Raw genomic sequence first — 144,179 nt, forward strand, 5'->3', positions numbered from 1 at the left:
TGGTGGAAGAGAGAGTCAACCTGGCTGATGCCTGTGTGACTCTGGAACAGAAGCAAAAGTTGAAACAAGTTTTCTTGGATTTCCAAGATCTCTTTGCCGTAGACTCATATGACTGTCGTCGCACCGACATCCACACAACAACAATTCCTACGGACCCTGGAATGAGTCCAGTGTTTGTGAAGCAATATCGTTTGCCTCTCGCATCCATGGAGTCCCTTACTGAAATAATTAAGAACCTTGAGCCCCGGGGACTAATCCGTCCAGTACACAGCACCTTCAATAATCCGGTGCTGGTAATATTGAAGCCAAACGGCCAGTGGAGACTCTGTGCCGACCTTAGGGAGCTCAACAAATGGGTCCATATTTCCAGATGGCCTCTGCCCTACATTGACCAAGGGCTGGCCCAGATTCAGGGGTCACAGGTATTCACTGCAATAGACCTGACCAATGTATACTGGACCGTGCCTGTCAGTAGGGAGGACCAATACAAACTGGCTTTTACCTTTGGGGGCCAGCAGTACACATGGACCCGGACTTCCTTCAGATACCTCAACTCTGGCAATGAATTCAACATTTTCCTACATAAGGCCATGCCCGACCTGGTAGCGAGGGGTAACCTGGCTTATGTAGATGATGTCCTCATCAAAAGTTCATCTGTGGAAGAACACATAGCAGAGATCCGTTATGTTCTGACAAAGTTGAGGGCCGCCGGAGCAAAACTTTCCTTTCAGAAAGCACAGTGGTGTAGAATCGGTGTTAATTTCTTGGGGCATGAAATTACTACTCAGGGTCTCTGTCCCCAAGAAAAGAAAGTGGAAGCACTTCAGAAACTGAAGGATCCCACAACTCTGCGGAACTAAGGAGCTTCCTTGTACTGACGATTTACAGCAGAAAGTTCATTGAGGGCTACGCAGAGATCACTAGACCCCTGATTCATCTTTTGAAGGGGGGTCAAGTGGTAATGGGGTCCAGAACAATCCGAGGCAGTAAGGCAACTCAAAAGAAGCCTCTCACAAGTGCCGTGCCTAGCTTACCCTGTCAGAAACAAGGAGTTCTTCCTGGAGACAGGGTTCTCTAATACGTGCTTGACGGCAGTATTATTCCAAAAGCATGAAAAGGTCAATAAAGTAATCTCCTATGCGAGCAAAACTTTATCCTCTGTGGAGGAAAAATTCAACGATTGTGAAAGAGCACTCCTGGCAACAGTGTGGGCATTGAAGAATTACCGCCTGTTCATCCAAGGGGAAAACATCATAGTGGAGACTCCACACCAGCCTCTGCAATACCTTCAAAGTGACAGAATCCGGGCCGGAAATGTGAGTAATTCCCGAATTACTTCCTGGATTCTGTCAATGCAAGGCTTTCCTGTGGAGGTCAGATATGGCCAAAACAAGAAGTGTCCCCTCGCGCAAGGTCTGGCTGACTTGCATGATTGTGCCAGAGAAAACTGTCTCGAGGACGAAAGTCTAAAAATCAAGGACAACATGGAGGCATACCTTAATTCCCCACACAAAGTCTTTGAAGAAGACAAGTGTGAGGGAATGCCCACTGTCTATGTGGATGGATGCTCTTACCATGTTGACAACAACGGGGAAAAAGAACTGGTGGCTGGCGTAGGGAATGCATGGGTGAATGAGTCCCCAGAACCATCCGCTGGGTACATAATTGGTCCCCGAAGTAGTCAGGTAGCACAGTTGATGGCTGTGCATCAAGCCATCCTCACTGCTGTCCAACATCAACTCCACAAACTGGTCATAATCACGGATTTGGATTATGTACGGAACGGGTTTGTGGAGCACATGGTTAATTGGAAAACCAGAGGCATGCTGTGTGCTAACAACAAACCCTTGAAACATGGGAAGTTGATCCAAAATATTGATGATCTGGTCACATCGAATGGGATGACCATCTACTGGAAGAAGATCAAGGGTCATTCCAAAGTAGAGGGACCAGAGAAAACTGGAAATGACTTAGCTGATCAGCTGGCCAAAACCGGGGCCATCCAAGGGGATCTAATAGAAATAGAGTCCCTGTTGGGGGAAATCCAGGTCACTGCTATCACTAGGTCCCAGACAAATGCTCACAATGATCTTTCAACTGCACAATGGAGTAAGAAGACCCCTGATGCTGATTTAATTACAGCTCAAAAGGGGGATCCAATAATTGGTAAGTTTTACCAACACATTGAGGACCCTGAGAACTTTCCCCTGACGGATACCGATTACATTGGGAAGGAGGACCTTAGAGTGTTGATGAAATGTCCAAAGATGTTCCGAATCCAAGATGGTTTGTTGGTATGGAAATCCCAAGCTGGCCATGATCAGTGGGTGGTCCCTACCTCATTCCGAAGCCTGATGTTAAGTCACGCCCATGAAGCGGCCACCGCCGGTCATAGGGAGTTTCACACAACACTGGAAATCTTAAGAGAGGTTGCATACTGGCCACACATGGGGCAGGACCTCGACCAATACTTGAAGGGGTGTCTTGTGTGTGCACAATTTCAACCAACATCCCTCACACACCGTGCGCCTCTCCAAAAGAGGGGGATGACACTGCCATGGTCAGATTTGCAAATCGACTTTGTAGGCCCTGTGATTCGCTCATCTAGAGGAAACAAGTACATGTTGACGGTTACATGCTTGTTTACCAAATGGGTGGAATGTCTCCCGGCCCCAAATTGCAAGGCAGAAACAGAAGCTGCCCTGATGATTAACCACATCTTTTCCCGTTTTGGTCTACCTCAAAGGATTGAGTCAGAAAAAGGTAGCCACTTCACCAGCGAGATAATGACAAAGATGTGGGAGATACTGGGGGTCAAAAGGAAGCTACATATTGCTTACCGGCCAGCTTCTTCTGGAGCAGTAGAGAGATACAGCCGAACCATTGTGAGCATATTAAAAAAGTTTGTGGTAGATACTGGGCCAAGTTGGGATATCCGATTACCTCTGGTCCTAATGGCCATCAGATCTACCCCTTCATCTGCAACTAAAATGTCCCCGTTTCAGCTGATGACTGGACGCAAGATGGTGCTTCCCCAGCATTTGCTCTACAGGACCCAAGAGCAGACGTTGATAAACGCCTCCACAACTCATGAGTATGTGGAGAATTTAAGGAAACACCTCCAACATGCTTTTGCCTATGCTCAGCGGAATCTAGAAAGATCAGCTGATAGCATGAAGACCCATTACGATTTGAAAACTTCCAGGAAAGTATATAATGTGGGAGACCGAGTCTATCTATACAATTTCCAAAGAAACCAGGCCAAACAGTGAAAATGTTTGCCTACATGGAAGGTACCGTTTGAAATTATAGACAAGGTCTCCCCAGTAGCTTATAAGATCCGCATCCCCAAAGGTAGTCTGGCAGAAGGGGAAGACAAGTGGGTCCATATAAATCCGCTTAAGTGTTGCCATCCCAGGCACACTCTGCAGCAACTGGAGGAGTCCTCTGGAATACCAGACGAGACTGCTCCAGATTAATTCAGTTCCACCCTAAAATATTCCACATATAGCCTGTAAAATTCTATGATTCTTGAATATGTCCTCACCTCCTGACTTAAAAAAATGTATATGTTCATGTTTTTGACTATAAAATGTATATGCCGCCCCACTATATCAATAGTGGGGGAGAAATGTCCAGGAATGTGTATTGCCGCTTTGCTTTATCATCCTACGAGAGATGAAACCCGGAGACTGACCACAGAAGATGACCTGGAGACCGGGAGCAAAGATCCGAGGGGACCGGGGTACTGCCCAATATTCCCATCAGGACCGGCGAGGAGAACCGATCGATCCAACTGGAGAGAGGAAAAGATGCTGAAATGTGCCATCTACGGAATTGGAAGAAGATGATGCGGACATACCAGCGCGTGGATCAAAACATCCTTTGCACCCGACTCCCCCTCAACTCGAAATCAAAGCGCTGTCGGGCGGGTGGGCTTGTCAAGGGTTTTGACCCATGTTGAATTATTTGACTGGGTAGATGTTAGGATGAGCTGTCGCTGCTCATCATTCTATCCCAGAACCAGGAGAACCGCGCAGTTTTGTGCACATCAAAATGGTCACCTAACCTGCGTTACCAAGCAAGCATGATGGACCAGAAGTGCCTGGGGTGGAAGGTGGTGCCAAAGGAAAAATAGCAGTGCCTGTTAGATCAAAAGCGCCTTGAAATCACTGCTGTTTCTCTGAAGTGCAAGCTCAAAATGTCCATTTCAATTTGTTCAAAATCCGTTTTTATTGATGTCAACAAGTTGCTAAAATCATGGGCACAAGACCAATCTAAAGATTAAACCTTCTTGAGGGGGGTTCCACATCACCACTCTACTGTAAGGATGCCCATCAAAACAATGGCAGCAATGATTAGAGCTGTCAAGCAAAATCCTCCTGTCAAATTCAACTCCTAAAAAAATAGCTGCAGTACCAGCTTTGGACACAAGCCGGCGCTAGCGGTCTAAACTCTGACAGTAGAACTGTACTTCAGGAGTCGCCAGCCTCCTGAGACAGCTGGAAACTTCAAAGCCTTTTTGGTTAATTAAACATTTAAACACCTACTGTTCCCGGAAGACAGGCTGATTCAATTAACATTGCAAGAGGCTGGGAAACCTTCTCACCTCAGAACTACACACAAGATGCCAGGAGATCACATGGACATGCTAACCAAATGCAGAGTGGCCCCCTGGCCTGCTGACCTCAGCCGACACAATATACTCTTGCAATTGAATGGGGTATGTTAATTTGGGTGTGGATGGTAAACAGAGCTCTGCCTGGCAGAAGAGACATGTGGTCCCTGACTACCAAGTTTCTGGGGGCGGACCCAGACACTTTTTGTGAATTGAATTGAAGGCAAATATATGTTTTATAAAAACACTGATAACTAATTGTAACCAGATGACAGAAATGTACAACTTTGGGATCTTTAAATTGACACATTCATTCCCAGTTCAAAACTGGGCTGGTCGCTCTGTGATGTTCTGAGCCAAAACCCCGCTAATTATTAATACTACAGACACTGTGTTTATGCTAGAGACCTAGTACATTAAAGGAATATGGGTAGAAAGGCGGTGTAGATGTGTGCCATTTTTGGTAAACGTCCGATATTGGTAAATCAACTAAAAATGAAAATAAGTTGTCATTTTTGAATGCAAGCCCCTTGGAAGATCAGAGTTGGGCCAGAATGTACCTTAAGTAATCTGTAATATGTACATGTAATGTCAAACAACTGTGTATCTGGGAGATATGTGTAGTTATGAAAAATGATTTCTAAGGTAAAAGCAAAGGGGCGTTTCTTCAATAGATCGTAAATGGCTGACATCACTCTGACACACTATCCTTTCTCAAATCAGGGACCAAAGAATCCTTTGGCCTATCAAATCTTGAGAGGGTTGGGCATGCAGAATTAGCCGACCTGCCCATTTTCAAAACACATAAAAAGAGCCACTGGAAGCCAGACAGGGACTTTCTTTTTCACTTTCTGCGGAGCATTTTGACAGACAACTTCACATCCAGACTTCAGACTTCAAATCCATCAATCTCCAGAGACCAGAAATTAACTCCAGAACTTGTAGCAGAGAGGCCTGAATCCACAAGCTGAATCCTTTTTCAGCAGGCCTCCAAATCATTTGCAAACTATTCAACAGCCGGGCGAGCTGTTTGAATTTTGGCCAAGAACATTTGCCAGAACCAGAGACCCAGAAGGCAGAATTATCCAGAGAGACCAGACCCAGACCAGATCGCTGTGCAGTGCTGAGAGCTGACCCAGATTGCTTTGCGCGGAACCAGTACCAGAGAACCACAGCCAATTCTGACCCGATCCATGAAGAAGTCGCATTCCTGTCCAACATATAGTGTGAGTACTCAGCTAGGACTGTGAAAAACCAAGCTCTTAGTTTAAAATAATCTAATTCAAACTATTTTAACCTATTGAGAACTGCATCATCAGAAATCGTGTCCATCCTGTTGATTCAAACCTTCCAAAGCGCATCTGTCATTCTGAAACTGTAATTTAAGTTCTGAAAATCTACCTCCACAAAATCGGCCGTATCGCTTGAACCGTTTGTCCTAGGGACGAAATTTTACTTTCATCTTAAAGCTACGATTCTGGGCCTTCCAACGAACCCAGGACTTTCTATTCATTATACTTTTTCCGTAATCGCGCTCGACGCACTCAGAAAAAATTGCCGCGATTTGCGATTTGGCTCAATTTCTTCACTTGTCAAAATAGCAGCTCCTTCCTTTCCTTTGCTGAAATTCGTTTGCAACCTGACAATAATTCATAGAGCATTGCTAAAGTGATCCTGAACTAATTTAAAGTAGCTATCACTCACCCTGAACCTCTAGAGGGAATTAAAATAATTTTTAACATATTTTTCCCTTCTTTGCATACTACCTTTAAGGTACTTTGCCTGTGTTTAAAATCATCCCCGTTTCTCTAAGCTTGCTAGGGGGGAACTGAATTTGTATTGTACTGTGATTGTATTCCTGAAGACTGTGGGTGTTACTTCCATCTCCTTACATTGCATAGAGGGGGGTGAATTGACAAAAGGGGAAAAGTGATTATATTATGTTTTGCTGAAATCATCTCAAGTTTATTCCTGTATTGCTTTTTATTCATCTTTGCATCTCCTTGAAACCATAAAGCATTCTCTGATACCTTATTCCCCTGTTCCTAGTCATAAGTCACCAGAACTGTGCTATTGAAGGATTACCTATTATTATAAAAGTGTGATTGATATATATATATATATATATATATATATATATATATATATATATATATATATATCAGAGAAACTGAAGGAAGAAAGGCGGACCGCACTCAGCATGGATCCAGAAGGGTCCCACAATCCCAAAAGGGGAGAGGACCCCCAGAAAGAGTGCACAATGCTCACACAATATGTGAAGAATGTAAAAATTATTTTAATAATAACAATAACCTGCACGGTGTGTGCAGAGCAAGAAAAAGGGGGGGGAAGACTGGGGAAACAGCAAGACAGACAGAGGCAGGACGCCCGGTAAGCGGCCCACCCACAACGCGTTTCACGCTCAACTGAGCGCTTGATCACGATATATATTCAGTGAAAAAACTTTGTTAAAGGAACATTATGGTTAAGTTGCGCTACTACTACTAAAAACCTATGAAATTCAGTGAAAAAACTTTGTTAAAGGGACGTTATGGTTCAAAGTAAAACCGAAAAAACCTCTGAATTCGGCAGTTATGGTAAGATAAGCAACCATAACTCGCGCCACCGTGCACTGCTAACACTAACACCCAGGACATCAAAGATGGCATCACACATGTCATTGATGACATCACTGATGACATCACATGGCTGGCTCTCCCTTTCTTTCCTTTATTGACATATCTAAGCCACATAGATTTCTTCAGTAACAGTCAGGAAGTAAAAATTGAAAAGGTACTATATTTTTAGAGTTAGGTTCAAGTCATATCATATGAAACATAAATATAGCGGAAGACACAGGCTTGAAAGAGAGCAATCCTTTCTGTGCATGAAGATAATCATTAGAGTTATGAGCACTTTCTTATAGTTTTATTTTCATTACTATATCTTCCCTGTATATGCTCATATTTGTATACTTTGTACTCACACTCCTTTACTTAGGGTTCACTGACATCATTTGATACACATACATACAGTAAGTAGCAGCTTTGAAACAGAGCAATCATTTCTCTGCATAAAGATAATCAGTTAGGTTATGAACTATTTCTGCTACTACTTCTGCTTTTTTGCTTACTTCTCTGTCCCTGTATATACTCATATTTGTATATGCTGTTGTCTCTTTGTGTTTTGTCTGTAATAAGTGGGTTTTATTAACTACTTATTACATGCTTCACAGTACGCACAACTCTAATAAGAAAGCAGTTATCATTTCATTATTCTACATGGCAAGATTATGAATATTGCACCTTCATCATGTATACTGCACCCACTGCCTAAGTTTCTGCATGAGTTGCTTAGTATACTGGATAGAACTTCATAATAGAATGCTATTTATATCAATGCATTGCTTAATGGACTAATTAGCTCATGATATGCATTCAAATGATCCTTGACACTTCTTGGTCAACATTATAAGAATCCCTCCTACAGAGTTTTCATGAAAAATAAATGCACATGTGATGTCATCAGTGATGTCATCAATGACATTTGTGATGTCATCTTTGATGTCCTGGGTGTTAGTGTTAGCAGTGCACGGTGGCGCGAGTTATGGTTGCTTATCTTACCATAACTGCCGAATTTCAGGGGTTTTTCGGTTTTACTTTGAACCATAACGTCCCTTTAACAAAGTTTTTTCACTGAATTTCATAGGTTTTTAGTAGCGCAACTTAACCATAACGTCCCTTTAACAAAGTTTTTTCACTGAATTTCATAGGTTTTTAGTAGCACAACTTAACCATAATATCCCTGACATGTAACATAGAACATACTAACCCCCTCGTAGTGATTTTCATGTCCGCGGACTACCGCCATGTCCGCGGACACATCGAAAATCTGAGCGTGGTGAATGTAAATTTAAATAGTGTGCCCCATTTCCCCTTTGAAGTTGGCTCTGAAAAGAGACGTTTTTTTTTTTTTTTTACAGATGCTTGACAGACACCTGTTATTTTATATTTTTTTTCTTGTTTTTTTTTTCTTACTTTACTCCTAAAATCTTCACATAACCTTCTCCAAAGCAACACTTACATTCCAAAATAGAAAGGCATTTCCGGTAAAAGATAAAGAAATGCCATCTTCTTTAAAATTAACAGCATTACTGGCATCAATATTCTCATTGTTACAGAAGAACATACCAGCTCTAAGCATGAAGGCACACATGCCTCGGTTGATGACACACCTAGCAATGTTTTGCTGAGGACAAAAAACTGAACTATTGTCCCATATTGCCCTAGGTAGTAATCCAGAAAAAATTACTTTCGCATTTGGAAGGATCTTCATTACGGCTTGAACCAAGCGTTCCAAATCAGCCAACAAAGTAGGGGCACTGACGTTGCCCAAATGGAAAGCACCATAGTGCAAAATTACCACATGCGGACTATTCATCGTGGCCATATCCGCACCAACTTGTACAATTCCCTGTACATTGCAATCAGGCACAGTGCTCCACACCACCTCCACTCCTTTCACATCAAAGTTCTTTGCAACATGCCTGCATTCAGCGTAATGCTGTAAACCATGCACAAACATATCTCCGAGCAACAACACCCTGACTTTCTCCACTTCTGCCATCTTCACCACACACAGTCTCTTTCAACACAAATCCACACCTCGACATCTGATTGGCTGATCCGTACAGTCTTCTTTCCATGTTGGATTTCCTGGAAAAACCCGGATGTACCACGCCCTGTCCACGAACAGCCGCGGTGTCCGCGGACGGCGTCCACTTTACTCTCTGTGCCATTCCCTCATTGCATACAGCTAAGCAATCACACAATACGAATAACGTCCTCAGAATACCCCCATTTTGAGAATTTTCGAACATTTCAGGACAATTATCATTTCATTATTCAACATATTAACATTACAAATATTATACTTTTATCTTGTACTCTGCACACAATGCTATCTTTCTCCATTTGTAGCTCAGGATACTACATAGAATCCCATAATACAATGCTATTTATATCAATGCATCGTTCAAAGCACTAATAACGGTATGATATTTATTGCAATATCCTTCACACTTTTTTCGGAACATTATAATAAAAATCCCTAGTACACAAATTCCATGAAAAGTACATACACATGTGATGTCATCAGTGATTTCATCAATGACATTTGCAATGTCATCTTTGATGTCCTAGGTGTTAGTCTTAGCAGTGCATGGTGGTGGCGCGAGTTATTTTTCATACCTTACCGTAACTTGCTATTTTCAAGGGTCTTTCGGCTGTACTTAGAACCAAAACGTCCTTTAAACAAACTTTTTTTAATATCACGCAAACAATATACAAACATGGCGTGCAAAAACCAACTTCTACAGATGGCTTTACACAGAATGTTGCAAAGTAAGAATTTATGCTTGTTCACAGTGAAGGTCAGCTGCTTCCATTTTTTTCTCGGGCCCCGGAGAGGCTCACAAAGCAGACTATAAGGTTGTATTGTGTTTTGACCTTGACAGACAGAGATTGTGATGAAAGACTTCTCTTGAAGGAGTGTTGCTAAAACGTAAGAGAAGATAAAGATTAAATTTCTGAAACGAAACCACTTTTATATATTATATCACTATGCGAAAGATCGTTGGCACACGCGGAGTCGTATTTTGGGACTGCACCACTCGTAGACAATGGAAATTGCAATTGTACTGTAAGTAACCCTTTAGATTACTTTATACCAAATATAATTACAATAGCGTAGCATTAAAGACCGCTGAAGTTGAACTTGTTCGTTGAAAGTGGCATAATGATTTATACCGTGCACTATCACCGCCGAATTGATCCCCTGTCGTTTAGAGGGCTCTGAAAAAGGCAGACGACACAGGGTGGGTTAATAGAAATAATTTAACTGGTCTATAGGCGGTCAAGCGCTCTACTCGATGTGCCACTTCACTGTAGCCTGTCAAGTGGCACAGCGAGTACAGCGCTCGCTTTGACATCCGTGCACAGCTTGCTAACGCAAGTTTGAAACCCGGCAAGGCGAAACTCAGCCTTTCATCCTTCCGTGGTCGATAAATGAGCACCACACACCGTGGTTAATAATAAGCACCGCTTACATACCTCACGGTTCTTAGCGCTATATGAATGGGAAAATATTATTATTTTATTATTAACATACTCTGTTGCACTATCTTCGATAGCAAATAGTTCACGCCCTAATAAATAAAATGATGATTTTTAATGAAGATTGGCTGGTGAGACTAATTTATGTTTTTTAAAACAGGTACGTGGCCCCATTTTGTCTATGTCACGATTTACAGACTCCAGCGGATGGGGTCTTCAACTGCCAGGTGCAAGTCCAAATATGCAACTTCATGACCTTCACCATTTTATGGGACAATCGCCAAGGACCAATATGCCCTTACGCAGTACTAGCGGCTACAAACAACATACCAACCAATAGAGTGGTCTAATGGCTCGTTGTTGGAGCAACCTTCCGATTATCAGAGCGACCATTTACTGCTTTTATCATAAACCAACAGCCTATCTACCGCAAAGGAACAACGCGTGGCTCCAAATAAACTTTTCCTGATCGACAGCAGAGACAATAGCAAATCGCTCAATATTCACTAAACATTTCATGTGAAATAAATGTACTTTACCAAATGTACAATCCTGCTGTTTACTTTTAAACCACAGTTTCATATTCCGAATTGTGGCGCACTGCGTTGTAAGCTGATCTAACACTCTCTGTACCGCAAAGGAACATCGCGTGTCTCAACATGAACTTTTGCGGATCGACAACAAAGACAAATGCAAATTGCTGAATATTCTCTAAACATTTGATGTCAAATAAATGTACTTTACAACATTTACAATCTTGCTCTTTGCTTTTAAATCACAGTTTCATATTCCGAATTGTGGCGCGCTGTGTTGTGACATAATGTGTGTTGTCTTCCGGGTTCTGTGAAAAGTTGCGTAGTACTGGAGACGACTGGGCGCGTTTGATTACGCACCCTGTAACGTCATGGAGAGAGGCGGGGAATATGAATGCTTTGATAATATCAGGCTTAGGGGCGGGAGATATGATTTAGTGTCGCAAAAGCAAATCAGCCAGGTCAATAGCGCCAGTCATAGGATTATCACATAATGTCGGCGCACACCAGCCGGATTTATCGTTTCTTTAGTGGACAAAAAGTCGGTTGACCCCCCTAGGAAATTGTACTATTAGCGAACAAAAAGAGTGCTCTTAAAACACTTTCACCCTGACAATACAAACAACGTTCTCAGAACACCCCCATTTTGTGTAATTGCAACCATTTCGGGACACTGCGAGTGTTCTTAGAACACATTCAACTAGACAGATTCCAATACGGACAGCGTCCTGAGGACACCCCCAGTTTGTGTATTTACGAACAATTAAGTACACCGCAAGAGTTCATAGCTCATTTTTACCTTCCTTGGGAACAAAAATGACACATACTCCGTCCTCTAAACACCCCACCATTTAGTTTATTTACAAAATGTCAGAACAGCCGTGTTCTCCGCGGACAAATCGAACGCAACAAAAAGGTCTAGCACATAAAAAAAAAAACATTGAACCTATCTCATACTCCCCCACCCTCCCCAAACACTCTTACACACCAACACACGGCACTAAATACAATTTTTTTATCCACGTTTCACTGCGCTGTACGCGGTCGACTGCGAATACAAGATGGCGGGCGCCACAGAAAATCTGACGCGCTCCACGCCCCTCGCCGTCCAATCAGTGAACACGTCGCATGTCCGCGGACATGACGCAAGCCCATGGGCCAATCGGGGTGCTGTCCGCGGAGCGAACAGGGAAGTCCATCCGCGAACGCAGATATCACTAATTTTTTTGCCTTACATTTTGGTCATTTTTAAAAAAACTACTGGACAGATTTACACCAAATTTACAAAAGCAAGCTTTTGGGACCAGGCCGCCGCTCCTGCCGCAAATTTGGTGTAAATCCGTATAGCGGTTCGGGCTGTAGCCGTGCGCACAGTTTTTTCCCATTCAGTCTATGGGAAAAAAAAGTTTTGGGACCCCCCCCTATAACATTTCCCCCCCTGGACGAATCCTCACCAAACTTTGCAAAAAAAAATCTGAGTGACCCAACTACTTTTTTTGCAAAGTTTGGTGAGGATCCGTCCAGGGAGAGCGAAGTTATAAGCCACCCAAAAAGTGCTCTTCCTATGGAAACAGCAACTTAACCATAACTACATGGCCACTACCGTGGCCATGTAATATATATATATATATTGTTTAATCCTCAAAAAAACCTTTAAAATTTGCAAAACAAACTTACTTCTTGGCTCAGTGGGGTTAGGGGGATTCTAAGAGAGGGGTGTTATATAACGGTTGTCATCCAGAGTACACGAACTGGACATAAAAATATATAAATAAGGGCTTCCCTTAAGCAATCCCAGACAAGGCACTGACGTAGTGGGACTGCTTGATTGGAGTCATTAACATTACAGTAGTCTGAAAGCAATACATTCTCAACACTTCTCAGTGCTTTAGGTTTCGGAAAAACCCAAATATTGGCAGGCCTCCCCATCACCACCTCAAATGGTGAGAGCCGTGCTTAGTTTGAGGGGTAGTGCGCATGGATAGTAACACGAACGGTAAGGCGTCCGGCCATTTTAGTGTGGTACCGGCACACGTCTTAGCGAGCTTGTTCTTTAGGATACCGTTATGTCTCTCTACCAACCCGGCACTTTGAGGATGTCTAGCCGAATGAAATCGCTTATCAATATGTAGTGCCGTACATATCTGTAAAATTACAGCAGCAACAAAATGTGGACCATTGTCCGACCAAATGACTCTTGGCAACCCAAACCGCGGAAAGTACTCTTTTATCATAATTTTCAGAGTGGTCATGGCTGTAGCATCTTTGACAGGGAAAGCCTCAACCCATTTACTAAAGGCACAAATGACCACAAGGACATATTTTAAGCTATTGCACCACTCCATCTCAATAAAATCAAAATGAATCACTTCAAACGGGACAGAAGGAGGCCCAAAGCTACCCCTTGGAGTCACCGTCCCCTTCCCCACATTGTGCTGTAGGCAAATCATGCAATTTTCGACATAATGCTGTGCAGTTTTTGAAATCTTATCATTTACCCAGACTCTCTCTAACATTTTTGTGATCTGTTGAGCACACACATGTGTGGGACCGTGTGCCATAGTAACCATCATGACTATGTAGGCATTAGGAAGTAACCATTTCCCTTCAACTGTGCCCACCCAACACCCATCATCATCTAATTTCCCCAAGCCTTCAGCCCATTTCTTAGATTCTTCCATTGTGGCATCAGCTTGGATATCCAGCACAGACCCAAAATCCTCGTCCATTACATAGACATCCCTAGTTTCTCTTAGAGCATACATTTCTGTGCGAAGATCTGTGGCAGTTTGTCTGGCTATCTGATCAGCGAAAGCATTCCCTTTTCCTACATCATCTGTGATCTTGCGGTGTGCTGCACATTTCATGATTGCTAACTGACTAGGGAGCGCGAGCACCGAGAGCAATTGTACTATCAAGGGGCCATGCTGAATCTTGGTCCCATGTGATGTTAGAAACCCTCTCTCTGACCAAAGTCTCCCAAAGTTGTGAGCCACCCCAAAAGCATACTGACTGTCAGTATGTATATTCACTGTTAGCCCTTCGGAAAGCTCACAAGCTCGGGTAATGCTATAATCTCTGCGGCCTGCGCGGAGTTATGCGTAATTCGCTTGGTCTCTACAACCGTGCTTAATGTAGTGACTGCATAAGCAGCTGTGGATGTACCATCCGGAAGTTTGAAGCAGGAGCCATCACAACATAGCTCCACTTCCGCATTATCCAATGGAGTGTCCTTAAGATAAATTCTGCCCTTTGTTTCTTGTTCAGTAGTATACAGGCAGTCATGTGACTCGTCATCACCGCAAACAGTATATTGCGGGAAAGGTAGGAGTTCAGCCGGATTAAGAACACAACACCTCCTAATTTGGATGTGGGGAGAAAACAGAATCAATTCATATCTCGTCAATCGTGCAGAAGTGAGGTGTTGCGTTTGGGTTTTTGTTCAATAGAACATCTACAGAGTGAGGCACCATCAGGGTTAGATCATGGCCTAGGACCATTCCCTCACTCTGCTTTACAGACGCGGCAGCAGCAGCGACAGCTCGCAAACATCTTGGCAAAGCGCATGCGACAGGATCAAGGACAGAAGAGTAGTAACCGCACGGCCTATTCTTCCCTCCATGTTCCTGCATTAATACAGCCAAAGCACATCCATCACATTCATGCACAAACAACACAAAGGCCTTGTTGTAATTTGGTGTACCAAAAACCGGTGCAGAGCATAATGCAGTCTTGAGAAGCTCAAATGATTGTTGATGTTCCGATTTCCATGGCAATGGCGAAGAAATGCCCTTCTTTGTCAAAGCCAACATCGGTTTTATCACTAGTGAAAAGTTTGGGAACCTACAGTAAGACGCCATACCTATTAAGGCTTTGACTTCCTTCTGTGTATTTGGGACAGACATGCCAGAAATGTATTTTATTCTTTCAGGTGTCAATCTTCTTCCCTCCTTTGACAGGAGGTAGCCTAAATAGGCGACCTCCTGGCAACAATATTGAAACTTTTTAAGCAAAGCTTTGTGACCATGCTTAGCTAGATGGATGAGCAACAATACAGTGCCCTCTTTACAAGAGCTCTCAGAATCTGCTGCTAAAAGCAAGTCGTCAACGTACTGAAGCAGCGTAGAAGTAGGGGGTAATTCAAGAGTATCAAGCTGTTCTTTCAAGGCCCTACTATAAATGCTAGGACTCTCAGTGTAACCTTGAGGTGCACGAGTAAATGTGAACAAGCGTCCCCCTAAGGTGAACGCAAACAAATATCTACTGTCCTTGTGTATAGGAATACTGAAGAAAGCATTCTTCAGGTCCACAACACTGAAGTAAGTAGCCGTAGCTGGAATCATAGTTAATATCGTCGTCACATCAGGCACAATTGGAAATTTCGGAACGACAACTCTATTGATGGCACGCAAATCAATTATAAAACGAAACGGAATAGCATTACCGCCTTTTTTGTATATGGGTAAGATCGGACTATTGCACAAACTTCCTGTAATCTCCTCAATCACCCACGATGCACACAATCAGAAACAATGCTCTTCAAAGCTCGCTCACCTTTAACCAAGATCTTATACTGCGGGATAAGTGGCAGCTTAATACCATGTTTCAAGACTATTCTAACAGGCTCAATCTGTAGAACACCAACATCATTGTCGTCAGCTGCCCACAAACACTCCGGGACATTACTGAATTCTGGTGGCAGAGGTCTAGTCAAAAATTGTGAAACAGAAAACTGCTGTGGTGAAATCGTCAAACGCACTCCATCAGATGAACAATGAATTACCGCATTTAATTCCTTCAACTGATTCAACCCCAACAAATTTTCCCCACAATTCGAAGTCAAATGAAATTGACAGTGGTCCGTAAAGGGACCCAAAGAAATAGGTACCGGCGAAGAAACCGGACAAATGACTGGTGTGCCAGAAAACCCTACAGAGACATTGGTTTGCCCTGACAGTGGAATGTTTGGAACCCGAGAATGATCAATGGGGCACTTCTGTGCTCCAGTGTCTATCAAGAACTGATGTTTCCTATTTCCCACTACCATTTCAACTTAGGGACCTTTCTGACTAATGGGAATAGGTGTAGGTTCCAAACCCTGCTTCGAGCAATCCTAACGAAACAGAATATCATCAAGAGGAAGTTCCTCAGAGAGGTAAGCAGCAGAGGGGTGATCGTATATGTTTCTAGTATCCACACTCGAAGTCTGATTGTTCTGTGAAAAAGGTTGCTGAGGATCCTGTAGAAACTGACCTCTACCAGGGCCCCCCACCCCGGGGCGACCTCTGGGTCGTCTACCCATACTCCCAAATCTGTTATTCGACCTCTGTCGAAGGACGGGGCATTGTGCACGCCAATGACCCTCCTGGCGACAATAGGCACACTGGTTAATGTTCACAGGACCCAAGGGCACTTTCCCTTGTGGAACATACTGTCCTCTAATCTACGAACTACCCCCTCTGGGGCCTCTAACAATTTGTTGCAACAATACTTTAGTCTTTAAGTCTCCTTTTCGCTTTTCTACTCTATCTTTTTCATTATTGACACGGTTCTTGTAGTACTGAGCCATGTGCAGTACTTCTGATTGGGATTTCGCCTGCCAAGCGCTCTCGGAAGACATAATCTGTGACTGGATGTCAGGCAGCAATCCAAGCATGAATTTGTCCACAAATAACCTTTTCCCAGACTCTGTGCCTAAATCCTGTCCACTGAAGTCCGAGAATACGTGTTCGAACCAATTAAAGAATTCGGTGGCACCCTCAGATTTTCCTTGGACACAGGCCGTAAGCTTGTCCCAAATAATTCTTTTTTCGGGAATTATAGTTTTTAATTTCGCAATGATTCTGTCAGGCAAAGTGAGTATCACCTGAGGCGGTCTCTCACCAGCTGGCCTTTCCCCGTCAAGCCTAGTTATATTAGCCCACGTATCTCCCAACCCAGGTGCATCATCTATTGTTCTAACCTGCTTCCACAAATCTACGGGCAGGAGTACAGGGAATAATAAATCAATATCGCCTAGGGTGAACACTGAGGACTGCAAGACGGACTCTATCTCTTTATAGAATCCTGTCGGATTTTTCCTAATGTCGGGAATAGATTGCCTAATAGTGTTCACTTCCTGTTGTGAAAACGGGACGTGAACAAACTGTGATACATAATGTGCGGGAATGTCCACAGCAGCTATGCCTGCTGCAACATTAGCGGCAATCTCAACTTTTGGGACAAATGTCGGAGGTACCTCTCTCATAGGCAACTGAGATATAGGCAACTCCGAACGCTTACTAAGCAACAGAGCTAAGTCGAGTGCTAAAGCAGTCGAAGAAGTGTCAAGTGAAAAAGCTCTCTTATAAATACCCAGTAACTCTGTGGGACAACTAACCTTCTTCCTCACACATTCATCCTGCAGGTACTCTACCATTACCTGAATCACCTTCCTCTGCATTTGTAGTGTATATTGACTGTATGTGTCATATACCTCAACCGGAGTTATCGATAAATCCGAAATCCATCTAATCGCATCTCTTGTACAAATTTGCGCTTCCTCAGATGCCCATTTGCGACACGGAAGAAATTGTTTCTGTACATACATACTATCTTCTTCGTCATCCTCATTCCGGAACTTCTCCAAATCTCTCCTATACTCAAACAACCTCTCGACATGCTCATGTACTTTCTCCACAGTGTCTCTTGAAAGTGCTAAAGTATTCAGATCCCTCAGCCTTTGTGGGAGATACACATTATTTAATTTACCCCACATTTCGCATACATTAATCCCTAAACCTTCAATAAAAACATTTTTCTCAGGAAAATTATCCATATTAGACAGTGTGGCAAAAACATTAGCTCGATCATCTCTCTCCATACAATGCTTAGCCCATGCAAACAAATCCCGCTTTTTATCTGTAGGGACAGTATTACGAGTAACAACCTTCGACCCCTCACCCCGATCAACTTTAGACAGTGCAGAACCACTCGGGAGTGGAGGTGCAGGCAGATTCAATGGAGGTGTTATTACTGGTGCAATGGGAAGAGGTAGTAGAGCAGGCGGAGGAACAACAGCCGGAAGAATAGGAACAACAGGTTGAGCAGGGAGAGCAGGAATAACAGCAGGAAGAGGAAAAGCAACAGGAAGAGGATCATACGGAGGTGGTGCAGAGGCACCAGGCCTTCGCTCGTTTAACAATTTGTCGAGAAACTCATCAGAAACATGAAGGTCTTTAGAAGGATAGATTTTCTGAATACCGAGTGAGAAAGCCCTATCCATATTCCTAACTGACTCAGACAGTTTGTCCTGATCATATAACAACGCCTTTTCAGCGTTTGTTTTATGACGGCGCGCATGTTTTTCCCTACTCTTAAGCTGCTGCAACAATTCTTTTTTCCAATTCTGTAGAACATCAAATGCTGCGGGTCTGGCCTTTTTCTTTAACAAGACTGACTCTAAGTATTCAATACAAGGGATCTCAAAACTACCATTGATTGGCCACTGAAGTTCGGAGGCATGTCTGGTTTGTCTGTGCCAAATATCATTAAATACTACACTTCCAATGCCATGTTTACAATACATAGTAAACGCCGGCGTCCCCTCCTGTGGTGCCGGACGGCTAAATTCCAAAGATTGTCGATCGCTGCATAATAATGCCCTAAAGCAGCTAGACAATTTCCCAGGCATTTCTCAAAATACTTGGTGTTACTTGGTCAATAATTTTGTCTGCAGATACAATGCGCCAAATTCAAATTGTCAGGGTTAAATTAAGAGTCGGGTCACAACTCACCTGACCAAACCTAAGGAGGACCGTACGGTTTATCAGAGAACTTACCTAACGAATTTTACCTTGTGTTTGGTGATTTCGGCAAATCTGCCCGCCTCAAAAGTAGACCCTGGTCAAGATGCTGTCTCAGACTGCACGGCTATCGTCCAAGGATCGGATCGTGCAGCGCTGTAGAGGTGTCGCGTCTCGTTCAGTCGGGCCCGTAGTATCACACCGTCCAATCCCGGTCCGATAGCATGCGTCAACCTTCAATGGTCCGGCATCAATCTTGAGGGTCCCTATTCGGGCGCCAACTGTGAAAACAGAAAAATAATATGAGGCCGGGAAACCCAAAGGAAACACACCAAACACCGGTTACAAAGAAACGAACAAAGTACTTTATTTTAAGGTCAAGCAGTGACACAGTCAATGACAGATCGGATAGCTATCGGCCCTCAGTACAACACAACGAACTTCAACGGGGTTCAATGTATTCAGTGAGAGACTGTACATTGGGACATTCAGGCTTATATACATTTCTCCAGCCTGTTGTCCAACCCCTTCGCGGATTAACCATTCCATGAATGTATTACTGGTCTAGGGTCTCTGGCAGGTCAACTTTTAATATATACATCAGTATGTGCATAGATCAGTTCCGTTGATACAGGTAATCCATTTACACACAGGTCAACAGAAGGACAAGGTCTCAGTTCACGACCCTAACAAGAGGCCTGTAGGCAACGTATACATTAGCTGTACGGAGGTCATGACGACGAGATTCTGTTCGGAATGGCATCGTCCACCATTTTGATGTACAGGGTGACTTTTACACAGCGAGAGAACCTAAAATGGTGGCTCGATTCAAGATGGCGGCTTACATCAATTTCTAAGGTCAAGACCTTGCCGTAGAGAGTTATTCGCTTATTGTTTTAAGCAACTTGGCATAGGCCAATATACATACAATCGTTACAATAGGAGGCATAATTTAATATCAATTTTGACAACCAGGTCTCTCATGTGAAATTCAGTTCTCCTATGGCGTACTACCCAGGGCTGTACTGTAGGGTGAATATGTAGTTTTATGAGCTTGCCTTTTAGGCAATCAATGCCTTTGAGGACATCATGGTGTTTGGCTAGTAGGTTGGTGATGTCAATGGAATCTGCAACATCACAGATGAACCAGATAATTCATAGGTCTTCAGCTGCACCCCCGCTAAGTAGACATTTGATTCCTGTGTTGACAACGTAGATCTTTGATTTGATTGCGGTCTCGCCTCTGCTTAGTTCGGTAATGAACCGTCCCTTTAGCGGGAGTGTCGTCTTGCTGCCATAGTCGAATAGGGGTGTTTCTGTTGTCTTGAGTTTCGGTTGAGGACACAGTGCCTGGAACATGGTGTTTGGCATTAAATTCACTGATGCTCCTGTGTCGATTGTCATAAGTGTCTCTTGACCCTCTATATTTAGGAGGCATTGGGGTCTTCTCGTTTTCTATCAGGTGGATATTGTTCCTCCTCTTGGTTCTTCCAGTCCCCACAGCCATCACTGTTTCTCCATGATCGTCCCCGGATTCGTCTGTAGACGAGTTGTCTTCCATTTCTACTCGACGCAAATCTAATTGTTTCTTCTTCTTGAAAAAAGGTTTGGCCTCATGCGGTTGTGGGCATTGTGGCTGCCTTGAGGATCTGTGCACGCGTGTGTAGTGATCCTTCCGGCCGCATGCTCCACATGTGGTTCCGTGAGCTGGGCAGTTTATCCTTCCGTGACATGCTCCTCCACACCATCTGCAATCGGTCAGCCCCAGGAGTCATCTGAGCCTTGTGTGGTAGGCATCCAGTGTCTCGTCCTTTATTTGCACTGTAGTGCAGAAATTTAAAATGTCATAGTCCCGATTTAACTGCGGCATAAAATGTGCTGTGAGGGCATCATTTGCTAGTTGGTATATGTCTGCACCATCGTTGATGACCGAAGAGTTTAAGATGCGCATCACGCCATCGTCCACGTTGAGCAGGAGGTGCAATCTCATTTTTCTGGGTGTTGTTATGTCTTTGCAGTCCATCGCCATTTTGAACTTTTGGATCCATAGCATCCAGCGGGGCCACACTGATGATGGATCTGTGTAGGGGTCAAAAGGCCCCAGTGCACTTGCGGCACCTCCATGATGTCTAGGGGATGGCACTGGCAGTGTTAGTGACACAACTATCCTTGACGGCGTGCTGGACCTTGGTTTGGAGAGAGCAGTTGCCATGTTGCCCTTATGTTGTTGTGCACGCCTGTGTGCTGATTGGCAATGGGCTCCTCCTCATGTGGGTTTTCCAAAGTCCAGGTGTTGGTCAGTGGTTCAGCAGTGCATGTTCCTCTCCAGAGCCTTCATGCTGCTTAGTTTGTGGCAGCCATTGCTGTTTCCTTCACCACATGTGGGGAAGGGTATCCACACTGTGTTTCTAAAAATGTGATAATTTTGGTTGTGTTGGGATGAAAATATGGGGCCACCTCTACGGGCCTTCTGGTGTGCAGCGTGGGAGGCACAGAACACACATCACACCAGTTTCAGATGGTGCCCCGATCTGCCTGCCTTCCAGTAGGGCGGGCACTTTATTTCACCTCACGTCACCGCGCATGTGGAATGTGAGGTGGATATAACAGCAGCCTTCATTGCAGTGGATATCTATGGACTGTGTCTGCTTTTTGCATTCTTAGAAAAAACAGTTAGAATTCATGTATAGCTTCTCTAAGCAGATTTTCTGCTAAAGCTAGAAGGGCAGTCGCTCAGAACTTCAAAGTACTGCACAACATGGATTAACTTTCTGGAAGTTCAAACATACCTAAGATACTGAAGGAAGTTTACCAGTGTTGTTGATGTTGGACAGGAACTCCTTCTATGAATGGCAAAATACCAGCACTTCATCTCTGTAAAGAAACAATGTTCACAGCTGGAGAGGCATAGCCCCTTCGCAGTATGTCTGACATATGTAATTCCTTAAAACATTTAAGCAGAATCAATGATCAGATTCTTTAGCCCTGGAATCAAGACAGTATAAATTGCTGTTTGTACCTTTTCCAAAAAGGGTGACTGAAATGCTAGTAACAATCTCTATGTATAAACACTAGGGACCTGATTCATGGAATTTTTTGCATGGTTCAAAGTGACTTTGCACTGCTGAAAAGTGACTTTGCACTGCCAACACATACCCTGTTTCACGGAACTCTACAAAGTGTATTTCTGCAGTGCAAAGTCAGTACAAAGTAAAAGTAATTTTTGCGGTACAAAATGACCTTGCATGCCCCTTGCATTGAAAAAACACACTTTTCAGTCAATTGTTTTTGCAGTAATTGGTTATTAGTACCCGGTGTGCTGGAATGAGACACACATCTATGCACCGATTAGTGTATGATTCCAAGCCTTTCCAGAAGATAATTCCTCTGACGTTGCGGCATGCTTCTAGTGCCGGTCCAGACCATTGTTTCAATGGAAAGGGAGAAGGGACTAGTTGTAGTCCCTTCTCCCTGTTCCATTTGTTTCTCTGGCCGCCATGGAAAGCGAGAAGGAACTACATGTATTCCCTTCTCTTTGATTCCTAGTGGGCCTTTTTTTTCTCGAGTCGAGAAACGGTGGCAGCTCCATTTCTCGACTCCAGAAAACTTGCAATTAGTACCCCGGTACATCAGAGGGGGGCCATTACTGGTCAGGTAATGCCCCGGGTGCTCCGTTAAAGCCCTTGCTTCGCCCAGGCTTCTAAGTCTGGCCCCGTGGGCATTACCCGACCAGTAATGGCCCACCTCCTCCTGTCATATTGCCTAAGTGTGCTAGTTCTTCGTATGAAGAAGGGAAGTGAAATGGTGAACCAGATCTGAGATCTGGAGGAGGAATAGGAGGTTGACGTCTTGTGGGATCACAGTATTGATTGTAAGGCGGAGGTATCAGAGAAGAATGGTGTGGGCCTCATTCACTTTTTCTGAACCACCGATAAAGTTCGGAACAACCTGCTTCGTGGAAAATATTCAATATTCTTGTGTTTTGGTTTCATGTCCCAATAGCTTCCCCCACGCTAAGTAAAGACTCTCCAAATCTGCTCCCCGGTATTTATGTGTACTTTGCAGACTTACTGCCCATTTCATCTAGCATTTTCAAGGAATTCTTCTTTTATGTGCTTTCTAAATTTGAGATGAGGCAGGCAAGACAAGGTAGAACGTGATGTATTGCTGCAGTGTTTGAAGACGTCAATTTGCAAGTTACACTAAGAAAGAACATGCATTTAAACGTATTTTCCGGCTCAGAAATATTTGACTCAAAATTACCCTGAAACTTTTAAAGCACTTTAAATAATGAGCTCTCTCGGTTATAGACATACATTTTAAGTTGGTAACCATTTGATTTATTTAGTAATTGGTCGAAAGTCTCAGTGTCATGTATGTATTTAGCAATAGTAAAGCAGTTTATAGCCTTTTAGCGGAGAGAAACATATTTCACAGTTGAGTTTTATTTTGGCATCTTTTTGAAATGGGATATTTTCTTAGAACAGCCACATGGCAATTGCACTTCTTTCTTACATCTAAAATTAATGAATTAAAAAACAGCAACATGATGAACAAGCATGGACAAAGCCAACAGGTCTGGCTTTGTAAAATACGAATCAAATGTTGATATTTTCTTCAATGATGGTACCTATGGATTTGATTATTATCATGTTGCTATTAAATGTGGCCAAATTGCCTTCCATTAGCGTCCCTGTAGCACGGGTCCCTTTGCAATCCTATGTGCATGCCCCACCCGTGAGTGTAGACCCGTTAAGTGTCAGTTATCCTAGTCAGTCTTCAAGAAGGTTTCCTGTGACGCATGGTATGTCCAGGTCCCACGCTGTCGCTGGGTTTGAAATGCAGTCATAGGGCCTCATTACAACCTTGGTGCTAAGTGCACCAACTTTACCACCATGGTGTAAACTCCGTTTACACCATGGTGGATGGCGGATTTACTGCCCCATTCCAAGGTGAGTGGGGCGGTAAATCCCCATTTCCCATTTTCCCTTCCCCATTCCCATTTTTGCCCCATAGGGCATAATGGGAGTGGGGAAGGCGCTAATTACGCCGCCGTAAATTACGGCGGCGTAATTAGCACCATGGCAGGTTAGCGCCATGGATTTTAACGCCTGCTAAAAGCAGGCGTTAAAATCAGAATCAGGCGTTAAGGGTTAACGGTGGCGTTAACCCTTAACGCCTGAGTTGTAATGAGGCCCATATAGTTGTACCCAGGAGATGTATGGTTTGAATATGATCACATTTCCTAATTTGTCCGGCACCTGTTGCACCAGAATAATGTGCGTGGTTGTTTCTGCTCTGCAGTGATCAATTATAGTATATAAATGACAAACGTGGTGGCAGTGAGTTAACATGTGTAAAAGTGTAAAATTCGCATTAGCAACATGTCCAAAATTACAATAAATAAAGCATTAATCGAACTTGTTACCCAAAAAACACTCTGTGGGACTCTGAAGCACGTGGATCTGTATACGACTGTTGCTTATCACTGGTCGTTGCCCAAAAACACCGGTTATCTTAATCACATTAGCTTCCTCGTTTCCTGTAGTTGATATTTGCAGTCACCTATCGGAAGATATGATTGTCTGCTTTAGAGAAACATGCTGCATACATTTTAATAAAAAGATCACTTTTATAAAGCAGATATTATCATGTTGCAAACAGAATTAGGAAATAGAAAACACAATGGGCTTCATTACAGGACCGGCGGCAGTAACCGCGCTGATAAAACTTGCAGGTTGCTGCCGGACATGCAAATTTTTCCGGCGCCTGACTTGCCAGAAACACCAGGCATTACAGCACTGGCGGTCCGTGAAGTCAGGCGCCGGAAAATGTAATTCCCCATTCCCCAAGCGTACCAGCACACTATGACCTTCCTTCCTCGACTAAACCTTCCAACTATCAAGGTGACTCATGCCATGCCCCCATCATCAAGGAGGCAGCCCATGACCTTGCCCCTTTCCTCACCACTTTCATTAATGCTTCCTTCAAATCTGGCATTGTACCTGACAATTTGAAAGATGTGTGGGTCATCCCACTAATCAAAAAACCTAACCTTGATCCGAGTAACCCTTCAAACTACCGACCCATCACCACGGTATGATTTCTCCTGAAAATTCTTGACTGTGCTGCATATCTACAAATTCAGGCCTACCTGGAGGACAACAAACTGCTGGGTCTTCGTCAATCATGCTTCCGACCCAGACATGAGACAGAAATTGCCCTGATTGATATAAAAAAACAAATTGAGGAACTAAAAGACAAGGGCAAACTGGCTCTCCTTCTCCTGCTTGACCTGTCAGCAGCTTTTGATTTGATCTCTCAGAGGATGCCACCTCATGGATTAGATCCCTCTTGGCGAACAGAATGATGAGGGTCTTCTCCCCTTCTGCCACTGCTGAGCCCTCTCCAGTCACATGCGGGGTCCCTCAAGGGTCCTGTGTTTCTCTCACATTATACAATGCATTTACATAGCCGCGCTTTGAAATTTTGATCTTTCTGGGTGTCACCTACACGAATTACGCAGATGACACCCAGATATTGATCCCTATCACAGGTGATCATGAGACCGATTCAAAGGCATTTAATGATGTCTATACAGTAATACAAGCCTGGATGGCACATCATGAGCTTTGCCTGAACGATGATAAGACTGAGTTACTTATCCTAGGCTCACTGACTAGACTAAATAAACTGGACACCATATTCAAATCGTTCATCATCGATGGAAATACTATTGAGGTGTCGAATAATACTATAACCCTTGGTATAACTTTAGACAGGTAAGCTGATAACAGCTTGCAGACCCTTTCTTACTACTAATAACTGTATCATCCTGCCTAGAACAATTATATTGTCAAAGATTGATTATTGTAATGCTCTCTACCTCGGGACTAGCCAAAGAAACATCAACAAACTCCAGTTCACACAGAACAATGTCATCAGGGCTGCTCTCAATTTCCCCAGGAAATCACATATCTTGGACACCAGGCAGAGCCTTCGTTGGCTACTGGTTACCCACAAAATCCTACTGAAAACACTAATGATCACTCACAAGTGTCAAGCCAACCTCGCCCCAGATTACTTGGCCAACCGCTTTACCACATACACTCCCCCACGATCTCTGAGATCCTATCTTAGTCACTCACTGTCCATTCCTAGATTTAAGTTACAAACAGCTGGAGTGGCTAGCTTCCTGGTCCTTGCGGCCAAACTCTGGAACATACTCCCCATCCTACTTAGAGAGGAGCCTTCTATCCCTGCCTTCAAATGCAAAACAAAAAAATGGCTCTCAGATCAGGGCATAGCAGCATCACACTCATAATGCCTGTCCCTTCAGTATCTGCACCACTGCCCACTGTACCTTGGGAGCATGCACTTTGTTGTAACAACTGTATCATCTATCCCCTGTAATGGGTAATCTGTAAGTAATTCTTTGTAAAAGTTATTATCTGTAACATTTCTATTATGTAATAACTTCATTGCATATGTAACTATCATTTTGTAAGAAATGCGTGTATGTAATCTATCACATTGTAAGAAATGCGCACAGGTGCCTCCGGGCCAGGCGCGCAATACAAATAAATAAACTAAATTAAACTAAACGAGTCTGCAGGCTGGTGCCATACCGCCTTCCAGTGTCAGACCTGGCGGGCAGAACGGCACCCACCCGCAGAGTTTCACAGAAGCACCAGCACCGTTATTAACGGTGCCGATGCTTCCGTGGTGCCCATTCCCACTGAGTCCTATGGCCCCCAAGTCAGTCGCCGGAAAAATGTGCAAGTCCGACAGCAACCTGATGGTTTTACCGGCACGATTACCCCTGGACTTGTAATGAGGCCCAAAGTCATTAAGGGACCTTAATTGTGAGCATCAGAGCCACAGTTGAGCATTATTGGAAGAGGGGACATACATTGGAATCTGTGTATCAATCCTAAGGCATTTCCAGTGAAAGGGTATTCCATACAATTGACAACCTTCGCTCACATTCAAGTTCATAGATTAGGACGTTTCATATATGTAATGTATCTGGTTCGGGAGAGCCTGGAAAAGTCTTCTATCAAGAAAATGATTAACAAAAAAAAAAAAGGATTAACAGCAAACATTACCCACTTCTCAAGAAGCATCTCATGTTAGTTTGTGGATACTTGGAACTGAAAACGCTGGCAGAAGTTGCCACTGTGACAGTTCGTTGCTGGGTCGTGTGAAGCATTTATCAAAATAAGCTTATGTAAGCTGTAGCTAACACATGTGACTGTTAGAATGTGTAAATAACCACTTGCTTCTGACCATTCTGGAGATTGATGTGGATCATGCATTATTTGTTTGTGAACATTTGCAGCCCACAATATTACATTGTCAGAAGAGTGAGTTTATGGCTAACAGTCATAAAAGTACATATAGAAATAACAATATTATACAGTTTTAACAGTTAAAATACATTTATACAAGAATGTATTGTAGTGTAACAGAGTAAAAGCTCAATCCTGCCTACCTTTAGCGCAACAACAATAAAGTGCACCAAGAGCAAACATACCATTGAGGCACAATTCATCCCTAGATGATTTTCTTATTTCAATAGTCAAATCAGAGAGTTACCATAATACTTAAAAGCATAATCATCACAATATCATAATACAAATCACACCCAATATCTAAACATACCAACACACATCTAAGAGATTCTCGTGTAAAAAAATTCAATTGTAGCTCACAGAGATTTCTGCGCTTGAGCTGGGTGAGGGACTCTTAACGGATACATTTTCGTCCGAGGCGCCAGGTTTTCTTCAAAAATTGAGACGGGCCCATTTTTTCAAGTTGTTGTCGGTTCTCAAAAAGAGATTAAAATGTGTTGCCCCCACCCCAGGGGCCTGTGACTACTCCCAATGGCAGAACCACTAATCTGGCCATTAAAAAAAATAGTTTTTGGATCCTTTTCCTCAAAGGACTGTAGGTACTTTTCAGCACCAAAGTGAGATTTCAGCGAAAGAAAGTTTGCAGTTAAGTTATTAGGGGCTACCGATGCGAGCATCAGCCTATAGTATCAGTCTTTGTATTTCTGCTGAACATATGTGTTCGAAAATGGATTTTCTAGCTTTATAAGAGAAGCAATCGAAGGCAGCCGCAATTCCATACCTAACTCGGAAACGGAAGTAACCCAGGGCAGTTTTCCTGCTCCATTTCGTGTACCCACATCCACCAATGCTGATTTATAGCTACTTAACGGAGCCCATGTCGTTATCTTGTGCAGACATAAAAGGGGTTTTAATTTGGCGGTATATGTAACACCATTAGCCCCTAGCTCAAGTCTTAACAAGATGGATGGTGTGGCCATTGCGAGAGAGAACATCCTCTTTATGATACCCATCTCATTTTGCTCTATCTTTCTGAGGTGTGACTATCCCCAAATCTCAGAGCCGTACACAGCAGATGGGTTGGAACAAAATCACCAGGCTCTGAAGAGTTGCCCTACCACATAATGCTTCAAGAAAGGTTGTGTGGCTGCTCCGTGTCTAGTGAATTGAGTAAAGACTTTTCAATGTGTTTTCCCCACCTGCCTCTTGCATCTTATCAGACTCCCATCTTATCAGATGTCCACCTTCTCAATCTCAATTCTTCCCAAATGAATTGGGACACAAGATTTGCTGGTGTGTTTTCACCATATGATATGATATGATATGGTATTTGTAACGCGCCTATACACGAGTGTTTCAAACCATTAGGTTGGTCTTTGGGAAATTGATTTAATGTCCCATACTCAAGGCTAAGGTTTCAGACAAATTCACTGCCTTTTGCATACCAAACATTGTTTTGCTGATGAGTACAGTATTGTCAGCATATAATAGAATTCCCATTTTTTTCCCACCCAGGAAATGGGCATCCCTATCCAAGTTTCCAAGTTCTACTGCCATTTTGTTTTTTTTAGAGGCTAAAGCGGTTAGGGATATGACAAAGCCCTGTTGAAAACCCCTGGCCACTGGGAAGGGCCTTGTCAGGCCCCCACCCTTGGCAAGCCATATCTAAGCATAGGTGCCAGTATACAGCTACATATTGCAGCTAAAAGATTAATTGGAATGCCCAGTTGGGATAAGTGCAACCATAATTGCTCTCTTGGGATTGAATCAAAAGCTGTGTGTTGGTCTATAAACACCAAATACATCAAATACATCTTTTGAATCCTGAGCTTTATATACTTGTTGAAGAGTAGAGTTAGCCCGAAAACCTGATCTAATGGACCAATAGCCGCTCATAAACCTGCCTGCCTGTAGATCGGATATGACTCTGCAACGGCTCATCCACTCCTCCAATCTCCTTAATTATATTTTCCCGTTGATCTTCAAACTATTATCAAGTAATGATATGGGCCTATAGTTTAAGAGTCACCCTTATCCCCTTTTTAGAATATAGGAACTAATATAGCCTCTTTCCATGTTTGGGATAATGCCTGTTTTCTCTCTATGTTAAGGGACAATCGCCAAGGAACAGGACCCCACACTCTTAATTCCGTTATAAAAAGACCTCCTGGGATTGCATCCAGACCCGGGGATTCATTCCTCTTCTGGGCCAAAATGCCCTTTCCACCTTCTTCAGGGATATATCGAGAACATATTGGGACAGGGAGCATTCCAACACAGGGATGACCTCTCCTCTAAGCAGTTTACTGTTCTGGTCTTGAGAGAGTGTACTACAATGGTCATACAAGGCGTTCTCTGAGATCATCATTGTAGTAGACAGGGAGGACGCTACCATATGGGCAGAAACTAGTTTCCAGAAAGCTTTAACATTTTTGTTTTGGTTACTAATTTGAGCTCATACCATTCTATTTGCATTTTATTTGTGGGGGGGGGGGTGTGCAGCTTTTTGTTGTATCAGTAGCATTTTATATTCATTTCTTAACCGTCTTACGCACCGACTATTTCTTTAGCCCATTGATTTCAGAGTTGACAAATGTTTTCTTAATGTGACAGTCCCGATCATAATCGCCCCTTTGACACAGGCTATTCCTCTGCCTGGGCGGAAAAGGCTTTGTCAATAATGGAGCTAAAAACCTGTTCCCAAAAATCACTCTGAGAAAATTGTACTGAGGCATGTACTAGGGCTTCAAGGATAGGAATTACCACTTTGTACATTCGACCAACTTGTTTTTTGTTAGCCAGTGCCTGCCACAGTAGCCTTACCCAACCCTGACTCCCCTCAAAGTTATGGGTAGTCTGCCTGTCTCTTTGGACTTGCAGTAGCTGCAGTGATAGGCATAAAGGATCATGATCGTTTTCATCACACTGCATAAGCTGGAAATACATTAACATGTTCCAGGTGTCCACTTTTAGAAACATTTAATACATCCAGGAGAAGGGATTCCCTGAGCTATATGGGGCATATCATGGGTATGGGGGATATCATGGCTATGGGGGATATCATGGCTAAACCTACCATTGCAGGCCCTATAACCCTTGGTCATTACTTCTTGTATTAGCGGCATGTAACCATATTAGCTTATCAGAGAAGGTAGTAAGGGGAACAACAAGGCAAGCTATGCGACAGGGGCACCTCCCACAAGTCATGATGATTTCTACATAAAAATGTATACTTGCTAACTGTCTCCATTTGCATATTAAAATCAGCCAATACATCAATGTGGTGATCCTTAGAGGTTTGTGAAGTAGACAGAATTTTAACTCTTTAATATGTGACAGTAACACATCTAGGGCTGCCCCAATGGGTCTTAAATAAATATTAACAATAAAAAAGACTGTTTGAGAATCAATTTACCATGATTTAACACCAGATCGAGCACTTTTGAAGCATGTAGTTAGGCCCTCACTTGGGGGGCCACTGACTGATTTCCTCACGGGTATATTGTATGAGATATTGCCCTGCCTTTCTGCTGGCAGTAAAAGCCATGTCTCCTGATGATTTCATAAATGCCCCTTAAGTCCAGAGACTTTTAGAGAAACAGGCGGCACATGCATGATGCACCCACAGACTGTATCGGTGGCACATCTTGAAAAGCTGCCTGAATCTGGAAATTCACCTTCTTACGGGGAGAATACAATTCAATCTTTGTTAAATCCAAGATGGAAGGCTGGTGAATACCTTGTCTAGAAAAACCATCCTTTGGCCCCACAGTACTGTCTTCTGGGTCATGAGCTGAAACACATGTAGAGGCTCATGCCACGTAACATGTAAGTGACAAACATTATGTTGTGCATCTTGTCAGAAGAGTTATATCCTTTCAAGATGGCCAGAAGGCTTCTTCAGAATAAAGTGTGAAAACAAAAAAGTACAACATCTTTGAGTCTGACAATGATGTAGTTCTGTTTTTGTTTTCAATGCTTTCTCATCTTACCTTGATGTACAGCTATAATTGTAATTATTATCATCTTTGCTAACTGGTTTAATGATTTTGCTTGCTACCTAAATTAGATTTTTGGGGATGAGCAGCTGCTGTGCTGCTATGCTTTAGGAGAGGGGGGCATTGAATACACAAATCATGCCAAAAAACAGACACAATGTAATCCAGCTGAAAGGAAGAAAAACGTGTCACTGTACCACACTGCATGGACAAAAACAAGCTATCAGAAGTTACCCTCAATTACTCTCTCCCCAACTTAAACAGTTCAACTGGCTCTTACAGAATTACTGCTCCTGCAACATAGGTTTCGTAATGCATGATCGCACAGCTGACTGACACCTTTTCTGATAATAGTATTATTACTATTATTGAGCCTTTATACTGCACTGAATCACCACCACAGTGAGCTCAAAGCACCTCTAGTTCTAGTTTTAGGGCACATTGTGTCCCCAGGTTGGGATCTCAAGAACGAAATCTTCTGGAGAAAAATGAGACTTCAGGAAGGGAGATGGGATACAAAGGATAGGAAGAGATAGATGGGAGGTGGGGGGGTCGAAGGGAGGAGGTGGAGAGCATGGAAGGAAAGATGACAATACTGCATCGTAGCAATATGCGGGTGGCATGATAAATGCTAAATATAGTGAAATGCATGTTTGATAGAGTCTCCATTTGGATAGACCATTGCCTCTTGAAAGGTCCAGAGAAGAGGGCTGCTAAGGCCAAACACATCAAAGTCCAATATATATATATATGTGTTCATTGTGCATAAGAGCTTTTGGGGAGAGTGTGAAGAGGATTGACAAGAGGAAGAAGATAGTGAAATGTAAAATGAAAACAAACCATGCATGAGGCGGTTAAGTGAAAGGCATGGCGTTCTTGTTATGTTGTTCTGGTACTAACATTTGAACTGTATGATGTAAGACAATGTTGTAGAAATTAACAAATAAGAAAAAGCCTGTTATCTCATCCGCAGGGACCTAAAAGGATTTAAACTGGATGGACAGTAGATTAAATACAATATTACATAGTTTCAGATGTCTCTGGCCAGATTAAGAGAGTGTTAGATTATTTTTCAATAATAATGATCACTTGATAGGAAGCTAAAAAGACAAGTACGGGCCATTGCATGTGCAAATTACATTGTGGCCAGCAAAGTCCACCGTGTCTAGGAACGTAGCCACGCACAAACAAAGATTGCACTTCGGCCTGAATATCGAACTGTTGTGTGTTAATTAAAAGTGGTTTGTGAATGCAGCAACAGGCAGACTGATCCACTTGTGTATCTGGCTTGGATGGACACCAGTAGCATGCTGGTACATGTAATGTATCTTTCGTGCGTGCATACAACTATCGTGTTTGCCTTGAGCCTGTGAACTGGAGGTCAGACAGTTTCCTGCAACAGGCACATTAACTAACCTGTTCTCTTTTACAAGGATCGAAACTTATGTGGAAATTCCAAGCTGCTAGCATTCAGATACAGTGTGAAGATTCCGGCTCATAAGCAACATTGCATTACTCCCTCAGCCTTTTTCCAAAGTTAAGTCGATGTATACTGTGCACTGTTACCATTAGCATAGAATCCACGCGCTCACGTGACTCTGTAGGAAAGTGGGTTGGGTAGGTTAGTTATGGAAGAGGGATAGTATAGAGGTTGTGCTCATCTGTTGGTGCTTGTAGAACCAGGAGAAACTGGTGTCTGAGGGTGTCGTCTTTCTCAGTGTTTGAGTTCTGTGCACTGGGGTAATTGTGTCTGAAAGTGCAACGTCCAGTGTCTGAGTTGCTTGTTTGTGGCCGTTTGGTCTTTTAATCGCTGTGTGGGCTGTGTGGTTGTGCGAGGTAGGGTTGGCCCATTAATTTGTGTGTAGGTGTTTGGGATATCTATGCTGGAAAGGAGCGAGGAGCAGGGATGGTTAGTGGTCACTGTAATAAAATCCAGTGGGAAGATTAAACAAAGGAGGCTTGTTTTACCTCAAGCTTAGAGTCGTGTCTGTAGAAAGGTTTATTTAAAACAGAGACTAGAAAGGTGAGCGCCACACCAGTTGGGGACAAAAATATGGCAGACCAAGAAGGGGATACCTTTCAAGTGAAGCTGGGTGCTGGTGCATGTGACCCCAACGGGAGTGGCGTTCTCAGACAGACAAAGATGTGGGACGGTCGTAACTGGCCCTACCTAAATTGAAGGATGCCAGAGCCTGTGGCATGGCCAGATCAACCTTAAGGGCGACCTTTTAGTAAGAGGGGGGCTGCTCACCCCCCTAATATATAATTCACAAGTTAAGGAAGGGTGTGCCCAGGAACAGACATTGTATTAGACATGATCGCTGAGAAGTGCAACAGGCACAGCAGCCAGGAAAGGTGTAAAATGTATTCACAGGCGCGCTCCTGTTCAGCAAGTACCTTTCATAAGTATCGCTATGTCCGCTTGGATACGCTGCTAGCGTTTGTTTTGCAGCTTACATTATCTTCCGGAGGCGTGTATGGTGTTTGTTAAAATCACACCCCCTGTTAGTCACTCCCATCTACGTGACTATTTGACTAGACCACCTGCGCTCCTGTTCAGCAAGTACCTTTCATAAGAACCGCTTGTCCACTTGGGTACGCTGCTGCCATGAGAACGTTAGACTTTGGACTTTGTTTTGCAGCTTACATTATCTTGAGGAGGTGAATGCCATGAAAACTTGCTAATGAAAAGGAACTGATAACAAATTGCCTTTGGTGATATATGTTTTTTGTGTTTTCAGGCGTGTATGGTGTTTGTTGAAATCATGCCCCCTGTTAGTCACTCCCATCTACGTGGCTATTTTACCTGAACGCCCGCGCTCCTGCCCACGCGCTCCTGTTCAGCAAGTACCTTTCATAAGTACTGCTTGTCCGCTTTGCCACAATGCTGCAGTGTGGTGGACTTTGAATATATCACAGCGGTTACTTGCAGGTATTAATTTGCTGTTTATTGGCTGTTTAATTGTGATTTCGGGGAGCGGGGTGTTGCCCTACCCAGAAGGGACTGGTACTATAAACATATACATTTCTAAACCTATGCAACACGTGTTCTACTCTCTGAAATCGTGTATGCCAGCTCACGCTGACACGACAGCAGCCATGGCAGCCTCATCGACTGTGAAAACTAGTCACCTTTCCCACAAAGCAATCACACTCACCCAGTCAAATTTTCTAAAAATAACCGTTGCATGATTGCCTCAGAAAACACTCATTCATCTGACCAAGTGACAGAGGCCAGGCGATTCCCTTTTTTTTCTTCCCAAAATACAATGGAGAGAATACAGAGTCATTCTCATTGTACGAGCTCTGAGCAGCCCATCATGCGGACAAGCTCCATGCCACACATGCTGATATATAATAATCTGTTGGACCACATGATGCTACATTCGGTAATCATGGAGATGGCAAGGTCATCTGAGCTCACCGTGCCACCGAATGGATGTAACTCTCCTCAGTTGAGACTATCCGGGGAAGCTCCTGATTTATCGATATTTGTAAGCCAATGTGAATCCCCAATATCTATATATAGTGACTAGATTGATCATCACACTAGATGTTCAATGGACTCCTCAATATACTCAGCCTCCATTTCTTATGTGTATCCTACCCCGGGCAGACAACTACAGTCCCCAGTGAGACCTACAATGTTACATAGTCCATATTCTATGACTGAGATCACTTTATCAGCTATTAATACCACCATTTCGAGTTTGTTCAGATTGTTTGAATCACTGGATGCTAAAGTGGTGCTCCAATCTATTAAAATTGACCAAATCTCGCAATGGATGGAGACTGGGCTAATGAATTCCCCTATGAAGCAGAATGGCTCTAGAACAGTAGCTGAAACCCCATCGATCAATGCTTCAGCTGAAAGTGAGAATGATACGACTCATGTAAGCGTGCCCTCTATACTTCTGCTATTTAAGCAGATCATCCGCCCTGTCTCTGAGGTAGTTGAGAACAATGTGGCACACTTGGGCAATGACTCCTGGATAAGTGTTGACCAAGTGGTCGAAATTGTTCCTCCTGCATCAGATAAAGTCACAATCCCAAAATAGAAGCTGAGCCAACCATCAGCACTTGCAAATAAAAAATATTAAGAACAGCAAGAGGCCCCAAAAGAATTCAAAAAAACACTCTAACTTCTATCTTTCGAACTATAACATCTTCTAAAGATGAGGGCAGGGATCCCCTCCTGACACTGTGGCCAAGAATCATACTGCCGGTCCAAGTATACATATGAAACATAATACTGAACCAAGTTCCATTGCGGCTCCTACGGCCCGAAACTCAATTTTACCTCCCCAGTTAGAGGGTCGGGGAGTTTTGGCTGTTACTGTAGCAAATGTTAATATTCCTGGCTTAAGTACCCATATGAAAGGTAATGCGGAATCAAGTTCAATAGCTGTATCTACTGTTCTCAATTCTGTCTTGCTTACGCAGTCTCGGAGTCAAGAGCTTGACTTGTTCCATGCCCCCTTGAACAAACGTATACAATCTATTGAACTTCTGGACAAACAAAGGGCTCCGGCAAAGGATGTGATGGTAATTGTTCCAACAAAGGCTTCACTCAATTCCAGAGATAGTACCTTGGGTCATTCAATTACGGACATAAAAATGCTGTTGATGCTTATCTAGATAATCGTTTGCAAATGTTGAATTCAAATCCTGTTAAGCAGCCTGTCATCTCAAACATTAAACATTTGGGTCCCTCTAATCCTAAGCCAGTGGGGGTTGCCCGTAGTGGACCTGATGAGCCAGTGACTGGAGTTCATCAAATAAATTGTCCAGTTCCTGCCTCCTATGTGGTGCAATTAGCAGTAAATCGCACTGATTTCCAGTTGAAAAACGCTAAACAAGCTTGCTTTCATAGTTTAATACTGAAATGTTGAGAAACACCTTTTCCCAAGTATGATCTAAATAGAGGGAGTGTTTTGAATATATTTAATGAGGTGATCAAACTAGAAGGCATATCTTCTTCTGATATTGAACCGATAGAATTCATCTCAGATTTCGACTACTCCATTGTCAGATTGTGGATTCCTGGGGTGTCTTATTAAACGCAAAATGGAAAGCTAACATGACTCTTTTTAAGATGGCATTTTTTCTAGCTCAAGATCCAGAACGTGATTCAACAGAACCCATATGTCATCTATAGTTCCAAATGAATCGGTACGAAATCTGTACAGTAATGTAGTTGCTGGGCTGGCTCCTTTGCCATTTAGGACAGCATAACCATCAATTGTAGCCTCCATTAGGGAGATCTCGTTACCTTGTTGGAATACACAAGGGCATTCCCTGTTGCAGAGGTATGATTTTAATCATATACAGGGACGTCATTTCACCAAAATGCCAGGGGTAGCGGAAGTGACATCACCCGACCCTTGACCCTCTGATGACATTACAGGAAGTGATGTCATTAGACCCCGCCCCAAAGTGATATAGCGGGTAGCGATGGTACACAACATTTCACCCGTTGAAAAAACAGGAAGTGGCATCACATAGCATTGTAAACTATGAAAAATATAGTTATGATATCACTATATGATGTACATTCATACAAGAATGGATCGCCATATGTATCATTAAGTTCAGTGTTTATTGGCCCGTATTACCAAATGACTGTGTATGCAAGCAGACGTCCATGACCAAATGATAAGCGTAAGTGCTATATAATAACACATCATTAAGCGCTTTATATAGAAAAAGTATACACCCAATATCACCCAACCTGTGTTGGTACTCATTTATCGACCTCAGAAGGATGAACGGCTTAGGCTTAGTGAGGCGTTTAAGAACAGACTAAATCAGTGACTCACCCCTGAAGTGTGCCTGAAATAAACATTTAATGAGGCCAGCAATTACTGTATAGAATTCCAGAAAGACACATTATTTGGTATACCTATTCTTTCTTATTTAGGGTCAGTGCTGAAAGTGTTAGAAGAAAAATAAGAACAAGTGCCTCAAGTCTTTTTTTTAAGGGGCCTGAACAAGAAAGCCAGCCACCCCAGAAGTAAAGAGCCACAGCCCAGGAGCTTGCATAACTTAAAAAAAAAAAAAAAAAAAAAAAAAAAATTTTTTTTTTAGTAGAGGTCGCAAGGGACACCACAGAGGTCGCAAGGGACACCACAGAGGTCGCAGTTGTGACCCCTGGCGACCCCCAAATGACGTCCCTGATCATATAGACCAATTCGAAATCTTGGCACTCCAAGAAACATGGTTTATTACAACCCCATTATGGGATGACCATGACATAAGTCTAATTCCGGCAAAAGCAGGGATGACAGGCAGACCATCGTCTGGACTTTTGGTAGCGGTAAAAATAAGTGCTGGAATATCTGTTACACCAGGGGCATGAATTAGTTCCTATCTTCAACTGGTCAAATCACAACACAGCCCCAGCTTATTGCTTTAGTAAACTTCTATCGTAATCCGGCTGGTACAGTTGATGATGTATTTTATCAAGGGTTAAGTGACTTATATCTCATACTAATGGACCAAGAAATTTCTTTAACCATCCTGGTGGGGGACTTAAATCTGGACTGCATAAGTCGAAGGAATGTGCACAAATCAGGTGATGTATTTAGTTGGACCACATTTATGAGTGAGAGGAACTTTCGAATGGCCAATGGAGGTCTCCCAGTTCATATACCAGCTCAGTCCTCCTGCAGTAGAGATTCCTCTTCTAGCACTAAAGATTACATATATGTTGATGCTAAACTGTTCTCAATCATTGATAGGTTTGAGATCATTGATCAACACCACAGTGATCACAACATGTTATCTCTTAAGTGGAAGTTACCAGCTACACACACAAATCCATCACATGAATGTGTTAAGATGTGTTTATCAGTCAATAATGCTAAATTCTGTTTTAAGTGGACTCAAACTCGATTAAATGTGCTTTCTAGTGCACTCAAATTAAAACTGGATAGACACTCAGAGGTTCAATACACTACTGTGTTAGCTCCATTTAACTATGATATTATGAAATCAAGTAATATGGTCTTTAAACATACACATCTTTATGATCATGAGGATGAGGAAAGTGGCCCATAGGAGAGAACGGAAATTAATTTTGGCTCTTACAAATGTTGGATGTACTGAAGCTCTTAAGTCCGCAAAATGTAAATATCGTAATTGGACATGAGCACTTAAAGCACATTTGTATCAAAATGATAGTGAGGCGTTCATGGCAGCAATGTCAAATAACACATCTGCTGAAACATGGGCCCTACTGAATAATCGATCATATGTGAGTCAGCTCAGTGCTCCGTTTAACGCAGTCTCAGAACATCAATGGCTTAAGCATTTCACCAAACTATATGCGGATGATCAGTTTTAATAATTATGTGTATGATCAGCCGGTGGGTTACCCAGGGTTGGTCGAATGCTCTGTTTCAATTGTTGAGGAGCTAATTAAAAAAGCAAGCTCATCTCGTGCCGCGGGCCCTAATGGGCTACACAATGCAATGCTGAAATCTAATCCATCAATGTGGGCCATAATTCTGAATTAAATCTTCCAACAAATGTTAGTAAATTGTGCTATTCCAGACTCACGTCATTGATTGTACCAATCTTTAAAAAAGGAGATTGTTTGTCAACACTTAATTATCGCCCAATTGCATTGCTTGGTGCACCAGGCAAGATATTTGACCGACTAATATTGCGTGACTTTAATGCCTGGACTTTAGCCAGTCAGAAACATGATCCAAATCAGTCAGGCTTTGTGGCAGGTATGAGCACGGCAGCACATCTGATTTGTCCGAATGCCTTAAAAGCCAAATGCCAGATGGTAAAACAATCCATATACTTTGCGTTTATTTACCTCCATTCAGAGTTCGACTCTGTATCTAGGGTGTTACATATGTCTAAATTACAAAGAGATGGATGTCCTCGTTCTTTAAGCGATACATATGCCTTTCATTATAACACCTCAATACAGATCCATCTATCTATGGAGGGTGCTTTGTCATCTGCTATACAGACATCACGAGGGCTGAAGCAAGGTTGCATACTTGCTTCAGCCCTCTTTAACTTCTTCATTCATGATGTCATGATGGATTTTGATGGAATTCATTCCAATTCCCCTTAATTTGAAGGGTGTGCCATCAAAATGGTACTATATGCGGATGACATGTATTTGTATCTTAGACACAGTCTGGCCTGCAGAACATGCTAAAGGCATTTGAGGTATACATAAATCTAAATCAACTTAGAATCAACACCACTAAAACTCAGATAGTTGAATACCGGCTTAATAAATCATCTAGGGGGCATTTACCATGGTCAATTAACAATGTAAGATTGGAGATTGTGCCCATTCATGTCTATTTGGACATGTCTTTTGAAGGAACAGTGCAATCAAAGGGTCAGATGGAGAGTGTGGAGTGTAAACTGGAGACAGCCATATTGCCAACCAAAATAATACAACATAAGTTTGGCAAATTCTCTGTCAAACCAGCCATATTACATTGGATTCAAAAAGCTTGTCCATGCCTGTTATATGGGCTTGAACTAGGGCGCCTCTGTCTAGTAATAGTCTAAATAAATTGGAATCCAAATTTTGGCAGAACATTTTAAATCTCCCCCAATGTGTGCTGGGTCATTGGCTGTAGTATGAACTGGACCTTGTATCGCTTAACATTCTCTATCATTGGCGCCTTTATGCCCTATTCAGGAAATGTCTACTTTCTACCTAGCTGAATGTCATGTTGAAGGTTTTAGCAACTTACCTTTTTTCAACCCAGCATAAATGTGTCCGTGAGTGGATAGAGGGCATTTAACATATTCTTGCTCAATCAGATGCCTCCATCGAAATGTTGGTCACCAAACCGGATAAAGTTAAGAAACAACTATATCAAGCCAATTGTATTGAGACTCGCAGATTGTGCCTGACATATAAACACTTTTTTAACAACTCCTTTGGAGACAAGAAAAGCTGCCATATGGAATGTTATTTATGTAAAGCACCTTCACCAAAGCTTCAGTCTTCCATTTTACGTTTTCGCCTGAATTTGTGGCCCACACAAGAGTTATTGGCCACTCGTAAAACACTCCGACCAGAACAGAACTATCGTCGTTTTGTCAGGATTATTCATGCTGTGAAACTCTTGAACACTTGATCTCAGCATGCCCTGCTTTAATTGATCTGCGACAGAAGTACTTTTCCATGCATTGTCCCTTCTTGAATGCAGAGAAATGGTGGTTTAATATTCGGTGTACCTCTAAGATCACTATTCACATTGCCACAATCAGTTTTTTGAATGTGTTAAAGTTAGAACAGAAGATTATGTCTATAATAGCAGAAAGGGTCTTGGAATACGCTCTGAGTAACATCACCGTTATGGGAAATCAGGATGATGATAGCTTCCCTTTTCTACTTGTAAATAATCGTCATGACAATTATGAATAGTATTGTGTGTTCATTAGGTATGAACTCCATTGTCAAAGTAGTTTACAAAGACAGGTAAGCTTCTCTTTTTAAGTTTTGATTTTAATTTTACTGATGTTAATGATAGTATAATGCTTGTATTGTATTGTTATATGTCAGTTTTATTTTTATTATCTTTCTCTCTTTCTTTTATCATTATTTTCATTTTGGATCCTGATGTTGATGTTGTGTATTGTCTTAGTTTGCTTATCTTGTTTTGAGAAATATTTTATTTTTGTATAGGATTGTAGGAGTGAATGATGTAATGTTTTATGAAATATTGGTAATATAAAAACATTGAAAAGTTGATTAATTCACCTGAATCAATGAACAAAATGGATTCACTGCAGAGGGTAAGCGCAGATTAAGCAATATGCAAACACAGGACTGATGATGACACTAAGGATAGAAGGTGTCATTATGAAAGGAAGAAATCCTTTCACAGGAATAGGGGTATGCATGTACCCACAGTAGGACAGTTCACAAGGCGACTTGATATATTCATAATTATTGATGACGCTAAGCCCCAAAAGGTGTCAAGAATCAATATGACAGGGGAGAAGAAAAATCTTCGTTTTATTAATGGATACTGGGACTGCATGCTTATGCAGCAAAGACAGAAAGATGTTCAATGATGGGAATTAATTAAGAAGAGCGAGGGTTCTTTTGAAGACTATAAATTGAGTTTTCTTGTTTAGAAATGAATTATCAGTCTCTGATGGAGAATGTATGTGACGGATTGTTGTTTTATTTGTGATAAGAACTTGTCAATGTAGTGGGAAAGGATTGGATGACAAAGCCTAAACATGATGATTTTGTTTAGTGGATTAAGGCTAGTGTGTTCCACTTTTGGAATGCACCATTTGGGCGTGGATGCAAGGTGTTTCTGGCAGAACCAGAGGGTTTCTGTGTTATGAGGTAAGCATAGTGCTACACATGGCTATGGGGCCTAGTGCAGAAAAGTGGTGAGAAAATGTGATGAATTTAATTTCAGACCACGCTATCAAGGGACAAAGGGGGGAACAGATAACCCCCATGAAATTAAAAGCAGCAATAGTGCAAGAGAAAATGGTGATGCTTAAAAGAATGGACAATGAGAGTGGAGCATGGAGAACAGGGATGGTTCTCAAGAAAGGTTCCAGGTTGAGTGACGTTGCTGATGACGACATAGCTAGATAAGGCTTAACAAAGGAGGAAGTTGTGTTCCTTTGTGAGCACCACACACTGAAAGAGAAAAGGAAAAATGTTATAGCATATGGCAATAATGTAACAGTGCTTAGCATATTCAGGAAGGCTTGGAGAGAGAACCAAATGTCTGGTGGACTGTGGGCCTTCTTGGCATGAGTCCAATAAAATGAATAAGGAAAGACAAAAATGAATGATTGACCTTAAACAGCACAGGAAAACGAAACCCAGAAAATGAAAATGTTTGATGAAAAAATTAGGGAGCCCAATAAAAAATAAATACATCAAAATTGAATGAATGAATGAATGAATGAATGAATGAATGAATGAATAAATGATTGGATGAATCAATGATTGGATATTAAAGAAAAAAGAAACACACAAATAAACATTTCAAACTTGGAAAACAAATAGCTTAATTGAAGGTTTCTGGCTTTAACTGGAAAAAGAACATATGAGAGTAAGTAAAATAACATTATTTAAATGCATATAATGGTGTTGGTTTATATCCTATAGATGAAGATCATTGACCTTTCTTGAACATGGGAGTAATGTCTGCATGGCCTGGATACGGGATGAGACATTATACCACAACAAAGGTGAGCACTAGAGAATAGGGAGAGAAGAAATAGGTGAGTACTGGTTCACACCACAGTGTGTGGACACACTGTTGATCAGTAGTAGGAGTAAGAGGACCCAGGTGAGTACAGGAAAAAGGTAGTGAGGGATACAGTGGTTTAATTGTGTAGCTTTTTCCCAAGATAGGTGCAAACAGGTGTGAGCATAGAATAGCACATCGATTCAAGCATACGACGTAGAGGACGTCAAATGACAGGTGGAGTAACTACTTTTTTAATTTAGCAACTGACAGGATGCCAAAAAGGGTAGATTTAGCAGAAGTGTAGGAAATCTTTAGAATAGGCAAGCAATGTAGTTTTATGACAAGATTTGAGGGCACTTAGCAGAATCAGTGCCAGGGTCTTGAAAAACAAGGGTAGTTTAGAGCGTTAAGCGATAAGCGATGCACAGCAAAATTTCTATTGTGTCTCAAACAGGAGGAAAACATAGCACTGAAAGGAGGAAAACGTTGAGCAAAGGGAGAAGAACTTCCAGCTAAACCGAAGAAGAACTTTCTGCTAAGTAGGCGAAGAACCTTCAGCTAAGCAGGAAAAATCTGAGTACAAGCCTAAGTGTTGCACGGTCTTGTGAAAATTGTTCTATAATATGCACCAATGACCTGCAAAAATGATCGCCTATATTTTAGTAGTCTGAAAATGCCAGAGAAATGATCTTAGTAGACATGTTTTAGTTAGCAGCAAGTAGAAAGGGTCCAGGATAGGGAGAAACTTGATCTCCTTGCCAGTTCCTGAATGACTTTTGCCTCTATTTTTGGTTTTCTGCAGAAAGTAGGATCCTGCACTTGCATTGTCCTCTTCAGCTATGGGCGCACAGAGAAGATAGAAGGAGAATCACACAAGACGAAGACATATCTTTTAAATGTTTTCTAAATCAGTTATGTTTGTCGTTTGTTATTTTTGTCTCCTTGGTCTGAAAGCGTTGACCCTAAGAGGAAAATGTGTCCTTTAAAAGGATACATTATTTTTGTAAAAAGAAGCCAAAATGACATAAGGGCAAAAATGAGACGTATTTATTGCCGGAAATCTAGATCACATGCCAGGTCCCTTTATCAAACAGCATAAATTAAGAAAAAGTACACATGCACGCAAAAAAAGAAGAGGATCACTAGCTTTGGTATATTAAGAACCAAAATATATGATGTAGTTTGTTTAGAAGGTAGGGATGTTTGAATGTAATATATGCTGGAGATTGTTTAGAAGGCAGGAATGTTTAAAGAAAAACACATGGGTCTTTAAGGGCTAGGATTTGAGGAGAAGAAATGACGACCGAGACATATTTATTCTTCAAAGGAAACCCATTTAGTTTTTTATTTACAGGTAGTCAGGAGAAACCTGTATACATCGGGAGATTGACAGCACTCAATCCTACGAGCAAAGAGAATGGTCAAGGCATCCAGCAAAACACCACCGGCAAAACTCTCCCATCCTTGTGTCCCCAGTTCAAATCCGAGTGCCTCCGATGCTCAAACGTTTCTTTATGTGTTATGATAAAAGAGACCTTAAAAAAGACAATGGACTCATGGCCTAGGAATCGAAAAGGCCTGGGAGACTTGCTGCAAAGCAGCCAAAGAAAGGACAAAATCAACTGGACAAAAAGGTCCATGGATATCAAACCAAGATGAATCGGGTGGAAGATGTGTCGATGGAAGATGAACCAATGAAAAGAGAATAAAACATTGAGAATGTGCATGGGGTAAACAATGAAGAAGCGAGGAAATAAAATGTTGTTATGAGGTGGGAGTAATACAGAGGTGTGCAGTAAAACCCACATGTGAGTAATTTGTGAAAAGGCTGGTGGGTTTCCCCAAAGTAAAACCTTTTCTTGGTTCTCATAGTGGCTGTAAATTAACTAATGTATAATTAATATAAAATTAAACTGAGTAATGGAGATAGACTCAGATAAAAGTAAACAAAGGTGTTCTTTATGGACAAATACATGTTTAGACTAGGAGAATATAAAATGTTGTACTGACTCTGCAGAATTGTTTTTATGATGCCTCCCATATTGAAAGAAATTGCCTCATGGAGGGAAGTGACTAGGACGAAAATGTGTAGGTACACTGAATATGGGGGATGGTGGACATTGGGTGTAGTGGTATGTATTAAATAAGGGTCTAATACAGACCAGAGGGGGGGAATGTATAGGTGAGTCTAGATTTCAGGTTGATCGATAGCTTTAGTGTCGGAAAAATCAGAAATGTCGTGCCTTTCAGACTGAAAAGCACTTTGAGGGGTGATCTATTTTGTGGGGTTAGAATGCCTTGCACAGCAGAGGGCCTGATGGGTAGCATACATTTATCATAGATACCAAAATTCTAAGTTTGAAATTGAATAGGAACCAAGTTATGATCAAAAATAGTTTGGTCAGTTATTTTATAATTTGGTAGGCCATTTTGGTTGAGACAAGGTCAGGCAAACTCTACGATGGTTTCTAGACACAACATGGTGGGATTCTGCAAAGTCATGTTGAAATAATTTAATAAATCTCTCATAGCAGTTCATGAAGATTCCACTGGTTTAGAATAAGATAGGCAAACCTGTTCAGACTTGTTATAAGTGGCAGTCAAGCCAGCAACTCACAGGCACAGAAGGGGTTGTCTTTAATTGCAAGGTCTAATGGAAATTGTTTTTTATTATTTATTAAATTACCATAGCCTTGAAAAACATATATATAGAGCTGCATTTAGAGCTCTGGTTAGAATGCTGTGGAGTTTTGCTGTCATACTGTCTGCTGTCTTGCTGAAAAGAATAAAGATGACTTTGAAAATCAGACTGAGTTGCAGAATGCTTTCCTACCTACCTTCCCTGATCCAGGGATGTCAGAAGCCCAGAGAAGGGATTGGGACTATCTAAACAGATGGTTCTACTATTGGCCTGTCCCAATTTTTAAAGCAACCTGAAGGGTATTTTTAAGGTATTTTTGTATGTGATAAAAGAAGCTTCCTCTGAGGATTGCGATATTTTTTCTATTCCAGCCGCCATCTTCTTCACCTTGTTTGTAATACTTTCTTCTAGTCATTTTTCACCCTGACCCGTGGATTCCTTTCTGGCCACACTTTCTGTGAGCATTAGAATTAGGATTTCTCTGTAGGGCTCCCATGATGTGGACAATGTTCTCTGTCAATTGCATCATCTATTGGTTAAGGGAAACTATCTTGTGTAGGAGAGTACCTTTGGTAGTTCTGGGAACTATTGTATATATTGTTGGATCTCCACTGACCTTGGTACTGGGATATGTCATCCTGAAATGTAGGAGGAAGGTGGCTTTTGGGTAATTGATCAGAGGAGGTGGTGATTGACTTTGCTCCCTCTGAAAAGTCTAGCATGCTTTCTGATAATTTCTCTCAGAAGGAGGGGCATATTTGTGGCGCAGGAGAGGACTAGAGTCTCAATACTGAGGACGAATATGAGTCCCTCATTGTGTGGGATCAGTATTTTGCATGTGCAGTGAAGAACGACTTGCCAGGCTCTGAACAGAGCATCTTCTCTGTCTGTTAGGCTTCTTAACAGCACAGAAGTAAGTCTTTGGACCCCTGTTTCTATGTCCAACTAAAGAGTACTCTTCACCTCAGCAACCTTCATTGTGGTTCGAACAGGCTTTTATTTGGGCTTCTTTTATTTGTTTTTGTAGTTGTTGGGTTCTATACTTTATAGTTCCTCGCAGCTTGGGTGACTTTCCACTTAGACTTCTTGAGTCATCAAAATGACAAACTAACTAAGTCACTACATATATTGGAAGGGAATGGAATCATGTTTTGAAATCTGGAGTTTTTGAATTAAACCGTTGAGAAATCTGGGAAAATGCACACTTCAGTTCTTGCGAAAACTCCCTAGGAGATTGATTCCCAACACACATTGCAGTCTTCATGGGAATTTCTGTGAGTGGAATGATATTTCAAAATGGCCACCTTTTTAAGAGGCCCATTTATAATAATTGTGATCAGCAAAACAACAAGAACATTGATGCATGCTATGTTGTTTTGGTCATTCGTCAATCCAATGATGCCATCCTCTGCTTGTCCATTTCTAGATATTTACAAACAGACACATTTTGCATGTTTAAAGCCTTAATGTGCTCTATAGCATTTTTTGCAAACTGTGATTATGGTTTTACTTTTCTTGGTGTCTTCACTTGAGTCCAACTAATCAGAGCCACTACTGGAATACTCTTACCTGATTGCATATTTGCCCACCTGTTGTAATGACTCTAAGGAGATTTCCAATGTGTACTGTACTGGGGATCCTTTATCTTCACATTGGTTTTCTGGATTATGGGACACAAACCCTTTCTGGTGGGCTGAATTCAACGGCATGTCATCATATTGTCACTCAGAATTAGAGCTTGCTAGTCTCTTTAAAGTTTCTGGGTTATACTCATAATTCTTGGCATAAATAGTGGTTTTTGAAATGCTGTTTATAGGTTGCATTTTCTCTCTCTCAATGTCAGCCAAACTAGCTAAATGATCTCTCCATTGAATCATACACTGTAATATGTGTTCCCTTAATTCATTTTCATGACCTGATTCAATAATTCCCTATTTGGGGTTGATTCCAGTTCCTCTCGTGTCCACGTCTGTCAAGCTGAGTGTGTGACCCCTGTCTCCTCTCTTTGGAACCACTTTATATTCCTCTGTATCTGACAGGCAAATTAAGTCTTTCTGTGTTTACATTTATGGTTTATAATTGACTTCCATAATGCATATTGTTTTAGCATCTTTATCATTAGCACCCCATATTATGCCCCCCTGAAATTCGTTTTCACTCCACTCCTCCTTAGAAGTGACTCTACATTCAAGATTTTCTATATCACCAGCGGAGTTGCATTCTAGCACCATTGTCGCAGATCCCGGACCATCAGTCTGGGACCTAAGGTGCCGCCTAGTGGCGGCACCGCCCGCGCCAATGATGCATATTCCAATTGCATGATGTATCTTCCCATGGGGTCTCGCCCCCTACCAGTAATTTACGAGAGTAATGCATTGTTACTTTACATTTTCTGTTCAGTTTTTGCAAATGAGTATCCCTCATTTGCTGATGTATAGATTAATTTTTGCTTTTTTTCATTCTTTTCCATGTTATGTATTTCTTCTATTTCCATGCTTGTTCTTAATTTTCTTTTTTTCTTACAGACCCACCACAATTTACAGAATAATAGTAGAAAATCATATAAATGTTTTCTTTTTCTGTATAACATCTGATGACCACACTAGCAGCCTTTCTATAGAGCCCCAGCATCGCGTCATTTCCAGACGTGATGCGGTCACGTGGTATTAAAGAGTTCCGTTGCCTTAGCAAAGGTTAAACACGGCAGTCCAAGGCTGAGCTTACACATCTGCCCAGGATCTTTGACATAGACCACTCTTGCATTACAAGGTACGTCCGTATCGGTTCTATCCATTACTAGACTCAAGCCCCTGATTCTCATCATTGATTTTATTTCTGACCTCATATTCATTTGCAGAGCGGCATTACCTTTTCACCCTGTTTTCTATCGGATATTCACTACGAACGCCTCAAATTGTTACATGCATGGTCACAGTACTGCACCATTTCAGAATAAGGCTTTTCACACTCTACAGGTAAAAGATACATATTCTTCTTCTTTTTCAAAACAACATGTATTTAATTTGTCTCTTACACCCTTGCATTTTTCTTTTTTTCCGGCACTCCACTCACAACTGAAACTTCCCACGTTTGGTATGCTACCATTTCCATTTCCTTTACCATTCATGATATTGATGTGTCATATTTTTTTGCTGTTGTGTATTCAATTGGTTTGTAATGCAATAGACTAGCCCTGACGAAGGAGACGATTCTCCGAAATGCATTGGCACATTAAGTCTGTTCTACATAAAAGACGTGTTAACCACTTCCTCACTAAGAATTTATTAGTGACTGTTCTTTGAGATTATTTCTTTGATAAACCATCGATTTTGAAACACAACAAAGACACTTCTTTTGAAGATGTGTATTTTTTTGGATACTCCATTTATACATTGAACAACCACAGTTTTGAAGATTTTTTGTAATTCCACAACCCAGGTTGGGTTCAACGAAAAGAGAAACATGAACAACACGAATGAAACCATGAATGGAATGCATTCTCTGAAAATAAATTGTTCAATAGCAGCAGAATTTGTATTTTTGTGCATTCAAATGTGTTGCTTGTTGGTTAGGGTTCAAATAACTAAGTCTAGCCCAGAATTATAGGATGCATGTATGCATTCACTGTGAGGGGAGACTGGGATGTGTCTACTTGTATTTCCAAATGTTCCTTTTGTGCCTGCCCATCTTGAGCCTTCGGGCTTCAGCAAGGCACTGAAACACAAAAGGAGTCATTTCCTCCATCGGCACCCTGCTGACATGATAATGAATACAAACATTTTGGATGCTAAAGCCTTGAGTTCTACCTGTGCTACTGAGTCGGGATGAGGCATTTGAAAAATGTCTTCAATTGATAGTATCTTTCTACACGCTGCTGCAGTCTGCCCTGCTCTTTGGATTTTTGTGGACTACAACGCCCAGCAGGCTGTGTGCTGGTCCCTGTTGGAGGCGGGCCTACATAAGCCTCGAGCCGCGCGCACCGCGCGCGCGCACCCGAGCGAGTCCCGGTGAGTCCCGCTTTGCCGCTACACGCTGCTGCAGTCTGCCCTGCTCTTTGGATTTTTGTGGACTACAACGCCCAGCAGGTGAAATCGACTTCCAAGAAAGCCCATTTCTGTGTATTTTCTTTTACTCTTTACACAAGGCGGACTATATATTACTCATACCTTGTTTATATTTACCTAGGCTTTGTGCTGGTCCCTGTTGGAGGCGGGCCTACATAAGCCTCGAGCCGCACACACCGCGCGCGCGCACCCGAGCGAGTCCCGGTGAGTCCCGCTTTGCCGCTTCGGCGCGGCGCTGCTCGGGGCTCACAGTAGAACTCAGCGTTTTGTTTACTACTGTTGCTGTGTTCACTAACTCACTCAGCTATTTCGTAACTACTGAGCTGCTAGTTATTACTTTAGTTGGAAAATGACTCAGCCACTTTACTCACTACGGACTGGAATGCCAGTAAAATCTGCAACAGATGAATTTAACCCCTTGAAATCGAAGGAACGGACTAAATCTTTAAAAAGCTTTGTTTCTCGAAATTGCTCCACTCCAAAACAGTTGGCCTCGGGTCCGCCTCCAGCGAACCCATCAAAGGATTTAACTACGGCGGACACTCGTAACTGTTTCTTGGGCCAGTCAACAAGAGGGATGAACCTGTTATGCCCTGCTAATCAGGTGGGAAAATGTCATGCCGTTGAAGGAGTTGTTTGCCCAAATGCAGTAGAGTTAACTGATTTGTCTTTACAATCGCCTGAGTGTGAAATGCTGTATTTGGCCGCTTCAAATAATAGAACCTCAAATGATATAATCACAATACCAATAAGTGGTCAGACTCTTGATCATAAAAACCTCAATAAAGACAAAACGGACATAGTGGTAATTGATTTAGACTCCATGCATACTAGTTACTCAGCGCAAACCATTTCAGAAAAATTATCATTCTCCCCAAAAATGTTTTCTAATGTTAGTATTGAAGAGTCTAACTCTTCCTCATCATTTCTTGACCCCACCCCAAGGCACACATTAAACAGAGAATCTCAAATCAGGAAAATTATTCCTAGAGACTCGCAGTCCCCTCAGACGAGTAATAGAATTGTGGGTCTAGCACTAGAAGCTATGAACACAACTATGAACACACTAGTGAAATTGTTCGAATCACTTAATGAAAAGCTAAATACACAAAGTGCACAGATTACATCTATTATGGCATGGCAAGCCGCTGTTCAATTGCCTAATCCAAAAGACATTCATTCGGTTGAATCTAAATCCACTTCTCCCATTAGAATCAAGCACTATGACAAGGCATCATCTCCTTTTAATGCTGGTCACAATCGAGAAGAGTCTCGCCCCAACGTGGAGATTCATGATGTTTCTTATGTAGTACCCTTTTTCCCAAAAATTATTTTTGACCCAATGGCTTCTGTGACTGGACAATTGAATTCTCCGCCACCTTGTGCAGAGCTAAGCAATAAGCCAATTTACACAATTTTTGCTAAACCTGCTAAGAGCGGAACGCCCGCTACAAAACCTGTAAATCAAGACCTAGGTAAACTAACCCAAAAAACAATTGTAGCTCCGGAAAAAAAGAAATCCAAAAACATAAAAACTAGAAAAGGGGACGTTTCGAATTCTGCAAAACAGTTTATTAATGCACTTACCACCCCAAGTCAACAAAAAAACAAAAAAAATAACAAGTTGTCTACTGCCATTACAAAAAAATATGTACTTTTGAACCAAAAGCGGAGAGCGAGAGGAGGAAATGTAAATTCTCTGTCTAACCCTTTACCTCACTCACCTCTAGATGGTTTAGTGGAAGCCATTGAGAGTCATCACTCTTCGATACCCATTGAACCGGTGATTCCCCCTACGATCGATACTGTCCCTTCCAGTGAGTTTACTAGCTCAACTGCCCCTAAGGAGCAAGCCTCTAGGCAAGTAGAAATTAAAAGGGCGTTTGAAGCCTACATGGCCAATTTTGTGCAAGTTCCCATATTGGGAGCCAAACAAATAGTCCCTGTACCACATGTGACCTCTGAAACCATTCCTAATGACCGCGTCCCACCCCCACTGAATGATTGCTATAAGGCTTGCTCTAATGTTTCCAAAGCAATTCACTCTGGTGAGGAAGTTAGAAGAGGTGGCAATCCAATTCAAAAAAACAAATTTGAGGATGCTTCATCGGAGAGTTATGGGCTAGAAATAGCCGAAATGGTGCGAGCACTATTACCAAAAACTCAACCGAAGATTACAGCACAACCAATAGTCAAACTCCAACAAGTACCTGTCCCAGAGAAAAATCAATCTAAACCCCTGGCAAGGGATAATAACTTGAATTCACTGATTATTGGATGTCGCCCAGCTCCTCATCCACAATTCCTCTTAAGCAGAAAAAGTATTCTTGAGATCTTTTCTGATATAGATGAGCTTGAGGATGTGAGTTCAGCTGACATTGAACAAGTAGAATTTATTGAAAAAAACATTCTAACAATCAGTCGCATTAAATTGCGATCTCGTTTAGTTCGCAATATTATATGGTCTGCTAAAAATCAACTTTTTGATATGGGTTTTTTGATTACCCCCGGCTCGTCATTGACGAATGAACCCCACAGAGACCCTTTACAGGAGGCTGCTGCAGTGGTTAACTTGGGAAATGGAGAGTGTGTATCTCAATGCAATTGTAAATGCAACTGTGTATCAAATAGTTAACTAAGCCAACAATCACCCGCCAAGTTAATACTCCTTGCCTCCTGGAACTCTTGTGGTCACTCCCATTTGTTTAACAACTATAGTACAGACCTTAATCAGTTTGACATAATTATGTTGCAAGAAACCATGCTTATCAATTCTCCAATTTGGCAAGGACATACTATACACTTTACCCCTGCCGTACGCGGCGAAAAAGGTCGGCCGATGTCTGGTCTCTTAACTGCCATCAAAATTAGTTCTACCATTGAACTTATGTCAACCTATTCTTCAAATGCATTCATGCAACTAACCATTATTTCTGTTTGTTCAATGTCATATGCTTTAATTAATATCTATTGGAACCATGTTAACATTTCTGATGAACTCTTTTTTAAAGAAATGATTTGTATGTTGGACTTTATTGTGATGTCTCCAGAAATAGTACATACCATAATTGCTGGAGACCTTAATGTGCATCTTCTTTCCGCACGAGTTCCATCAGAAAATTCTAGACTAATCCAATGGGAAGACTTGATGTCCTCACGGGGTTTTTGTATGTTAAATGGAGCTTGTGAAGGAGATGTTCCACCAAGTCACACGTGGCAAAGGGGTGTGCGAAGAGCTACTATTGATTACATATATGTTGACTCAAAGTTGTTCATGAGTGGAGTAACCTTTAAGGTCTTGCCTCGCAGTGACAGTGATCATTTGCTTTTAACTAGTCGCTGGACAACTCCCTTGGCAACACCATTAAAGCATGCAGCTACTTACTCTGAAGTGCTTAGTGCAAACTCTCAGCTAAATCGAATTAAATGGCATGATACAACAATACAACGTTACACCAGTTCATTAGTGGCAGCATTTACCCACTCATGACTAAGCAGCTCTCATCCAAACGTTTGCTATTATGACCTCATGCAGGACTTCGTCCCAAGGAGTCAAGACCCCAAACGACAAACAGCCTTGAGAAACCATGTATTTGATATATTGGTAAAAAAGAAAAAAACTGAGTTTCGTACACAAAAGCGAAAAGCTAACCTTCTTCCTCCTAAATATAGAATCCCAGTTTTGACTCGAATCAAAACAAAATATCGAAACTGGATGCGCTATTACCGAGCAAACCTCTATCAAAAAGATGGAGAGAATATGTTATCCATGACTCGGAATCAAAATACAGCTCAAATGTGGTCCACACTAAATCTAGCTTCATCTAACCCTCAAACACTGATACAGTCGCATAATGTATCCGAAAAAAGTTGGATTGCACATTTTACCAGAATATATGCGCGACCTATAACATCACCTGCGGGGCCGCACTTTGGTAAGATTATGCCATTTCACCTCAATTTCACCAAAGGTGATATATTGCATATTATTTCAACACTGAGTGAATCCAAGGCTCCAGGATTAGATGGGCTTTCGAATAAAACATTCAAGAGTAATCTGAATTTATGGGCAGAGGCCTTATTTCAGATCTTTCAAAATATTATTGTTACACAAACTATTCCTGCTACATGGAGACACTCTATAATTATACCACTGTTTAAGAAAGGCGATTGTCAGCAACCTCAAAGCTACCGTCCAATTGCTATACTAGATGCTCCAGGCAAATTGTTTTGTCGGATTATTTTGCGAGAATTCAATGATTGGACGCAGCAGAAATTCAAAAGAGACCCTTTCCAGTCTGGGTTCACTAAAGGAATTGGCACTGCTCCAAACATGCTCGCACTTAATCTGATCAAGCAAAAATATGTTAATGAAAATCGCAATCTTTATGTTGCCTTTGTTGACTTCAGTAGTGCATTCGATTCAATTGATCGGCATCTACTATTTCAAAAACTCCATCAACACGGGTGTCCCTCCTCAATTCTCACATTAATAAGACTCTTGCATTCCAACACCTCTTTGCAGGTGAGATTATCTTTAGAGGGGCTCCTTACAGCTATTATCCCAACTGAGCGAGGCTTAAAGCAAGGGTGTATCCTTGCGGCTACATTATTTAATTTTTTCCTGTTAGACATCGATATGAAATTTGAGAATACAATCTCCGATTCACCTAAGTTAGGCATTCAGAAAGTGACATGGCTGCTTTACGCCGATGACCTGGTATTACTGTCAGTTTCACCCTATGGTCTTCAAAACCTGCTAAATAAATTGCAAGAGTATGTGCTTGAGAACAATTTAACTATTAACCTTGAAAAAACTCATATTGTTGTGTGTCATAAATCAGCAATCAAAAAAACTTGTAGATTTACGTGGTCTTTGCACAATCAAGAGTTACTCGTAGTGCCTTACTACAAATATCTAGGTCTTCCATTTTCAGAAGTATTGAACGATGATATATATCGTGTCACACTTGATGCAAAAAATCGCTCGCTAATATCGCAAGCCAAAATTTTAATGTTTAAATACGGCAAATGTACACTAACTCACGTAATTGCCTTTTTCCAGCAAAAAGTAACTCCCATTCTAATCTATGGAGCAGAGACTGTAGCTCCAAAGTCAAGAACTTTTTGGGACCGTCTTGAATCTCAATTTTGGAAAGGTTTGTTGAGATTGCCGCAATCGACCCCAATCCCAATGATTCGTTATGAACTGGGATTAATCTCCATATTTTGTCAAGTTTTATGGAAATTCTGCTCATTTTATCGGAAATGTTTAATTGGTGCATCGTCTCACAATATCCTGGGTGTGTTGGCTAACCATTTGATAACCTCCAAATTGAAATTCCCAGAGAAATGGTCTGAATGTGTAATAGACATACTAGTTAAGGCTGACATCTCAATAGAATTATTGTTGACGAATCCAACTAAGGCAAAATTAAAACTGCACCACCATGACTGGATAAACACGCGCCAACAATGCTTAGAATATGTAGATTGCGACTTGGTAAAGTATTCGCACAAAAAAATGCGTAGTCCAGAGTCATATCTAATTAAATGTCCTTCAAGCTATATGAGAACCCAGTTGATGCGCATTCGGCTAAATTTGTGTTTAACAAGACAGATCTTGGGAAGGAGACATCTGGTGCCCCAAGATCAAACTTTTTGTAGATACTGCCTTAACTACCAAACAATTGAGACTTTATGTCACTTAGTGGTTGAGTGCCCAGCTCTGAAAAATGTGAGGTACAAATTTTTTCATGCAAAATGTAACTTCTACACAGAATATTCTATTGAAAAAATTTGGAATTACTTACTGACTAGCACGAATTCCTCTGTTCAAATTGCGTTAGTTCAATTTGTTAATCATGTGATCCCTGATCAATCAAGCTAAGAATGCAAGACTTTGTAACACTATGTATTTGAACATTTTAATTTTACCTTTTATATCAAATTCATTTTATTCAGATTTACAATGTATGAAACTATTGTTGATGTAAATTACTCTGATTGAAAGGTTGAATTATTCAGCCAAATCAATAAAAAAAAAATAAAAAAAAAAAGTATCTTTCTTTCTTTTTCGGATGGGGTAATGTTTTGAGGCATGGTAAAAGACATCAGAGAAAATATATTTGGAATGCTGTGTCCTCCATTGTTCTCCCATAACCCTATATGGAAGGAACAGTGCTGACATTTAGATATTTACTTGGCATCTTCATGTTTATTTTACTAATTTGTTTAACTTGTATCTCCATTTTGTCCAATGTTTCTAAATTGTAAACTTGTATCTCCTTGTCTTTATTACACACATATCCCTTTATTTTACTCTCTAATGTTGGGATGTTGGGAGCAATATTTCTGTTAATGTAGATGGGGGCATTTTGGTTAATGAAATGTAGCCATGTTCTTTAGTAACATCTGTCACTTTTAGTCAATTAAAAGGGACTCCTTTTGACAACATGAGAAAATTGGAGGATATGAATGGTATCCTATGTTTCGATATTACAAGCACATCTCTGTTGCAGGCACACTTTCCACCGAACCATTGTACTTGCTTCATAACCTTGGCCTACAGGCTGAATACAGTTCTTTGCTGCAGGCACACTGCCTCCTGAGCTCTTTTACTCAGGGTTTGGTAATTACTGGGATCTATGCAAAATCTATATTAATCCACTTAACTACATTATTTGGATTGGGAATTGGTGTGTTTGAAACCTGTAACTTTCAAATATCTCACACAGGTAATCAACAAATGAAAAAAAGCACCTAAAGAAAACACACTTTTCTAAAACTGACCTCATGAACTATTTTTTCAGCTCAGTGGTTTTAAACTGCAGAATGCAGGGGAGACCAAAGAAACATTCCAAAAATGGAGCATTTTGCTTCATCCCATCGCTTCCCAGTAAACCACCAGATTAAAATCTGTCTGTCCAGCAGATGAAAGGCTGGAAATTTGTATTTTCACACCTCTGCTCTGCTTGTACTCAATCAAAAAGTGACAGCAGCATTGTTTAATGATACTTAAAGGATAAACATGAAATTCCTGAATGATTCCATGCACGTAGTCAAAGCAGTACTTAATGTATTTTGTAGGGGAAACTATTTGGCTTCAAGTGATAATTAATCAAGTATTTGTCCGAAGCCGAATATCTAATTTTTAGCCGGAAATCGACAGAGTAATAAGTTATACAATTTACCAACTTGGAACGCTTTTTCACCATTCATGTAATCACTGAAAACCCATACCTAGCACTTAATTGTACAATAAACACTATAGCTACAGCAATCCTCAGTCCACAGTAGGCTAACTTTGGGAAAATAATGAACATCTACTGGCAAAGTCATAGTTGAAATAAATCTTTGCACTTACTTTAAAGTTACCTAACAATCACATGTTTTGCAATGATGGCATTGTTATACAACATCAGCACTGCTGTCTGTATTTTCCAATTAGGTAGAAAAAGAGCATTAACTCCAAAATGCAGTACATACTTTTCAACTAACTGCTCCTGAAAGCATGTTGTCATCACCTCGTTCACCTTAGCATTCAGAACATGCCTCCCGTGCAGTGAAGCGTGTATGGCCAATCACAGTATAAGTATTACTCACAAGAGGTGATAGTGTGATATAAATGAAGAATTGAATGTTCACATGGCCATTATTCTGAACCGGTAAAGTTACACCACTGATAGCTATAGATGTATGACGTATGACGTATGACTGCTTCTGGGGCATAGCTATGGACGTCATTTGGGCTAGCCCGAGGTAGAAGCTACTATCCCTGGTATTCTGCTTAGCCCCCTGGCACTGCCCTCGTGACCTCGCTCTCTTATTTCCCTTCATGCTTAGAAGCCTATAAAATGATAAATCAGTCCGTGAAAAAGCACCACTTTAATGAAAAAAAGAACTTTGGTTTTGACAGTTTTAGTGTTTGCGATCTCTTTCATCATTTTAAAACGACCAGTTCTTGTTCAGTGGAGGCTAGCATTACATGCGATTCCTGTGCCCCAAAATCTTCAACCTCGAATGTACTTTGTGTTCGTATTTTGAATGGCTAGACATGGTACAAGAAACATCTATCTCTGTCTATTTTTTTTTGTTTTGTGTGTGTTATTTCCTCTTACAAGTAAAGCAACAACACAGCATCCACAATTGCCTTTTAACTGGAGAGAACCAGGCCCACTGTCTTCTGTCCCATTTTAGTAGCATGGTATGTTTATTGAAAAGGAGTGTCGATCTCTCACTGGAATCGACTAACAGCAAGTGCGTGCCTTTTAACGTTTTGAGAGCCGACATCTTCCAGGGCCCAGAATATCAGGACAAAACAAAAATTGTACCCAATGGTCACAGGGAATAGATATTGGAGTCCATTGGGTTTAATGCAATCCCCAAATTAATAGTTACATTTCCACCTTGTAGCAACAGTGCGTAATGGTATTCAATTGATTTTGATAATTATTCTCATTAATGTACCTCTTTCAGCATATTGAGGATATGAAAGAGCTGGGCAACTGTTGAGTTAGCATTATTTTCCCCAAATGAAACCTTTTTTACTAGGACCAAAACACACTATGCCCCTTGAGCCCCTGACAAATTAGCCAAGAAGACAAATTGGTACATGAAGAGATTTGATAAATTACGGTCTTCTTGAGCTATTGTCTACGTTTTCCCAACCTTACCGTGAACCTCTTATTTTACAAGTCATTTCAGTCCACCTGTGCTCTCAACCATTACACAATTTATAAGGAGGAGGAGATTATATTCAGTAACCGGAAATAAAACTGATTTGTGGTGCAGGTATGATAAAAGTGTTTGAATTCTTTGGAGGCAAGTCAACACACTAGTTTAATACAGAGAAAATATATTATAATGTTGTAAACAAAAGGAGATACAATCTTCTGCCTGAAAATTATTGTACCACCATCTTTTGCAGTGATTTGAAATACGTAATGCTGTCATAAATGAGAGAGTTGTTCACATGCGGGAGAGCTGCCTCGTGAAAGGTGACGATCTAAACCCAGATTATAGGGGAGAGAGAAGAGAATGGAGTTTGAGAAAGGATGATACCTCGGTTTATATGGTCCTTTCAAGAAGTTTGGAAGTTTGGAAAGAAATGGAAGTAGTTCAGGTAACAGTCACCTGAGACTTCCGAGTCATGTGACTCGTATCATGCGACTTTACGGTGCCTGATACCCATAAACCTCTGGCTAGTTACCACAGCAATGCACGCCAACTTCTGAACGTTACAACGAGAAGTAACACTCTTGGGAGGATCGACAGAGGCATTGGGAGGCGGTACATACTTTACTTAAACAGGTTGTGTTGACTGTGCCCTATTTTACGCTCATGCTTGGGCTTTTCTCAGGGTTGCACACCTTTTGTGTCCTCCCCAGAAACACAACGTTCCATGTTCCATCCGGCACAACAAGAAGGATCTTCTTCTTCTTGAAATACATGAGGCCCGCACAACACTGCTCTGTGGATGCCGCAAGGTAGATCTTTCATTTTGAACATACTCTCCATCTATTATGCCCTTTTGCATGCATATGCCCGGACTCTTATCAGGGTTGTACACCCCTTCTGTCCACTTTAGGAATATGATGTTCCGTGTTCAATGCTGCATAAGAATTCTTCAGTTGAACTACATGATGCTCACACGATACGGCTCTTTATCCAGATGCTCGGAGCTTGTTAAACAGGTACCTTTGTCACGAGATTGGTTACGATTTACACATTTATACATCTCTCTAAAATTAACCCGATCAATATCCTCCATGGGTTTCAGCGATAGCATTATTCCTCTCTTTGCCAACAGAGATACGTGACAATTGACTGTTGAAGGAGTGGAGTACTGTTATCCATTCATCCTTACTGCCTAAGGAACAACACGGCGGCCCATGACTCCCCCATATCATTTACAGGTGAAAGATATACACACCTAAGCCCTCATTACGACTCCGGCGTTAACCAATGGCGCGAATGGCGCCATGGTTAACGCCGGTAACTTACCGATTCTGCCAATGGTAAAGGGGGAATTACCACCCCATTCCAAGGTTGGTGGGGCGGTAATTCCCCATTTACCATTGGCCCTTCCCCATTCCCATTTTTGCCCCATAGGGCTCAATGGGAATGGGGAAGGTGGCAATTACCGTACCGCAAATTGCGGCACCGTAATTACCTCGAAAGTCCCTTTGCGGGTCCCTACTTAAACGGCTGGTCCAGACTAGCGTTAAGGTTGGGAGCCGCAAAGGGACCTCGTAATCAGGCGTTAAGGGTTTAACGGCGCAGACACCTTTTACGGCGCTGTTAACCCCTTAACGCCAGGGTCGTAATGAGGGCCCTAGATTGTTACTGTTTTTGTAGAGCTAGTCCATGAGGGCACATAGATGTTACAACAACAGGATGTATTTCTAGTGAAGTGGATGGGGATTAAAATAAAAATACAGAGACATTTTAATCAAGTGCCCTCTATGTGACCAATAATATACTCACATTTGAGACCAATATGAGAAACCCGGAGATACACGGGACTAATGACATGTTTATTCGCCTTTCGAGAACAATTACCAGTATTAATGTGTTAGAAAGTGTCTGGTCAGGAGATTGATCAGCTGTTTACTTTTTTTTGGATGTGTCTCAGACATACATTACACTAAGTACTGTCTGTTCTAATTAATTTAGCTTCAGCAACTAGTATAGTGACCCTGGTATTGTATTACATCTGTACAGGGCCACTGCCTTCACTTCATGAACTACACAGCAGTACCCTAAAGGAGGATTCGAGCAACCAGCAATCCACCCTTGTTGTCTTTCTCTGCTGTCCTTGCAAATATGTATTGACTCCTATAAAGAAGACTGTCCTGAAGAAAGTGGGTAAATGGTTGTAAAATACCACTGAAACCGGTCGACCCAGAACCTTAAACAACTGTTGGTTCTCCTTTCCACACCAGGGTGGGTGCCCCTCTTGGCACTCCATCATATTGAGGAAAGGGCTATTTCTTGTCTTCAACTCACTTTTGAGTTTCCCTAGAATGAACATACATTCTAAGGCTTTCAATACATAAGAGTTAGATAACATGTCCACATCCTATTTTCACAATCTAATGACCCGTGCCATTTTTTATCTTAACATCTGCACACTCCTAGTCAACCTCTACAGGAAAATAAAGATGTACTGTTACCAGAAGTAGAATGACATAAGGGATGTGAATGTGCTACAGTATCTAGCCCAATTTTTACTGCATTTATTAGGGATACACTTTATACGTACCTAGTGTGCTCTATTCTGATGCGAGATCCATCTTGAACCACGCTTGATGGGTGCATACTAGAATTGATAGCAATTTCCTTTACGTTAGATAAGCAGCACACTAGCACTTTTTAGCGAGTTTGGGAGTACAGGCAGGGGCAGCTTAGCCTTCAGATCTATCCTACTGTCTTCCTTTGTATTCACCCTTACATTTTGTGTCTCGCATTTGAATAATTGTGGGAGGATCCCAAATCTGGGGACATTCCCATGTGTTGTTGTTCTTTTATGTGAAATTTCTTGTTGCTTATAAAAAATCACTGGTGGGGTAGATATCCAACCTTTTGTGTTTCTGAACTGTTGCATGGACGACACCTCCTCTGCAATTATGGCACCCCTGTGTTTTTTATTTTTGCTATTAACCAGGCCTTGGATCAGCCCGAGGGGAGGAAAGTTCATTTCACGATGGACATGTGGACTAGTGGAGAGAAAACTGACTACATGTCTGTAACTGCATACCGGATGAACGTCCTTACCTCCTCCAGCTGACAGTGCTCTGCATCTCTAAGTAGACCTATAGAATGTTAAGTGCTTACACTTGGGCACCAGGCCACTTTGAGTATACAATGCTTGAAGGCAGAGGCTACAGAGAATTATGTCTTACTGGAGGACTATGCGTTTTGTGTGGGAAGCAGATGGACTGTTTGTGGAATGGCCTCACACAGTCCTCCGAGGTTGGTCTCCCATCATTCCTTTTCATTATTAAAAAATCAAAAACATTCAGGCGAGTGCACTCTCCCAAAGCGGATGGTCGAATTCCTCACACTTGCCCCAAGAAGATTATTTTCTTCAATATAAGCTTGGAGTTGTAAAGATACAATTTATTGTGAAATTTGCATACTATTCTGACAGTATCCAGATAGTTTTTAAACTATCTGGGATCTATGAGGAGGATTTGGCTAATATAAATAAGATATTTGGGCCAATCCCCAATAATTCTTTAGCCCTTAATGATAAAAAGACTGAGTTGCTTATTGCAAGTACCCCTCACAGATTGAAGAATCTAGATGCAAGATACAGGGCTTTTGTCATAAATTGGAATTCCATTCCTGTATCTGAATCTGTTAAAACAGAGTATTCTTTGATACTCATCTTTCGTTTCAGAAACATGTATCGTACCATAAATAATCATGTTCATATTTTACACATCTCTTGTGGCAAATTTGCCCGTACTTGTCAGAACCTAGCAGAGCCATGATGGCAGCAGTAATCAATACTAAATTGGACTACTGAAATAGTCTCCTCATAGGTTCATCCAAAGACAATTATGGGAGACTTTTTTGTTTATACCGAACATTGCAGTTTCAGTACACGGACTCAGCTGACAAACTCACATTACTGAATCCCGGAAGAAATTGCACTGGCTCTCTATAGAGCAACAAATTAACTTCAAAGGCTCAGTCCTTGTATTCAAATGTCTCACAGGAGATGCCCCTGAATATCTCACATCGAGAATTTAAAAAAACTATGTCAAAGAGGACGCTACGCTCAAATGACCTGATGTTACTAGCCCAACCGCGCATAACCGTGAAGAAACTGGGAAGATCGAGTTTCAATGTGTGGGCTCTACATAGCTGGAATTTAAACCCTTTGCAAATATAACCAAGTGTCACACTCCAACAGTTTAGGAAACGGCTCAAAACATTTCTTTTTGATGCCGAACTAAACAATGAATACAATCCCTGACTGACATTGAGACTTAGTACACGTCGTTTTTTTTGTGTACAAGTTGCTGCTTTTTTTGTTTTTTTTCTGTTACTGTCTTGTGAGCGCCCTGAGACCTTTGGGTTAGCATTGCGCTGTATAAGAATCTGTTTAGTTAGTAAGTTAGTTACTAATTTTGGCAAAAACGTTCAGGAGAAAAGCTACATTTGGTATGGTACAAACATTAGAACACACTAAATGTGAAATGTTTATTTTTTCAGTAATTCGGTATTGTGTATATAAGGCCACATTGCAATACAGTCCAGTACATAATTTGCTTTGTTGTTTGGCAAGCTCTCAAAGCCGTTATATGAACATTTGCTTTGCAGAAGACCAGCAAAATCTGGATATTATTTTGTTGAAAAACGGTTTCCGTTTCTCATGCTTCCCATAGTCCAAACGCCTCCTTTGCATTCTGTAAAAGCTCTTAACTACACCCATGTAAGGTGAAAAGGGTCATTCCTGTCCTGTTCCCTTTTTCACTTCCAGGACTTTCAATCTTATTTTATTTTATTATTTTTTTCATTACGCGCCTAATACCGTACCTGAGTTTTGTTTGTAAGCGCGGATCTGGGATTCAAACCTCTGTTGCTCTGTGTTATCTTACTTCCAAGACCAAAAATGCACAACTACATTTACCAGAGTTCAAAATATAAACACATGACCGTGTTGGCTAGGTTTCTATATTCTCTCATCCACAGTTACTATTTTCGATGAGTTTTTAGCTGACATGTTTTTCATGAAAAAACTCATTCACTTTTTTCTTATATTTGGCAGGGTTGCACCCAGCACCTTTTTCCCTATTATTTACTCCCTATTCCCCACCTCCTGGCCCTTATATCCTCTTACCCACCCCACTATACTTTCAATGATTTTTTTTTATTGACAAATGTTCAGCAAAAAAAATAATCGAACAATATACTGGCGATGTAACAATGTTGTACCGTAGGCTACATTTGCCCGACATGGGTCTAAGTAAGGGTTCATATTCTGTTGCTTGTGGTTTTGTTCCTCTTTATCATGATCAAGCTTAGGCAGCAAATGCTGGATACAGAAAAAGCAGAACTGGAGGATCTACTCAGACTTGACATATGGCACCCAAGATATTTCAGCTTGGCATAGGTTCTATATCAGCGTGTTTCAATTGTCCTGTTTTAGTTATGTGATATTCAGCCATTATTGGCATTCTAGCTCACATCTGTTTGCAATCTATGATTTGAAATTCTTCATTAATAATTGGGAAAGGGCATCAATAAATATCGTATTCACAACTATTGCAGATATGGGTCCCAATTCTGGAAGTTTCCAGTCTAAGGCAATGGAGACAATATAGGATACTGGAAAAAAGCTTAGGTCATTTTTAAATTGCTCCAATATTACAGAAAGTAGAACAAACAGCGTTTAGGGGAAGAGTCAAAAGCCCCTACCAAAAGCTCTTCCCCCATGCTGCCTATATGGTGGGAACTGGATATAGCGACACGCGTAGTACCAGTGACAATGCCTATACCGCAAAGAATTCATGAAACAAGGTATCCACTGAGAAACCCTGTATGCAGTCACAAAGATATGATGGTCTTCTGCACAAAGTCCTGGAAGAAGTGTGAAAATGGATGGAGGAAGAGGACTGGTGACGTCATGCAGAACAGAACTGGCTCACCCAGAAAAGATACACAAGACGAAAGAACATATACATTCTATAAGATCTGAAGAGGAGGTGTCAAAGATGAGCAACATTTCGGGCTCGAGATGAAGATGCTCATGTAAAGAAACGCTGAAGAAAATGCAAAGTCATTTTACAATTGTACAGCTGCAGTAACGCAAGTAGACAAAGTGATCTTGAGGCTGGCTACATAGTGAATAGATTGAGGCGATGCGCCAATGTATATACATAGGAATCTATAGAACCTGGATTTTCCACAAAGCACTTTAGCAAGACTTGAACCTGGTGAATAGAAAGGTTTTCAGCGTGGCACATTTGGAAAACAGCTAATGGTGAAGGAGAATTCAAGAAAGGCTTGGCTGGCCCAGCACCAAGAGTCGAGGCCACTGTGAGCCTGGTTGTCTGTCAAGTGGCTACATGAAGGTGAGAAAGAAACAAACTTATGTTTGAAGTGAAATGTAAAAACACTGAAGGCGTAAAGAGTTCATCATGTAATAGTTATATGCAACAAGGAGCTAAACGTGGTCTCCAGTCACATGGTCAGATTGAAATAGTCTTTGGGTCGAGCTACACCAAAACCAGAAGATAAAACCATGCCACAGTCCCTTTTATTCTCAGGCACAGAGAGATTCTGCAAGGCCAAGTTCAAAGCCTTAATTGAATGGCAGACCGCAAGAGTGATGATAGATGTCAGATTAATAGGGTGGGAAGCTATGGTCAAGACCAGCCCACAGGCACCTTGGGTACCACGTAACAGAGAGCCCTATAGTTTGTGTAACCAAAGGATTGTTGTGTATTTTATGACATTTCAAAGTCTTTATACAGAGAACTCGGCGGTGGTCCGCTTTAGCCAAGAGAGAAGCATTTCCCGTAGTATTGCTTTACAGAAGGGAGTGCGCCAGGGATGTGTGTTGGTGCAGAGGCTGTCCTGCATTTTCATTATTGAAGTTTTGAAGAGGTTGTTGGCCGCCCAGGCTGATGCCCCTTTGCTAGCAGGTGACTAGTTTCCTGCATTGCTGTTTGTCGATGATGTTGTGCTTCTATCTCTCATGTCGGCTGGTGTGTACAAACAACTGGAGATTTTTGTGTCTTTTACAAAGAAGAATGGACTTCCCTTGAATATCACAGAAACCAAGGCTATGATCTTCAATGCCAATTCCAAGAAGAAGCACAAGCCCTTATCTCTCTTTGTAGAGGGGGATGCAATTGAGCAGGTTCAGTCCTATGATTAACTAGGTCTGAGAGTTATGGCATCATGCATTTGGAAAATGCAGGTTAAGAAGGCCAACCTCACCATGGCTAGATATAACAGGGCCCTCACTAGATTCACCAACGAACATGGGAATGGGGCAGTGTGGGTCTCGCTGGAGGCCTACGGAGCACAAGCACGTCAGGCAGCATTTTTTGGGGCGGAACTCTGGGGGCATGTGGAGACCAAGTGCCTTGCAGTAACTGAGACAACATTTCTGAAGAATATCCTTGGGTTGCCCACTGCGGCCCTGAACATCCCAGTGCTTTTGGAAACTGGATTGGAGGGGTTTGAGATGATCTGTAAATTACGCCCGATGCTTTACTCGGCTCGCCTCTGGTCTAATCCTCACCTTCGTAAATACAAAGAGGCAGTTACAGATATTTTGTCCCAGCAGGGGGCAGCTCCTTAAAGTGGGCTGCCCATGTGAAAGGATATCTGGGTTTGCTGGGATGATTACTGGTCAAATCCCTCAATCATCACACCGGTTGCAAAGAAAGCAATCAAGAGCACAGCAGGGGCAAAGGTGCGGGAGGACATCTGGGGAAGATCCAGGGCTTCTGAGCAGCTGGCCGGATATCTTTCAATCAAGACGCAGGGGGCTGCAAAGAATACTGGACTATGTCTCACCCAGGTTGGAAAGAGCATTATATTTAAAATTTTGTATTGGAATATTGCCGACTTCTGTATTTCACCATAGATGGAATATTGCTTTTTCCGCATCATGTATCCTTTGTGGTGAGTCTGAAAAGATGGTACAACAGCATCTGTTACTCGGTCCGCCCACCAAGGCTCTGAGAAAGCGCTCCCTGAATCCTCTCTTCTTAAGTCGTGGATGTAGGTCCCTAGCTGGTGCTATGGTAATTTGCCTGGATGCCTCGGATAAAGAGGCTGTACTTGCCACTACAAGTTATCTGAGCTGGGCAAGAAAATTGTATATGAGGAAGGCTAAGTTGCTGAACAGTGCTATAGGGTGAAGACATCTTTCTGTATGAGCTGCAATTGTCCATATAATGTTGATCTGTTTTTATTTGGTTTTAAGGTAAAGCACTGATTGTGTAATTTTACTGGAGTCATCATGAGCTAAGCGATTGTGACGATGTAACTAATGTGTTTTTTTACTTTTCTGTGAACTGCTTTTATGACTATTTTGTTGAAATAAAGCAATAAAAGAAAGAAAGAAGATGACTTGCACTAGAGGAGGGCTTAGTTGTCCACCTGATGTTAGAGACCCAATCACTACCCCCGTTAGTATGGAACGTATACTTAGATGTACCCTATAAGCCTATCATATCCCCAAGTACTTTTTTGTAGTTTGTAACGTAGTGTGACGTCACTGATGACAAATTTTGACTATAAGATTTGTGTTTTTTAAGAAATTCGCTAATATAAATATTTGGCTGTGACTGTGCTTTGCGATGGCCGTTGATGTCCATTGTAACTCTCTGTTTTAGATAACTGCAAAAAAACAGTACTACGTTTTGCCAACTTCCTGAGTCGGTTTGCTTATTGATGTATGAGTAAATTCTGCATCCCCATCCATTAAGTATTGCTACCTTGTCTTAATGGACCTAGGCATATAGGTCCAAGCGTGTTACTATTTGCAATAGAAATGCATTTACGTGTCTCAGTTTTTGAGGAAGGTTTGAAGGTTTACTCTGGGTTTGCTTACCGTTATGAGCTGTTGTCAAATATCATAAATAAACAGGCAATGTCAATTCAACTGCCTGTGCTCATAATCATGTAACCTAACATACACTAACCTTTAAAAATTTAAACTAAATACTGATTTAAATATACAACGATTTATATAATTTCTCATAACAGATCAGTGGAGCATTACACATTATCCGAACATTTTCTAATATTCCAATTAACCCAAATCTAGCCAATCAATACATGGTATAAGTATATTGTCCAAGTGATGGATTGCGATTCAGAACCTGTGCATAGAGTTATTTCCTGTTTAATTGTTATATTCTGGAATTCCTTCTGCCAAGTCGCTCCCTGTTGGGTGTACGTAACATACCCAGGCCTGGTCGTATTTGCATTCTTGTACTTGTAGTTCTGCTTTGCTCACTCTGTATATAGGACTGCATCTACAAAGAAGGACTGGGTGAGGTGCACACACCTGTCACGGGACATCCTGAGAGCCCTGACAATCTTTAGTTCCTCTGTTAAATTTGACACTGATCCAGTAGCGTACCACCAAGTTTATTTTTAATAACACCAGTCATTCACAGCACTACCTTATCTCTTGTCAGGTGTGAGTAGTTCAGCCAGTCTTAGGGCCTCATTCCGAGTTCGGAGGGAACCACGCCACTATTTGCGGCATGGCTGCCTCCGAACTCGTCCAAACTCCGGCCTGGTGAATGGAGTAATTACCGGTCCATTCCAAAGTCGGAGGGCCCGGTAATTCCCCATTCACCAGGGCCATTCCCAATTCCCATTTGAGCCCCCATAGGGCTCAATGGGAAGGGGGAAGGCGGCAATAACGGTCCCGTAAATTACGGAACCGTTATTGACCCCGGTGTCCCTTTGCAGTCCCCTTCCTTAACGCCTGCTAAAAGCAGGCGTTAAGGAAGGACCCGCAAAGGGAACTCGCAGTAGGGCAGTAAGGGTTTAACGGCACCGGTCTCGTTACCGGTGACAGTTAACCCTTACCACCCTACTCGGAATGAGGCCCTTAGTCTTTCATTTGTTTTATTCAGCTTGACCTTTTGCTTTCCCTAGAATCTATGGACACAAGGAATAATTAGTGAGCACATCTAAGGAACTATCTGAGGGTTACACCTTCATACCATTATATTATTTCTGGGCACCAAAAAAGGTAAATGGGTTACTGTATAGGCGGGGAACAAGCTGGCCTGGTCATGGAACCCAAAAAGCATCCTCCAGCTGTGTGAGTTTGCAATGCAGCTTTCAGGTTTGTGAATTCATAAAACCTTTTTAAACATCAAACACAGGCTTTTAAAGGGAACAGTGCCTCAAACAATTTCACAAACATCAGAATGAAACACACTCAATCCTAGAGGTGATTCAGTGAGGAATTAAAACTCACAGTGGACATCTGCAAAAGAGGGCTGAAGTCATGATGCTGTGGAGATCAGCGCAGGTCAAACTGGCCCCTAGTGAGCTAATCACACCCATGCAGTACTTCCCTCCTCTTAAATAAAAGTATTCAATTCAGTACTGTTCCATCCAAGTTCTGGAAACCTTAAGTAGTGCAGAATCCAGCTCTAGCATTCCCAGTACCTCAGTTGGTTTCATCATGAGTGATACCGTTTCTGACTGAGTTGTGTGCAGCATGACAGCATGAGGATGGCTGAAGAATACCTACTTGTTCCAAGGCTACTCAGAGATCAGTTGTGTGCAATGTGGCAGAAGCAGTTTTTGGCTACATGTTGGCCAACATCACAGTATTGGGAACGTTCAAACTGCATATGCGGTTTCCAGAGCTTCCATGAGACCAGCTTCAAAGATCACAGGTGATGAACTTCTGAAATGTGCATATGCCTGTTGCAGGTCTTCAAGAAGCCCTTATAAAGGAACAGGTTGTACTGAAAATGCAGATGTCAGTTGCACGCCTTCCAGTAGGCCAGCACAGTGCATTCGGGGAGATGCAAAGAAGAAGGGTCCAGAATCTGATTCCTGTTCTATCAATAGACCTGCACAGACTACTGTGGGGGTGTAACACAGAAAGGTGTATGTTCCGATTACAGGTCTTATATTGCTGAACATTATAATGCATAGTGGGAGATGTAGTGTTTTTAAATTGGAAATGCTAAATGCAAAATATTATTTATCAAGCTTTCTTGTGCAACATTAACTTGAATTTTCTGTCCTGAACTATCAGACTATTACTCCTTCTAGTGCAGACACACACCTAGTTATACCAGGATCCTCTCTGTCTCACTATGGATATGCCACATGACTGCAAGCACCACACAATACCTGGATTTGAGGGGAGGATGGTCCACTGCAGATTAAACAGTAAAGTGTTTCATCCCCCATGTCCTATCAATAAGTACATCCGGCCAGTCTCCTACTGGTGGATGAGGGAATGTTTTCAGGGGTACGGTTAGGAAGGTCACTGAAGATCTGACTCATGCAACGAAAGCAAAGTGAATGTGGCAGCCACTGACTTCTCATTTTGCCACAAGGGAATTTCCATGGAAGGAAATGCATTGAGCAACCAAAGGAAAACCGCTTCACCTGCTGATGGTGTCATGTGACTGCTTTTGGCATGCCAGAGATTTTTCTGAACCATACTGATATAATAGTTCAGGATGATTTCATCCTGCCCTAAAAGTACATACTAGTGCCTGCTCCAAATCCATCTTTAAAGCATACACATATAAATATTGTCTGTGACGTTGGATACATAAAGGTCACGATTCATGGACTATTCTGTAGGGAAAAAGAGAAACTTGTGCTTGAAAACGCGTGCAAATCCCTGTTTGTCGATTCATGCAAAGCAATGCGCTGGGCTTCCTGGGACTTGCAAGGAATCCGTGCCAGTCCACCACGTCACTGCGACTCGACAAACGCCTAGCGCGACATTCCAAGAAGAGGGTGGGCTGGGCCTGCACAGCCACCTAAAAAGGGGCCAAAACACGCGGAATCAGGAAGAACAATTGAAAATGTGGGCGTTACGAGGGACGTTCCACCGTCAAACAATCGCACCGCACATACGCGCACAAAACAAACATATTCATGGAATTGAACAGGGAATGCCTGGTCATGAAAAAGCATGTGCAAATCTCAAAACATCGACACCAAGCGATAGCAGGCGTAAACGTCAACACGCACACTAACAAATGCATAAAAAGCATGCACGCACAACAAACGCACAGATACAGCCACAATTAATGCATTATTTGTTGCAGCAATCATCCAGGGACACCGCAGGAGGAGGATGATGGCCAGGGCCCGGATCTTCCACCCTCAGACTAGCCTTTTTGGGATGCCTGATGACCAGGTCTATGGCAGGTATAGTTTCTCCCCCATATCATCCTAGACCTGGTCAGGGAGTGGGAAGATGACCTCACATCACCCACCATGTGCTCCCAAGCACTGAGACCCTTGGAAAAGCTGCTCACTTTTGTGCATTCTTTGGCCACTAGGTCATTCGAGCAGACCACTGCCATAGTAGGTGGCATCTCCCAGGGCACGCAGTCTGCTTAGACCAGGTATTCGCAATCATAACTGCACTCCCTCTGTCCCCCGACATATCTATATGTCCAGAACACTGGCAGAAAGGCAAGCAGTGGTCCACGATTTCTATGGGGTGGCACACTTTCCAAAAGTGCTAGGTGCTATTGATTGCAGCCATGTTGCTCTACATCCACCTAAAGCAACAGAGCACATCTACCACAACCAGAAACATTGGCTCTCCATCATTGTTCAGGTTGTGTGTGATGCAAAGGGCATCATTACTCATTTGTATGCCAACTATCCTGGCAGCACATATTATAGTTACATCTTCAGGATGTCCCCGCTACACTGGGCCTTGGAAGCTGGGAAGCATGGCAACACATGGATCATTGGTGGGTATGAATGGCCATGCACATGCATGCATGTTGCACACAGATCAATAGACACTGTCAACAAATGCCAATGACAACCATTTTCACATCTACAGGACACTGTGCCTACCATCTGAGCACATGCATGATGACACTCATACCAACCCAAACACACCTGCTGAGGTAAGGTACAACACTGCCCATATTGCAACTCGGGGCATAGTGGAGTGCATATTCAGAGTGCAACACAGCTGGTGTCCAAGTGGACATGATGTTGGCACCCCATCCACACACACATGCACACCACTTGCGTATGCCCGGGCAAAGGACACGTTGAGACGCTGCACGTACCTAGCTTTTGCAATGTTTTTTTCACATAAAATCCTTTCCCTGTAGAGTGCACACGATCCAGCCAAATCCCAACTGCCATTCAATAATGACAATGGCCATATACACTGTACCCACAAAAACACCCTGACAAAGTGCCCTTGGAAGTGCAAATTTGTGTGCATCCCGAACTAAATAGACATTCGATTTTGTGTTTCCAAATGAAACACATTGAAGGGGGAAGACACCGCTACCACCATGCCAACCATTGAATGAAATCACCACTTTGGCACCAAAAACCCCATATGATTAACTAACATACCTGTCAAATGTGTAAGCAGCGATACATCCTGAAACTCATCAAACATCATGTCTGAGCTGCAAGCCATACATGGTCTCCAAAAGTAACAAGTCCACAAAATACAAGGGCAATGGCATTCTGCTGCACACATATCCGAGATTGTGCCTGATGCGCACAAACATGTCCATATAGCAAGGTGTTGAAAAGCAGTGCAGGAAGGATCCACATGTGACAGATTTTGGCAACATGACCACAATAAACCCCATCCCAAAAGAGCCAATGACCAAGTGGTAATTGACAAATGTGACAAAGAGGGCGACACACCAGAATGGGCACATCGAAACATGCAGCAACGAATGTAGCCATTCCATCCAGGAGGAGCAAGATAAATGCACATCATGCCTGTCCCCTGGGCATGCAGTCAACAGTCAACATTGAATACATAAAATAGGCATCATTCCCTGACAGAAGGATCTACAGACGATGAAAAAAACAACAACTCACAAGACAACCATCAACATGTGTCCCAGCTCACATGCAGCAACACCTGCACACTGCATGCAATTCAAACACACAAAAAACACACACTGAGAAACAACAACAAGCCCCACACTGTCTGACCCCCTGGATGACATGAAGCAAATGTGCATGTCACATATCCCGATTTCCAAGCCGATGGCACATAAACAATACAAGCATCCGTCAACATGCTGCATGAAAATGAGAAGACATCAGATATGTAGATAATTGAGCCCCCAGAAAAGCAGGGACACCCCTGGAAGACAAGCAATGATATGACATGCCATCACCAGTGTAGTGTTGGGACAGTGCTGTGAACACAGTCATGGGAGACCATGATGCAAAGCACAAGAAGGGCAGTAGAAAAATACTCACTTCTTGCACTCCGGACAGGATCATGCTTGAGGCAGCATTTCACAGAGGCCGATGTCAGACTGGAAGGCTGGCCACCGAGGCAACTGCCACTGAAGACATAAGCAGATATGACAAATCAATGTGATACTGCAAGCAAGGATAAATGCATGCAAAAGGTAGGATGCAAAGGAAATGTGCAAGGTCAATGCAAACTTCATTGTGACAGCAAACAGTTGGTTCAATTGTGCATTCAATTGAATGCACCAGCACCATGCACTCAGCTGCAGTCAACTTGAAGCTGCAAACACTATAGTGCAGCATGCAGAGGACATGTATGTGAAAACATCCACACTGCACTATGTAGTTTGCCCGTTCACATTATAGCATCCCAAAAATGTGCATTAATGGTTCCACGATTGTGGATAGTAACTTGGGCTGCACACCATCAAAGTGGAACCCTGAGCAAGAGAGGCCCAATGTGCCATTGAACCATCACCCCACAAACATTGCACTGGATGCAAAGTGTCACTTAGTACACATGTGCAAAGTGCAACGAAACACATATCAGCACAACCATCAACACCTGTCACAGGCCACAGACAGCTATCCCTGCAACCCACTCCCGACCAACTAAGAAAGGCCCACACAGTTGGAAATCCCACAATTTTGATTCTGAAACATGTGGCACCATTAATCCATAGAAACCACACCATGCCCAGACCTATGACCAGAACCACATCATGTGACGCGTGTACCCATGAAGTAGTACCGGTGGCCCACAAAACAAGTCAATCCAAAGTGATCACACACAGTGCAAGCCTCCCAGCCAAAAACCACATAAGTGTCTGCAAATGACCTTCTCTTACCTGCACATGGTACCCACCTTCCTTGCATATGATGCAACCCACTGGAAGAAACATCCCCTAAATGCAATGAAATGCATAGTAACAACAGCAACAGAAAGAACCTGTACCTCCATGACAGCACATGAATGGAGCATGCACATATGTTGAGACCACCCACTGCAGAAGGACCACAGAGTGGAAGAGGGTGACAGGACATGAATTGTGATCTGCCCATGAGTGCAGCAGCATAGCACAACAGAGAAAGAGAGAGAGAGAGAGAGAGAGAGAGAGAGAGAGAGAGAAAGATAGAGATAGAGAGAGAGAGAGAGAGAGAGAGAGAGAGAGAGAGAGAGAGAGAGAGAGAGAGAGAGAGAGAGACGGCAAGTGAAAAAAGTGAAAAACACATCAAGGAGTACACTGTCTGGATTGGAGATTGCCAAGGACATGCACTACAACACAGTAGGTGCTGGCATAGCTGAGTTGACCGAGGGAGGAAGACAGTGACATGAGTACCACTTAAAAAAACATCCAGGCATGGCAGCATGCAAAGCACTTATAAGGAAACTTCCACATGCAGCAAACACAGTGAACAATGACGCATGCTGAACATGCAAGACAGTGCTCATGCTTACCTGCTGACTGAGGCAGCATGGTGTGAATCCCGCATCACCTTCACCGGGAACTGAGCCTCCAATGAGTGACAGGAGGGCCAGTGTCTGGCAGAGGGCATGTGGAGCATGGACATCAAAGGGTGCATGGTGTCTCCCCCGGGACAGCAGTCACAGCCTCATTATGGATTACTGAAACAACATGGGGCAAGACATTACAACAGGCATAGTTAAGTACCATTCACACAGCACACATGTGTGAGGATACACCGAACCCATATTTACCTGCACATGCAAGTTGACCTCACTCTGCATGCATGCATGTCCACCACTGCATACATCCTGGCCTTGAGAGGGCAACTGCACAACTCAATTAAAAATAAATATGAACAAATAAATAAACCTGGAAAGGGCAACTCGAAAATAACGTGCCAAAATCCGAGCCCAGGGTCTACAAAAGGGGCAAAAATAAAAATAAAGTATCAAAAATATCCATCATGGACAAGGGGGTTTCAACCCAGGAGGGGCGAGGGGTAGGCTGCATATCAATGTCCACATGGGTCGACGTCCAATAAAAAGTACAAATAACAATAAGAAAAAACCCTCCATAGGCTTAAGGACCTCACGGCTACAGTGGACCGGGAGGCATGTCTGTGCTGGCACCCCCATCCTGCGTGGAAACTGCAGGTGGAAGTGTTGCTGGAGGCAGACCACGTAGTGCCCTGGTCTGGTCCTCAGTGGCAGCCGCAATGCGTGACAGTGATGAATGGACCCGCAGCCTGAGGGCTGTGAGGACATGATGCACAACCTCACGGGTTGCAAGGAATTTCTCTGAGATTGTCTGCCTCAATACTAACACCTGCTGTTGGAAGAGTCTTCGGGTGGCTGCATGTGCCTCGCGGATTGCAGCCCTGTGGGCCAACATCTCATGCCTCAGGGCATCCCTGTGTGCATGACCCTCTGCAAGCAAGGATGCCCCCAGACACTTCAGATCTGCCCGTCGGTCCTTGATGTTGGCCGCCATTGCGCCACCTGTGTTGCTGCGGGGGTCATGAAAGGGGCCACGCTATCCATGCCCCTAGCCAAATTTTCAAAGGCAGCTGCACCCTGTTGGTGTGTGGAATGCAACATCTGCTGCTCCCACTCAGTCTGCCCAGGCTGCAAACGTCCACCACATGTGCGTGGCCCATGCCTGCCTGATATGATAGGATATTTATAACACGCTAAATACCCAGAGGTTACTAAGCACAGACCCGGGGATCAAACCTATGTGGCTCCATGTCATCTTGCTTTCAAGGCAAGCATGTTGCTGCTGAGATATCCTCCCTAGACAATCCTCCTTGCCTGGGGCAGGGGAGCATGGACCTTGCTGTGATGCCCCTGTCCTTGGCTGCTGGTCTGCAACCCTTCCTTGGACATCTGTCCCAGGACCAGAAACCAATACATGGGAGGGTGGCCTTGCAGCCTTAACTACTGAGGTTGGGGGGCACCACTGACTGGCCTTTTGCAAGCACCTGACCCCCTGCAGGCTCACGGGCTACAACTGCTCCACCCATTAGTGCACTCACCTCCGCCAGCATTGAGGACTGCACATCTGGTTCAGAATTAGAGCCAGCTGAGTCCAACGATTCTGAAGAGTCTGCAGTACTGCAAAGGATGGTCTGGAGCACCAGTGGGTTGTCACATCCTGCCACGCCACATCCTCCACTGATGGTCTGAAGCACCACAGACTCTTCTTCATCCTCCTCCTCCTCTGCATCTGTTGCATCCTCCCCTGCACATGGACAGAAAAAGACATGTGTACTCATGTACAATGTGTCTACAGTAGACATGTGTATCACATACCTGTCATGCAACAAAATGCAGGGCATGTAGTCAGAAGAAATACAGTATTCACACACTATTGCCAACAAGCAATGTGAGCATGGCATGTGCAGATTGGCCAACAAATCCCCTGGCCAGGGTCATTGTGCCAGTGGGCACATTGCCAACCAACAGGGTCATTAAGAAACAAGTTAGGGGCCATGTTAACCCAACATTTGGACTAATACCAGTGAAATGGGCGTGGACATGTGTCTCTGTGACATTCAATTACATTACATGGCAACAGGCAGCTACACAAATGCACATACAATGCTGCATCCTTCACATGCCATACCAGTGTTGACTTGGTACAGGGACTGTAGACAAAGAGAACATGCTGTAAATAAGAGAAACAATAAATAATCCCAGGTGATGTATGGCTGTAAGAGGACCACCTAGGCAAGGTCTGTGAAGTCGAGAGAGTACGTTAATGGAGTTGTAGATAGGACCAAGGTACAGTGACCCACGAGAGGGCGAGGGGGGTAGACACATGGAGTGTGGGCTGAGTGTAGGAGGGTAACAGGGAGCAAGTGTCACAACAATTTGCCTCTGGAGTCATTGCCATTGGAAAAATACAAAATTGAGAAAACTGGCTACCACACTCTATGTCCAACCAGGGCTGGCATGGTGATCTACAGAATTATTGTGACAAAAGGTTATCACCTACAACTTTGCTAAGCCACATTTATACAAGACATATCTCATACTTGATGCAAGGCAGAGGAACCATCCCACTCAATTGATACACACTCACAACATGACAATTTCTTCAATAAGTCCAAGTCAATTTATTAAATGTTTAAGACCAATTTCGAAAAATTTAAAAAGAGGGAGAATGAATCAACAACACGCACATTAATCGTAATGATTCAACATATTATTCTCGCTCACTTCTTAAAAAAACAGAATGCTTTATATGGGGTTCATTGTCTTAGTCAAAACTACTATGTACACTTCAGCAGTTTACATATACAAGACTATGTTATTTGACTAGTCTATTGTCAAGTGTCGACATGTTTCGGCCATTTAAGGAAATGAAACACTATCCCTAGTATTTCTACAACCAATACTTTATACAGCCTTCTTCAGGACAGACAATTTCTTTTTCAGATGTTGGACACCTCCTTTCAAATCCCCCGTAACAGGATAAGGACAATCTAAAAACAAACATATATACGTTTAAACCAATGGTTCCATAGCAAAAATATAACTCTTTCTTTGTTCTTTGTCTAATTTATTTAAATGCATTGTATTCTCATGATATCTCACACTTACTTCACAATTTTATCACAATAATATTGTATCCATAAATCACAGTAGCCTTTACTTACATCCTGGTTGGACCTGAGCTTAGTGCTAGGTAAAACCTAGTTGTTGCTGGACTTAATTCCTACTCCCGAGTATTCACAGATCCACTCCGGGTTTGGTTGTTTCAAAGAGTTCCAGGCTGTGTGGGAAACCTGTTTTACATAAAGAGACGCAATGTTTAGTTCGTTCATATTCATGTAGTTCATACTTATACAGAACAGAACACCCTGAGGTTAGTTCTAATAAATACGTTCTACCGCTCTTTGATATCCACATACAAATGTGTATACCCTATTTTCTTGATATTACACCCTAGGTTAGTTAATCTCCTGTATTGGATGATTTTGTTCAATACCTTTAAAAATCATTTTATTTTAATTTTAATTAATTTTCATTTTTATCACATTCGTTAACCACGTGTCGAAAATATTCACAAAATGTGATAGAATTAAATGCATGGTACAATATTCACTTACTTAATTTCCACTAGATCTAACTCGACTGCAGACACACACAAGAGTCTGTTCTGTTCGATAAAACCAGAGGCTATCCCAAGAGAATAGTGCATGTGGCGTACAAGCGAGCAAAACATTCAAATAGGGACAGGTGCTTGCACCCGGAACCTAAAGTACAACAAGAAAAAATGACATGTGTGAGCACATTCAGTCCAATCAGTAACCAGCTAAAACGGACTATTAAAAAGAATTGGCATATCTTAAAAACATCCGATTTTGAACCAGTAACCCCACGGTTCGCTTTCAAGTGACAAAAGAATGTCTGTGACTTAGTAGTGCACTTGTATCCCAGAAGAGAGAAAATATCCACCCAGACCACTTTTTGGCAGTTGCCGCCAGTGGTTGGACATTTTAAATGTGGAAAATGTGTTGCCTGTGTTTTCACAAATAATCTGAAGGAAACTGACCTCAATGGAAAGAACTAGGTATTTCGCACTTTTTCAAATTGTGGATCATCTTGGGTGATTTATGGAATCAAATGCCCTTGTAACTTGATCTACATTGGAAAAACTACAAGATGCATCAGACAACGTATTTTTTTAACACAAATCTTGTCTGAAGAATAAAGTGGCAAATAAACCTTTAGTTGCACATTACGAAAAAAAAAACACAAACACACTGACATATCATGGTTTGTGTTACAAACAATTCTGGCAACTGAAAGAGGAGGTAACAGGGAACTGTTACTAAGCCTTAGTGAACAAAGGTGGATCTATTCCCTCAACACAGCCAACACAGGTTTGAATTCAGCGGTTGAATGGAACTCTTTGATTGCTCTGAGATAAGTAAGATCTGAATCGGCAAAATAGAATTCCCCAGCCGATGGAGAGCACTATTATAAGGTCTGCCCCCAATTTGGTATGGGGGTGCCCATACTAGCTTTAGACAGTTGGAAATACGTGTCCATTCAGATGACGGAACATAACTATTGTTTTTTTGGCTTCACAATATATGCCTCCTGTTTGAATAACATCGTCTGTAAAATACCTTTGAGGTGTAAGGCTCACACGCCATATGCTATTCATACAATATAAGAAAGTCACGTGGAATTGCACAAATGCACCCATTTATGTTTTTGTGGCTCCACAATATAGGCCTCTTGTTTTTCGAAAAACATCTTGTCTGAAATATATGTGATGGGCTAGGCTTAGTCGCTGATTTTTCAGGCATGGAATATAATAATCCACAAACCCGTGATTGCCCGTGAGGTCAATTCCCCACAGCTACGAGTGAGATAAGATCACACTGTGGGTTTAAATGCCCCTAAGGCCAATGCATACGTGACTGTCACGTGAATATGCAAGCCAGCTACAAATTAAGAAGACAATGAGATACGCGATTCGAACACTGCGACCCGAACACGTTCGTGAATCGGTGCCGAAGGTTTCCCTGAAGAAATAAGTTAAGTCTGGCGAGTTAGATCTCATAAGTTTTGCGAAGCTGTTTATTCATCTTGCTCGCGTATCTAATCACGCCCGGTTGTTCACAAGAGCAATGCTGTGATTGACGACAGTCCGCGTTGTTAGAAATACACTCAGACGCTTGTCTGGGGTTGCTTTTAGTGTGTTTCATGGAGACATGAGTGACTAAACTCGCGTGCCTGTATCCATTATGTTTTCATAGGCAATCAAGTGAAACGTCTGATCTTTTCACACGTATCCACTGACGGCTTTCCCAAGCTGTGGAGCTCCGGATGTTTTTTGGAGTTCTGCTACCTTACCGAACAGAACAGACTCTTGTGTGTGTCTGCAGTGGAGTAAGTGAATGTTGTACCATGCATTTAATTCTATCACATTTTGTGAATATTTTCGACACGTGGTAAACGAATGTGATAAAAATGAAAATGAATTAAAATTAAAATAAAATGAGTTTTAAAAGTATTGAACAAAATCATCCAATACAGGAGAATAACTAACCTCGGGTGTTATATCAAGAAAATAGGGTATACACATTTGTATGTGGATATCAAAGAGAGGTAGAACATATTTATTAGGACTAACCTCATGGTGTTCTGTTCTGTATAAGTATGAACTATACGAATATGACCGAAATAAACATTGGGTCTCTTTATGTAAAACAGGTTTCCCACACAGCCTGGAACTCTTTGAAACAACCAAACCCGGAGTTGATCTGTGAATACTCGGGAGTAGGAATTAAGTCCAGCAACAACTAGGTTTTACCTAGCACTAAGCTCAGGTCGAACCAGGATGTAAGTAAAGGCTAGTGTGATTTATGGATACAATATTATTGTGTTAAAATTGTGAAGTAATTGTGAGATATCATGAGAATATGATGCATTTAAATAAATTAGACAAAGAACAAAGAAAGAGTTATGTTTTTGGTATGGAACCATTGGTTTAAATGTATATATGTTTGTTTTTAGATTGTGCTTATCCTGTTACTGGGGATTTGAAAGGAGGTGTCCAACATCTGAAAAAGAAATTGTCTGTCCTGAAGAAGGCCGTATAAAGTTTTGGTTGTAGAAACACTAGGGATAGTGTTTCATTTCCTTAAATGGCCGAATCATATCGACACTTGACAATAGACTAGTCAAATAACAATGTCTTGTATCTGTAAACTGCTGAAGTGTACATAGTAGTTTTGACTAAGACAATAAACCCCATATAAAGCATACTGTTTTTTAAGACGTGAGCGAGAATAATATGTTGATGCATTACGATTAATGTACTTGTTGTTGATTAATTCTCCCTCTTTTTTAATTTTTCTAAATTGGTCTTAAACATTTAATAAATTGACGTGGACTTATTAAAGAAATTGTCATGTTGTGAGTGTGTATCAATTGAGTGGGATGGTTCCTCTGCCTTGCATCAAATATAAGATATGTCTTGTATAACTGTGGCTTACCAAAGTTGTAGGTGATAACCTTTTGTCACAATAATTCTGTAGATCACCATGCCAGCCCTGGTTGGACATAGAGTGGGGTAGCCAGTTTTCTCAATTTTGTATTTTTTTGATAGCGTGTCTCTTGTTCTGAGATACTGGCCCACCGAAAACAAAAATTGAGGGAGACTACCTTTGTAGAGATAACTGTCATTGCCATTGGGGCAGCAGGGATGTGTACAGTCTGAACATATGCACACTCACTCAGGGCATTCCATAAGGCGTGATGTGTGCCAGCTTGGATGCTCTATGTGGCATGGCAGCACATACGTACATGTGTGAAAAGAGATTCAATATCTTGCATGGCATGAAGTGATGCACAATCTTGGTCACTCACCGGACGTGTCCTCGTAATTTACCAGGTCTCCCACTCCTTGCACCTGCTCCAGTAGTATGAATTGGCATATAGCCTCTTCATGCTGGGTCAGCTCCTCCTCCTCTGGTGCTCCCCCTCCAGTTGTCAGAGCAGAGGCCTGGTTGGCACCCAGCTTGGACTTGGTGCGACGGGTGAGATCATTCCAGCACTTCACTACCTGTGCAACAGTGCGCTTCTCAAACCCTAAGGCGTTGATCTCAACCATGACATACTGCCAATTCACCATATGCTGAGCAGTTGTATGGGTGCTCCTCAGATGGTGGCACATGTCACGGTGGTGACTGGCCACGTAGTCCATGAGGATCTGGAGTTCCTCATCCTCAACGTGCCAGTGTCCTGTGCCGTGTCATGGGGTTGAGCCTGTTCCTGCTGTGCAGGCTTAGTCTTCTTGCCATGGGTGCCACGAGGTGTTGGTACCACCCCTGAGTGGATGGGACCACTTCTAGATGCTGGACCACAAGTGGCCTGTGGCATGGCCTGACCACTTGGGGTTGGGGCAGCTGCTTCCACATCACCCCTGACCTCTTGGGGCTGGGGTAGCTGCTTCCACAACACACACCTTTCCCTCTTTCGGCCTTTCCACTCATGTTCCTGGTGTAACGGAAATATGGAAGGCACACCAAGTTATTGTCCTGGGCAATATGAGTGAGAGGGCAGTCTATGTGATGGAAGATGTATTTCTGTGGTCCAGCAAGGCTCAAATGTACCCCAGGTGTGGATAGTATGGTATGCGTAATGCACAGGCACCTCGAAAGAAATAAGAAAAGAACGATACGCGATACGCAGTGGCACCCAGCAACACGAAAAATGCACGCAAACCCCAGAAAGCTACCAGAAAAGTAAGAATAGTGGTACGCAATACACAGGGGCATCCAGCATTGAAAATAAATGCATACGTGACTCACTGTTAGCCTTACCAAATGCCTCCACCAAAATTAGAAGTACCTACGGTCCGTGAAGTGAACGGAATGCATGGCACCCCAAAAAACACCTGTACTCCACTTGTTCGTCTCCTCCCCTTCACACACACGTCCGGAGTTGCTTTTACACGTTCTTATGTATTTCTGAAAATGGCATGCTCAACGCCTGCGCACAGTGCCTGACACATACGGTACGAGGTGAGGTCCTTTCCACTGTATTCACGTGTTCATGCTTTTCTCTGTTTTTGCGTGCAAAGTCCTTTCACTCTGTTTCCGGCTGCCTTCAATGCAAGACATAGAAGACCCACGCTCCTGCCTCCGTGCCATTTTACCTGCCTTCTCCTGCCCTGTGCTGCCTGCAAATTTGCCATCTGAAGCTGTCTGTACAGTGTGTGCCTGCTGCCTAACTGCACTGCGTTTAGAGTGCCTGCTGTGAAGCCATTGCCTGTGGTCCTGTCGCCCTGTGATCACCTCAGCTGCTTCGTTGGACTAACAGCATGCCATACCACCACCACCACTCCATAACCCAGCTCCAGGACCACCTTGCCCATCCACACTTACATCAGGGGTTGCCATGTCAGCACCATCATCCTATGATGAGAGTGGCAACCCCATGGCAGCGAGGCAGAGGACTGTCAACTTTAGTGTCATGGAAGTTTTCATCCTGCTGGAGAAGGTCCCGGAGCATTATGATGTTCTCTTCAACCCTGTGATGCTACGTGGCAAGGAAGGACATCAGCAGATCTGGGACGGGATCCCGGATGCCATCAATGCCGAGGGGGTGGCAGTCTGCACCTTCAGGACCATCCATAAACAATGGCAGGATCTGAAATCCAGGACCCACATCAAGGCCCTGCAATGCATCCAGGCCGATGCTACCACAGAGGGGCAACGTGAACGCAGGTGCAGGCTGTCAGGTAACAACATGCAGTTCCTGGCGAGGTTCTACCTGGCGCCGTATTCCCAGGTCTGTGAGTTAGGCCAATGCCTGGAGTCAAACGGTGAGAAGCCATGTGGTGCACTGCTCCACGATGCATTTGTGTTGTGCATGTACAAGCATGTTGGGAGTGAGACCCTAAGGCTTGCGGCAAATATGTTTATGAGACAGATGTCTGAATGCTTGCCCCAAGCATTGCTCTCTATTTGTGCATTGAGACATCTTCAGATTTTAAATCTGCTCTAACTTGCATTGTGTGTTGTAGTGCTGGCTTGTAGACCATGCACATGCAAAAATACTTGTGTCTGAGATGTGCCAGGATGGCAAGTGTGCCAGGTGAGCTAATGTTGTCCACTTTATGTGCATGCATGATTCTCATGTGTATGTGCCCAAAATGGGAATGTGTGACTGGGTATCACTCACGCCTGGATACAAAACATGCAGTTGGATGTTTGACTTAGTCACGTTGAGTCATTGCAGTTCCCGGGACTCTGCTGTGATTGGTCATGGCTCTGCTTGGGCCCTTTGAGTTGATGTGTGTGCATGATATGTGGATGTGCTTGGTGCCATGGCATGCTCACATGTGCATGTACAATTAATGCATGTGTGTATAGCATATGCAATTCATTGGTTGTGACAATGGCATGTAGTTTGTTGGGATTGTTTGGAGTGATGGCCAGGCAGGTGTATGCATGGATGTGGATTGCCTGTCCATGTGTGTGGGTGTGGAGGTTGATGGTTGTTCCCTTGACAAGTCATGTTCCTGTGAATGTTGTTGATACCATGCTGGCTTTGGTGCAGTACACTGATGTTGGTGTTCTCTGTCTCCTTTTCCACAGTTGCATCTGAGGAAGAGGACAGAAGCAGTGCTGTGGAGCATGGATTCATGGATGCCTCCACCAGGCAGAGGAGAAGGCCACAGCCACGCCCCCATGACAGCTCATCTTTGTGGAGTGATGTGGCTGTGGCAGTGTCAGTGACATCAGGCATATCTGCTGCAGTCCAAGTAGGTGAAGGTGGGAGTGGACTGTACACCAGCGTAGGGCCAGGTGATACCACACAGGGGCCATCCATGGCGGACGATACCCTGGAGTCATCCAGGTTGAGGGAGGGTGAGGTGGGGATGTTAGTGTGGACGTGCTTACTAAAGTCCTGTTCCAGGGGCATGAGGCTGTGCAGGCTACCGTGGGGGTGCCTGTGCTAAATTCAGTGCCTGGGGCATCAAATGCAGCAGTATGTGCCTGCCAGGATGCCAGGAAGCCTCCACCCAGACCCACCCCCTCTTGTGAGTTGGTGTGTCCACCCAAAGCGACACCCCCTTGCCAACTGATGTGTCCATCCGGGATTATGTGCTGCCTCTGCTGGCCAGGTTGACAAAGCAGACAGGTGTCATTTGTGATGATGGACGGGCTACTCGTAGTCTGCTTGCCCATCATCACAGTGAGATATACCCTTCGTGTCCTGGCTTGCAACATTCCTATTCCATGGTGCACTCCATAGGCTGTTCACTGCTGCAACATACCAGCTGGACCCCCGTGCAAAAGTCCCACCCCTAATGCCCCATCTGGTCGAGCTCTCATCCCTGCCTGAGGTGGGAATCCCAGGCACAGCAGCTGAGGTGGTCACCATGCATAGCCAGGCACTGACAGTGTCACAGGCAATGGAGCGACTGCAGGCACCCATGAGCAGGGCAAGTGCCACACGCGCCCTTGGATAGTCATCAGTTCAGAGGGCGAACCAATGGAGCAGGCACTGGGCACTGAGGCAGCATGTAGCAATGAGGAGTAGGCAATTGGTTGCAGGGCAGATCACCCAAGGAGGCAGATGGGAAGTGTGAGGCAGGAAGTGAACATGGACATGAGGCACAGAATGTCTTCCATGTTCCAGCAGTATGAAGGGCAGATTTTAGCAGTGTGGTAGCTGGCACGGCAAGCAAGGGTACTGGTGGCCAGGGCTGGGATTGAGCTGCATCGGGCCAGGAGGTGGGCTGCCATCCTGGAGGCCACTTGCAGGGAAGCGCGAGTGATAGATACAGAGATGCTAGATGACCTGCAAGCCCTCCAGGCAACAAAAAAGCCCCGCCTGAGGGGGGGGATGTGGCATTGGACCCAGCCCTTGTGGAAAGGCTGAGTGAGATCAGAGAGGAGGACTAACCCACTGTTGTTGTATATAGTTATATAGTTATAGGTTTCCTTTTTTTATTTATTTATTTTCTCCAGACTTTGCACACTTTCCTTCCCAGTTTTTCATTTATATAGTTATTTAGGTGTAGGGGTTTTATTTAAATTCATATTTTCAACTGGGCTGCTTTGACCTTCATTCCCCTTTTAATTGTACATATTTATATTCAACACAGTTTTCCTTTGGTTACATTCCATGCTTCATGCAGGTCGTTTGTGTGTCAGCAACTTTGATAGTTCACTTTTCAGCCAGTGCATCTCTCTATTGCAAGTCATGTGTCTTGTGGCATGCATGCATGTGTGTTGTTGTTGTTACTGTGATGGTTGTGGCTGGATGGATGCACATGTGGCTGATATGCTGGGGTGGGTCCATCAGACGACTGGGTCTGTCCTCTATGTTTTCTTTTGCATTTACCTGTACAGCATCACTGTGTGTTTGGCATCAGTGTGGTCGGGGTGGAGGGCGGTGTGCTCACTGTGGAGATTTTCCATGCTCACGTTAAAGGCCAATTGTTTATCATTTCTGTGTTAAACCCATGTCATGCAGACACACCCACCAGCATGTGCAGTTACACACTGCCTTCTCTCATGTGTTGTTCAACCTCAGACACTGGAATGCAGTAATGAGCCATGTTTGTTCTTTTAGAGTGGCAGTACAATTCTCCAGACTCTGTAACTCATGCACTCTCTGACTGTCCTCCCATCACCCATGCATGGCCCTGTCATGTTATTGTTCCCTGTCAGGTATTTTGCCACCCCTTCCACCAAGTTCACTGATGCTCAAGCTGTGACGAACCTGGCCATTTGTGGATATTGCACATTTTCAGAATATTTGCTTCTGTCGTGGGCACACATTCAGTTAGTGTGCTTTGATGCCTTGGCAATGTGCCATGGCCAACATGCACATGACACTTGGCATTGCCTTCACTTGTCACATGTGTATGGGGTGAGATGATTAAGGCCTGTAAGGGTGTATCAGCAGACACTCCAGACCTGGATGGATCTTCAGTGCTTCCTGTTGATCGTGTTTGAGGTGGACATGTTGGTGTGCCACTTCAGGTTGCTGGCAGACCACTGAGGTTCAGGTGAGCTGCAGACATACATTGCACTGGTATTGTGGAAGACTGTCAGGAGGCTGCCTGGGGGTTCAAAGGTGAGTGAGACTGGTGGGTGGTGTCCAGACTGGAGAGGGCTGCCTCGGGGGGGGTGTCACAGATGAGGGTGGTCTGAGGAGTGGTGTCTAGACTGGAGGAGGCTGGTGGGTGGTGTCCAGACTGGAAGGGGTTGCCGGGGGGGCGGTCAGAGGTGAGTGGTTTGGGGTGTGGTGTCTAGACTGAACAGGGCTGCCTGTGGGGTGTCACAGGTGAGGGGGGCTGGTGGGTGGTGTCCAGTCTGGAGGGGGCTGCCTGGGAAGGTGTCACAGGTGCAGGGGGTTGGGTTGGTGTCCAGATTTGAGGGAGCTGGTGGGTGGTGTCCAGGCTGTAGGGGGCTGGTGGGTGTGTCCAGTCTGGAGGGGGATGCCTTGGGGGGGTGTCATAGGTGAGAGGGGTTTGGGGGGTTGTCCAGACTAGAGGGGGCTGGTGGGTGGTGTCCAGATTGGAGGGTGTTGCCTGGGGGGGTCACAGATGAGGGGGGCTGGTGGGTGGTGTCCAGACTGGATGGGGCTGCCTGGGAGCAGTGTCACAGGTAAGGGGCGGCTGGTGGGCGGTGTCAAGTCTGGAGGGGGCTGCCTGGGGGTGTCACAGGTGCAGGGGTCTGGTGGATGGTGTCCAGACTGGAATGGGCTGCCTGTGGGGTGTCACAGGTGAGGAGAGTTGGTGGGTGGTGTCCAGACTGGAGAGAGCTGCCTGGGCGTGTGTCAGAGGTGAGGGGGGCTGGTGGGTGGTGTCCAGACTGGAGGGAGCTGGTGGGTGGTGTCTGGGCTAGAGTGGTTGATGTGCAGTAGGGGGGTATCCAGCCAGAATGGGTGCTGAGGGTGTAGGGGGCTGGACTCAAATTTTTTTCTCAGGGATGCAGCCGGGGGTAGCGAGGTGAGACACGCATTTTCACAGGGGTGAAGAGTGGATTTGCAAGGTGAGGCATGCGTTTTTGCTGGGGTGCAGCCTGGGCTTGCGAGGGTGGGTCCACATTTTTGCAGCAGTGTAGCCTGGGCTTGCGAGGTGAGGGGCACGTGATTTTGATGGGGTGCAATCTGGCCTTGCATGGGAGGGCCCGCATTGTCGCAAGGGTGCAGCCTGGGTTTGCGAGGTGTGTGTTTTCTCAGGGGCGCGCCCTGGGCTTGTGAGGGATTGCGCACCTTCTCACAGGGGTACTGGATAGTGGTTGAGGGGTGGACACAGAGGCTTGCTCATGGTTTGCCTTCAGCTTGCTTTTTGGTGTGCGTGGGGACGTCTTGTGGGCATTCCACGGGCACCTTGTTTTAACTTGCGTGACAGCTAGTAAAGCGCCTTTGAATCCATGAATACGCGAGGCGCACAATATTTTTTCGCAGGGTCCTTCTCGGCGCGTGGCCCTTGCACCATTTCTGCCCCCTAACGGAGCTGTTTAAGAATGGGGAGAAATTCATAAAATATGCCCTGCAGATCTTCCCATGATTGCACCTCTCCACTGCTTGCCCTAGCACCATGGCAAGGCATTGAAGCAGTGCAAAGGTAGCATTGGCGATTGGAGTTGCGATGGCAATCCACATCAGCTGTCAGTCTTTCTGAAACCCCTGGATCCCAGAGGGACACTCTTGGTTCCCCAAACCTTACAGAATGAGTTTGTATGCATTGCTGCTTGTCTGGGCTTGACTATTCCTTTTAATGGAATTAGGGTAACCACAATGTAAGTGTGTGTTTGCATGCTTGTATGCCCATGTGTCTTCAATGTTATGCAGTGCGTGTGTAGTGTGTGTGTGTGTGTTGATTCAGTGGTTTGAATGAGAGTACATGGATATGAGTGAGTGTGTGTGTAGGTGGATGACTTAGTGTGGCATATTGAACATGTGGCGAATGCTGGCATTTATTGTGGGTGCAGCATTAGGCACATGCTTTACAGTTGGATTGCTGTGATAGATGGTTGGTGCCGCATCATTTAAAGGGTTCTGCAGTGGCAATGCAGGCTAATATTTTCTGGCGCAGGCCTCATGAACATGTATTAAACTACTCCTGTGTACTGTTAGTGACCTGGATTCTATTAGGGTTTCTCATGTTACTCTACGGAGCCAATTGTAAATTGTATTGCATGTAAACCCATTTTTCACCAAAACATGCACACCACAGAAGCGTGCCTAACCCCTAGAAACCAACCAAATGTGACATATCCCGCTGCACCAACCCTCTGATCTGCCCCCCCCCCACACACACCAAGCCCATGTGGCATGTGCCTCTCTTCCTCATGGCTCGCAACCATAAGCAGGTTGTACTTTGCCTCCTTGCACCAATCCCGTTCATCTTGCCCCACCCACACACACCAACTCTTCAGCTTGTCCCAGTTCCATTCTTCAACATCCCACACCGCAACCCCGTGTGGCATATTCAGCTCCCAGAAAAAACCCGATGGCACTGTTACGTGCAGCACATTACACCCACACATCCACCCAATCACATCCGTTTATAAAATGGCATACAGTATCCATTTAAACAATCATGCTCACCAAACCATGAATCCTTCTTCACTCCACACAACCAAACATATCCTTTGACTCGCCTATTCATTGGCCAGTATTCACTTGTGGTGCAATTACATAACACTGCTCCAGTCTTTAGAGTGAAGATGGAATTTCGTATCGCACCAAAAGCGTGTAAATAAAAAGCTGAATGCGCGTTTAGTGAATATTCGGCTCTATAAAAGAAAATGGAGCCCTATTTTGGCATTATGGGCTGTGGGGGTTGCAGCAAGGTCCCCCGCATTCACTAAAAGTAAAGTGGAGTACAAAAAGCGACATTCCGAAAAGCTTGATGTACAAAATGCGGGCAAGTCGACTACGCTATATTGTAACTCCAGCTTTTAGAATACGGTCTTTCAAAACAGATCGATCCAGGAGATGTCTTTAGCTCTGAGTATTAATACACTTTCTAGTAATTTGTGAATCTAGTTAAGAGCAGATTCTACAAATCTCATGAATTTGCCCTCAACTATACTTGCATTTGTTTCGATTCTGAGCAATTCTGATTGAGCATAATCTGAGTGTGCTCTCAGGAAGATGTTTCAGGTGAAATGACATGGTTAATTTCGGATGCGTGAGTATGTTCTCCTCCCATTAAGTTAACTGTTTTTCATGTTTGCTTTCAACTGGCCAGTCTGTGTGCATTATCCCTGGGACACTGCCAGTCAGAAGGCTCGTTATGAAGCAAGGCTGCTGTGCTGCTCAATCACCTTCACAACAAAAGTGTTAACAAAGATACAAAAAAAACTCCTATTCTACTTGCTTCTTCCCAGAAACACCTGACCCAAATCTTTCTAAGCAGACAAGCCTGTTTCATCTCTACAAAAGTGATCGTTCCCATGAGAGAACTGTACAATTCAGCCGCAGGAAGTTTCAAACTCTGAGCGATTGTGTTAGGTTGTTCCAGTCACTGTGCCGTGCTATGAATGCCGCTCTATGTGATCACCTTTCCACTTACTTTCCATAGTAACAGCTAACATGAACACACATATCAAATAGCGCTACCATTTTCTTCTGTTGCCAAAATTGTTTCAAATCTATTTTCCAGTATAATACCTCCCCCCCAACCCGCCTTCCCCCGCTCCTAAAATGGGTTTTTGCTACTGCAGCTTCCCACAGTTTGGGCATTATTTGCATGAATGTGTGGTTAATTTAAGTTATGTTATTAATCTTTCTTTTTTTAAATTTAAGAGTCAATTGCTGTGCATACACTCCATTAGCTCTCTCAATAATCAAATCTAAGGGCCTGATTACAAGCTAGGTGGACTTTTGATCAGAACTACCGCCAGTGGTAAATAACACCTACACCTTTCCACAGATCCCTCTTCTGAGTTTACCACTGACGGACGGGGCATTTATGTGGGAACCTTTAAGGGTATTCTTAAACGGTTGCCCTACCCATTTTCACCATGAATATAAAAGTTGAAATGGATGATGAGCACTAACAGCCCACACCACCAACCACTACTGTGCATTTTCTGAATGGTTATGTGTGTGAAATTTAGAAATCATAGATGCCTACGTTTTCACCTCCTTACGATGCTCCATTTCTTTACTGTATTGAAGAGGCACACCTGTGCTTCCCTTCTGTACAGTAAACGTGTTTGTGTGTGTGCTATTTTAAAATGAGTAGCTCCACCTCTGTAGTGATAGTATAAATACGTGAACTTGGCTGAACATCTGTTTGAGGTATCCATCCAAGCCCTGCACTTGGATGAAGGTATTTCCAGTGTGATTTTATATATATTGCCGGAATTACTGTTACTAATGAACTTATAATCACACGCGTAGTCAATTTATGTTATCATATATAATTTATATTTTTTTAGAAACTCTCTTTTTCTAAGAAAATATTAAAATCAACAAAAATAATGCACTAAATAAATAAAAGGGCGAGAGAAGCAAAACAACGTGTCCGTCTAATCCTTTGTCTTGACATTCTGAAAGATTTGAAGTTGCTAATGGAGACTGTCACATCACTACTTTTTTATTTAACTCCATTTCCTGAGGCAACACGCCTTATTTTGGGTAGTTTTTCGAAGAATGACAAGTGCAGCACAACACTGTTCAGTCGACGATTACGTCACACAATCTTCCTCAGCAATCACCAGTATTGCAGCCCGCCATGGCCTATTTCCACACTGCCTGAGTCAAAGAAATGATAACCGATAAATACATTTAGGACTCCTCAGGAGCAGTCATTTACTTTTTGCAACTGCCATTTTCGCCATAATCAGGGAAGGCATGCCTAGATGTGTTAATTGAGTGTAGAGTAGTGCACCAGAACACTGTGATTCTCAGAAAAATGTGTGCATAGCAAAATAGCTTTGTAATCGTGAAATGTCTGCAGTCTTGTGGTGTAGTTGGTTTAGTGCATCTGGCCCTGAATCTCCCGTTGAAGTGATTGGGTCAACATCACTGCAGTGGTTTATCATGTTTTTAAATGTAAAGCATTTAATTGTGGATTCCCAGCTGTATTGCACTTAAGGGCTTTTCGAGGGATCAGTACTATAGTCCATGATAGTGAACATACATAATTGGTCTTTAGAGGAAGAAATGACAGGTCAATACATACACAGGCTGAGAACATGAAGATCATGCCCGAGACAGCTCTAAGCACCCATTTTTTGAGGCTTGAGTTCAAGGACTTGTGTACAAATTGTCCTTGTTAAAATTCAGACTACTGCAGACTATCGGTCAGCACCTCTTTCATCCTTTCTCCTACTGGAGTGTAGAGGAACAGGTGGAGGCCTCTTCTCTAGTCCCCGCCCCTTCACCACTGTCCTATTGGAGTAGCATACAAAGAGCTACAATTGGGAATTCATGCACGAGTCAGAATGTGACACGTCCATACCGCATGGATTGCGCGAAAGACGATATGCACTCAGACAGCTATTAAAAAGATACCCGTACATTGAGGCAATGGAAGGAAGTTAGAAAGGAGGATGTCCATTGCCAAAGTGCCAGGAAGTGGCTATTGGAGTCATGGATGATCTCTAAACAAAAGTCTGACAACAGTAATAATTTGACATAAAGAAGATATATAAGCCTAAGACAAAACAATATGAAAATACTTATCACTGACTATGTAACAGAATCACTAAGATAAACGTACCAAAAGATGAAGTTATCGTGAAGTAAAAAAATATAGTAACTTGCTGACCAATGACTGTAAATATGCTGTAACACAGAGTAGAAAAAGCATTTGGAAGCTTGCTAAAAAGAGTTATAGCTATAAAGTTTAGCAAGGCCATTGAAAGAAAATGGATGACGGGCCATTTTAAAGAATCAAACCAGCTACCTCAAAAACAAGCCTAGGATTGCAAATTTAAAAATTGATGAAGAAGCTGTTTTTGTGTTCCGAATAAGGGAGTACGTTTGCCTGAAGTCAAGGAGGCTATTTCGATAGATGAGTGCAAGGCACAAAGGGAGTAGAATGAACAGACCATGTGCATGAGACATATTTCTTCTAAGATTAGGACAAGGACATTTGCTTATGCCAAGTATTGAACAACTGCTAGAGAAAGTCTCTAAAGACCAGAGAGGGCAACAGCACCCTGTTTACATAAATGAAATTGCAGAAATTGAGAGGAAGAAATGGACAAAATCAAGGTCTTCTGACACAGGATGAAGAACTCAAAATAAAGGCTAATCATTAGAGCTTCAAGTTCAGATTGTGATGTGCTCACAGTCCCTTGAATGTCCACGAGCAGTGAGCATACTACGAGGACAACTGCAAATGAAAGACCATGCCTAAGGATGAGGTTGATGATATATGAGGTTGATGATATATGACAGACTGATTGGGAAAACATGAACAAGTTGACGCAGCTCCAACACCTATGTTTCGTTCTGTTCACGTGCTGCTAAACCGAGCCGGAAGTCCAAGGTTGGATAGGGTTGCCAACCAATCGAAAGGCCTGCCACGCAAATCCATATACAATGTTGCAGTTATTAGCCTGCTGCCATAATATCTCCTATAATCAGTATGTGATGTACGTAGACGTAGCTCAGTGTGTGTCCTACAGATAAGGAGCAGCCAATGAGATGTAAACACTTATATAATTTGCTAAGTAGGTATGTTCCCCTAATCCAATCCCTCGCGGCGTTAGTTTTTTATGACATGCCACGTAGGATGACGTCATGAATGACGTATGTAAAAGTATATAAACTCTGTGCAAGTAATCTGAGGTGTGAACATATCAAGCATCTATTTGATGTCTGTATTTCTCCCTGCTTTCTTTCATTGAGATAAAAGCAGTATTTTAACATTTTCCTTTGGTCTGTTCAATAATTTGTTCTGTGATAAGTACTGGGAATTTCATCTAGCACAAAGGAGACACTTCAAGGTGCTAGAGCACATTTGGTAGCAGAGGATGGTTTGGGTCTAACAACCTAGATCTAGGCCCAGATCCAGACGCCGGACAATAATTGGCTCCTACCATTAGCCAGATGATTGTGGAGTTTCCTGCTATGAACAGAGTGTAAGAAATCATGTGATCAAGATCCAGTTTTGCAGGTCCCCCTTTGATCAAATTCCTATCCGGTCCCCGCTGGCACCTGGTTTATTGTGGGAAAGTCGATAACGATGAACTCCAGCTGAATAGCGGATGTGAGTAGACCATTGACTATGGTAAAAAGCAAATGGGGGAGGAATTGTATCATGGTGTGTTGATTATATTTCTATAGAAAGAGTAACTACTTTTTTAGGGATTATAGAGAAGAGAAGAGGAAGATACCTCGATTTCACAGGCCCATGAGGGTCGGAAAGAATACATGTCATAACTCCATAAAGGATTGTTAAGGGATCCCAGTGGCATAACGTCAATAAGAAGGGCGTTTATTAAGCTCAGAGACAAAGTCAAAAAGAGATGAGATACATTGACTAAGAATAGTAAAAGAATATGTACATAGAGGAATACATTAAAGTGCCCATGTCTATGGGGTACAATATCTTTCTGTAAAGTCTCCTGCATGTTTAAACTGGTAGATACAAAACAAAAGCAAAAATAAATAAATAAAATGATTTTTAGTACACTTTTTAAACAAAGGACTGACATCAATCAGAAGGATACGATCAGATGAAATCAATATATAAAATCAGAAGAGAACCTTAAGATACTAAAAAACCAAGAATTATATAAAAATAATTGATAGAAAGTGTAAACAAAGGAGCGAGAAGAGTAGTGGTGCAAAACATTTTCAAACTATTTTGACTCACAGATTATGAACAACAATTGATGGTGCTTGCTCAGAAAAGATTAAAACAATATATTTAATAAACCTAGGAAGAAGAATAACATACTGGGTAAGTATTTACAGTGTGAATTGACTTGTCGCCATGGACGACAAACCATTGTTATACCTATGCAGAACATTGCTTTGACATAGACCCAAAATTAGAAAAATACCATTCCGAAAGGGTCAAGTGCACAACTAGTAAAGCACATGTGTAAGGGCTTCAAAGGGTTCATTATTGAAATTTATATTATGTCACATGACGAAGTACTTACATTCCACTCAGAAAGGAAAACATTTAGAGAAAGGGTTGGCAGTTTTATCTCTGGATAATGTATTAGATTGAGAAAGAAGATCCAATTGAGAGAGAGTGGATGCTTAATCAGAATAAAGGAGAAAATGTAATGCCTTCAGCTCCTATTTTACCTCCTGAAAATCAAGATGTAAAAGTTGAAGAAAATGGATTTGATCCTTTAAAGGAACTACAAGCAGCAGTGGGGTATTTTAATCCAATATATGAGCCTCCCACTTATAACAGTAAAGGCAACTTAGAAGAGAACAGGAATAGAGAACTACAAAATATATCAACATGCAATGAAAATAAACAGCGTGATGAGAGAAAAGAAAGACAAGACAAACAGATATACAGGAAAAGGCAGAAGGACAGAAGGGAACAAATGATACTTCTAAGGGAATGACAATACACAGTGCACATGGATGGGAGGACAAATATTGCTCATACTAGATGATAAGGGCATTGATGGAGTATGGCAATGAGGGGAAAGGGGGAGTGTGAGAAAAGAGAGAAAGAGAAAGAAGAAGAGAGAATTCACAAAGAAGAAAGGGACAAAGTGAAGTAAGTGAAGGGAGGAACGGAAAAGGGATGAGATAAGAAAAGAGAAGGAGAGATTGGAAGAGGAGAGCAGTTTGAGGCAGAAGCCCAAAGATTGAAAGTATGTAGGTTGCAACGAAGGCGAGAAGAAAGGGAGTTAAGGGAATTAAGGAGAAGAAAGGACATAATGGACAGGTGTAGGGGATTAAGAGATCACAAAATAGAATATTTACTCTGCAGAAGCATAGTGCCCATAGAAGCACAAGAACGATTGTAAAAAGAAAGAAGGCCACAACAGCCTGAAGGGATTTGCAAAGAATGCCACAATCATCATGGGCTACTGGGCAGGACAAATAATACATAGAGCAGAGGATTGGGAAATTACATAGGCACATGAGGGAAAAATAATGTTATGAGACGATAAGAAGAAGATAAGAGCCATATGAGCTGGGACATAATGATGGCAGGCAAAGAAAGAGAGAAGAAGGAGAGGGTGCATGAAAGAATCACATGCAGATTTTAAAGGGAATTGAGCATAGATAAAGGGGTAAAATGGTCAAATTTAGAAGACCCATGAAAAAATACCAGAATCAACATCATATGTTGAACGACAACAAGCATGGTCATGCAGTGAGGGGTATAAATCCCCACCTTATATGAGCAGATTAAGGGCCTTGCCAGGACGGAGACAAATTGGCGAAAACAGCTCTGATTGTAAACAAAGAGCGTGGGCAGGTATGATTATGAACTGATATTGTTGCAATTACCGCTATTAGAGAAAGGGAGGGGTTGTCCACAATATATACCATGCCCCAAATGGATAAAGAGAATTTAAAGTGCATACTACCAAGTTTAACTTTGGGTGTGGGAAAATGGATTTCTGAGCTAGAGAAAAGAACATCAGGAATGACTTTAGCTATAGGCGATATTAAAGGCCTATTATCGTCCATCGTAGGGGAGAGAGCTGACATTGTGTAGAAAAGAGAAGGGTATCCTAAAGTCACTGCACAAAACATGGTGCACAATGAAGCAGCGTTTAATAATTATAGAGCAGATGTATGGTGATCACTTAGAGTACAATATCCTGAAACATTGGATAGTGGGGCAATAATGACTAGGAAACTGAGGGTGAATGAAGACCCATCACCTATATTCAGGAGATTCAGGACAGATGGAATTTGGAAACACGTGAACCATGGGATAAGACAGTAGCATTATTTTACCATTTTCTGTTTCAAGGGCTGCCAACGCTGCTGCAATGTCAACTAAAGAAACAGATAGGATTGGTAGTGAAACCATGGGCAAAGATACAATTGGCAATTTTGCACTATTTTAGAATCTTAACGGAGAAAGACAAAAAGAAAACAGAGAGTAGAAAACAGGAAGAGATGAAGTTGGTGCAGAAAACTATTTCAAAATACGCCATTGAAGGAGTGGCATTGACAAAAAATTATGGAACGACTGCACAAATAATGCAGGTGCCACAACAGAATAATTTGGCATACGTAATGGATCCGAACAGGTATTAATTTATGTTGAGAGGTTGACGGAATGGGCCTCAGGGAGGAGGATGAGGCAGATTTCAAACCCTCAAGGAAGGGGAGGATTTACAATTGGACAACCACTGCAATGATGGAGCTGCAGTGAATTAGGACATTTAGCTAGAGTATGCTGAAGCAGGGGAGACATGCAGCAACAGAATCGGCAATCTCCAAGAGGGGGAATGTTATATACTCCACAGTATAATGCATATTCACAAGGATATTATGTCCATGATCACACACAAAATCAGACATAGGCACCACATGCACAGCAAATACAACAAGTCCCAATGCAGATGCAGCCACCACAAAGGCAACAACAGCAAGTGCCTATACAGATGCAACAGTCACTGATACAACCAACACAATTTAATCCAATGCGGCAGACAGGTACATCATAATGGTCCATGGATATGGGAGCCTCGCGAGTAGCTACACCAAAATCGGGGAGTATGACTGTGGTGGGAGGAGGTCCTTTCACATGTACGGTGATGGATTTATATCCTCATTAGGACAGCCCACAGAAGGACCTGATGTGTTCAGTGCTGTCTGTAACACCAGACCCCTAAAAGGAACCAAGGGTCAAGGTGACAGTAGGAGGCAAGTTCTTTTCAATTCTTGTGGACACAAAGGCAACTTGTTCCTGTGTCCATGAGGGAAAATACCCAATGTCAGGTGTTGTCATTAATGAAAAGGGATTTTCTAAGGCAAAACATTTAGTTCCATTTACAGATGAATTACCGATTTCTATAGGTGAACACGATATGTGTATGCCATTATTATATACTAAACAAACGCCAGTAAACATATTAGGACACGACCTGATGATGAAACTTAACATGCCAACTTTTACTGACCAAGGAATAGTGTGTTTCACTCCAGGAATACATTATGTCAATGTGAGGGTGCTCAATCTAGGATTTACAGGGAAGAAAGATCTACGAGAAGTACGTATAGATGAAGAAGTGTTTTTGTATGGAATAACCATCTTATTACCATACCTGCCTAAATTGTTCAGAAAGATGTTGAAGATACCTGATAAGTTTGTGTTCAGGCCATAGATTCCTATGGATGAGGAGGGAGGGCGAGTTATCCATTTAGAAATAGATTCAGCAATAGTAAAAGAAGAAAGGGTGATTCTTCATGCGACAGACGATGAGGAAAGGGGATAGCACAGGGGCAACCCGCTGATCTTGGAAGCAACATCATGCAGAGCAACAGAGGTTTGAATCCTGGATCCACGCTTAGAAACCAAACTCAGGTACGGTATTAGGCGTGTTATAAATAAAATGATTAAATAAATAAATGGAGAATGGTGAAATCCCTTGATTAAGGATACAGGTAACCAGATTTAATGGATGAGGAACTATTTAGGGATGAGGCTGTATTTTTCATAAATCTTACTTACTGGATTAAAGTAGAGAGTTTAGAAATACCACAGCACAGAGAATGGCATTGGTAAAAAGGAAACTGTCATTTTTCAGAAAGGAGCAGTGAACATTAAGCTCAAACAGGTATATTTGAAACCATATCCGCTTTACTGAAGCAAGGCATTTTGGTAACAACTGATTCTTCATGTAACACAGCCATGTACCTTGTCAAAAAATCAGCGGTGGGTCATGAAGATTGGAGACCCCTAAACAATATATTTGAAGATTAATTTTATTTAGTTCCGAACCCTCCGACAATGTTGTGCAACATCCTGTCAAAAGCATGGAATTTCACTGCTCTAAATTAAAAAAATGCAGTTTTCTTAATTCCCCTTCATGAAGAATCACAAGATCTAACTTCATTTTCATATAGAATGATTCATCTGAAACATACTCATTTCCCTCAGGTATACTGTGAGTCACCATCAATTTTTAACAGAGTACTGCAGATAGACTTGGGTAATGTTCAACTTTAAAGTACCATAATTCAATATGTTGACACAGTTTTAGTGTGCAGTGAAACAGAAGAAAGATGCAGTGAAGACTCTGTCAAGCTTATGACTATATTAGCAGAGAAAGGGTACAAAGTAGATAAGGAGAAGTTATAATATTGCCAAGAAGACTTACTATATATAGTGCAGCTGATTTCACATGAAGGGAGAAAACTGACAACTGAACGGGCAGAGGCTATTATGAAGATTGAACATCCAAAAACATTGAGACAAATGCAACCATTTATAGGCCTATGCAGCTATTGCAGGGCCTGGGTCTTCGATTACAGTACATAAATTCCATCACTTTAAAAGGGCTCAAAGATGCACAGATGGCTACAAATAAACTAATATGGACAGAAGAAATGACTGAAGGAGTTCAGCACAGCCCATGTGTTAGGAATTCCAAATTAAAACAAAGAATTTTACTTATGTTCTCATTCAAATGTAAAAGTAATGATGTCAGTGCTCAAACAGAAAACAACATTAGGACATGGTCATAAACCATTGTCTTATTACAGTGAAATCTTAGATGCAGTCATGAAAGGACATTATACTTGTGAGCAATCTTTGGCAGCAGCTGCCTTTGCAATTGAAAAGGACTCAAGTGTGATCACAGGCTTTACAGTAACATTGTTTGTAGAACATGCATTATTCGCAATTTCAGAAAATCCTAAAAAAACATTCACTACACAAACAGCATCAGGATATGAGGTAATTATCTCAAACCCTGCAATGAAAATTTTAGATGTAGCATAGTGAATTCAGCAATGTGTTATGATGATATTCCCCAAGTTAGAGAGAATGCTCTAGGGAGAGGGTGGAGTGGTTTTCATTGATGGGCCATCAGTATTGACAAAAAGAGTCAGGTGAGACATACTGGATTGGCAGTGGTAAAACCAAACCAAGAGGGTAAATTTGAGGTAATGATCAGTAGGAGATTGTCCCCAAATTACTCAGCAGAGGCTGCATGATTAGCCACATTTATTGATATGCTGTGAAACTTTGAGGATGAGGAAGTGACAGTGTACTCTGACTCTGCCTATGTGAAGTCATCCGTACACGCAGGCCTGTCACAGTGAGAAAGGAGGGGTTTCCTCCGCACAGACGGCACTCCAGTACAACATGCCGGATTATTAGAACATTTTATTGAAGGGTTGAGTTTCTGAGAGACCACAGCGATCGTAAAATGCCCAGCCCATTCAAAGAGAACAGACTTGATCTCTTGTGGAAGCAAACCACAGATTTTGAGGCTAAAAAAGCAGCCTATTATGCAACTATATCTAAGAGTCAGGTAAAACATATAAGGCAGGCAAAAGGGTGAGGGATACTGGTTAAGGAAGGATTCAATATGGCTTCCATTGTACAGTTAATTGAAATGCAAGGATGAGCCTTGCTGGAAGAGAAAGAGTAATGGAAAAAAAGGGGATGTTCTCTGTCCCCTACTGAGGCAATTTGGAGGCAGGATAGCACTGCAAAGCCAGTAATTCCTCAAGCATTATTGAGGGTAGCTTTGGAGCAGCTTCACTAACCAGCTCATGTGACTCAAGATTGTCTAGCTGCTACTATTTCATGAGAATGGTTTGTACCAAACTTATGTGAACATGTGGTACAGTTCATCACAAACTGTAATGTCTGTCAGAAATGTACTGCAGGACACACTCTGCAAACAGTGAAAGGAGTAATTTCCAGACCAAATGGACCCTTCCAGCATTTGCACATAAATTATGTAAATATGCTGCAGACTTGCAATGGATATAGGTATATGTTAGTCGCAGTATGTCCCTTTTAGAGATCGATTGAGGAGGGTCCATGCACGTACACTGATGCCGCGTGTGTCAACAAGTTCCTTGTACACAAAGTATTTACAAGATGGGGTGTGTGTGAAGTTTTGCGGTCTGACAATGGACCACACTTTGTAAATGAGCTATTTGAAAATATAGTTCTGTTATTAAGCATTAGGCACAAGTTTGCTTCTGCTTATCATCCACAAGCATATGGGATATGTGAGAACGAAATGGTATTTTGAAAGAGAGCAAAGCAAAATTCAAAGAAACGTTTAAAAAAGTGATGTCTTTGTTGCCTATGCTTTGCGCTATATGCGCTGGGTCACCAGCCAGGCTCAGATCATCATCTGAAGCCCCATGAGTTGGTGACTGGATGTCGCATGGGAACTCCTCTCACTCCCCCAAAAAGGGCAAATACAGATGCCCACAGTGTAGTGAGGGTTATAGCCAGTTAAATACATGATTATTTGAAAACAATCACTGAATGTGTTTCTTTTATGTCCCAACATCTGCAGAATCGACAGAAGGCGTAAAGGGTAAACAAGAAAGGCAATCAGCCCATTGACTTTGCCGAGATGCTCAAGTCACTCAGCCTGTACCCGGGGAACTAGGTGCTTGTGTGTACGTTTGTGTTTACCTGCAGCACCCCTTGTTTTGATGCCCCCCATGTAGTGGAGGAAGTGAGCCCTACTGCTGTGAAATTACAAGGCAGGTGAGCTTGGATACACCTGAATGATGTGAAACTGTACGAAGGAGAAACCTTGACCTCTCCTGCAGCAACCCTTACCAAATCAAGTGAATAACCTCAGCAAATGCAAGATCCAGGACCAAAAACCAAGACAAGACAAAGGAAGAAGCAGCAAAACATTTAGATTAGGGTTTCTAAAGGACTGATGAACTTGCAGTGATCCTGTAACACCTTCTCTAGACTAGGTTCAAGAGACAATGGTACAGAAGCAGTAGAAATCAGAAGAAAAGATGAATACTTTATTTTCTTATGCTAACCATTGTGCACACATTCTTGCTTGCCGTCTTTTCATTCATATTACAGTCTTATCCAGCTTCAATAAGAAGACATACTGATACAGTGACGTATCTTGGAAACCCTAAAAATAACACTATTGTCTTGAGAATAATATTGGTGATGCTTTGGCAGTTTTTGCTATAAAGTCATAAATAATCAATACATTGCCACATTTGGTATATGTCAAACATAATCAGAGAAATGGAAATGTTTCAAGAGGTAAGAACTGCAGCTCCACGAAAAAGATTTACTAAACGTAGGATATTTGTTGGAGCTTTCTGTGGTATTTTGATTTTAACTGTAATTCTTATTATGTTACATGTACACACATTATAAACAGCGAGGAGCGAGAAAATAAGACATCTCCCAGTATTCCCATTACCCCCATAAGATTCCAAAAACCCCATTGCATTTTGATAGTAAAATCCCCTTTTCAGAGTAAAGAGAGATGCTGAGGAAGACAATCAAAGTATAAACACATACTTAGATAAATCGTCTCATCTAGCTAATAATCTATTGTAACACATGAAAGAGGTGGGAGAGAGAACATCCAAAGACCGTTTCTATGTGTGCTCATTAATACTGTGTGACATGAATGCGGCAAGAACATTTCTTGCAAGAAAAATGTCCCCACACAATGGAAAATGTCTTGGTTATCTAGAAGCAAGTACCACAAAAGGACAATTTGAAGGGAGATAGTCAACTCTAAAACAGTGATCAAATCAGACTTTCCAAATATGATGATACATATGTAAAGTCAAAGAGAATGGACACTGGAATCGGATGGACAAATGGAAAATGTATGTATCCATCCCAATTTGGAGAAAAGATACAAACTGTTGATATGAAAAGAATTAACTGCTTGGACATGGCTGAAAAATTAGGAGAGCCAGAATGCTGGGAGAGCATGCAGTTATCTAAAGATTGCTGAGGAGTGTTCTCCATTGTAAATGCTAATGTCCCAGCTCTAGTGATTCTCCAAAGTGACCGCCATATCGAGGTGTTTCCAAAAATGTATGAATATAACAGAAGGGAGAGATAATTTCATCTTCGCCGACTAAAAAGAGAGAATTATTTCTCATCAAAATCAATAAAGGCTTATGAAGACAATTCTGATGGACACAAGCTATTCAGCAAGACTGCCATGATAATGACATCTATATTCATACCAGGACTTCAAGCTGCAGTAATCACCAAGTGGTTACAAATCATTAGGTGGGAATTACTGCAGATGATTAATGCAACAATAAAAGGATTCAATGAAATAAAATAAGAATTAAGAACCATCAGGCTGATGACTCTCCAGAACAGATATGTTCTAAATCCGATAACAACAATGGGAGGCAGTGTCTGTGCCAAGGTTGAGCCATCTTGCTGTACTTTTTTTATACCATATCATGATGTAGAAAATGGAACCCTGACAGAGGCAATAACGATGTTAACAACCCTGCATACAAAAATGAAAGAGGAAGCTAATGAGATGGCAGGAGATGATTGTTTTTCATCCTTGTTTTTCATGGATTCCATCTTAGTTGGCAAATGCTTTCAAATTTTTGGAGTAATATGTGTGTTGGTGTTTCTAGGATTCGGTTTCATAAGGATTGTCTTAGGACAATGGCAGAAACAGCCAAGAAAGTTATTGGGATGAAGATAATGATTGACATTAACATTTGAACGTTAGATAAAAGTACTTGAGAAAACATCAAGAAGAGTTCTCTTGCACCTCCAGGAACAAGGTTCTACTACCCCCAAGATTGGAAGAGATATGTGGGACAATGGATATTCTGTTCACCAGCAGGGGATTGTCCCTAGATGACCTGAAGTGTGGATAAACACATAAAGAATTCGAATCACCTGAGGGGGGTGATGAAAATATGAGCCCCAAAGAGAAGATAATATGATGAGATGGTGGAAGAAGATTAAGCAGGAATTGTGGAAGAAGAGGAAAAGAAGAGCATGGTTTAATTGTCGACCAAAGGGGGAATGGAGAGGAGCAGGTGAAGGCCTCTTCTCTAGTCAGAGCCCATTCACCACCATCCTATTGGATTAGCAGATGAAGAGCTACAATTGGGAATGCATGTACAATTTTATGTGACATGTCCACACCGTATCGATTGTGTGAAAGACAATATGCACTCAGACAGCCATTCAGAAGATACCCTCACATTGAGACAATGGAAGAAAGTTACCAAGAAGGATGTCCATTGCCAAGTGCCAGGAAATGGCTATCCGAATCATGGTTGGACTCTAACCAAAAGTCTGATGAGAGTAATATGTTGTCAGAAAGAAGATATATAAGCCTAAAATGAAACAATATGAAAAGACTGACAACGTAACAGAAGAGAAACATGTACCAAAAGATGAACTTATCATGGAACTAAGAAGATCAAGTAACTTGTTGACTAATAACTGTAAATAAGCTGTAATGCAAGGTATAAAAAGCATATGGAAGCTTGCTAAAAAGAGGTTTATAGACCAAATGGTGCCGCAGGAGCTCAGAGCATGGCCCCTACACCGATCACCAGGTCTCACGAAGTTTGAAGACTCAAGAATGGAAGCCAGCAGGAACACAGGACTGGTACGTCGGAGGGTACAGGACAGCGATTCCGGCTTGGTGAGTGCACTGTGGGTCTCTATAGCGGGGGAGCTATACCTGAATTGATCACATGGTGGGGTGTTTGGGGTGCAGCATACACAATCCAGTGATTTAAGGTCCCATTGGAAATTAAACAGAACAGGTGATTCTGTGGACAGTGAATGAAGGTTCATGGACAGCTGCAGCATTAAAGCTACTAAGAATTCCGTATAGCCAAAAGCATTTATGGAGTTAGGAGTCAGGAGTTGATTCCAGCTTGCTCCTTGTCCAAACTGTACTATCATGAGCGCCCAGGCTACAAGGGAGGCCACTCGAAGAGAAATGGCTTCCACTCTATTTAATGTATCATTAAAGAACACAGTTGGCACTACGAAAGAAAAAAACATACCCACTATGGATAACAGTGAGACTATGCTTTTGAAAGAATATGAAAAACTCTCCAAGAAAGAAATAAGTAAATGGTGGGAGGAACACTCACTCCAAAATTACATAGATGTGAAAAGAATTCCCAGGGATTTACGTAACTTGACCAAGATCCTGCAATGTTGGAAGGGTGGGGTGCTGCAACCAAGGATTGCTCTTAGAATCTGTTGGAGATACTTGTGAAATATGCAGGGAATGATAGGAAAACTACCCTTTTTGAAAAGAACAGTGACAGAATACAAACTTGACAAACTGAAATTAAGTGATGAAGGATTGAAATTGAAGAGAAACATAGGAAATAACCTAAAAAGTTTTGAAGATGAAATACAACAAAGAAAACAACAAACATTTCTAAGAGACAAGTAGGACTACGAGAATGGTCGAGTATATACATTTGCTAGACGTTTCGACCAAATGAGGGCAAGACAAAAATGAATAAAATACCTCAGAGTGACACAAATACAGAAGCCACTAATGAAGAGTCCTCAATGTCAGAATCTAATGTCACAGAAAGTGAAAGCGAGGAACCCACCATTAGACTACATTTTTAGAGGAGATGCGCTTGCTTTGCCAAGATGGGAGGTCAAGCAAGCAAGCAAGATGCGGAAACACATGCGGCCGAGGAAGAGGAGGAAGACAAAAATGAGGAGGGGGCAGAGAGGCAAACAATTTGACAAAAAGTATCTCAGGGAGACAGCTGCGCTCTGGGTAGTAGAAGAGGAGACTTTACAAACAAGTTCAAGTATGGCTATTGTCAAGTTATCTAAACATACTCTTACTGATGCCCAGAGGCAACTTTTGAGTCTTGGTCTCAATTTTTGCCCAGCTCCCCATTTTGACTATCCACAAATGAGAATAGATTTTGATAAATGTATTGGAAGGATTAAACTCATGAAATTCTTCACCACAAATCCGACAAAAGAGAAACCGAAACTGAAACAAGTAGGCGGGACGGAATTAACCAGAGAAGATCTGAGTACAACATCCACATTGATGTTTTTGCAAGAGGGTGGAGGGTTTACCTTTGATGTCATCGATATTAATCTGGAAGATCTGGAGTTAAACAAGGAATTGTACAAAATGTGTAAACTAAAGGTGAAACTGAAATTCAACTCACCGATGTTGATAGGAAGTACCATAGAGATGTTTCAGAATCTTGTCATTAATGATCTTAAGAAAATGAGGGTAAGCGAAGCAAAGAAATACAAATCGAACATGCCGAGTGAACACACTAAGGCCCTTTAAGAACTGAGTCTCCTACACTAATGTATCATAAAGGCCTCAGACAAAGGCCGTCATATTGTACTGATGGATAGGGAACAGTACATTTTTTAAGCAAACAGGCAATTGAATGAGAAGACCTGTTACAAAAAATTGGCAGAGAATCCTATGAAAGATTTGGAATGCAAGGTAAAAGATTTTTTCAACGAATGGAGGGAGAAGGCAATGTTGGAGGATCAAGAAACACATTTCTCTGCAAATCTCATTCTACCATTCCCACAACATATTTCCTCCCCAAAGTCCATAAGTGCATTAATAGACCTCCTGGTAGGCCTATACTTACACTAACAGGATCACTTCTGGAAAATATCTCAAAATACAAAGTACATTTTTACTCAAATTCAACGAACTGCCATGTGAACCATATCATTTCTTTACCACAATGAACATGGTATAATTGTATACTTCAATAAGACATGATCAAGGTCTCAAGGCCTGTGCATACTTTTTGAATTCCAGATCTCTGAACTACACCAGGCATTCAGAGATGATCTTGTCTTTGATCCATCTATGTCTGACAAATAATGTTTTTTAACCGATCAGAAATACTTCCGACAGAAACAAGGGACTGCGATGGGCATTACTTTTGCCCCTGCATACGCCAATCTAGTCATACGAATGGAGAGACTTTGTTAAAAAAAAACTGAATGTGAACACCATGAATTTGAAGTTCACAGAGACACTGAGCCCCAAGGAGGTTGTTTTCCTTGATCTAACAGTTTTCATTGAAGATTGTAAATTAAAAAGTGAATTGATCGGAAAACCTACAGGAGTGAATACACCATTACATGCAAACAGTGCACATTGCAAACATCTGATCTGGAGCATTCCTTATGGAGAGTACATCTGACTAAGAAGGAACTGTACAAAGATTGAAATGTATGACAAAGAAAGTAAGATCACAGCTTGGGGTTTCAGTAATCAACGTTACCCCCAAAAAAGTGATAGAATGAGCACACATTAAGGCGCGACAGTGTGATCGATTGATATTATTACTCGACCAAAAGGATGTGAAGGAGACTCAAAGCAGCAAAGAGATGACACATCTGATATTGACATATGGACAAATGGATAAGTCAGTTAAAAACATCATTAAGAAATATTGGCATTTACTCATGGTCGATACGGACTTATATGATACACTTGGTACTCACCCAAATTTCACCTTTAGGAAATGTAAATCCATAAAAGATACCTTAGTTAGCAGTTACATGGCACCTGAAACCAAAAGCAGTCTCTCTATATGGCTGAAAATAAAAGAAAGAGGGTTTCTTCAAATCCTCCAAGTGTAAGATTTTCAAGTATGCGGAGGAGTGCTTCACAGATGTTCATCCCATTCTAAAAAGAATGCTCACCATTACTGAGAAGATCACGTGCGAGTCTGAATATATTGTGTTCGTTTTGAAATGCACCTGTAATAAATGGTACATAGGGAGCACTAAATGTAGATTAAAAATACGGATCCTTCAACATATCAGAGCCATTAAGAATAGAGACTTTACATATCAGATAGTCAAACACTTTTGGGAGGAACATGAAGGAAAGTTGTGTGACTTTTCATTTTTTGGACTGAAACAAATAAACATTGGGTCAAGAGGAGGAAATAGAGAAAAACTATTGAGACAATATGAAACACAATGCATTATTGACTTTGAAAGCAAAACACCTTCGGGACACACTATTGATGAAGAGCTTTACACATACTTAGGAGAGTGAGACAGTTTGTGTCACCAATACAGATATGGGTCGAGGGTATATGTATATCATGATCTCCCCACAAAATATCAATTCTACAGATTTGTACTCAGTGACTATTTATTACATTGTTGTTTAAGATGTATACCTTGTCTTTGTTCTGTTTTTTCTGTTTTTTCCTTCTTAATTTTTCCAGCTGTGTCAGATTAAGTCATTTCCAACATCTCCTCCCAATTGGTTTAATATCGTTCATTGGGACAATTAGTATTTACACATGTTTGATCTGGGATCTTGGACAAGACTTAAGATAAAGCCACGTTTGTGGCAAAGATTCCCAGGAAAAAAGGTCTTTTTAACACTTCCATCAAAGAGGACTGTTTATTAGAAAGAATCATGTGAATGGGCAGACTGATGACAGTCTATCCAGGGTACATAGAGATGGCATTATGCACTTTAATTTGGACTCTAATGTTGCGTTCTACATAAGTATCATGGACTTTATAAGTGCTTAGAGATGTTGTATCTCGTAATTGGAAGAAGTCAACATACATCAGGTATCTTAGAACACAATATTATCTAGCACTATGTACTTGAAAGTATGGATAGCAAGTAAGAAAAATGTTCTCACCTACCATATTTCACACCAGTATTTCATACTGTGAAATTAATTGTGTGTGCGTAGCAAATACATAGGTGAACTGTGTGTGAATGTTGTCCGCCCTAAGCACTTTAAAAACCAGGTGAAATTCTGCACTGTTTTTAAGCATATTGTAATATTGTACAGTATTACTCACAAGTAATATTGCATTACTCAGTTTTATAGTCCGAAATATAGGTTGAACTAAGAGATAGATACTATGCAGTAGAGGACTGAGATATAATATGCTTGCACTATGCACATTAGAAATAATGAGCGAGATATAAGGATAAGTTAACCTGATAGCATTCTGCACCTTACAAGCCGTACTATTAGCTTAATAATGGATGACTAAAAAATCTCTGTTGTGACATTCCCACTTTGGGATGTTCTAAAATGCACTGTAGAATGCACTTTAAAGTACAGGTCTGGTGAGTACTAGAAACCACACTATTTGCAACGTAGTTAGACTATTGCTACCACCAGACAGACAGTCATAAATGGAGAAACGAATCAGTCCTCTTTCTATATGCATGGGAACTGAGAGTCAGAAGTGTGTAAATACGTGCCCAGAATGTGGGGAATACCATGTGATCAAGCTACAGGGTGTAGCAAAACTGATTGTAACCTGCATATTTTTAAAAATAAAGGATTTAGTTTTTAAACACTTATGTACCGGTTGACTGAGGAAACATCTTTGTTCCAGCAGGACCTTCACTTATTAAGAGGCAATTTTGTGAGTGCGTCTTAACTCTCCAAGTGATCGGTGAAACCAGAAAGTATATATTTAGATATATATACATATACATATATTACACAGCCACAGTAGTGGCTGTGTAGTTATGGTTAAGTTGCTAATCCCATAGGAAGAGCACTTTTTGGGTGGCTTATAACTTCGCTCTCCCTGGACGAAACCTCACCAATCTTTGCAAAAAAAAAGTATATGGTCCACTCTGAATTATTTTGCAAAGTTTGGTGAGGTTTGGTCCAGGGGGGGCAAAGTTATAGGGGGGATCCCAAAATTTATTTTTTCCCATAGACTGACTGGGGAAAAAACTTTGCGCATGCCTTCAGCCCAAACCGATGGATGAATTTTCACCAAATTTGCGGCAGGAGCAGCAGCTTCATCCGTAAAAGCGTGCATTTGCAAATTTGGTGAAAATCCATCTAGTAGTTTTCTTTAACATGATCAAAAAGTAGGTCTAAAAAATTTGTGATATCTATGTCCGCTCCGTGGACACACTTCCCTGTTCACTCCGCAGACAGGACACCGATTGGCTAATCGACTCACGTCATGTCCGCGGACATGAGACACGTTCGCTGATTGGATGGTGAAGAGTGTGAAGTGCGTCATATTATTCCGATGCGCCCGCCATCTTGGATCCGCCGACAGCATAGCGACGAAAAGAGGCGAAATGCAGTTTTGGGGAGTGTTCTGGTGGGCAAGAGTGCTTGGGAGGTTTGGGGAGTAAGAGATGGGTCAAATACTGTATTTGTTTAGGTGGCAGGTGCTACTGATGTACTCGCCATGCCCGCGCTGTCTGGGATGTTCGTAATTAGTGAAAATGAAGGGTGTCCTAAGGTCAGTATTCACGTCCGTGCTGTCCGCGGACATAAAAATTGCCTATATGCCGCAGTTAAGATGTTTGATTCTATGGGTGTGATATGCTGCAGTGGTTGGGGCCAGGGCCTAGAGTCTTGGGTGCATGGCTAAAGGCCATGCACCCAAGACCGAAGTTATAAGCACCGAAGTTATAAACCACCATGGGTGTGATATGGTGCAGTGGTTTTGGCTAGGGCCTAGAGTCTTGGGTGCATGGCCGCCGAAGGCCATGCACCCAAGACCAAAGTTATAAGCACTGAAGTTATAAGCCACCATGGATGTGATATGCTGCGGTGGTTGTGGCCAGGGCCTAGAGTCTTGGGTGCATGGCTGAAGGCCATGCACCCAAGACCGAAGTTATATGGACCGAAGTTATAAAACACCATGGATGGCTTATAACTTTGCTCTCCCTGGATGAATCCTCACTAAACTTTGTAAAAAGTGTGATATGGGTGGGCCCATATACACAGTTAAAATGTTTGATTCTATTGGTGTGATCTTTGGGTGTGATATGTTGCGGTGGTTGTAGCCATGGCCTAGAGTCTTGGGTGCATGGCCAAAGGCCATGCACCCAAAACTGAAGTTATAAGCCCCGAAGTTATACGCCACCATGGGTGTGATATGCTGCAGTGGTTGTGGGCAGAGTCTTCAGTTATATGCACTGAAGTTATAAGCCACCATGGGCGGCTTATAACTTCGCTTTCCCTGGATGAATTCTCACCAAACCTTGCAAAAAGTGTGATATGGGTGGGCCCACATAGACAGTTAAAATGTTTGATTCTATGGGTGTGATCTATGGGTGTGATATGCTGCAGTGGTTGTGGCCAGGGACTAGAATCTTGGGTGCATGGCCGTAGGCCGTAGCCTGTAGGCCATACACCCAAGACTCTAGGCCCTGGCCACAACCACCACAGCATATCACACCCATTGAATCAAATATCTATCAAATATTTGCAAATCTACAGTTTGTGTACTGTTTGATTTGTATAGTTTGTATGTGAAGTTGTGGCTACGTCATGTCATTAAGATTGTAGAGTTTGGTAACAAGCACTGCAGTATATCATATCCATGGAAGTAAACATTTTGTATTGTGGTGTATGGTTAGATGTTTGCTTCAATGGTTCTGTTATGCAGCAGTATTTATGCGTTCTATTAGAATATACTTACTGTTTGATTTTTTGAGATTGAATATATTTTGTTCATGATTTGGGTCACTGAAGCACATATTCTTTTCCAATTTCTGTGATAAAAGAAAAGAGCATGTTAATGTATGTATTTTATAAAGACTTATTACATTGCATAATAGACATGTCAGCTTTTTTCAACCCTCATATTTAGAAGTTTACAAACCAGTGTACTGTGCAATTTGCTCAGTTTCTGTGTTTGTTTTTCAAATCATTGGTTCTGTGGGGAATAAATCCATGTTGGATTAAAAAAAAACTTTTTTTGTTATGCTGCAGTCTATTTCTTTGTTTGTTTTCAGTGTTGACTTGTTCTTTCTGGCTAATCTTCTGTCTGTTGGCTTGTTGCAGATTTCTGGAGCAGTTAGATACCTGTTGGCATATTCTAAGTGTCTATTTTTTGTTATTATTTAGTGGCATTGATTTATCTGTTTGGTTGTTGCAAAATCATGGGTCAGTTAGATACCTGTTGGCGTATTCTAACAATTTATAGTTTTTTAATTGAAGTTTGGCTAATGTTTATGTACAGATTAGTTATTAAATTTTGGTTTTAAGAAGATTAAATAAGCGTTTGTAAGATTTGCTGATAATCTCTGCTTTACAGTAATGGTACTATCATTACATTTCGAACCATCCACATTTCTTTTTTATATATGCAGTGTAGTGACCTGCATTGGTTGTGGCTCCTGCGTGGTAGATTATACCTATTGTTGTGAATGTTTTCTTACCAAGTGATACTTGAACATGTGTGAATCCAGTCAGCTTGCAGTTGTTTTTGGTACGATCTGCATTGTAACATAGAACATTAGTATTACATGTTTACTATGTGTTTGTATTAGTAAGGTGGAGTGATTATTTGAATTGCAGGTAGTACATAATCTACCATGGTTTGCATTTTGTACAAGTTGCTGAAATGGAACGGATTCACAATTAGGTATGGATACATACATGAAGCGCTCATTAGGGATTTGTTCCTGTGCCACATGGTTGCAGACAGTGCATGTATGTTTCCACATGTATGAAATCTGGAAGATTTCATTTATAGGTATGTTTTTGTTTTCCAGTACTTGTAGTAAGTACATTAGACATTCTTGTGGATCTTCTTGTGAGTTTATAGTGAATTCCACCATTCCAGCACAGTAGTCCAATTCTTGTCTTATTTCATGAACACTATACGTGTTATCAGGATTGTTTGTTGCGTTTCTAGGAAGGACTAACATTTGCAAACACAATTGGTCTGTACTGTGTAAGTAAATGTTGTCAACAATTGGTGGCAATTGAAATAGAATATTCATTGCTACATTTGCGTAGCAACTTATACCAGTTATATTAGAAAATTTGAATGGAACAGATAGTTCTGTGCCCAAGTCATTTTTTCGGAGTGTGTTTTGCTTCTTTGAAGAAGTACTTGAGTTACTTTGAGTAATAGGTTCTTCTTTGGTTGTGGTAATTGATGAAGTATTAGCTTCTTTTACTCTCTTTGGAGAATTTGAATTTGTATTTCTGTTTGAATTAGTTTTCTTTTAGAACGTTTTCCTTTTTGTGGAACAGGATATGTTTTTAGATGGGGGGTGTATAGTGAACGTAGTCTATTGTATTCAAAAATGCAAGAAATATCAGCGTTTACTTTACTTGCATCAAAGTTGATCAGAAATAGACTGTCAAGTGTACGTAAGCGTGATAGTGCTACATAGCTCATGCATTCTTTAGAGACTTTGTTACCAATATCTATCAATGCTTTGTCTAGGGTAAGACCTTGTGAATTGTGAACGGTGACTGCGTATGCTAGAATTAGTGAAAATTGTGCTCTGCATACATACATGTCTTTGAAGAGAAGGAATCAAGCTGTTGATCGCCCTATCCTTTTTACTTCTGAAAGTTTGTCAAAGAGAATATTGACAAACTGAATGTTGTTGTCACGTGGGAATGTTTGAAAGCCAACAACTGTACCCAGTGCTTCATTAACTAGTCCTTGTGCCACATCAAGGTTACGTTTAAGCATTACTCTACAGTTTAAGGATAATTTTAATATTTTCTCCAAACCAGCTATATTGTAGATTGAATTTTCTAAGGTATCTAGTCTTTTTGTGGCTTGTTGACACATGGGTAGTGTCATACCATGTATGTCCAGTTTGTCTGTGGAGTAAATTTCAATTATTGGTTGTATTTCTTTTTTCAACATTGTTTCATTGAATTTGGAACAGCTTGCAAGAGTTGGCATTAAGGACATACAATTGATATTGGTGTGTGCTAATTGTTCCATAACATCAGTAGCACATGAGTTATGGCCATGAAGTGCATGGATGTGCCGGGTTTTTACTATTGCTTGTGCTTCTTGAGATAGTACACCAACTCTAATACTTTTTAAAATGTTGGCGTAAGTGAGGTCTGCAGATTGGTGCATGTTTTCTGTTAATTCTCTGTATTGGAAATGTTGCCAAAGGTTGACATTTCCTATGCTGCCAACAGTTTTACGGCAGAGTTTGTGTCCTAAGGTTTTAAAAATAGGTTCACGTTTCACTGGTGTCAATTGAAGAAGATCTCTGAAAACAATAATGTGTTTTCCTCCAAAGAGCTATTTGTAGTTTTTTTTAAGTACTTCTTGCAATCTGAGGTGAATCAAAGCCAACATTAGGTTGGAGACCATGCTCACTTCATCTATCAGTAGCATGTTCATTTGTTTTAACACTCTGCGTAGTTCCATTGCAGATTCTGTAGAAAGTTTGTAATATTCTAATTTGTTTTGGTGTTCTACTGGAAGGAGTAGTAATCGGTATAAAGTGACACCACCTATGTTGTAGGCAGCTAAACCTGTGGGGGCAGTGCCAACAGCTGACAGTTTGTTATTTGTCAATTGTTGAAGGAACTTGCTGATGATTTTGATTAAGAATGTTTTGCCTGAATCAGCTTCACCACTGAGGTATAGTAGTATAGATTTGTAATTTTGGCAGGTACATTGAAGATTCCCCCTGCTAATAGTGCAGGGAGCTCTTGATTCTATTAAAGACAAGGAGGTGAGCATTACGCTTTTATCTTCTTTATTCTCTACTCTCCAGCAGTTTCAACAAATATAACTTTGTAAACTTTCAATTTTTTTTTTTTTTCAAACAAACTTCAAATCCCATCAATCCTGTAGTCCTCTAGTCTCTGGCCATGTGACCTAGTCCTTCCTGTTCCTCTGTCCTTCCTCTTCTTTGACTGCTTGAACTGTCCTTTTCTCTTTTAACTGCGCACGCAACTGTTGAACTTGTGCTGAACTTCCTGCTTTGTACCAGCTCGATCTCTCACATACGAGCTTGCGAAGTTGTTCCAGGCGACCTGCTCTGATTAGGGCTTTCACCTGTTCTTTTGCTCATCCCCTAAAGTCAATAAGAAACAAAATTGTGTATGTTAGGGCGGGAATACACACCCTTTTCTGGAAGAAATAGCCGTGTTAATTATCAACAGTACTTCACGAAATGTATTTCATCATTGCATTCATTGTGTATTCGGGATGGGAATTTAATGCTCGCCTCCTTGTCTTTAATAGAATCAAGAGCTCCCTGTGCTATTACCAAGGGGAATCTTCATTCTATGTCAAGATGGAGGCGAGCATTAAGCTTGTTCAAAACTTCTTACTACTACTCCTGCCATTGCATTAATAGGTTGGTAGTAAAACATTCTGAATGTCGTATCACTAGCCCAGTCTGCGGCTTTCATGATGTCTTGTAATGTTGCGCCTAGTCCTAGTGCTTTCGAGGCCATCACTCCTCTGACTGAGTGTGCCCCGAATCTTGTCATGTCTACGCCTGCTAAACTCATAATGTTTCTGACCCACCGTGCTATGGTGGCTGTTTCTACTCCTCTGTGTGGCTTTCTGCGCGCAATTAATAATTGAGTCATCCCTGCCGGTCTTAGTTTGGCTGTTTTATTTTCATATTCCTTTATACTTGCCGCTAAGCACCATTTCGGGTGCTCCTGCATGTACGGGTATGTGATGGTACTAGAATCAGTTTTAGTTCTTCTGGCTAAGCTGAACGTCACGCTTTCCGGCCCGTACGTTCTCCTATTCACTTCTAAGACTCTCACGTCTGCTACTCTCCTGCATGACACCAAGCATAGTAGCATGGCTAGTTTTTCGGACAGCTGTTCTAGGGACAGATACTTGTTGTCGGGCCAGTCCGCAAATAGTTTCAATACTATTGCTACGTCCCATAAAGATTCATATCTCGGCTGCAGTGGTTTCCTGAATCTTATTCCTCTTAGTAGCCGTATTACTGCTACATTCTCTCCCACCGGTACTCCTTCCACGGGTAGGTAACCTGCTGATATCGCATATCTGTAAACCCCTATTGTTCTGTATGTTTTGCCGTCCTGGAGGAGTTCCGCTAGGGAATTCAAGATCTCAACTAGAGGGGCAGAAACGGGATGAATATTTCTCCTTCTGCACCATGTCGACCACTTGTTCCAAGCTGCGTCGTAGCTCCTTCGAGTTGATGGAGCCCATGACTCTGCGATGAGACTTGCAGCTTGTGACGAAATGCCCGGGAGATTCCAGCGTCTCCTGCTATCCTGCACGCCATCAATGGCAGCGTCCCCTTCACTCTCAGAGGGTGAGATGACCCAGCTGGGTCCGTGAGGAGGTGTTCTCCTTGGGGCAATATTCTCGGGTAATCTACCAATAGTTCCATGAGTGCTGGGAACCATACTTGGGATTTCCAGATCAGAGCCACCACTATCAGGTCCGCTGTCTCTCTGCGTACCTTTGCTAGTACTCGGTTTATCATTATGAATGGGGGAAAAGCGTAAAGTGTGTGCTCCCTCCAATCTTGTAGGAAAGCGTCCACTCCGGCTGCCGCTGGGTCCAATCTCCAACTGAAGAACCTCTCTTTCTGAGCGTTCAGCCTGGACGCAAACAGATCTGTGTATATTGGGCCCCAGATCTTTTCCAGTTTCTGGAAAATCATCCGGTCCAACATCCAGTCGCTGGAGTCTGAGAGATGTCTGGAGTTCCAGTCCGCTACTGCATTCAACAAACCTGGTAAGTATTCGGCTACCATCGAGATCCCTGATTCTAGGCAGGAATGCCAGAAATCCTTGGCTATTTCTGCCAGCAATTTGGACCTTGTTCCTCCTAAATGGTTGATGTATTTGACTGCTGAAATGTTGTCCATTTTTTGCAGAATACAGGAGTTCACATTCCCTTTCGTAAATGCCCTGATCGCAAAGGATCCGGCGAGTAACTCTAGGCAGTTTATGTGTAATTGGAGTTCAGATGCGCTCCATCTCCCTCCTGTCTGGAGATCTCCACACTGGGCTCCCCAGCCTGCTCTGCTGGCATCTGATTCTATTATCAGGTCTGGGCAGTCGCCGAAGATGGCTCTGCCATTCCAGGCCTCCATGTTCGCTAACCACCATTTCAACTCTGTCCTGGACTCTTGATCTAAGAGTACCAGCTGGTGGTAGTGTAGGCCTTGTTGGAGATGCTGTATCTTCAGCCTCTGAAGGGCTCGGTAGTGTAATGGCCCTGGGAAGATTGCTTGTATTGATGCCGCTAGTAAGCCTACTACTCTCACTATGGTGTGGAGTGATATGGTCATTTTGCTGAGACATGCTCTTATTTCTCTCTTTATGTCTCTGATCTTTTTGTTTGGGAGTTCCAATGTCGCCAACCTGGTGTTTATAACAAACCCCAGGAATTCTATCCTCCTCGTCGGAGCCATCTCCGACTTCTCCCAGTTCACTAGGAAACCTAACGAGGTTAAGAGGTGTACTACCCAGTCGGTCTGGTAGACTAGGGTCTCTCTGCTGTCGGCCATCAGTAGGATGTAGTCTAGATATATAATCATGTGAATTTCTTTCCCTCTGATCGCTGCGGCTACCGGCTTCATAACTTTCGTAAATGCTCATGGCGCCGAGGAGAGCCCGAATGGCATCGCTGCGAACTGCTATAATTGCCCGTCCCAGTCGAATGCTAGGAATGGACAGAAATCCCTCTGCACAGGAATCGTAAAATAGGCGTCTTTCAAGTCTATCCTCGCCAGCCAGTCGTTCCGTCTGAGCGTATCTCTGAGCTGGTGGATTCCTTCCATTTTGAAGTGGTTGTAGGCCACCCAGCTGTTCATGTGTCTTAGATTTATCACTGGTCTCACTTTGTCTTTTCGGTGAACCAGGAACATGTTGCTCACAAATCTTGGCGGCGCTATGCATGGTTCGATCGCCCGTTTCTCTGCCAGGTTTTGCAATTCTGTGTGTAGCAGCTCTTTCTCGGTCAGCGTTGTTACTACGGGGCATGGCGCTTGGTCCTGAATGGGGGTTTCTGTGAATTCTATACACATGCCTTTCACTGTTTGAAGGACCCAAGAGTCGCTGGAAAGCAAGTGCCAGTTTTCCCAGAATATAGCTGTCCTCCCCCCTACTGGCGGATATGTAAAATTTCTCACCTGTGGGGAAGTTTTGTCCCCTTCCCTGTCCTCTGCCTTGTCTTCCTCTAGGGAAGCGGCCTCTTGGGGGAAAAAAGGTATCAGGCTGACTGGATTCCCAGTATTGGTTTCTGTTGTTCTGAGGCCTTCTGGATGCTTGGTATCGACCGGTCGAGCGGCCTCTGTAGCGACTGGTCCCGCCAAAAACTCTCCCTGGGAAAATTTTCTTCATCGAAGCCTGTGCTTTCTCCAGGGAGGTGTAGGTCCCTACGAACCTCCCCATCTCCTTACCAAAAGTCTATCCAAACAATAAACCCTGCGCTGCCTTGCCGGCTTCGTATGACGACAGATCTCCTAGTTTCCGGTCAATTTTCAAAAGGAGGCCTCTCCTGCACTCTAATGAAATTGTGCAGTTTGCATTTCCTAGTATACATACGACCCGTTGGGCCCAGTTCACTAGCACTCCTGGGTCCAACTCCTCGCCTGTGTCTCTGTCTCGTTCGGCTAGGTCCATTATTTTAGCTAGCGGACCTGCTAGGCCAAGGAGTTTTTCTTGGCAGTTTCTCCAGGAGCGGTCTATGCCGTTCCTCAGGTCTCTGTTCGATTTGGAGACGAACAACAACATTTTAGGATCCAATTCCGGGGCTTCCGCGACTTTGCCCGGCAGGTCTGGTCTTGGACACTCAGCCCTAAGTCTTTGTCTGACCTCTTTTTCGAGAGCTTTCCTCAATCTCTGCGTCATGTATTTCGCCACTCTCGGCGATGGCACCCACTCCGAGGATCTCGGATTTCTGATTTCTTCCGGTTGGAACATGTCCACCGTCCTCTTCTAGGTGGTGGAGTTTTCATTGCCTTTTCTTAGGCGGAGGTTGGCTCCCCTCATCCCCTTCATTATCTGCATCCGCTTGAGTGGATGTGGGGGATATCGGCGGTTCCTCGTCTGGGAAGCCTTCTGGGGCTTCCTCCTCTGTACAACCCATATTGTCATCCCCTGGTTAGGGGGTCCGGAGGCTCGGCACCTGGGAATCTTTCATGAATGCTTCCTTTAGTCTGAGGAACGCGTCCGTAGCCTCTGGGGCTCCTGTACTCGCCCCTGTCGGTTGGCCCTAGGGTCAGAAGAGTCTTTGCTCTTCCGGGCTCTGTTACAACCCTTAGGGTTGTTAAACGTTGCCCTTGTGGACGCGCTTTCTTCCTGCTTGGTGCGTTCTTCCTTCTCGCTCAGGAATAGTTCTATGGTATCTAGCCTTTCTTGTAAAGGCCGCACTCCTTGGGCCACTGCCTCTGTCAGTGAATCTCCCAGCACTTCTTTGAAGCTATAGGCTAGGTCTTCTTGGTAGACTGCCTCCTGCTGCTCTTCGCTCCACTCGAAGTTCGACATTGTGCTGGTTAGTGCCTGAATCAATACCTGTCTAGGTGTAGTGGCGTGTCCACAGATTCACTTTGCTCGAGGCTGCACCTTCCTTATACAATATGTATGTTTGCAGGATATATCTTTCCGATTTGACTGGTAATACTCTATAATCGTGCGGCTCTGCTGTCTAAAGCCATGCCCCCGCGCAGGAGGCATTCGCTATTGGCGCATTTGCTGCGCGTGACCGCTTCTGCTCGGCTCGCAGGAAGTCTCCCGCCTGCGTAGAGCCCGCCCTTCCAAGGGTTGGGGCTGCGAACTCGTGATCTGTTAGGGGGTATGGCAGGCTCCTGAGGTGTCGTGCATTACGACACGGGGCCTCCAAATCCCTTTTAAACACTAAAACACTAAGGCTCGCGCGCTCTACTATACATGTTTATTCTATTATTGTCCATGGTGTAGCATTCCATATAGGTTAATGACATAAAACACGTTTTGTTAAGCGAATATTACGGAGCTCAGATAAAGAGGTACTTAGCTTGTGGAGAGCAGGAAAAGAATAGGAAGGACAGAGGAACAGGACGGACTAGGTCACATGGCCAGAGACTAGGGGACTACAGGATTGATGGGATTTGAAGTTTGTTTGAAAAAAAAAAACATTTAATTGAAAGTTTACAAAGTTATATTTGTTGAAACTGCTGGAGAGTAGAGAATAAAGAAGATGAAAGCTTAATGCTTGCCTCCGTCTTGACATAGAATCTTTATTTTCATGTTGTACACCATGTGCAATTTCTTTTGTTACTTCTTGAAAAATGGTGCGCTGCTCTTTTTTCAGTTTTCATTGTAGTACAGTTAGTCTTCTGTATCTTCTTCATAGTGACACGTGGTGTTCTCTACTTCTGTCATAGCTAGTTCTGCCTCATTTGCTATTAGTGGGTGTCCCAGTGGTTCTTGACTTCCTTTTACAGAAGGTTGACTACTGTCGGGAGTGTCCTTAGCTAGTTGGGCCTGAAGTTCTTCTTCGTGTTGCTGTTCTTTGTGCAACATTGTTTTGTACTGCGTAAAGTTTTTTTCGGTGATAGTGCTTTCATTTGCTTTGAAAGCGTCTTCATAGGAGTCATAGTTTTCTAGTATCTCTTCTTCTTTTCTCCATGGTTTAAAAAGTTGTAGCAGGGACATGTAATATATTTCTTTATGTTGAGGAGTTTTTAATGACAATTTGATATGATTAATTAAGCTTTGTTTGGTAAGTTTCACTAAGCAGCCTTCACAATCTGTCACTCTATATCTACCTTTTTTTTCATCTGGTTTTATATTATTTTTGTATGTGAAGTTTTGGGCTATGTGGTACTCCTGTTTGGGTAGTATGGTTCTAGTAAATTATTTTTCAAAATGTCTTGGCTGTTAGGGTCATTTTGGCTATTGTTTCTATGTCGTTGTATAATTTGAGAACTTTTTTCTAGATTTAGCAGGACCAAGACTTAGCCATACTATATTTTCAGATTTTCCATACAAAGCAGTGCCGGTTAAACGATCTGCAGCTTCATAGGAGCCACATTCTCTATGAGAGAGCATTTTTATGCCCAAGCTGTACAATTTCTGAGATAGTGTTTTGTCTGATGATAGGTCATTCCAGAGGTCTTGAAGCTCTGTTTTTTTCTGCTTTTGTTAAGTAGGCTGTAACATATCATGCAACTGCAGTGGAATTGTATGCAATGTACTGCACATCTATGTTTGCATTCCATAAGAGGGCAATGATTGCATTGTAATCATTGATATATTTTGATTCGTCTGTTCTTTTTATGTAATTCGTGTCCTTAGGTGATTTACCGTTAACATTATGTCTAACTGAAGACATGAAGTTGTGCACTTCACCTGTAACTGGTCTAGGAAAAACAAAGCGGCATTTGGTGTAGTATTTCCCTTTGTTTTTATATTTGCGACGACAATATTTGCCACATTTGTATCTTTATAATTGTACAATTTGTGCATGAAGATCACCATTTGTTGCTTCCGATGGAATTTCACAAGTGACATATTTTTCAATAAACTGTTAAACAGTGGCATCACTGTCTTGACCAAATTTAGGAGCATCTTTAATCCATAAAAGCATGTGGATATGTGTTGCTCCTCTGGCTTGGTATTCTTTTCACCAAAAGAAGAGTTGCACTTCTCTGAGGGGAGGAACAGTTTTATTACAAATAAAGTGTAGCATAGCAATGAAACGATAATGGAAGTATCTTGAAACATTAACAGGATCTAGAGAGCAAAGTACTCCAAGTGTTAGTATATCTATGTTTGTTTTTTTTTGTTTGATATGCATAGGAAATCATGTAAATCTTCCCATGCATATTCTGCACAACTTAATGTAACAAACCAAGTGGGTGGGCCAAGGTTTCTTATCATACAACATACATCTCTGTGATGTTGTAACCAGTACTCTTTTGTACCATGCATGTTTGCTAACATATTTGTAATGCTTTATTGTAAAACCTCATCTTTTTCTTGCACTTTTTGTTTTAATTGCGTGGCTGACATATTTTGAAAGTGGGCTCCTGATTTCAATATGTATGCAACTCTGTAACATAGAGTTGTTAGCTCAATTTCAAAGAGTGGGTGGAATATGTATTCCACATTTTGTCTAAATCTGGGATCTTCAGAATACATTCGTACCGAGCGGTATTCTGATGCTGTTATCTGAGTGGGTCTATCATCGAACCTTCCTCCTTTGCCAGTAGGAAAGACTAGAGGAAAAGCATGTGCTTCTATACTTTTTTTCCATATGCTGATTGGTGATCCATTTGGAAAGTTTCTAGTGCATCATCTATGGTGTCATTAGAGTGTAATGGTCTAAAATATTGGATACTTTAGCAGCATCTAGACGTTCAAATTGACCAGTTTCTGGTGACTCTTGAATTATTTCAGTTGTTTCCCTTAAGTTTTTGAAGTTTTTTAAGCAATATTTATTTCTTTGTATTATTCATTATTGTCTTTTAGATATTACAAGGCTTGTCTAACCTTATGTAAGTCTACGAGTTGTTGCCAAATTATTTTGTCTTTTGTTGGTACACCATTTACTAAGACAATTAAAGATTGCTCTATTGGACGTTGTACTCCCAGAGTGTGCACATTTTCTTTCAGATCTAATAGTAAATAAACTACTTTGCCACAAATGCCTTTCACCAATTCAGAGGGAGGTAATTTTGCTGTTTTTGGTTGAAGGTGTATTATTGCTTGAAATGGGTGCACTGTTTGAATTATGATGCTCTCATATATATTGAGTTGTTGCAGGGGTTTTGGTAGTAGGAATAATTCCAAGTTATTTGTGATAGCACGTGAAAGAGTTTGGTTGTTGTCAAGTTTTGTAGTGCAGTAACTGCAAAGTATTAAGGGGTCAGTTATTTCGTATTTGTTTTCTGCTATAAGGTAGAGAGCTAATTTAAACCATTTGCAATTGTCTTCTATTTTGTATGTTACGTCTACAGTTTTTGTATTACTTTTATAAAAAGTTCTGTGGCAACACACACACACAAACACACGGTTTGGTACTTCAGCGGAGGTACTTTTACATTTTAGTATTTCTTTTATATATGTGTGTAGTAGAAGTTTGCCATGTGCAGAATTGTTGCTAGCCTGTTGTAAAGCTATTGCATTTTGTAAGTGGCTTTCACTTCCAAAATATTTTCTCTGGATATGGTCGATTTCTTCGAGTAGGTCTTTGGGTGTACCATGTAGAAGAGTGTTATTTAAATTGGCTAGTGCTAAAGCAGGACTTTTAGCATAGTACAGCTTATAGACAAGATTTCTTATAGGTGAATGATGTGTTGATATCATTTTGATATAATGGAAGGTGCTTTTGCAAATAGGTCCTGAAATGCAGGCTGATGAATGTCCTTGTAGTTGTGTGTATTTGTGCACTGGACAGGTATCCATATTTTGCAGCACTTTCATTTTTATTTTGTCTTTGTCATAAATCACCAAGGTATCTTATGAAAAGGATACGGTAACCAAAAAGAATACAATTAGTAGGGCTCTTCCAGATCCTTATTCACACGACTTGATGGTAGTGAAGTCAAATTAGACCTTTCAAATGATACAACGCTCTGACTGGTGAAACAGGTAGAGAAAGGGATCACTGGAAAGGGCGTGGGAGCTTTATCGGAAGTCAGCCTAGGATAAATAAAGTATCATGAGAAACTGTCCCAAATCAACTATAGCACAGCAATAGCACTAACTACAACACTGACCTGTAGGCTTAGAACTGAAGTCTCCACCAAAGTCTCTGAAGAAATCCAGGAGTTGAAACAATGAAAAGGAGGGGAAGGTTAGTAAGGGAGACTTATCCCGAACGGCACAAGGCTCACGTTAGATACCAGGTTGGTGCACCACAGGATAGCATCCAAAGAACTGTGCACAATCACCTTCAAAATACAGTTGTTGAAACTTCCTTCCCCACGTAGAACAGAAATATGATGAAATGAGTCCACCTGTTATCTCATCACAGGTGCAAGGGATTCACTCCAAAGCAAAGCATTGTATGCGTGTGGATTTACATGTTTCAACAGAGTTCAAAAGCCTGCGTGCAGGTTTACACACAACAGAGTTCACGCAGCCGGAACAGCCGCGCTTGCAAGCGTGAGGATTCATACGCAACACAAGGACACGCAACTAGGACCGCAGCATGTAAAGAGTAGAGTAGACTGCGTGCGATACGCAAACAGAAGTGCAGGCAGTCAGAGCAGCATACCTGAAGAGTTCCAGAGTCCGCGTGTGTATTACCCTCGAACAAAGTACATGCTGCTGGTACAGCCGCGCTAGTGTCCGCGTGAGAATTTACACGCGACCAAAGTACACGCAGCCCGGGACAGCCGCGCTAGCGTCCGCGTGAGATTACACGTGACCAAACTGCACATAGTCAGGAAAACAGCATGCAAAGATATCAGGAACCCGCGTGTCAGGATACACGCGACTGAAGAGCACGCAGACAGTGCGGCCAACCTGTGACTTGCTGGCAGCAGCTCCAGGAATTCGCGTCTGGAAGAAAGCCAAGGAAGTAACTGAAGAGAATGCGAGGACACAGATCAAGGGTTTCAGCTACTAAACGCCATATTGGTTCAATCAGAAGCAGCGAGCGACGTATCCACGCTGCTTATGAACGTACTGCCATAAAACACGTGACTAACTTGAATCACGTGAATTTAACAACATGAATAATGCAGACGTCGTTTTCCCGGCAGTGCATCAAACAACCGCCATTTAGAATAGAACGGTCTAGCAGTTCTATGAGCATAACTCGTTCTGCGTGAAGATGTTGTTCCAGGTCCAGAGGTAATATGTCCAGCATGCATGACAGTGCCACCCCCAAAGGAGCAGCCTCTCCCCTTTTCAAATGGAATTTTATTAATTAAGCGGGAGCATGGATATTGGGAAGAGGTTCCCAGGACCTATGTTCAGGACCATAGCCTTTCCAGTCCACCAGATAATACGGCCTACCAGAACGTAGTCTCATATCCAGTATTTCCTGTACCTCAAAATCGTCCGAACCTTTCACAGTAACAGCAACAGGCTGTATAGGCAATCTAGTAGCATCGGAGCATGGCTTGATGAGTGACACGTGAAATACTGGATGCACTCGCCATCGTTTTGGCAATGCCAGACAGACAGCAGCCGGGTTAATCACGTTGAGCACTTCATATGGCCCAATGTACTTAGGCAACAGTTTCTTTTTACCAGGTATCCTAAAGTTCTTAGTGGACAGCAATACTTTCATGCCTGCTTTGAAGACTGGTGCAGGGACTCTATGAGCATCAGCATAGGTTTTATCTCGTTTTTTAGTCTGCTCCAATTGCTGCTTCACCTTCGTCTGTTGACTCTTTAGATCCCTGACATTACAAACTGCTTCAGGAGTATCCATAGACAAACTGGAATCCAAAGGAATGGATCAGGGGTGTTGCCCATACAGAGCATAGAAAGGTGAAGTACCTATGGCACTATGATAGGAATTATTGTAGGCAAATTCCGCTGCCGGCAGGACATTGACCCAGTCTGACTGGAACTGCAGACACAAACACCGCAGGTATTGTTCCATAGTGCTATTGACCCTCTCAGTGTGTCCGTCCGTTTGGGGGTGATAAGTACTAGACATCCCATCATCAATTAGTAATGCCGAGTTTAGTGCTCCCCAAAAACGTGACGCAAATTGAGAGACCCTGTCGGTAATTATCACTGAAGGTAGACCAAAAAACCGGAATATATGCTGGATGAATAGGTCAGCTAGGGCAGCAGCTGTTGGTAACCCAATACAGGGAACAAAAAGAGCCAATTTCGTAAAGTAGTCCACCACAACCCATATGGTATTGTAACCATTATTTCTTGGGAGTTCTACCACAAAATCCATCGATATCATCTCCCATGGTTTGTGAGGAACAGGTAAGGATTGGAGTAAACCCATTGGTTTGCCAGGAGTGTTCTTGCATTGGATGCATACAGAACATGTTGAAACATAATCTACAACATCTCGTGTTATGGAAGGCCACCAACACCATCTTTTGAGCAGCTCTAGGGTCTTCTTATGTCCAGGATGGGCTGCCATCAAGGAATCGTGTCCCCAACTGAGAGCCTTGTTCCGAGTGGTAACTGTTGGTAGATAAAGCACCCCTTGTGTGAAAGGCAAACCGTTGTGTATGTCTAGATTCAATTCCTGAGCCAATCAGGGATTTTGTTCCACCCATTCCTGTAATTCATGTTTTAGGGAAGGTTGTGCAGAACACCTACATATCACATGGTCTGCCAACAACGTATTTTGCACCGGTGGTTCTTCCTTCACCTCCTCACTGATGCGGGATAAAGCATCCGCTTTGACATGTTGTCTGGCAGGGCGATGAGTAATCTGGAAATTATATTGAGCAAAAAACACATGCCATCTGGCCTGTCGAGCCGTAAGACATTTCATAGTTTTGAATGCCTGAAGATTCTGATGATCAGAGTACACCAATACCTGATGTTTGGCCCCAAGAAGATGATGTCGCCATTCTCGGAAAGCATCCTTGATCGCAAGCAATTCCCGCTCAGTAACGGTATAGTTCTGTTCGTATGGAGTTAGCTTACGAGAGAAAAAAGCGACTGGATGCTCCTCCTTGGTTTCTGCACAAACTTGCGAAAGTACAGCTCCTGTAGCAAAACTGGAAGCACCCGCTTCAACGATAAACTGACAATCAGGATCAGGATGTTGAAGTACAGGTGCAGTGGTAAATGCTTCCTTTAACATCTGAAAAGAGGCTTGGGCATTCTGGTTCCAACAGAATGATACTTTGGAACTAGTTAAAGCTGTCAATGGGGCCACTGTTTTGGAGAAGGAACAAATAAATCTGCGATAAACATTCGCAAAACCTAGGAATGACTGTAGCGACTTGACATTATGTGGAATGGCCCAATTCAATATGGCCTTCACTTTGGAACGGCTCATTCGAACACAATGATTGGTAATGTCATAACCCTGGAATTCAACTTCTTGTGTATGAAAGACACATTTCTCGGCTTTAACAAAGAGTTTGTTCTCTCTGAGCCTTTGTAGGACAGCAGACACATGTTTAACATGTTCTGGGAAAGATGATGAATGTATCAATATGTCATCCAAGTAGATCACCACGAATTGGTCCATCATGTCTCTGAAGATGTTGTTCATGAAGAACTGAAATGTGGCGGGAGCGTTACAAAGGCCAAAAGGCATCACCAGATATTCATAAAGGCCGTACCGCATCTTGAAAGCAGTCTTCCACTCATCGCCCTCACAAATGCGAACCAGATTGTATGCTCCTCGTAAGTCCAATTTAGAAAAGTACATGGAAGTACCTAACTGATCTAACAAAACATTTATCAATGGTAAAGGGTACTGGTTCTTTATGGTCATGTCATTAAGAGCCCTGTAATCAAGCAGGGCCTTAGATCTCCCTCTTTCTTTGGAACAAAGAATAATGGGGAGGCAGCAGGCGATTGGGATGGCCGTATGAATTCCATATCAAGAGCTTTATCGATGTATTCTTTCAGGACAACATCTTCTTTGGGAGTTAAAGAGTAGACACGACCAGTAGGGATTTTAGCCCCAGGAATTAGTTCAATCGGACAATCATACTGTCTATGTGGAGGCAGCTGTTCTGCCTGGCCTTTGCCAAAAACATCAGCATATTCCGTATGTTCACATGGTATATGTGTACCGATCTGATGTACCACACTGATAGTGGAACCTTCCTCCATAGAGGCCAAAATATGTGATTTGTTTGACACCACCTGACTGGTAAAGCAATGTTCATTGCAATAAACGGAAGGATATTGGATCAATCCCGTAACCCAGTCAATGGTTGGATTATGAAGAGTCAACCAGGCAAGACCAAGCAATAGTTTGTATTGAGGAGCTGCAATGACATCGAAAATCATTTCCTCTGAATGAGCATTTTATAAAGTCATCCAAATAGGTACAGTCTCCTGGGTTACCAAACCTGAAATCAAGACTGACCCATCAACAGTATTAACTGTTTCAGGTTTGTTCTTGTTTACAAGGGGTATATAACATTTTTTAGCATACGTGATATCAATGTAATTATTTGTGGATCCGGAATCAACCATAGCCCTGGAAACTAATTCTTGGTCAGCAAAACGTGACGTCACCTCAACAGCTATAGGTGCATACGCTGGAATGGTAGGGGAGTCCGATGTAACACTCGACACAGGGACTCCTGCTACGGTCGAGTTTTGGCGTTTCCCGAACGCTTAACTGGTTTCTTGGGACATTCAGCCAGTAAATGCTCAGATGAACTGCAATACATGCATAGATTGTTTTTTCTTCGGTTCTCTCTCTCTGCATTAGATAACCGGCCTCTCACGGCACCAATCTGCATTGGTTCAGGGTCATTTAAAGAAGCTGCCGGTGCTTCCGGACGAACCGGTGCTTGCAAAAAAGGTTTTCTCTCTCCTTTGCGAGCATTTCTTCGAGCATCGATTTGTAGAATCAAATCGAGCAATTCTGTGAACCCTGTAGGAACCACAGGGACCGTAGACAAGGCGTCTTTTAGTTCTTCTGAAAGACCCTTGTAGAAAACAGCCATTTTCTTGTCTTCAGGCCATTGGGTTTCAGCTGTTAATTGATTGAATCTGGCTATGTAAGTCAACAGAGTTTGACTACCTTGTTGTAGACTTAGCAACTCCAGATCTGTGGCTTGAGTGGCGTTGCGCATATCAAAGACCTTACTCTTAGCAGCCAGAAGATCATCGCAATCGTACAGCAAGGGACTGTTTGATTCCAATAAAGGATTAGCCCAAGCAGCAGCTGTACCCCCCAAATGGGAAAGCACGAATGCTACTTTTGTAGTTGAATCGGGAAACGAGTTAGGCCTGCACAGGAAATGAAGTCGGCACTGATTGACAAAGGTTCTATAGGTTTTAGGATCACCTGTGAACCTTTCCGGGGGAGCCAAAGGAAACTGTGTTGGCATAACCACTTTAAGGGTTTCTTGTGGTGGTGCCTGTGTCCCAGATCCATATACAATGGCCACTGGAGCCTGTGCTCCCTGAGGACTGGCATGAATGGCGTCTTGCATAACATCCATGCAATGCCGCAATATGTCCTGTGCCGTAATCATTTAGTTTCTCAAATCGGTGATTAACTGAGTCAAGAAAGTTAAAGGATACGTACCTGCCATGGCTTCTGATTCTGTCATAAATCACCAAGGTATCTTATGAAAAGGATACTGTAACCAAAAAGGATACAATTGGTGGGGCTCTTCCGGATCCTTATTCACACGACTTGATAGTAGTGAAGTCAAATTAGACCTTGCAAATGATACAATGCTCTGACTGGTGAAATAAGCAGAGAGAGGGATCACTGGAAAGGGCGTGAGAGCTTTATCGGAAGTCAGCCTAGGATAAATAAAGCATCATGAGAAACTGTCCCAAATCAACTATAGCACAGCAATAGCACTAACTACAACACTGACCTGTAGGCTTAGAACTGAAGTCTCCACCAAAGTCTCTGAAGAAATCCAGGAGTTGAAACAGTGAAAAGAAGGGGAAGGTTAGTAAGGGAGACTTATCCCGAACGGCACAAGGCTCACGTAAGATACCGGGTTGGTACACCACAGGATAGCATCCAAAGAACTGTGCACAATCACCTTCAAAATACGTTGTTGAAACTTCCTTCCCCACGTAGAACAGAAATATGATGAAATGAGTCCACCTGTTATCTCATCACAGGTGCCAGGGATTCACTCCAAAGCAAAGCATTGTATGCGTGTGGATTTACACGTTTCAACAGAGTTCAAAAGCCTGCGTGCAGGTTTACACGCAACAGAGTTCACGCAGCCGGAACAGCCGCACTTGCAAGCGTGAGGATTCACATGCAACACAAGGACACGCAACTAGGACCACAGCATGTAAAGAGTAGAGTAGACTGCGTGCGATACGCAAACAGAAGTGCAGGCAGTCAGAGCAGCATACCTGAAGAGTTCCAGAGTCCGCATGTGTATTACCCGCGAACAAAGTACACGCAGCCGCGCTAGTGTTCGCGTGAGAATTTACACGCAACCAAAGTACACGCAGCCCAGGACAGCCGCGCTAGCGTCCACGTGAGATTACACGCAACCAAACTTCACATAGTCAGGAAAACAGCATGCAAAGAAATCAGGAACCAGCGTGTCAGGATACACGTTAATGAAGAGCACGCAGACAGTGCGGCCAACCTGTGACTTCCAGGCAGCAGCTCCAGGAATTCGCGTGTGGAAGAAAACACACCGAAGAAGCCATGGAAGTAACTGAAGAGAATGCGAGGACGCAGATCAAGGGTTTCAGCTACTAAACGCCATATTGGTTCAATCAGAAGAAGCGAGCAACGTATCCACGCTGCTTATGAACGTACTGCCATAACACACGCGACTAACTTAAATCACGTGAATTTAGCAATGTGAATAATGCAGACGTCGTTTTCCCGGCAGTGCATCAAACAACCTCCATTTAGAATAGAACGATCTAGCAGTTCTATGAGCATAACTCGTTCTGCGTGAAGATGTTGTTCCAGGTCTAGAGGTAATATGTTCAGCATGCATGACAGTCTTTGCCTTTCACATACTGATTGAGGAACTGGAGTAAAGATTTGAAAGATTTTTTGGGAATGTTACACATTGACGTGCATGGCCATTTGTATACTGTACGTTCTGCTTCAGTCGAATGGAGAGGTAATTCTGAGTTTTCTGGGGATATTTTTGTAAGCAGTATTTCTTGTTCCATTGTGGTATTATTACGTTTTTCATATCCTCGTCCACTGCTATGTATGGCAATTGTGTTTGTTTGGTTTTGTTTGTATGCTTCTTCATTAAAATATGGTTCTGTGCTCGTGGTGTGACTCCATTCACTTCCACAGATATTTAAGAAGTTATTTTTGTTGACATTCCGTTTATTGAGAAGTTTTTTTTGTAATTTAGTAGTTAGTTTTGTTAGTGCTTTCATTTTGTTTAACACTAAAATTAATAACTTTCTTTTGAGAAGGATTGCACTGTCTATCAAAGCTTCTAAGATCAATTTTCTATGGTAGGTTTGAAGGGTTGTGCATGATTTATCTCCTGTTTTTATAAGCTTCTGAAGGACTCTGTGGCGGAACATTTTTGCTAAAATACTTTTTTGCTATGGTTACTTGCTAGTATATCAAGATTTATAGGAGCAGTTTTAGCAGTAGTGGTAGCCGAATTCTTGTTAATCATTTTCTGTTTCGTTTTGCATTTTGATAGAGGTGGCAAAGTTTCTGTACTGGAAGCTTGTTTTGTTTCGGTAAATGACTGTATTAGCTGTTTTGTTTGAACTTTTTATACAAACTCTGGTAGAGATGTATGCTTATTTTGGACTCTTTTGTTTTAATTTGCTCTATTTCTGCGTTGCTTTCTAAGGACTTGCTTTTTGGTAGGCATTCTGTGGGGTCTGTGAAAACAAAAAAGAAGGCATGGGTTGGCCATTCTGCAATGTATGTGTGCTGTGTGCATGAGTGTCTGAGTATGATGGGAAAGATGTATGTGGTGGTGTTTGATTGTGCATTGGGCAGCTACAATTAGTTGGGAAGGTTATTCTTCTATTTGTGTGTTACTAAACTGCAGTTCAGATGAGAGTAGAAAATGAGCTAGTGGTGAGAAGACGCATTGATAATAAACCTAATGGTATAACATTAAAACAGTTCTTTGTTTTGTAATACTAACAATTTGGGGGTTGAGTATACTATTTGTGTTACAAAGAAACATGGATTTGTGTGCCATTCTGCCTGCTAATCCCTGTTTAATAATTGGGGATTTGTGCACAGAATGGTTCAAAAATCGTAATTTTTTTGGGTGCGCAAATTACATGAATGAACCACACAGTGTGTTTGAGGAACAGTAAGAATATTAAGGTAGTATTGTACTTACTCTTTTTTTGTGGAATGAGCAGGTTTCTTCGGATGTGTTGTTTGTAGTTCAGATGCTGCTGATTTTCAGGAGAGTGGTCTTCACTGCAATTGTAAAAGAAAGAAGTTAGTAATTTTGTGTGTTTATAGCACTGATGTTAATGTAGATGTTGATTTTTATGTTTTTGAAGTAGTATTCTTGTTTGATATCTGAATATAGTGTTTGCATGCACTTCATTTGACTATGTGCAGCCTTTATATTTTATTTACAATATGTTAGTTCAACATGCTTTGCAAATGAGTAGAATTTTAAGTGTATGAAATTCACTTGGTTTTTTAAAGCTGTGTTGTAGATAGCAGACAGGTTTGGAAGTGACAGTTGATTATAGTAGATGGGAAAAATTTCAATACGTTCATTTTATAGGCAGACATGCCAACAATCGGGAGCCCCTGAGAGGGAGATTTCACCACAGCAATCAGGAACATTTATTTTTCCCATAGGATTGCATTGGGATTAGCATTTATTTAAGTGGGAGTCAGTAAAAAATAGTGCAATTTTTCAATGAAAAATCAGGAGTCTCACACCTAAATTGGGAAGTTTGGCATGTATGTATAGGTTATGCCGGTTCAGTGGCATTACTTTGTTTACATGGATTCATAAGAGTTGTACATGTACTGTGAATAAAATATGCATGCCTGTAGTTTGTATTCATGTATGTGGATATGAATGCAGCTGTCAGTAGAAATCTTGGAGACTTGTAGAGTAGTTTTTGTAGTAGGTGCTTTTCAATGATATGCGACTTGTACTCAGAGTGATCAAAAGTACATTTGTAGTGTGGAACTCTGATGATGGTGTTAGATGTAGAGGTCTTGGATGTGATTGGTGGATGGTTGTGTGACTGCTTAGCTGTATCCAATGAGGGAATGGCGCTGAGAGTGATGTGGAAAGGGTAGAAGGGCTGAAGAGTTATGCACCACACGGACACTACAGCTGTCTGCGGATACGGCGTGCCACATCCAAGGTTTTCCAGCAAATCCAGTATGGAAAGGGGACTGTAGGGAACAGCAAATCAGATGTTGACGTTGTGGATTTGTGTAGAAAGAGACTGTGTGTAGTGAAGATGACAGAGGTGGAGAAAGTCAGGGTGTTGGTGCTCGGAGATATGTTTGTGCATGCTTTACAGCAGTATGCTCAATGCAGGCATGTGGCAAACAATTTTGATGTTAAAGGAGTGGAGGTGGTGTGGAGCACTGTGCCTGATTGTAATGTAGAGTGAATTCTACAAGTTTGTGAAGATATGTGCAGGATGAACAGTCCCCATATGGTAGTTTTGCACTATGGTGCTTTCCATTGGGCTACGTCAGTGCCCCTACTTTGTTGGCAGATTTGGAACAGTTGGTTCAAGCAGTAATGAACATCCTTCCAAATGCAAAAGTATTTTTTTCTGGATTACTACGTAGGGCAATATGGGACAATAGTTCTGTTTTGTGTCCTCAGCAAAACATTGCTAGGTGTGCAATCAACAGAGGCATGTGTGCTTTCATGCTTAGAGCTGGTATGTTTTTCTGAAATAATGAGAATATTTATTCGAGTAATGCTGTTTATTTTGTAGAAGATGGCATTTCCTTATCTTTTTTGGGGAATGCCATGCTGTTTTGGAATGTAAGGGTTGCTTTGGAGAAGGTTATGTGAATATTTTAGTAGTAAAGTAAGAAGAAACCCCCCCCCCAAAAAAATACAAAATAACAGGTGTCTGTCGGGCATCTGCAAAAAAAACACCCCAAAAACAGCTCTTTTCAGAGCCAACCTCAAAGGGGAAATGGGGCACACTATTTAAATTTACATTCACAACGCTCACATTTTCGATATGTCCGCGGACATGGCGGTTGTCTGCGGACAGCGCGTATTACATACAGGGATTTTGGGATGGAGAGGCATGCAAATGAGAATGAGCGGAGCTAGGGATTGGTCAGTAAAGTTTACTGGGTGTGTTGTGTAAGGAGAGATTTTGTCAGAATGTCTTTTTCCTGAGAGAAGAACAGATATCTATTGCTGTGTGTTTCCGAAAACAGATTATCTGGATTTTGGGAGACTCATGGATACATTGGTTGGAGGTGCATGCAAAACGTTGTGGAGTAGCTGCAGATCTTGGATTCCCTCATGTGGAAGTACACTGGCATGGAGTGCGTGGAATGAAGTGGCTGGACTTGGTACCTCTCTGTGCAACTTTAGAGACAGAGCATCATCCAGACATAATTATAATTATTTCTTGAGGGAACAGTTTAGGACATGTGTCTGGAATTTCTTTGCAATTTGCAATGAAAGAAGGACTTGGGAAGGTCATGGACGTGTTTCCAAATTCCCAAGTAATTTTCCCTCATATTGCGCAAAGGCAAATGTGGCTGCGTTCTTCTTCATTTGGTCCACAAATGGAGAAAGCGAGGCACAATGTCAATAAGGCAGTTTGTGCCTTTCTAAGAGATGTTGGCATGTCCTCTTTTCACAATGAAAATATTATGTTTCGTAGCACAAAACATTTTTCACAGAGATGGAGTCCATCTTACTTATGCTGGCAATCCGATTTTTCTGAGAAATGTACAAAATGCATTGCAACCTTTTTTGGAATTATAGTCATCTATTTTGCAGTAGATGTTGACGATTTCAAGTTTTTCAAACACACAAAAACACCACCAAAAGGCTCTTTTCAGAACCACCACTTCCTCCCAGAGAAAAGTGCATTGGTTTTGCTAGGGCAGCACCATAACATTTTATATGTCCTAGGACTGTCCGTGGACTTCCAAAAAATACACAGGTCCTTGCACTGTTTATTTGCCACTTCTATTTTTAAACTGTGAAAAGAGCCTTTTTTTGGATTTTTGTTGTTTCATATTTATTTTGGTTTTTTACATATAACACTCTAGGAGAGGAGGGGAAAGGACGGATGGGAAAGGACACCAACCACGGGGATAAGAAAGGGCAGGTGGAGAGAGGAAGATGTAGGGTGTGCCTTACTTAGGTAGGTACCAGGTCTTCTGGTGCTCTGTGACCGTAGTCTCAAAAGCACTTCAAAGACTCTCCCCCCTGCAGAGTACTGGGTCACAGTACATACACAATATTGTGACCCTCGAAAGGTAAGGGTCAACAGCATAGTGAATGGCCTGTGAAGCAGCTGGAGGGATGCACTCTCCCATAGGAGTGTCTCTTGTAGTGAGAGGATCAGAAACAGAGGATGCTGTAGAGGAACTCAACCTACTACGTTTATCACAAGGTACAACCTTGCGAATGTCCCTTCTGTGGAACAACATTCGGTGTTGCTTCATGGATGTCGTACCAAAGCTGTACGAACCACGTCTCCCACGACTCAGCACCATTTTGCACTGTTTGCAGGTGACCTTGTTCGCACATGCTTTTGGTATGTTACCATGAATGGTAAACAACAGCCACACCCATGACTCCCGGCGAGTGCTGGTAGTAGGGATTTCCTCAACCTCATTCTCTTCATCCTCTTCATCCTTGTTATCTACATCCTCATGCCTGTTCGCCTGTGCAGGCCTTTAGGGACGTGGTGGTGGAAGAGGATTTGGGGGTGGTGCTGAGGCAGATGTAGCAACAGCAGCCATGGATGCCATTAGGGTTGATGCGATAATGTCAGCAAGAGCAGCAAAGGCAGAAAAAGTCAATCTGCAATAGCCAGAAGTACAATGAAGATCAGCTCTGGGGTGTGGCCTTTTATAGGGGTGGAGGGGTGCGCCTCGCGAACAGATCGAACACCCAAAAAGGTTCAAAAAGTTCCAAAAAGTATGCGGAAAGCCAGGGTCATTGCCTGGGACATGTGCAATGGTGAATTTTTACTGTAAAATAATTTGGATTGTCTGAAAAAGTTCTTTTAAAATGTTGGGAAATGACAGTGTCCGCAAATTAGGATACACACTCAGCGTGGGTGCGGTCACATGATGACGTCGGGAACACGTGCATGAAGGAAACGGGTGTCCACAGGACACCAAATGCACGGGAACCGTTGTGCGCATGCACGGGGGTGTTCTAGGGACAGTGTTCGCATCCTCAAACAAATTAAATGTGTGACACAAGTGAGATGGACGGTTATGGACAGGTGCAATGTTCGCAGGATTTACGGGTGTGGTGCGCATGTGCATGGATGTTCTGCAGACTGTACGGACAGGTATAGTGTCCTTAGGACACCTCCATTTTGTTTGACTACGGACATCCCGGACACCGTGCATGTTCTTAGGACAGTTTCAACTTGGCTGCGGACGGTACAGACAGATATAGTGTCCTTAGGATTCCTCCATTTTGTTCAGTTATAGACATCCCAGACACCGGGTGTGTTCTAAGAACAGTTCCTTCTTGGTTGCGAACAGTACAGACAGGTATAGTGTCCTTAGAACACCCTCATTGTGTTCATTTACAGACATCCCAGACACCGGGTGTGTTCTAAGAACAGTTCCATCTTGGTTGCGAACGGTACAGACAGGTATAGTGTCCTTAGGACACCCTCATTTTGTTCATTTACGGACATCCCCGACACCGGGTGTGTTCTAAGAACAGTTCCAACTTGGTTGCGAACGGTACGGACAGGTATAGTGTCCTTAGGACACCCCCATTTTGTTCATTTACGGACATCCCGGACACCGGGTGTGTTCTAACAACAGTTCCATCTTTGCTTGCGAACGGTACGGACAGGTATAGTGTCCTTAAGACACACCCATTTTGTTCATTTATGGACATCCCGGACACCGGGGGCCTCATTACGGGTTTGGCGTTAGCCATGCCGCTATTGGCGGCATGGCTGGCTCCAAAACCGGGTCCGGGTTCCCTGAATGGGGAATTACCGGGCCATTCTGGGTTTGGAGGGCCCGGTAATTCCTCCCTCAGGGTACCCGAGCCCAGACCTTCCCCATTCCCATTCGAGCCCCCATAGGGCTCAATGGGAATGGGAGAGGGAGCTAACAACGGGCCGACTACGACCGGCCCGTTGTTAGCTCCATTGTTCCCTCGTGGGACCCGGTAACGACACCTGGTTTTACCAGGCATCCTTACCGGGTCCCACGAGGGGACCTCGTAATCAGGCGGAATGGGAATAACAGGTCCACACCCATTAGCGGACCCCATTAACCCATTCCGTCTGACTCGTAATGAGGCCCAGGGTGTGTTCTAAGAACAGTTCCATCTTTGCTTGCGAATGGTACAGACAGGTATAGTGTCCTTAGGACATCCCCATTTTGTTAATTACGGGCATTCCGGACAGGCGTGCTGTCCGCTGACACTTTAACTGCTTTTGAAAAAAATAAGACACAAAGGATTTCATTAAAAGAAATCACGTTTTTTTTATTATATACATATACACAATTTATGAAAGAGAGGGGGAAGCAGAAACTGATACAAATACAGGGGAATTAGGGGTTTGGAGAGGATGGATGGGAGGGGATGAAGGGATGGAAGTCTCATCAAAACGTTTTTCTTGGTGTTGAGGGTTTGGGGATAGTTGACTGGGACATGGAGAGGGGGAACAGGTACATGTGGGACAATGGTATTTATTTTTTTCTTTTATGTGGTCCTCCACAAACTGTTTCAAAACAATGAAATTTTCCTTGAGCATGTCCATTTTCTGTTCCATGCGTTGCAGAGTCTTTTCCAATGTGTCTTTTGGTGTATTATTTTCAATGTTTGTATGGTCTGTTAAAAATAAATATATATATGTTAAGTACACATAAAGTAATGATTATTAATTTGCTTATATAGAGAAGTGTCTACCATTAGTATCACTGTCTTCAGACATTTCCTCACATGGAAAATGTTCCTCAAGCCATTTCAAAGTACTGCACATTTCTTTGTGAAAAACAAAAATATATTAATTGTAGTGTACCTAATACAAAAAGTTTAGAAATATATAAGAAACATGAAGTTTACTTACTAGTTTCTGGTAAATTGTATTCTTACTGTTGTGTAGGTCTGCTGTCGTGTCGCTCCTAGCTGTGCAGTTTTTGTGAGATAATTATGTTGGAGGCATATCTCTTTTGTTTTTTGGTATATTCAATTTTACTACATATAGTATTTAAATGGATGGTCGATGTGTTAGATATATAAGTTCCACTTCTTATTTATTATTACATATAATGTGTTTATGTGCTGTTTTTTGAACTTGTGCAGTGTTTATATGGCGTGATAGAACAATTTAAGATACCCCCTGAGTGTTTGGGTAGTGTTGATGTAATCCGCGTCCGTCTGCGGATATACGCACTGTCCGCGGACATCAAAATCATTAGCAGGGGGTTCAGTATGTTCTATGTTACATGTACATAAAGTAAGGGAATCCTAGTAAACAACTATCAAATTCACACTATGAAAATGTATATTCAGTAAAAAAACTTTGATAAAGGGAGGTTATGGTTAAGTTGCGCTACTAAAAACCGATGAAATTCAGTAAAAAAAAACTTTGTTAAAGGGATGTTATGGCTCCAAGTAAAACCGAAAAACCCCTGAAATTCGCCAGTCATTGTAAGCTAAGCAACCATAACTCGCACCACCACCATTCACTGCTAAGACTAACACCCAGGACATCAAAGAGGACATCACAAATGTCATTGATGACATCACTGATGACATCACATGTGCATTTACTTTTCATGAAAAGTCTGTACAAGGGATTCTTATTATAATGTTGACAAAAAAGTGTCAAGGATCATTGAAATAAATATCATGAGCTAATTAGTGCATTAAGCAATGCATTGATATAAATAGCATTCTATTATGAAGTTCTATCCAGTATACTAAGCTACTCATGCAGAAATATAGGCATTGTGTGCAGCATACATGATGAAGGTGCAAAATTCATAATCTTGACATGTTGAATAATGAAATGATAATTGCTTTCTTATTAGAGTTTTGCATACTGTGAAACAAGTAATAAGTAGCTAATAAAACCCACTTACTACATAATTGCATTATTACAGACACAACACAAAGAGACAACAACACATACAAATATGGGTATATACAGGGAAAGTGAAGTAAGCAAAAAAGCAGAAGTAGTAGCAGAAACAGTTCATAACCTAACTGTTTATCTTTATGCCGTGAAATGATTGCTCTGTTTCAAAGCTGCTACTTACCCTATGTATGTGTATCACACGATTTTTACTGGACCTTAAGGAAAGTAGTGTGAGTACAATGTATACAAATATGAGCATATACAGGGAAAGTATAGTAATAAAAAAAAAAAACGATCAAAAAGTGCTGATAACCCTACTGATTATCTACATGCACAGAAAGGATTGTTGTCTTTTAAGCCTGTGTCTTCCCCTATGTATCTGTTTCATATGATGTGACTTGATCCTAAGGGAGTTACTGTAAGAACATACTTGAAGGATAAGTCGACAAATATAGTACCTTTTCAATTTTTAGTTCCTGACTGTTACTGGATAAAACCATGTGGCCTAGATATGTCAGTAAAGGAAACAAGGGGGAGCCAGACATGTGATGTGATCAGTGATGTCATTAATGACATTTGTGATGTCCTGGGTGTTAGTCTTAGCAGTGCATGGTGGTGGTGTGAGTTATGGTTGCTTAGCTTACCATAACTGGCGAATTTCATGGGGTTTTCGGTTTTACTTGGAACCATAACGTCCCTTTAACAACGTTTTTTTACTGAATATATATATATATATATATATTCAATGAAAAAACTAAGGGGCCGATTCATGGAACAAACGTGCGCCGAAAATCTTCGCGCAAGCAGGCGCAAGCAGGCGCAAGCAGGTGCAAGCGGAAAAAAACAGGCGCACGCGCACGCGTGCGATTCATGGAAGTCCCTGCGCGTGTACACCTCGGGATGTCCGCCAAACCCGTGCATGGCGCACAAGTCACTGCAACATCCCGAAAGGCGTACCCGACGCACACAGTGAAAGCGCACAACCTCGGCGCATACACCAGAAAGTGGGCGGGACACGGGGCGTAACGCGCGGAATGGGGAACAACGCGCAAAAATTAGGGCGGAACTGGGGATGTACTGCAGGGAAGCAGACGGAACGCCCACACGCACTCGAACCACACGTATTCATGGAATCGAATAGGGCAAAGCCACGCACAGCCAAAGACACGCACAAGCTGAAACACGTCCGCCACACGAAGGCAGGCGGTAGAGTCCCAGCACATCACAAAAGTGGCAACATACAGCAATTGGGCCTGTGCGAGCGGGGTACGTATATTTCGGGGGCACGCGGGAAGTTATACACGCGATTGAGCGGGGTACGTGTATTTCGGGGGTGCGCGGGAAGTTACACATGCGATTGAGCGGGGTACGTGTATTTCGGGGGCGCGTGGGAAGTTACACACGTGATTGAGCGGGGTACGTGTATTTCGGGGGTGCGCGGGAAGTCACACACGCGATTGAGCGGGGTACGTGTATTTCGGGGGTTTGCAGGAAGTCACACAGGCAATCTCATCACGTGTGGGTCCTCCCAGGTGTTCCCTCTACAGCCTCCACGGCCCCTGCAGGTGGCTCACACCACAGGGGCCTACCCAGCACATGTCCTGCAGGCACCCCATCCACCATGGCCATGCCCACCAGCCAACCCACATGTCAACTTGCACTACTGCCCACCAACGCATGTCCCCCTGCACCAGGGGCACCCACCACCAGGCCCTCACCCATGTCTCCCACCACCCCCACCCCCCAGCAGTGCAGGGGCAGCCTCCACCAGGCCCCCACCCATGTCTCCCAGCACCCCCACCCCCCAGGGGCAGCCTCCATCAGGCCCCCACCCATGTCTCCCAGCACCCCCACCCCCCAGCAGTGCAGGGGCAGCCTCCACCAGGCACCCACCCATGTCTCCCAGCACCCCCACCCCCCAGCCACCAGGGGCAGCCTCCACCAGGCCCCCACCCATGTCTCCCACCACCCCCACCCCCCAGCAGTGCAGGGGCAGCCTCCACCAGGCCCCCACACATGTCTTCCAGCACCCCGACCCCCAGTCACCAGGGGCAGCCTCCACCAGGCCCCCACCCATGTCTCCCAGCACCCCCACCCCCCAGCCACCAGGGGCAGCCTCGACCAGGCCCCCACCCATGTCTCCCACCACCCCCACCCCCCAGCAGTGCAGGGGAAGCCTCCACCGGGCCCCCACCCATGTCTCCCAGCACCCCCACCCCCAGCCACCAGGGGCAGCCTCCACCAGGCCCCCACCCATGTCTCCCAGCACCCCCACCCCCCCAGCAGTGCAGGGGCAGCCTCCACCAGGCCCCCAACCATGTCTCCCAGCACCTCCACCCCCCAGCCACCAGGGGCAGCCTCCACCAGACCCCCACCCATGTCTACCACCACCCCCACCCCCCAGCCACCAGGGGCAGCCTCCACCAGGCCCCCACCCATGTCTCCCACCACCCCCACCCCCCCAGCAGTGCAGGGGCACCTGCCAGCAGGCTCCCACCCATGTCCAACTCATGTTCCCCACCACCCCCACCCCCCAGCACTGTGGGGCACCTGCCAGCAGGCCCCCACCCATGTCCAACTCATGTTCCCCACCACCCCCACCCCCCGGCACTGTGGGGCACCTGCCAGCAGGCCCCCACCCATGTCCAACTCATGTTCCCCACCACCCCCGCCCCCCAGCACTGTGGGGCACCTGCCAGCAGGCCCCCACCCATGTCCAACTCATGTTCCCCACCAGCCCCATCCCCCAGCACTGTGGGGCACCATCCAGCAGGCCCCCACCCATGTCCAACTCATGTTCTCCACCACCCCCACCCCCCAGCACTGTGGGGCACCTGCCAGCAGGCCCCCACCCATGTCCAACTCATGTTCCCCACCACCCCCGCCCCCCAGCACTGTGGGGCCCCTGCCCGCAGGCTCCCACCCATGTCCAACTCATGTTCCCCACCAGCCCCATCCCCCAGCACTGTGGGGCACCTGCCAGCAGGCCCCCACCCATGTCCAACTCATGTTCTCCACCACCCCCACCCGCCAGCACTGTGGGGCACCTGCCAGCAGGCCCCCACCCATGTCCAACTCATGTTCCCCAGCACCCCCACCCCCCAGCACTGTGGGGCACCTGCCAGCAGACACCCACCCATGTCCAACTCATGTTCCCCACCACCCCCACCCCCCAGCAGTGCAGGGGCACCCACCACCAGGCCCCCACCCATGTCTCCCAGCACCCCCACCCCCCAGCCACCAGGGGCACCCACCACCAGGCCCCCACCCATGTCTCCCAGCACCCCCACCCCCCAGTCACCAGGGTCAGCCTCCACCACGCCCCCACCCATGTCTCCCAGCACCCCCACCCCCCAGCCACCAGGGGCAGCCTCCACCAGGCCCCCACCCATGCCTCCCACCACCCCCACCCCCCCAGCCACCAGGGGCAGCCTCCACCAGGCCCCCACCCATGTCTCCCACCATACCCACCCCCCCCAGTCACCAGGGGCACCCACCACCAGGCCCCCACCCATGTCTCCCACCACCCCCACCCCCCAGCAGTGCAGGGGCAGCCTCCACCAGGCCCCCACCCATGTCTCCCAACACCCCCACCCCCCAGCCACCAGGGGGAGCCTCCACCAGGCCCCCACCCATGTCTCCCACCACCCCCACTTCCCCAGTCACCAGGGGCACCCACCACCAGGCCCCTACCCATGTCTCCCACCACCCCCACCCCCCAGCAGTGCAGGGGCAGCCTCCACCAGGCCCCCACCCATGTCTCCCAGCACCCCCACCCCCCAGCAGTGCAGGGGCAGCCTCCACCAGGCCCCCACCCATGTCTCCCAGCACCCCCACCCCCCAGCCACCAGGGGAGGCCTCCACCAGGCCCCCACCCATGTCTCCCACCACCCCCACCCCCCCAGTCACCAGGGGCACCCACCACCAGGCCCCCACCCATGTCTCCCACCACCCCCACCCACCAGCAGTGCAGGGGCAGTCTCCACCAGGCCCCCACCCATGTCTCCCAGCACCCCCACCCCCCAGCCACCAGGGGCAGCCTTCACCAGGGCCCCACCCATGTCTCCCACCACCCCCACCCCCCCCAGTCACCAGGGGCACCCACCACCAGGCCCCCACCCATGTCTCCCACCACCCCCACCCCCCAGCAGTGCAGGGGAGCCTCCACCAGGCCCCCACCCATGTATCCCAGCAACCCCACCCCCCAGCCACCAGGGGCAGCCTCCACCAGGCACCCACCCATGTCTCCCACCACCCCCACTCCCCCAGTCACCAGGGGCACCCACCACCAGGCCCCCACCAATGTCTCCCACCACCCCCACCCCCCAGCACTGCAGGGTCAGCCTCCACCAGGCCCCCACCCATGTCTCCCAGCACCCCCACCCCCCAGCCACCAGGGGCAGCCTCCACCAGGGCCCCACCCATGCCTCCCACCACCCCCACCCCCCAGTCACCAGGGGCACCCACCACCAGGCCCCCACCCATGTCTCCCACCACCCCCACCCCCCAGCAGTGCAGGGGCAGCCTCCACCAGGCCCACACCCATGTCTCCCAGCACCCCCAGCCACCAGGGGGAGCCTCCACCAGGCCCCCACCCATGTCTCCCACCACCCCCACCCCCCCCCCAGTCACCAGGGGCACCCACCACCAGGCCCCCACCCATGTCTACCACCACCCCCACCCCCCAGCAGTGCAGGGGCAGCCTCCACCAGGCCCCCACCCATGTCTCCCAGCACCCCCACACCCCAGCAGTGCAGGGGCAGCCTCCACCAGGCCACCACCCATGTCTCCAAGCACCCACACCCCCCAGCCACCAGGGGCAGCCTCCACCAGGACCCCACCCATGTCTCCAACTACCCCGACCCCCAAGCAGTGAAGGGGCAGCCTCCACCAGGCCCCCACCCATGTCTCCCAGCACCCCCACCCCCCAGCCACCAGGGGCAGCCTCCACCAGGCCCCCACCCATGTCTCCCAGCACCCCCACCGCCCAGCAGTGCAGGGGCAGCCTCCACCAGGACCCCACCCATGTCTCCCAGCACCCCCACCCCCCAGCCACCAGGGGCAGACTCCACCAGGCCCCCACCCATGTCTCCCACCACCCCCACCCCCGGCCACCAGGGGCAGCCTCCACCAGGCCCCCACCCATGTCTCCCAGCACCCCCACCGCCCAGCAGTGCAGGGGCAGCCTCCACCAGGCCCCCACCCATGTCTCCCACCACCCCCACTCCCCCAGTCACCAGGGGCACCCACCACCAGGCCCCCACCCATGTCTCCCACCACCCCCACCCCCCAGCAGTGCAGGGGCAGCCTCCACCAGGCCCCCACCCATGTCTCCCAACACCCCCACCCCCCAGCAGTGCAGGGGCAGCCTCCACCAGGCCCCCACCCATGTCTCCCAGCACCCCCACCCCCCGGCCACCAGGGGCAGCCTCCACCAGGCCCCCACCCATGTCTCCCACCACCCCCACCCCCCCAGTCACCAGGGGCACCCACCACCAGGCCCCCACCCATGTCTCCCACCACCCCCACCCACCAGCAGTGCAGGGGCAGCCTCCACCAGGCCCCCACCCATGTCTCCCAGCACCCCCACCCCCCAGCCACCAGGGGCAGCCTCCACCAGGGCCCCACCCATGTCTCCCACCACCCCCACCCCCCCAGTCACCAGGGGCACCCACCACCAGGCCCCCACCCATGTCTCCCACCACCCCACCCCCAGCCACCAGGGGCAGCCTCCACCAGGCCCCCACCCATGTCTCCCACCACCCCCACTCCCCCAGTCACCAGGGGCACCCATCACCAGGCCCTCACCCATGTCTCCCACCACCCCCACCCCCCAGCAGTGCAGGGGCAGCCTCCACCAGGCCCCCACCCATGTCTCCCAGCACCCCCACCCCCCAGCCACCAGGGGCAGCCTCCACCAGGCCCCCACCCATGTCTCCCACCACCCCCACCCCCCCAGTCACCAAGGGCACCCACCACCAGGCCCCCACCCATGTCTCCCACCACCCCCACCCCCCAGCAGTGCAGGGGCAGCCTCCACCAGGCCCCCACCCATGTCTCCCAGCACCCCCACCCCCCAGCCACCAGGGGCAGCCTCCACCAGGCCCCCACCCATGTCTCCCATCACCCCCACTCCCCCAGTCACCAGGGGCACCCACCACCAGGCCCCCGCCCATGTCTCCCACCACCCCCACCCCCCAGCAGTGCAGGGGCAGCCTCCACCAGGCCCCCACCCATGTCTCCCACCACCCCCACCCCCCAGCAGTGCAGGGGCAGCCTCCACCAGGCCCCCACCCATGTCTCCCAGCACCCCCACCCCCCAGCCACCAGGGGCAGCCTCCACCAGGCCCCCACCCATGTCTCCCACCACCCCCACCCCCCCAGTCACCAGGGGCACCCACCACCAGGCCCCCACCCATGTCTCCCACCACCCCCACCCCCCAGCAGTGCAGGGGCAGCCTCCACCAGGCCCCCACCCATGTCTCCCAGCACCCCCACCCCCCAGCCACCAGGGGCAGCCTCCACCAGGGCCCCACCCATGTCTCCCACCACCCCCACCCCCCAGTCACCAGGGGCACCCACCACCAGGCCCCCACCCATGTCTCCCACCACCCCCACCCCCCAGCAGTGCAGGGGCAGCCTCCACCAGGCCCCCACCCATGTCTCCCAGCACCCCCACCCCCCAGCAGTGCAGGGGCAGCCTCCACCAGGCCCACACCCATGTCTCCCAGCACCCCCACCCCCCAGCCATCAGGGGAGGCCTCCACCAGGCCCCCACCCATGTCTCCCACCACCCCCACCCCCCCAGTCACCAGGGGCACCCACCACCAGGCCCCCACCCATGTCTACCACCACCCCCACCCCCCAGCAGTGCAGGGGCAGCCTCCACCAGGCCCCCACCCATGTCTCCCAGCACCCCCACACCCCAGCAGTGCAGGGGCA

This window comes from Ambystoma mexicanum, chromosome 4q (genome assembly GCF_040938575.1).
Source record: "Ambystoma mexicanum isolate Mex_15411 chromosome 4q, UKY_AmexF1_1, whole genome shotgun sequence".
Lineage (NCBI taxonomy): Eukaryota > Metazoa > Chordata > Amphibia > Caudata > Ambystomatidae > Ambystoma > Ambystoma mexicanum.